This window comes from Varroa destructor, unplaced genomic scaffold, assembly GCF_002443255.2.
Source record: "Varroa destructor unplaced genomic scaffold, Vdes_3.0 BEIS01000003.1, whole genome shotgun sequence".
NCBI classification, from domain to species: Eukaryota; Metazoa; Arthropoda; class Arachnida; order Mesostigmata; family Varroidae; genus Varroa; species Varroa destructor.
Window position 1 is genome coordinate 23,355,577 of NW_019211456.1, and position 144,179 is coordinate 23,499,755.

Sequence of the window (144,179 nt, forward strand, 5' to 3'; positions counted from 1 at the left end):
AATATTTCACAAATTGCATAGTGTTATCATATCGTATAGATACTTCTAGTTGACGAATAACAACAGGTGATAATTTTATCTCCTGCTGGCCATACATCTGGTATTGTAATTGGACAGCAGCGGAAGCGACTCTTGCTTGCGTCAAAAGGGTCGTGGGAACTTCTTTTTAGAAAACACCAAAAATATATCTGGCTAACGGTTTCACAGGTAATTCTATTGAAAGAGAAAATAAAAGCGGGACATGCAGGCAACAATGCACCCACACGTTAAACGCGTTCACGCAGTAATACTTCTCGAGCCAGGCTTGCCAGTATAGCTATCTAGAACACCCGTCCAGGGGTGAAGCAGCGCATCTTAGCTACCACCTTGCTCACCAGCCATTTTGTGCAGTAGGCCTATAGAGATGTACTGATCACTTTGCTCCGACACTGCCGATCTAGTCTAATGATTTAACCGAAGGAATAACTACCCTTCGTATGATTCGTGTTTACCCGTCTTCGATGGACTACTAAGAACCGTGTGAACTTTACCAGCGCAGAACTTCGGCGCAGAAGCAAATTACGGTCGAAGATCCTCTTGAAATTTATCTTTCTAGCCCGCCTTTTTAGAATGTCGGACAACCGCTGGGTACAACAAGCCGAGTTCATTTTACATTCCAGGTTCAGAGTCAAACAAATAGAGAAAATATGCTGAGCTACCACCGACGAAAACTGTTACTTGGAGTTAGAGTTAGATATACATATAGGGATGAAGAAGGACTGGAGGAAAACGGCTAAGTATACAATTCGGAAGACGTTGGGAAAAATGAAGTGGGTAATACTTTTTAAACTTTACTGGCTTATTCGATTCTACTTTTTAGTTAGTTTTTTTTTTCTTTTCTTCAAACCCTAGTGAAGAGCTAATCAAGCTACTGTTGTTCTTCCTAATATCGAATGTAGAATGATGGCTCAAATATGATATAAACATTTTATGTGCTGATCATTAATAATTTATTGCTGAATGATGACAATAAAGGAAGTAAAGAATCGGTTTACGACAAACAATTTTCAACAAGAGCTATTTTAAAGCTACTGAACTAACGCTTTACAATAATGGACTTTAAACGTTGAAGACATTGTGTTCACAATAACTCGATCTTGTGAGTCAATTGTAGTTTTTCCCTAACTCTATAAAGGGTGGTAAAATGTAGGCTGCACCTAAGCATAGAAGGGGTATTTACGAACGGAAATTATCGATTTTCTCAGCGTCAAAAGGAAAAGGACAGGGTGCTTATACGCCACAGGAGATTTCAAATACTCTTTACAATTTTCGTATAAATTTCTTTTTGAACAGTTCCACTTGCCTGCCTGTCCCGTGTGAGGAGATCCTATCGTAGGAATAGATAACCTATCCAACCAAAATCTGCTGAATCTACTTTTTAATTTCGCTACTACCCTATGCGAAAGGCTGGGGGCCTAAAAAACCTTGCGACAAGACGTTCGGCGAACTTTCACCTTCCTGCACAGTTCCTCTAGCAGAGAATGTTTCAAGGAGTAACTTCTATGTCCTGCAAGTGTTCAACAATGAAATGCTTCGAACTGCTGTAGAACATCCCTTATTTAAGTGTCACCCACCGAAGGGGTTAGCGCTCTGGAGATGCGACGAAAGCTGAAAGGCAGCTTTTTTTTAGAAAAGGCACAACCGTGTGCCGTTGTCTAGTATGTAAGTTCAACGGACCAACGATGTTCATGTCCTCCACGCTGCGAATAGTAGAACGGGTCGACACTTCTCGAGTAACCCCATGCAGGTTTCAGCTACGTTAAAAAACCGGCTTCTAACAGGCCAAGATTAAGACAAGAAAAGCACGGGATAACCGGCAAGAACCTACCACTTATCAGGATTTTGTCAGTTTGCTGAATTGAAGATAGAACGACCCGGACACAGGCAGAATTCTATCGTTGATTACCATAATCTTTGACAGCAAACGATGGAACATTTCGAATAACAATTTTGCTCATTTTTGCTGAGCCAGCAGCTCTATGTGCCGCTTGCACCTGAATGGTTCGTCCAAGTATTGCCGCAATGCAATGTCTGTATATCTGCCGAAGCAGAGCATTGAGCAAGAGAGCACAAAGTACACTGATCCATATACAATCATATAACATATATGTAGAAAATAGATGCTTTAGAACCCGTTATATATACACACACATGCATGCATAGGCATAATTTACTGCAGTGAGAACGCTGACGCTGCAATTTAGCCAGCAGGCGTATTGTTTTGTAATGACTTAATAATTAACAAACGAATAAATGCGGCGTAATTTATTAAAAATATTTAACATTTTTATCGAATCTAAATGTTTGTTCCGGCAAGTGTTGATTCCATTAAAAGTTCGATGTCTTATAATCGATTTCTGTAAGTACTATTTTATTCATGGTTTTCGACAAATTTACTCGAAATTTATTTCAGTAACTCAGAAATTTATTTTCGATTTCTATTAATAGCGATTGTTAAAGCGTTCCGAACTTTGGAGAATAGCAATAGAGCCAGCCATTCGATAGCATAGATAGAGAATTTTTGCAAAGTCCGTATGATAAACAGTAAACTGAAAAATGTATCCAAATTAAATTTTCTGCCCTTCACTAAAATGCCGCGTACTATTCGTAAGAAAATTCGTTCACCAAGAAAACTGAGTTTAAAAAATCTGCATAAATATACAATTGCAAATTTAGAATGGCCAAGATGGTAAAAGGTCGATATCTACAATCCAGCTGCTAGAAATGCATGAATATATCTATGTGTTTATCAGTCAATCAATCACAAAAAAACAGGTCATTGTTATTAAACGAACATAGACTCATCTTTAAAGCTCTATAGTTTTATGCCTCGTTGCTCATTGATTTAAGAATATACCACCTATTTGACTATAGTGGTCATAGTTTGTAACAATAACACGCTTGTTTATTCAGTAGCGGTTTCCTTGTTAATGGATTCTCACTTAACTACTAGAAATAACTTAAAAGTTCTCCTGTACAACACTCCTCAATGCTGCACGCCTATTTGAATTTACGAGGTGGACTGACAATGTACTGCTCGTAATTTTCAGTAATGTCTAAATTTTACTTACGGATTACATGAATGACAAAATAAACGTGAGCAGCATATCCTTCGGTAAACGCTCATAAATAAAATTCCTCATGAATCATAATAGTTACTCATATAACAATGAACCCATCTTCGTCCTGCTAATCTAGTGGCAAAGGCAGACAGGACGCGGCTGTCTTATCCATTCGATGAAGAGACAAGCAGATCACAACCTGTCGTAATATCAGCAAACACTCAACAGTATCGAAACTTTCGGGGACGATAATTGCGTCAAGTCAAACGCTTTGAGCCAAAACAAAGCTCCATTTTGTCCGCTACTTTTCCGCGTCACCGTAAAGTGGCTTAAACATACAACGTGACCATATACTGACTGGGTCGGGTCGAATATTCGAACCGCTATGCCATGTACCGTCCAGCAATTAGTGATCGACAAGCCGTCGTAATCATGGTCTACACGATCCCACTGTACGAGAACAAGCGTTTGCTAGTCAAAAGGTAGCTGCATTGTGAATTGTGTAATTCTTCATGACTGCCTAGTTGATGCTGCTGCTTTCGTTATTGTTGCGAAAAAGCCGACCCACTTTTGGACCCAACGCACGTTTCTAATACACTCGCTATCTCGAGGGTCGTCTCCCTCTCAACTTAATAGTGGAATCGTTGTGTTCGATCTCACGGTGTGCACGTGCTCGCATGCCACGCCAGCGACTTATCGCATAACAACCCTCTGTGCTCAGACTGGGGACCATGGGCCGTGGAGAAATGAAGGAATCGCATCACCAGAAGAAAGAAGCCGTAGATGGGAAGTGGACCTAAAAGTAGAAATCGAATAAGTTTGTATTGATTTCGAGTGGGAGCTATCTTAAAATCAAACACAACAAAGAGATACGGCAAAAATCGAAGGTGGATTGGGAATTTGATATAGGTGCCGCCCTTGATAACGCACATGCACTGCGCATTTTTTCCAAACCATAGACTTTATTACAAGATATTATTCGATGTCCCCTTGTGACCTGTCGAGATACAATGAGTGTAGCAAACCTCCATGCCTCAGAGCCATAGTTCTATCCCCCATTACAATCACGGAATCACCCTGAACAATGCGTCCCTTCGATTTCCTCGCACTTGACTATGCATATCGGTCTGTCAGGGGCTCCCATCATTGCTCCGAGGCCGAAAAACTTTCCCGTATCGATAATCCCGTTTTGAAAACGGACTGCTTCCACATCTTGTTTCGAGTACATGTACTGAACGATGAAGTTAAATAAAACAGGAAGTTGACGATGAAGTCCGTTGCATTGCTGGACCTAACGGTTTTTGACGTATTAAGCCCACCCCCATTCCGTAAGACAACTGAAGCAACCGCTGGACAAATTTATGACTCCCGGATCCCCCTCAAGCACCGCTGACGTTGCCGCGACTGTCCGCCATTAGACATTGTGCAAAATAACTATTGCCAAACTTGAAAAAGAGCGCAAATCAGCTTTTTGAAGTAATTGTATTTACTGTTACTACTAGTGTCTATGCTATTTAACTTAATTTCGAAGTTATAATAAAGCATCGAGCAGATCCCCGTTTGTCCGTTGCCGGATAAAGGTATCTATCGTCACAATAATGCATAGCACTCAAGACGTGCTCGTATCGTTCGCAGATTTCCTCGCGGTTTACTTTATTTCTACTTGACGATTTGGAAAGATAGCTTCGCAATCCATAATCGCTCACCAGGATATAATGCTTCCCATTATAGAACAAACTACAGGCGACAATTGTCGACATGGAGAAGCTGACCCATCAGACGAGCAATGACTTATTAAATCATTGCATGTTTCGGTCATCGCTCGATTTTCAGTCAATCAGCCAACGGCTAACCCTGGTTGTATAGATGGATGGCCATGTATAGTATGCATATCATCATGGTGAGCTAGCTGCTGCTAGCGTTATCGGAACACAAACAACCTTGCAACACGCTAAGCTTAATGGATCTAGCTGAACTGGAACCCAGCCAATATGGCAGTTCAATACAGGGATGGTGAACTTTTCGCTACTTAACACGATCGCGTGATAGACCCGAAACAGCAGATCTGTCTGCTGCTTTACTACAAACATTCATACGACCTTTATCGTTACCACTACTGTTTTCACAATCTAATGTATTACTATATTTAACCTACTTGTTTGTGATATACCTATCGTTTCCTTTTCGACATGACTTGTCTTCCATCATCCTGCAGGCAATACCATCGTGATCGTCTTCACGCTAACATACTGCCTAATATGTAATCTCACTAATACTAACTTCGGCCGGCTGACTCGTGTCTTAATAGGTAAATATCTTAGAGTATAGGTCTGATTGGCAAATTGTTCAGGCCAGTTATTACCAGTCGTAACCCGCTGCTTCGAGGGCAAAGACTCAGGGAAACGAGCATTCTGGAAGGTCGCGGTTGGTAAGCATAGAATAGATAGACGAACCATGACAGAACCGCTAATAAAGGTTTTCATGAATCGTTTGCAAATATGTACAGAACATACAACCAAAAAAATGAGTTACATTTACGGAAAGCCCTACACAAACGAAATTTGCTGGGTTATGAGTGAAGTGCCTGATGAGCCACATCCTACCCGGTAAAAGGCATGCAACTAACCTAGGTGTCCAGATGAAATAGCACGCTATTTCGTCAATGCTAAGCTGGACTACTACTAACTCATCAGTGCGGACATGATAGGCATGAAGGGTTCAACACATAACTCCAATTTGGACTTAAGAAATAGTCCATATGTCGTTTCGTTCGGAGCTTGAAATTCAAAGGCAAATTTTTATATCTATCTATGATATTGTCAACAACAGGCCATGCTGCAAACCTTGATTAACCTGAGATACTACTTACTGTACGCCATTAGGTAATGATACGGTTACTTTTTAACTTGTCCAAGCAGCGTTTTTTCCAAAACATTTTTCCAAAGCTAGTTAAATCATCTAAAATTAGCGAATGTGCCCCAAATATGTACATTTGCGTACACATCCTTTACATGTGTAACGGATTATATGGAGCTTGAATGAATAAGACACAGTGCTAGATCTATTAGAGCTAAAAATATTGTAAAATCCTACGTTTCACTTGTGTACATGACAACCCATTGACATAACAGCTGAAAATCACTTGAAATTTGAAGCACGTGCGTGCGCATGTGACACCATTAACCTAACTTTCAAGAACATTTATTGCCCTTGTCTGTACAAGGTGGAAATGACCGGAGTCTTTTAGCTCCGTTGGATAAGCTACGGAGTTGGCCTTCATACGGGTCAACGTAAGCCATTTCCGGCTTTCCAGAGTTTCTCTTTCTACAAATATCTTCCAGACGGAAGGTGTTATTCGTTTTATGACCTCTGAACGGCGCAAACATGGACACCAAGGTGCCATTGCTCCAGAACGCTCTACTGTTTTTTCTCTATGCGCCTAGGAATGTCCGGCCCGCTGTCACTGTATTATAGTTCCTGCTGCAGTCAGACTGCTAGGAATGAAGCAGTGCCATACGTGCGTGTAACTGAAAATTGAAAACAGTCCTGATGGATACGCCAACCATTTTTCATAACAAATAAGCATAAACACTTAAAATTGAAAGACTTCAGTGGTTTAGCGATATCTCGATATCACAAACTGCCATTACATGCTGTATTCCATTCAGACTTTTCCCTATTTGCAGTACTTGAGCGACGTCATAGAAGAGCCATGTTAAACTTCCTGCGATTCAGCTTTGAGGGCTTAAATCCCAACAATATCCTGGAAAGGCAAGTTTTTCGCGACTGACATCTATTTCTGATGGTCCATATAGTATTGCTGCTCTGATCACACACGCTTTAATTGTTATGTCCTACTTGGCTTCGTTAAGTCGTAACTGCTACCAGTCCCGAGTCGTTCTAGCTGTTAAAGCGAGGAAAATTAGATTTAAGCCCCCCGGGCTTTTGATGGTAAAGGCTGATCCGTCAGTGTGGTCGTGACAATACCGCTACGTACGAATTTCGGAATAGAGATCTTCTTTCTTTACTAGAAATTACGCCCAGTTTTTCCTTTCTCAATCCGCTATCGGCTCTCCGCTGCGTCCCGTGTTGTTCTGCTTCCCGCAACTGCACCCAATGCTGCTTGTTGCCCATAAAAGCGGATTTGCATTCAAACTGGCCCACGCCATATAAACGGGTAGACCAGCTGTCGATTCCTTAATTCTCTGTCTACAATTTCCTACGCCTCTACACCCGACCGAACTCTGTTGCATGGCGACCCTCTCCTGACGCGCGAAGTTTCTGCTCACGCCATTCACTTGTGTTTACCGAATCATCCGAGCAACCGACCAAGCGGAGCCTTTTCTTTTGACACCTTGACTGAGTCTTTACCAAATTGTTCTACGTTATAATACATCCTATAACCGGCCTAATTTCACAGGCAGTGTATATACAGCAACATATATGGGCTCCACGTGCAAGACGGCACGTAAGTGAACATCGTTGAACACTAATTAATTTTTGCTTATAACGCTCGATTTGGACGTGACTGCAGTGTTGCAAGCAGTGTCCAATAGTATACGCTAGGGTGAAGGCGTGGTATACATTGTTATCCCGCTCGTAAAGCTTGGAGAAAACTAACAAAGATGGTCAGCTATAGCAGGGGGGGGATGGCTGTTTAAGGGATCTATAAGATGTACTATGCAAATTCGACATTTTAGGGGCAAAAGTCACCGAATCCTCATACGTGTTCCTTGTGCCCGTGGTCGAGCATGTCAGGCACAACTGATTGACGCTAAGTTATTTTCTCGGGAATAAACTGTCGTCTTCACTTAGTTTACTTCTGTGACATCTTCTGTAAGCCTGCGATTTGCCTCTTTGACTGTAATATGCATAAAACTGCTCCATTGCAATTTTTCAAACTGATCACAGCCGTAACGTTATCTAATTGTACAGCCCTATGTGTGACCAATAAAACATTGTCTGTTTATGTACTGATAACTATATGTGCAGGACAAGTTGCATTGTAGTACACGTATGCATGCCATTAATGTCGACCCATCCGTTATTTTCAAAAATGTCATAATTTACGCATTACGTATGGACTGATAAAGGGCAAATCCATAGCCGTTTACGAGAATACGAGAATCAAATTTCTGTCTATAGAAAGAAGTGAAGATCGTAGCTGATTGTGAGCCCTTCAATCTGGATTGAGCTCCACTCTTGAGTGACACAGAAAAACTTCTCGGAGCAAACGCTCCGGGTCCGCTAGACAATGCGTGAGTGCACATCTTCTTGCCAAAAATTCACGGTGCAAGATATTATCATACATTGGCATATAACCTAGAACGCAAAGTGAGTGCGACATTCAGCAGCAACCTAAATTCTGGCGACATCATTTCGACGACAAGAATAGGTGGGGTTGACGTTTCCGGAGCCTCACTTGCTTAACTATATAGCCTTCAAAATTTTTTTGGGCTGGTTCTTACAGCAACCATTGCCTATTACGATTTTACAAGCTCCTCTCATTACCAGTTAATACAACTGGTTTGCTATGTAGCCACAACAAAAACTACAGGAAACGACTGGAGCCGACTGGTCGTGTCACAGAAATATAGGCCTTATCGAGTACTTACAATAATAGGCACAAGCCATGTTTCCCACGAAGCATGAACGTTACTTTCTCGTTTAAAGTAGATATGCCTGATTTGTCTCTCAGCTTGCTCTACCTTATAAGAGGTAAGTTACCTAGATAGTACCTAGCAGATCTCACCTGGTAACGCTTTGCTGCTCCCGTTAGTTTTTTATTCAGTCCTCACCCTTTTCCAGCGGTATTGACTAGATTAAAAAAAAGCTATATTTCATCTATTAGATGTATGTTTATTGGATTTCTCTGCTGACAATTTCACAGCCTAGAAGATTGGTCATTGCGCTATCAACCACTCAAGGCAGATTCGTCGTTTTAATTCTATTCATATTGTACAAAGGTGTATCTGAATATAATTCCAAAAGGCTTAATGAGTTTTCATAAGTATTACTTCAATACGAATCGAGAGCCTAAAGCTATACCATATTAACTTTGCTTCTATAAAAACAGGTTTTCTAGTCCAATCATTTTCATTTCCATGTATAAACTGATATTAAATATCCAAGTGAGCTTCAGTATTGTTACTTCAAACTCAGACATATTCAGCTATCGTCATTTCAGCCCTTCTTTAAATAAACAAACGGTAGACTGCCAGCAGCAGTCGTATACGAAAACTCGTAATCCACATATAGCCAATGTTTCTAATTTTTTCTAGCATTTATATTTATATTAAACTATCTGCGCTAATTCACACGGTTCTATTGATACTCATTCTAATAAAATAGAAGTGGATTCGTTGACTTATGCTGAACACGTTTGATTGGTGACGATATTTTTATATGTAGCAGTGTCATCATCCGAAGGATCAGGCTTGCTGGTACCGGGTTCGAATTTACTTCATCTATAAACAAAATGCTTTTCAGGTTTTTGTGGGCTAATTAAGCCTTGAAGCGTTACTTTAGCCAATCCTCTTCAAATAAACTCTGAGTCGCGTACGGTACGTCTGTGAGCGTTGCGTTGACAAATACCGGCTGCACCCTCGCGCCACCGGAGCTCGCTTCCCTCTGGCAACAATTGTACGAAAACAGTTGAACGAGCCGACAGCGTAAGTGGCCCTACAAGCAGCAGGACCAGCGCGATGATTCACTTCAGACAAAGCACGTGCCCCTCCCCCAGAGCGGAGCCGCGGAGTTCCCTTTCCCGTATCTTTGCAGACTCTTTCCACATTCAGCTGGGCGCTCTGTCCTGGCGGATCTCCCCCAATCACCGGCACATTGCCTTTGGCAGCTGTTGAGTGCACAGGGCGGAAAGCTGATCGTGGAACTGTTGTTTTGCGCCCACCGCCAGAATGTATGCTGGTCACATTGACCACGCGTAGTTTCTTTTTTGTTATTACTATTCATAGCTCGGCACAGGTGCCTCGGTTGAACCTGTGCGAAGGGACGGCCGGCAAAGTTTGCTAGCAGTCCATCGTAGCAATCGGCTAAACGAACGCGCGCGCGCGCGCGCGTGTGCGTGCGCGCTCGCTCATTCACTCGTTCGCTTAACAGTGTCAGTGGTGTGAAATCGACAGAAGCAGAAGAAATACTTTGAGATCTGTGCAGTTAGGCTAATCTCACCGTATCTATTGACATTACTTATTGATGACCCTCAATCGTTGGATGCTCATACAAGTGACGTATATCGTACTGTGATAAACATCGTTAACAGAGCGTTTACGATGGACGGATTTAACATGTTCTAACTGGACAAACGACAACAACAGGAATTGGAACAAGCAACGGTAGACAACTGTTGCGCTGCCTTATTCGTACTTGGACACAAAGTGCGACGCTATTTGGTGAACCTTCGAGAAAGTGGTCGCATCAGAAGCTTAAAAGTTCATACATAGGATATGCTACATTGCATTAGATGATTCCTGCTAAAGTCTAAAACTTCTACACGTGCTAGGACTTTCTCAATGTACTGTGTGCGCGAAGTCTTTTCGTGAGGTGACTGCTATCGTTTCCGTTGTTACTTTATGGTTTAACAGTTCTCTAACAAATAGTTAAGCAGGCGTAGCAAAGTTTCAGTACAACTCGGATCACTTTCGGCATTACAATTACAAGAAAGGACAGTGGAAAAGTGAAGCTTTTAGCGCAGTGAGGACATCTTGAGTTACTGCCGGGATGAGACAGCCGCGGCACGGGCCTGCGGCTGTCAGCCGAAATCGCACGCCGCTCGGAAAGCGTTACACGCTTGAGATTTTTCCTTCCTGTTTTCGCTTCGATCGACGAGCAATAGTGAGATTAACTGTGGTCCTATTATTAATTGTACTCTGTTGCTGGCCCACTGAAGTTGTGAATGGGTCGCGAGTACAAGTTGACCCACAGATTAAAGCATACGAAGGACTAGTAGTTGCCATCTCACCAAAGATCAAACAAAATCATGGAAAATCCATCATATCCAACCTTGAGGTTAGTAATTTACTCGACAGTCGGGCAAATTGCATTGCAGAAATTTTAGTCTCTGCAAAAAAGGGTGTCATATTGATACTTGTGCAAACAAATTTGAGACTTATTTCTTGTAAAAATCTTGCTAAATGTAAAATACCTAAAAAAAAAAGCTGGGAACATATTTTCATGCCCCGGATTGTATGTACGATTCCATCTCAGGAACATTTGATTAGGTAACACAACAAAGCAACGTAAAACCCATCTATTACAAACGTCATTAGAGTCAGCACAGGATCTTTTAATGCGACAGATATGAGTTCGATTTTATAGCTACCGTTTGTCTGCACATGTTTGTGGCAAACAAACTAAATGCAGATATATATTAGGCTACCTAAGCTGTTAAAAGACTGAATGCTAGATAATTTTGTATGAAAAAAAAATGTAACTATTACATGGATCCATATATGTTATTCTCTTCGTTTCACACTCTATTTTATCATGCTCTCTCTGTCAGCCTTTCGTACATGTTCCGCCTTTAATATTCCTTCGCCCTGTCAAAGAAGCCCTGCTCATATGCAAACCTAATATATTGCAATACATAAAATATGCCTTTTTCGCCTTGTGTATCTTACTATGTATAATAACTTTTTTTTTATTATTTCCTGCCGTGTACACTTCGGCTGCTTATCATTTTCTGACGAAAGCAAATTGTCCTTAATCGTAACAAATTTGCCACTTCCGCCACGTGCCTGAAGAGAGAAAAGGAAAATGCATTGTCAAAAGAACAATCGAAATGGAAGCCGATCTCCGATTATAATCACTGTCATAGTCTGCTAGATCAGTGGTCCAATCAGTCAACTTCCGACTGTGTAAGTAAGATGATTCAGCAAAAAGATATAATTGACCACCTGTTGGCCAGTGAAAATCAACGATTGAGTTCTAATGATGCCAGAAAACTATTAAAATTAGTTAGCCAGTTAGGGACTAAAAGATGTCTTGCGTTTGGCTCAATCCTGAATACAATAAAAGGAACCACTGAATCCTGAAGAAATCCTGAATGATTTTTTACCATGTGTAAATATTTTGGTGAGTATTATAGTGCACTAGAAATTCACTCGCGATCTTGCTGCTGAGTACATGCTCTTTTACCTGTGGAAATACATGAATTTTTTTAAAATCGTTGTTGCAAGAAATCAAAGGATTCTACCGGGAACCTAAAAATAAAGCCTCCCATAGGTAAGCAAGCAGCACTTCATTCTGCAGGTTTAGTTCTCACAGTTTTACAACTTCATCATGATGAGGCTGAAACAACAATCGGTGTTTGTACTAAGCTAGAACAAAGTGGAGTCCTCCGAAACTATGGAGATGCTAGGACACGGCATGCAATTCGTTTCCCATGTCGAAGGCATTTTTCGTTTAGGCCATAGGACATATCCTATAGAGCTGATCGCCCGTGTGTCTTCGTTATGTATGGACGGGCTACCGGAGGCAGGCAATAGACCCTCCACGAACAGTCCGCCTTTGCTGCTGCTGTTGAGGCTGCTGTCCCTACAGAAGCTGCGTGTTCCTTTATTCTAAAAACGTTTGGAATGTAGGCCGCGCGTGTTTCGCGTCTGTTTCGCGTCGTCTTGGCCTCCGGTAGCACCTGTGCGAACTACCAAAGGTACTACAACTACAGCTATAGCTAAGAACAGAGCTGTTGGTGATAGAGCCTCAAGCAACGCGTACTCAAGCCTTGCCCTCCTTGCCATCTCTCTTCTCTCCCTATTTCCCTTCATTTTACTGAAAAGCACAACGTAGCGATGAATACTGCCAGCCTTCGCTGATACTAGCGACGCGTTCGTCGAGGGCATCCACGACGGTTCCTTTGTCGTTCCTTCAGCTATGCGACCTTGGCAATGTGAGTTTGACATATAAAGTGCTTACAGCTACACAGTCAGCCAACTACGGCGTCTTCAAGTAGCGATGGAGCTCCCACCTTCGGTTTCCGTGACCCAGGCGTTAGGCGACGTTATAAAGTAGACTAATTTTGAGATTAATGTTTGTCACCTGTTTTACGTTAAGCAACCTAGTAAAAAAAACATCTGTAAGATCATAGGCGATTGGTCAATGAAAGATTACCGTATCTACCCATTTATGCTTTTGCAGTGAAAATGGAGAGTGAATATAGTCAAAGGGAGCGCACACATTTCTCTTATAGACGTGTGTATTTTTTTTTTACATGTCACATAAACATGAGCAATTGTTCTTTGACGAATGTTCGACAATGCATAGTCATACACTTCACGTAACCACAGGTCCTACTCAAAGAGGTCTTTGCATTTAGGCTTACACTAGGTAAGTAAGCGTATACATTGAATTATCGTTCCAACTTCTATGGAGAAAAAATAATTTCACACTGTGATTAAAAGGGGGTTTTGTAATTATTTTAGCGAACTGTCAAATCTGCATTTGATTTGTTTTTACACAAAGGGAAAACTGTTGTTGAGCTGAATAGATGATAGCGTAAATATGTGGTACTCGATAAATTATTGCCTTACTTTGAAGTTGTCGTAGTGCTACTTCGTAGAACCTGCTGCTGTCATGTTTGTCATTGTGGGATTCAAGTGGCAAATGTATTCTGAAATAAGGGCATCGAACAGTTCGTGGCCTCCCGCGGGCAATTCTATAGAGCTGTAACGGACAAATGTTCTTTGTTGTGTTATGCAAGCATATCTCTCATCAAGGGTCTCTCACATGACGATAGCAGCTTCGTTAATTTTGTGTACGTTCTACTTCATACAGATCGTGTGCTCGTCTTATGATGCTTGATACAGCTTGTTGAGGACATCTCATGTCATACTATGCACTGTTCTGTGATAATACAACCTGAACAAGTAAAACAGGATAAGTCGCTAAGTTCAGCTTGCCCTCTACTCACGCCTACTCTACTTCACCTTTCAGATAAATTCATGCATATATTTAGGCGTTGATGATGCGTGCGTTGTGAATCGGAGCTCTCCTTCGAATCCATGAAGCCAAAGCCTATCGTTATTATGTGCGTGATTGTACGAAGCTGTACTTTTACTTTACGAAGACCATCACAAGAATCCTGTAGAATCAGCAGTTAATTTCTGCTGCACGGTTCTAGGAACACCTCTGAGTATGATTTTGTTTATTGATTTTAATGAATACGCACTATATTTACACGGAATCGATGAAATTCTCTGCTAAGCTTCACTAAGTAATACCATACAGCCGTTTGTTTGTACCTGAACACTCAGTTATCAAAAAAAAGTCATAACACTTCAATTTCGAACAAATATCGTTATATAGTTAAACAATTATCCTCTACATACCACCCCATTATTCTCATCCTCACTCATAGACACAATAGTTACATCCAACAAGCCGGTCCTAAAGCTTTAATCTTAGTAGCTTCCTCATTGCTTCCATCTGCTGATATGCCCATACACTTAACGTAAACGTATTACCAATCGCAATTTGAGCTCTGGCCTAACGGACGCGTGAGGAACTGCGAAAGATCTTAAAGACCTCACAATTAGGCATAGATTAATCTCAATGTGTTGAACAGAAGACGATAGTGTTGTCCTCATTATCGCTTTCCATGCCCCAGAGAATTGCGCAATCCATGTTTCGGCCCGCAAAACGGTTCGACTTGCTGCCGCAAAGGAAGTGAAGTCCAGAGCAAAAGCTGAAAGGATGAAGGAAAGAGTAGAAATGCCGGCGTGACTAAGCTGATCTCAAAGCGCGCTGAACCACGATCTGGGTGTTCATACGCAAAGTTTCGTTCCGTAGCCGCTGGTCAGCCAAAGCGAGCTATTTTTGTTGACGGACCTGATGGTGGCTGTTTTGCTATTCCGTCCAACGCCAACCTAGGCCATACGATTTGCCCCTGAGGAGCGGAATTATGGCACATTCAACATTCGCAACACCCGTGGCCATAAATCCACACGAGGATACTTTAACGGCCAGTCTGCGCTTAGCAGTCGGTGTATATATCAACGTTATATCTCCTACTAGACCCAGTTCTACCTGCTCCTAGGAGAATCGCCTCGTTGAACGCCTTCAATAGCACCTAACTGTCGGATATATGTACACAGTGGTAGGCAATAGCGGCCATGTAGGCGATTGCGGTTGAAACACTTCGGTAGGATCGATAACTCGTCATTAATAATGGCGCATGCACCTTTGATTGTTTTTTTTATTTGGTTTCAACCAGGTCTTGCTGACATCGTCACCATGCAGATCTGACATATATCATAATGACGGCAAGCTGAAAGAAACTTAGCGCAGTTAATTAAACTATACGTATAGAGTACAAGTTTAAAGTAAAAAAAAAAAAAGCCATATAATAATAACTAGCAGTGAATAATATAATCGGCCGTTGTCCTGCAGATTTTACGCGACCGAGTTTCATTGCCGGCAACGGGAACTATCTGCTGCATGATAAATCTGTATTATCTCATTCTGCTGAGCCGATTCTGCTCGAGCGTTTCATAATACTTCTGCTAAGTGTACCTTGAACTTTGTCTAACGACAAGAGCGTGTAGTGAACCTGACCCCTTTTTGTAACTTTATCATATCTATACAGCAGTGAACCCAACTATAATACTCTTTGTCAAAGGCGAACGCTTAACTCGAAGCGGTGCCGTTATCGCACGTTATTCCATTGATTTTGCTGTCGTTGAAAGGTGGCGCTTCCTTCTCAAACGAACCTACCGCTTGCACCGCCGTCACTTCGGCGTTACGCGTACGAATGAGCTAACAACGAAATCAACCCAGCTCACGCTCACGAAGAGCCCATAGATGTGCGTGAATGACCACAAATGCTGTTGGTACGGTTCAGGTTTCTTAATGGAATCAATGATTTTATTGATTGCTGAATAAGCGGACGATCGGACGTCTGTAACTTGCGTTCAGCCCTTTTTTCTGTTCTCATTCTTTGCCAACTGGTTTATCATACCACCTTCTTTCTGGGCCTCTTCACGCCTCGACAACTTTCAGATTGTCAGGTTACAGTGAACAAGAATATCCTCTACGATAGCCTTCGGCAATTTTTAAGGGCTTTCCTTCCCCGATTAGATGCATAATCAGATTTTTTGAGGTCATTATATCTGAACAATGTATCAAATCACATTCAAGAAATGACGTCTAGCAAGATGAAATAAGGGTCTTTATTAGTGTAACAAAGATTTCAAATGGAACATATTGATACCAAAAAAGATGAAAGCGTCGTCTCGGTTATGGTAACGCAAAACATGGACTACAACCGTCAAACGACTAGAAAGATGGCATAACCACGTAGCCATGACTCGGTTCTCCGTTGAATCTTATTGGGGGCATGGTGGGTTAGTAACCTTAATCCTTTTATTTACGATAGAATTAGCGAGAAGTTGATTTCAGTGACAGCTTTGGCCATTCCCAATGAGCCCAAGCTATAATAATTGCCAATGAACAACCAACCCAGTCAAGAATATATAGCAGTTTAATTTTCACAGCCAAGAAATAAATCTCTTTTGTCGAACGTTGGTATTTGTCATGAACTTTAAATCATTTGTGCGTTTCCTCCAATCTCACTTAAGCCATCGGAGTCGGCCGGTGTCATTGCGTCATCGACAACCGTTTCTATTACTGACTATTCTTAAACGCTGCCGCTTTGGATTAAAAGCAGTTCGGACGTAAACACTGATACACCGCAGTGAATCAGCACGATCCGCTTCATAGTGTTCCAATAAATAACATTGAGTAAGTACGGCAGTAACAGCGGTGCACCGAAAGCAAACGATGTGGACAGCTGAGATCCTTTCGAAACGGTTGGATGCGCGCCATTGGAATATCGATCCAACGCTCATCATTCCGTTTGCTCTGCTCACTGTAGTCATCACAACCTATGATGATGTGACTATGGCCGCCGCCGTCGTCGTCGTTATTGTTATCATTGTGGCGGACGGGTAGCTACAACAGAGAGTTTGTGTAGAAAATAGTAGCGTTTGGCTTTCGGCGCCGGCTGCCTATTCAGAGTTCTAAATAGCCGGCGAATTTGCCCTACTCCCCCAGCTACAAGTTCCGACCAGTTCGCTCCAACGAAAAGAACAGCCAGTTTTGTAGAGGTAGGAGTGCCCAAGTGTCGGCCCAGTCGGCCAATACATTGGGTGAAAACTCTTGCTTTTTTACTGTCGCCCCATCCCATAGGAACAACAATATCGCTGCTCTTACTGTTTCTACCATTACTGCGATGATATGGATAACCATCATATACAAGACGCCTACAACCCGAGCTACTGTAGATAAACGCACTTGATGTTGATAAAGTACACCCTCTAATGTCGTCAGCGGCGGCACGAGCGACAAAAACATTGGTCGCAACGAAACCGATAGATGGCGGTTGACTTCGTTCCGTCTTCAATTCGTCGTCACCACTTGGGGCAAGGAACTATTTTGGTTACCAATTTGTCGTTCTTTTTGGCAACAGCAGCAGCAGGGGCGTCGACTGATGGCTGACCAGTGGCTCGTGATAGTCAAAAGAAAAAAGGTTGGGAATACTTGTAGTGTTCCATATATGCTCGCTGCTTTGTCGGAAGCTGTTGATGATCGTTGCAGATTATGGGGAGAAAAAAAGGAAAATTTTAAATAAATACTCTCTCCTTTTCTATAAAGAGGGAGATGTGTGAGTTGTTTGTGTACCTTGGGCGGGTCACGGGATCGATATATAGGAATGACGTGCCACACCAGAGAGTGATGTGTGCTAACTGGACAGCGTCAGAGAAAGAAGTGAGCCATGAAGACATTCGTTCGAAGTTAAATCGGGTCGCAGATGGGTGGGTGGATTCTTAAGCAGCATGACTGCATCTCTGAAACTGCCCTGGGAAATACCGAAAACGAAATATAAACAATGCTGTGAAGAATAGACGACAATAAAAAGTACATTCATGTTACAACACAGCATAGTTACAATAAGACAAGGGAGAGCTCTATAATAGACTGTTGATGACTATTTTAATCGTCACAAAGTAGCTGATGTTACATACAGAAGCTGCCTCTTACAATTTATCCTGTAGTGGTATAGTTTGGAAAGAAAGCATGTAGCATTGCTACCTCCATTGATGACGATGGTTTATCACTACGTGAAAATTATTAACGATAGAACAGAAGCGAAAGCTGTATGAATATACCACATGAAAGGTAAAACTAGTCCTTGTTTCATTAGCGCAACTTAATTGGACTTACTTCTAAATTATTTTAGCGTAAAGTCACTTTTCCTATTAGCATGATTACTACTGAAAAAAGTGACCCTACTTAGCCTTCTTTTTGTCATTGATACAGTCTATAGGGATAACAAAGTAAAGCACGAAACTATGAACGGTGCACGCTAAGCGATGATACGGCGGACGGCGTTATAGTCTCATAGGCAAATCTGAAATTCGGTTGTGAAACTAAAGCGTTGAATAGATCAGATTTGTGTAGCTGCGACTAGGGGGTTCTGCCCGCCTAGTCAGTAAGAGTCGGGTCACTCTACCTACCGTTGGACACGGGCCAAGATAAGCAGGAGGACATGCATTAGGCGACGCCCAGCGCACTGGCCTAGAGAGACAGTAAGCAAGGGTAACTGCGTGAGTCGGTCAGGGGATCGGATGGGGGCGGTAGGCAGCAGCGGTGGCCGAACAAACGGACAGACGGGAAACGAGTACCGGATGTACTTTTTCCAGCTAAAAGCAACTGTAAGAACGAGCAAGGTAGTGAGTGAGTGAGAAGAAACAGAATCAGTCAGACGTCAAGCAGCCAATGCGGCAAGCTTCGACCGCCACTGCTGCAAACATTCTTGCTCGGTGTTTTAGTCAACACCAAATTGTCTAGCAGTTATAACCATATATATGTAGAAAATCGGAGGGCATTTCGAAGACATTTCTACAGTGGCTACACTTTACTCTGCTGCTGTCGTTTTTAATGCTACATAGATATTATAACAGGCGGAAGTCGGTCAAAATTGGTGTTATGCCGTGGGACCTTCCGCCGCTTGTAAGGTGTCGAGAACCTGCGGACAGTTAGCACTTTGCCAGACTGAAGTACATACAGATGAGTAGACTAGATCGTGTCCGATATAACTACTACTACTACGGGAGCTATTATTGTTATTAAGAAAAAGGTCAAATGAACGGGTCCATTATAACAACGGGGAAATCAGAAGCGAAAACAATCGCGCACAGAATATGGAATGGGAAAGCGTGTCCTACGCTCATCGAGAACTATGATTATTAGAACCATGAGGTTATTTAGTTACATGGCGTAGCGGCGCCAGGCATAACAATATCATAAACAGGATATATTCGTCTCTTTATGTCTATGCTTACATCATTATAATAGCCATAGTAATAACGATTAATGTTGTGCCTTATTTTTCCATATACGTTCATCTTCTACTTATTTTGTTGGTTTCTAAGAGAATCAAATCACTCAATATGGCAGGAAAATACTGGCTCGCAGAATAGGGTTAACAATACACAAATAAATTTCTTAGGGGAAGCTATGTATTAAGCTACCATATTATTTTCGTCGCTCAATTCAGTCAATCATTGGTAGTCGTCAATTTTGCTGTTGGTGCCGTTTACCTTCGCAAACAATGCAAACACAATGTAGCCAATTTCCGAACGGTGTTCGCTCGACATGGCCGGCGATGAATTAATGTCCTCTGTTGTTGGACCGACAACGAATCTGGGCTCCCGTAACGGCAAGCACAGACGTGGCGGCGGTGGCGGCAAGAGCTGAAAGTCGTCACCCACATCTGTTGACCCATCCGTCCGTCCCTTCACTTCGCCGTTGCCTAGAAAGCGGGCAGCCAGACACAGAAGATCAGTATTGCCGAGCAATGGCGGCATCTAGAATAAGAGTGTCTGCAACTACGGCGGTGCTAGCCTGCTAATGGCGACGATGCTGCTCGCCTGGCTCTGCGGCGCAGTCCAGAGTGCACAATTTGTCCCGCTTTGCTACACGTTAGTGCGTGCGTATCCACTTACTGCTTGGCTGTGACAGCAACATGTTTCTATAGCACTCACATTATGGTGACTGCGGCTGCGTGGTAAGTCTGGCTATACTACCTGTCTGAGCTATACTCCAATATAGCGATCCTCTATATATACATACACATATAAGCTATGGTGTAAGCGAGCAAAGAAGCGATGGCCTAGCGAGCATATCATCGCACCAAGGCCTGTGACAGCAGCGTCAGGAGCATTAACTCAATGAACTTAAGCCACCGACGATGGTTGACCAAAACTGTGAATGGGGGCAGCTCCGTAGTAAGTTATGTTGTTTTCTGATCATGGTAGGCAGGGTAGGCAGTCGGTAAAGATAGGCCACAGCGTCCTCCATTCTGACCTCTGTTCTGGTCAGCAGACCAATGCCCCATATAGGGCGGCTCTGATCTCCCCACTTGTTATCTTTCCCCAGTTGTTGATGATGGCCACTTCGACCGGTGTCTGTAGCAACTGCTGCTTGCTGCTTGTTGTACCGAAGTGTCTTATAACGATAGGGGAAGCATCTGCGGCAGGCTTTTGTTGGTTGCCGTGGCGCCGTCACTATTATGGCCTGTTTGTCCTGAATCCCACCCGTGATCACTTAGGTCGAGTGGTGGAATCCAGACAAAGGGAAATATCATCCACATATGTACATCCATTTTGATGTAGTCTGAGGCTAGTGCTGCGCCGACACACTAGCAGTCTTAGAGTCAGTGGCATCTGCCATTCAGAAACACCACTTTCCACGTTCGTGCTTGTTGGTCTCAGCAGGAATACAACTGGGCAAACGCAGGCACCGTTAATGATGATTGTTCATATTTATGCACCACTTTGTATATTAATAGCATTTGGAGAGAGAGAAAATCTTTCAAAAAATCATAGCTATTTACGATATGTATTGTTGATTTGACTTTTGCCATTTAAGGCGTTACTCAAATGCTCTACCACCCTAATGTTCACGCCGAAATATCTATGCCAAGGCGGTCCAATCTACAGTGATTACAGAAATGCAGCCTAATCTTCGACAAACCACAGTAGAGGGATAAGGAGAAATAATGAAGACTGACCGGATAGAGTGAGAGGGAAGACAGAAGAAAACTTAAAACACAACCTTAAACTAACAAAGAAACGAAAAACATCGAAACAAAACAGGATTCAGCCGAAAAACGAAGATCGATATCGCGAAGCAAATGTGTTTTTTAAAACGAAAATGTAGTGTTAAAGCTTAAAAAAAACCGTCGTCGGTGTCCCTCGCTGCGTCCGCTGCGCGACAATTGTTCGCGTTTGATTATATTTGATTTGTTCGTAGACCCAGAATTGCTGCTGTCGTTTAGTGAGTCGACGAAAGTTCGATTTTTATTTTGTTTGTTAGCGGATGCCATCGTAGTTGAGGGCCTTCGTAAATATTGTGACTCCTTGTGCGTACGGGTCTTGCTTGCAGACGTTCCTTCAAAACTGCTGTGGCGGCGATGATCATAACAGTAACGACAACAGCTATAACTTCTTCCGCTGTTGTTGTCAGGAGCATCGGTGTCACTGAAATTACGTACGACTGCTAGAAACGAACTCCCCTCTGTTTCATGCTCACATGCTTATCGGTGCCGACGGAGGGTCCTCGCAGACACTGTCGTCGCATTGTCTATAACAGTGTGCCGCGTTAGTGGGACGGCGTTCGTCAGTGAAGTGTTGCCCAGATATTTCCCCGTGGCAACAACCATGTCGACAAGCAGTCCTCATATGGAAGCCTGGTTCGGTCAACAAATCTCAGCTGATCACTAAGTTTTAACTCCCAGTCCCTACACAAATACTCCGATCGGTAAACAGCCAACAACAGCGCATCATTGAAACCGATAGCAGTTGTAGCATCGACAACGCTCGTCTGTTGAATGAATCTGATACTAGCGTGTCGTCATTCAGATCGCCGCTATTTCCTCGGTTATTTGTTAGTTATCTGATTGCTTTTGCTTTGTGAACGTTTCAAAATAATTTTTTTACAATTCGCTTTCACTATTGACAGTAGCTTCTTGCGTAGCCACTACGTAGCCCTGCTAACCTTACTTGCACGCGCACGCGCACGCGCGTGCGTGCGTTCGTTCGTTCGTTCGTTCGTCAAAGATATTCAAATTGCGAAATTATCCCGAATTGCGGAAAATTGGCCGATGGCCTGGTAGCACTGGCTCTAGTTATAGCGGCAGCATGGGCTACTTCGTTTGCATTAGCACAGGCAGAATACTGTTTCGTCAACAGCGATCTGATTGTGACTATAATATGAATGGGTAAGCGACGCTAGAAAACGCATAAGAAATGATTGATTGCAAAACTACCCATATTACGGCCTGGACCGGACCCAAAATGGACTGAAGCGGACCCGATTGGGCAGCATCATGAGAAATCTGGGGTTCGCGTTTTAGGGCTAAAAAGAAACTTTTCCCCTCAGCGTTTTGCGTTTCGTTTTTTGACGCTAGATTTTTTTTGTTTGCGCTGACCAGCGGAAACCATCATGGGTCTGCTGTTCGTATAGCCACAAAGCAATAGTCATAGCATTCGATCGTGTCTGTAACCTCGACGGGGACGAGGCACCATGTGTCGTACGTCAGCGATAAAAACGGTGATGTTAATGGTGATTAGATACGTTGATACGCCATACAATGTGTATAATGCAGAACTCTTGGTAACGGGCTAACGCACACAGTAGCCAACGTTGTTGCTTTACAATCAGCTAATTGCGTAGTCATCTACAACCGCTGGAGGATTTCATGTTGACAATGTCAAGAACGTACTACGCGGTATAACTGCGACAAAATGTCTTCACAAAAGAGCTAATTTTCGTGTGACAAAAAATATCATATACTTACATAGTTGGTAACGCTTCGATCATGAAGCAGGCAATCATTTAGCCAATCGAGGTTAATTGTCTGCTGTTTGTTGCTTCACGTGCAAATACGTGCCCATAGCTACAAGCCCAATTCTAAGGCACGGACAAAATTTTACAGTTTGTTTTTGTCTTGTTAACCATTTAGCCCCCGTTGAGCGGCGTTCACTTTGAACCCTTCTTGCCCTTCAGGCAAGTTGTTGAAGAAATCGTCCATTCCATCACGAAACAAGCAAACACAGAAAGCATTAAACATCAGTCAATGCAGCGGACTGACGGCCGCGAGAATAGATTTAATGATAGCTCTTGTGGACGATACTTACGTCGCTGTCGAAGTTCACATAACTACCACGTACCACTACAAATACTGTTCGTTCAGGAGCTGCACTGAGATGATGAGGTAGGGCAGAGAAAACATTGGCAAGGTTAGCGAGACTCGTGCTGCTGCTGCAGCTATTTTTGATCTGTTGCATTCATTTATTGGTACGCCCCTGTGTGTATGTGAATGTGTGTGTTAACGATGCGAACGGAAATGACCCTAGGTGAAGGTGGCGGTGCCAGACTTATCCGCCGTCGTCATCTTTAAGTTTTGGTATTTTTTTTTACATTTTTTTTTCCTTTCATTCATTCATTCATTCATTCTTCCTTGGTTTTTCTTCACTAGCTGAATGCCCTTCGTTCCCCCAAGGACTGACGTCGATGCTACCCAACGGCACGGTGTTATGTCGTGAAAATGTATTTGCCGACCAAAACAGCTAGTGCATGTAGTAACACTAGTAGATGATGATACAGTTATGGCTGAACTTCGGTAAAAGAACGCCCCCTGAACGCTGCAGATCCATACGTCCATAGCTCAACAAGACAGCAGCGGGTTCAGCGGGCTAGCTAGGTGAACTGTGAAAGATAGCCGAAACGACAATCACATACACCGGTATATTAGCTATCGAATTTTTGTTGGTGGAAGTACCACTGCTCGTAACGGCTTTGCCAACTTATTCACGTATTTTCGTCTTCAAGATAGATCCTAGCCAAGTAGCGATGATATTATGCTATATGCTAGCGGTCGTTAACTTTATAAGCATCCAAAGTTAGTCATCCTTTTCATTGCATTGTTGGAGAAAAAAGAAATCAAAATGATTTCCTTAGCGATGCGCAGTCGCCCAGACTTTTCTACTCATTTAGCAAAAGAATAAGTAACCCATAGTAGAAGTCTATGGCGATACTCTTTGCTTTTTATTGTGCTATTACTATCCCTAAAGAATATTTATAAATGAATCACGTACACATGACATGTATGTGTGCTTATAAAGGAAGGCTAAAAATGCAACACTTTTAATCTCCGGCAAAAAAAAAAACTTAGCAAACACACATATGGCTGAGTAATAAGTTACTATCATTCATTATCGAAATAAGTGTTCACGTATACGATTTCTCCAAATGACGTTCTTACCGTCGTGTAAAGCCGATTGCTGACAAGATCACTGTAGATCGCGGAAGTTCTTGTTAAACTTTTCAGAGAGCTGTCGTTCGATAGTTTCAACGCATACGAACCTTATACTTTGGCTACTAAGAGAGCGGATGGCAAGTTAGGCCAGAATAGGAGCCTATAGATAATAGGTTTAGCAGGCTCGACTTTGCGGAGAAAACCAAGCCAGATGAATCGCTAAATCGTTCAACGACAACAGATCGTTTGTGGCTCTTTATATTACTACTACGTACGTTGTGACATATATGTAGTATATAACGATAATCTAGGTATTTATATAACGGCAAGCGTGAGGTAGGAAGCGAATAAGGAGAAACCCATGTATGGACCACCTAGAGGCTAAGCATTCTCCTTTTTACAATCGTCTAGTTCGGCATTTCAGAGTTTATTGTCAGATACAGAAGCGCCGTCCTCAGTGATGTGAAATTTGATTATGATTCAAAAATGGTACAATCTAAAACGCTACTCGGCTCTTTAAATTTGTCTGAATTGGCTGGAAGCGTTTCATCAATTTCCAGTTATCAAACTAATCCATAGCAATAATACGCACGTATTTACGTAGAAACATTTTCGACGCTGACGAACTTACATTAGTGCAAATGCACAATTCTCGGATTACTAAGCTTTTTTTGACAAAAAAAAAAGTATATTTTTTTCTTCTAGACAAATTCTATAGTTTAAACTGCTGTGAACAACAGAGGTACGTTCATATACAGAATACGATGCGGTCATAACATCGTTCAGAAACGCACCGTCGACGCTTACCCACACTCCTATAAAATATGATATTCCTCCTCTGGGTATTCATTGGCCTGTTTATTTCGGGCCGATCAGTGCTTATTGGAATACTGACATTGCCTCCACGTGTCATCTAACGATCTTGAGCAACGGATGCTTTATTCATAGAGCGTGTTCTATTTTCTACATCGTTGTGTCAACATTGAACGCGGATAAAACTAACGCCGCAATAACCGGGACCGCGCATGTATCACATCATCGATGTTTAGGATACTTCCGTCCGTAAACCGCATCTTTACGCGCGCGATTTAAAACGGCTAAACCATCAGCTAAACAAGGTTCACTTGTGCAGATACTTGACTCACGCAGAAAATATTATTGTATATGCCTTTGGTCTTCAAGGGCGCCTACACGTACGTCAGAAACAATGGTAGAAAACAGTTCAGTCGTCAGTGTCCAGCTGCTAACTTCCATTTTAGATGGACCCACGATTTTTTATGTGAACCAGAAATACGTAGATATGTTGTTGCAGCTTGCTATCACGACCTATTGCCGACAAGAAAAATAAAGACATCATGATTTTCTTCCATAGTGAATTTCAACCTTAGATCCTATGGAGGACTAGATCGTTGGTTAACCTTTACTTATATATCGGCCGGCCGCTAGGGCTTTGATCCCCCAATCCGATCCGAGCTACGGTGGCTAGCAGTGGCTGAACAAGCTCTCATCTGGAGTTACACTTATGCCCACTTTCAAGTCTTCCATTCTCCTATTTCAGCTTTCCTCCGCATTTATGGCTATCTTCATATTCTTTCACATTCTTTGACGCCATACGAACTCAACGTATCTCAGGCGAAGGGGAAGAGTCGCATCGACTCGCAAGGCCATGTGCGCCGAGACCGTATTTAGCAACTGTCGGCCAGGGTCTACATTGATCTGTCCTTTTTGGTATAGAGGTGTGTATGCACGAATGATCGGTCGTGTCTGATCGTCTCTTGGAATCGACGCGAAGCGGTCCTGGCAGGCGACAGCATTCAGTAGCTGGACTCGATAGAGCAAGCAGGTTCAATCCCTACCGCCCCGTAGCCCTTTTTAGTGTTCTCTCTGTCGACAAATAGGTATTTCCGAGCGGTTGCTGTGATCTTTACGAACCGCTCTGGGGTGGATCACCCAGCTATGCCTAACACAGAATAACGCTGTTTACCTTCGCCGTATTGCAACTCCCTGCACCGCAGCAATTTGAACAGATCAAAGAATCACTTAGATAATGGGGTTTAGGAATAAACCTTGCTGCCCGTGCGTAGCCAATAGATCTGAAAATTCGGGTTAATTGCTTACCGCACCTTGCACTATGAGGTACAATTTAGAGGAAGAGAGAAGAAATCAACCACACATAAACGATAATGCGTTTCTTAATTGTAATTGTTTTCCCATAGCCCTCTTGTATCGGGATTTTAAATGAAATTTAGGTTTAGTACTACCTTTCAGTATCGTTTCATGCATGCAAGTGAAGTCAAACTAGCGTGAGTACGATGCGCGCAAACCGTTTGTTGTTTGTTCTGAGTATCAACAGGACATAACGGCGTTCTTAAGTACTCATATGTTATGTCAGACAATTTAGCTGACATCAGCCGCGTTCAAATTCCACCCAGAGAGAAATCAACATTCAAAGTACCAAGACAAAGTCATTTGATTGCCATGACTAGTAAAGTGTAGCACATTGGCGATTTTCGCTTGCTTTTCCATCTAGTGGCACCGCTTCCAACCACCGGTTCCCTATGGCTTCTCTAGCATAACACGAGGCCACCCTCGCTACTCATGAACCCCATGCATAAGTTGATATCCGTCCACTATCCAATCGGCCGTGACGCGTAAATGGCAATATCGGTTAAATTAAAGCCAGTATGCATGGCTGCGAAAGGCTCCAGGTCAGCCATCTCAATCCTATTGAATTTGACTAAATTACAATACATACTCTAGTAGATCAACCATGACCCTACCATTGTAAGTGAGACGGGAGATATACGTGTACAGTGACAATCGGTAACCGGCGGTATCAGTGGTAGTCAGCGAAACGTCTGAAAAGCAGAAACAGTGAGGAACGTAGCGGAGTTCTCGGTTTGCATTAAAGCAAGCTTATAATTTCCAACACACTTGATCTAGTGACAATGTAGATCTATTTACCCTAGACAAACTCTGTTTACTTATGGAACTTCTATTTGTGTACTCTGATTTTGACACGGTTGGTAAGTCGTTATACGATCGCTGTTTAATCAAACAGGGATCACTTCTTGATTGGCCAATGGTCCGCATCGTTGTTGCTGTTACCACGCCACCATCGCGTGCGGGTCGCGCGATTTCTAAAAGCGCTCGTCAGGTGAGACTGGCGATTCTGAAATAATCAATGTTTGGCTACACGCTTATCGTGCAATTCAGCTTTCCGTGGTGAATTCGAGCATATGCTCACTACGGCCGCACAGCTCAGCATACAAGGAAACGAAGAGAATCGTCGACATTTCAAAAAATCGTATCGTTCCCGCATTGGGTTAGCTTTATCATATTTACACGGCTTAACGTGAACTAATGTACTCAGCAACTTTAGAGCAGAATCGATTTCTTAATGACGGGTTCTCCGAAGTAAAGTTGATAGCTAATGGACAACACCAGCGCGCTATTCGAAATATCCATGAGACACAGAGGGCTTTCCTTGATGCTCTCACATGCCATTTCAAAGTTGTCTCTGTCGTCAAAAGTGTAGATTCTCAAAAGCGTTTGGACCGCATGCTACCTCGAGTGTTGGCCAAAAGGCTAAAGGTAGGCCACGTATCTAACCCTGAAATTCTAGAACTAGGCTAATGTAGTTCCTTTGTCTGCTCAGTCTTTAAACTGAAAAATTCGCTGCTGTTCTGCGCACTCAGCAGATGTCGCCTGTCAATGAAACGAGGCCATTCTCCTTAGTGTATAGGTGGAGATTCCAAGGAGCTGGTCCCGTGCTGTATGCTGTTGCTGTTTTCATCACAACTGACGCCATTGGCGCGCAAAGCGGTTCTATACAGAAATGCCATGAGCACATGGGCCGTTCTCACCTTACTCCATAATTTATAATACAAGCTGGGCCTGGGGGATGATAAACAAGCTTGGGTATCAAGCATCAGGAGTAAGGGGCAACCATCTGGAGCCGGTCTATGGTTCGCGTTCGCCGTAAACCTTCCGCCGTGAAAATCTGTTTACATCGCTCTACCAATCTATTTTTTTTTTGTCTAGGCCGGTAACCCCCTATATATCATGGTTACTTAAGTATGTGTATACGTGTGTGTTTGTACAGTATATAGCTGATCCGAACGACCCGCCCAGGCTGCGCCGACCTTTCCTTTCGCCGACCTCCAGCTTCACCGGCAGGCTGTGGTGTTCAAAGAACAGTCCGTTCAAAAGTGTTTTCTCTATTTCCCTACGTTGGCTGCTGTGTGTCTCGCGACCACGCGTGGAAGCAAAGAACTGGTCAGGGGAACCGCCAGAGAGCGCTTAGGAACGACCGCGGCCAACGAGAAGGCTGAACAACTAAAACGACCTGTGAGAGCCCCAGAGAGAGTGAGAGGCAGGAGAAAAACAAGAAGCCAGTCACGGGGGCGCCGAACAAAAAGGTAGCAGCTATAGAACAAGAAATCGACCAGCCGAAAAACGAGACGGCGGAGATGAAGAAGGAAGGCCAGGAGATGGATAGATGAAACGGAATAAAACGATCAAATCGAAGAAAAGCAGCGAGACTTTGGAACCATGGTGCTCTTTTTCCATTGTTTGTTCACCGCCCCCTCCTCCCCCTGCATCTTGCCCGCACGTTTCACCTAACCGTCTTCTGCTGCGAAGACCACTGACGAATTTTGTAACCCTATGACGCGGCAGCACCCACACAAAGAAATATTTCTCTGCTCTCTCTGTTTACTACGCGTACAGCCCCACAAAGGAGTACAACGTCTTCTGCAGAATTTCGGCCGATTGGCGGAGTTTCGGTGTTTCGTCACTGAGAAGCTGCTCTAGTCAAGCCGCGTCAGGGCGGGCACATATTCGATAGCAGGGGCTGTCCGGAAGGAATCGCCAAATCTATTGCTCTTGAAACCGGTAAAGACCTCCACCTAACCTAGTGGCAGCGAAACGACACAATCTAGTGCAACGATAAGCTTTGGACGCGAGCCTCCCTCCTAACAAGCCGCATCATGGGCGTCTGTCCGCTGGACGTGTTACGTTGTGTTCACTGGCACAACGGCGTCGTGCCGTCACTAGCGTCTCGTTGAAGATAACACGGTTTGCGATACCACAACTCTGCATCCAGCTGCCACACAGAGCTAACAAGAAAAGTAGAAAAAGTAAGAGACGTCTGGGTGATATCCGCCAAGGAAACGTCGGTGATATATCGTTCTCACTGATAGCACGATGCCCCCGTTCGTTGCATTCTGGAATGACAACGCACGATCTCGATCATCCAATATGTTTATGGTTGAGCTACAGAGACATTACTGGCGACATGAGTATGAACGTTGTTGGAGAGAGGGAAAAAGAGCGGCAAATATATGCGTATGCAGGGCCTGGGCGAGAAGTTCGAAAAGTGGAAGTATAGCCATGGGAACGAAAAAGGCATGTGCCTTGTGTTGGCGGTCCCAATTAGCAGTAGTTTCTGATAATAAACTGTTGGAGGAATTATATAAAACAGGACGTGTTGAATTAGAAAGCAAATATGTGATATTTGTATATGTCGAAGGGCCGACAACGTTTACATTGTGAGGACCTCGCGCAAGCTTAAAGTTGCTATAAAGCGTTGGGTTGATCTGTGCCACAAATTTGTTTGATATAAGTGAAATAAGTTATCCGACATTATCTTTTTGGACGCAGCTTATCGTTTCTTGGTAAGTATCCGTACATTTGTTAACCGTAAACATCCGTGTAATAATACTAAAGCTAGTAGAAATGATACGAAACGAATATATTCTGTCTGCGTGCTCGAACGCTTTTCCTCTTTCAGCCTAGCTAGATTTACCTCTTGAGGATGCATAATATGGCTTGCATTCCCAACGACCACTTTTCGATTGTATTATCTGCAGTATAGTAACATATCTATTATTTGCTATCATATCGTAGATTCGTTGTCGGTCAAGCATTAGTGAAGGCTTTGTATCTCGTTGAACTTTTATAATTCAGCGTTTTCTGTAACGTTTTGTTGCTCTTCTATCCTGCCCCCATCGTGTGAGCCTGGCAGGCCTCCAGGGCTGCTAAGAGTAGAACACGTTGTTCGCTTTGTCGACGGACTTGCACACAACTAAATTTCGATAAGCCTAACTGGTGCACTGGTTTCACCCCATTTTCTAATCTTCTCTTCTTATTTCCACCGGGTCAGTTGGCAGGCCATGAGGTTTTGCGGCACCAGGTCCACTTTTTAATTCCAGCTTAGCAGTAATAGAACCTCTAGACGCAACGCTCATTCACTGAGATCATAAAACTGTGTGTGTAAATGTGTGCTTTCTCCCTCCTTCTTGCAGAAGAACTTCTCAGAGTCTTTCCTTTCTTCATCCTGTTTTTTTATGGTATGATGGGACACTACTATACTGCCAACCGTTTTTTTTTTTTTCTTAAAAACGCTGACGGAAGGGCAATGCTGGCAAAAAACATGAAACTTTCCTATATATATTGCAAAAAGATTGACAATCTCTTGGTTTCGTTACGTGCTTAATTTAGTAATAACGCCCCTCGAAATGTTGCGAGACGTTTGACGAGCAGCCTAGGAGCGAATAGTTTGGAAAGAAGCTGAGTGTAGCTCTATCAGTAATCGAAAACGCAAGTTGTGCTCATTTCAATACTGCTTTCAAGATGTTTACTGTTTCTGTGAAATGTGTATTCAGACGTCTCGAGACGCTAGCACTTGAGATTCTGTTAATATCGATGCAGAGTAACGCAGATATACTAGCGTTTGAAAAATGATATTTGCATTTCTCCTTTTCGTTTGAAGGATTGATATCAATCACTCTGTTGTACTAAGGACAATCTGAGGGAAGCTCCGTTTCGCTGCTCCAATAGGCTTTATTATCAGGTTGCCATTTACTCGTTCTGTCCTTTGTCCCTGAGAATATTCACTTAGCCTAAATTCAGCCGTAACTAGCGCACGAAATGGCGTGATGACACGCGGGCTGGCTGCGTCTTTCAATTTAAGTTTAGACAACATTCTAGCGTTTTTTCTGCAATAACAACATAACCTACCGCTATTTAGGGTGACAGTCACCTTGCCACTTGGATTACTGGCCTCCTCGCGCCTACCGGCCACGTCATAACCTTGGCCCTTTTTATATTTTTTTAATGTATGGTTTTACAATTATTATTGTTATAGAGTTTCATCGTTGTCTGCTGCCGTTACCGCATCTGCGTATGCCTGTTCCATCTCGCTAAACTTCATGGTTTCGTAGAAAAGCCGGCGCTCGCTCCAAACAGTGGTGGTGTTGGTTGATGGTCAATATATATACTGTCCGATCTCTCCTTGTGCTTTTGCTTTGTTTCATTTCATTATTCGCATTGAAATACACAACAGCGACAAGAACTACCCCATAACAAAGGGAGCTGCAGCAAAAACAACGGGAATTACTTCAGCACGGGCTGCAGTCTCTTCCCGCTTATCCATGTAACACACGGATAAGGAACGTGTTCAGCGCATGCCCTAGTCTCACCTGGTACACGTCCCACGCCCCTTCTGTACTTTTTCTGTTAGGCCCTTGCTCTCTGTGACACCCTTCGATGGAAGCACAAAACAAGAGCAAGAAAGACGTTGGACCGCTGTTATTGGAGGTCAGCAGGACGGACTTAGACGCACCAACAGATGTGTGGTATGTCGGTCCCGAGTAAACGAAATGACCTTTCGGCAATATAAAAGAACGGCCGTCGTAATGGATTTCTCGCAATTTGATCCGACTGAACTGGTCCGTCTACTCGATATGGATAAGAGTAATGGCCGTTCCTTTGAACCACCCACTTTTCTGGACTTTCTAATATTCCCCATTTTAGCAACATAGATACAACTCTACATGCAGAGATAAGCGCAGATCGTGCGATTTTTGATTCGACCTTAAGCGTGTGAGACACATTTATGTGCACGGCTATATGCATGTAGCATGAATTCAGTAGCTCGGATGTGAGTCAAAGGAGTATATGTGAATACTGATAGTCTATACAACAGCAAACCCTTTCAGGCCAATGCGATTAACTGTCTCTCTGGCCTTGGCTTCATTTTAGACAGAAGTCACTTTTTCGCCCCGATACCACGCAGCGTCGTCTCGGTCCATCTCTTTCTTCGTGAAAGTCGAGTCAAGTCTGTCTGAACAGAGCCTGTACTCTGTCTTCATGGCATTATGGCGGGTTTGTTTATAATGAGCATCTCTACCCTCCCCCACGCCCCCTCCCAGCCCTTTTACTTCGTTTTGTTGCTACACATGCGTGTTTGTGCGGCTGGCTATTCTGCTGGCAAGGCATTGGATGTAGTGTGTATAACGTCCGATGCGAGAGTGTGCGAGTGAGATCACGACGCTGAGCCGATTAAAACGGAATGTATGTTGCGTGCTAGCTTTATCTTAGCTGTGTAGCTACTGTCTCGTGCAACCATTGTCTTGTGTTGCGGGCTGAATGACCGCTGTTCGTTGTTATCTCGCATAGTGCAAAAGGGCACGCACGCCCAGAGAGGCATGCACGCTCGCTCAGAAGGAGAGACAGTCAGTCAGTCAGACAGACAGGCTTAAAGACAACAGAATCAAAACGACTGCTGACTCACTGGCTGACTAGGCTATTGTTTAAGTCGGTGTGTATAGTCGCGCCCAAAGCAGCGCTTTTGAAAAACTCCCCGTCAGCCGGCGCCGGACCGCGTCATGACAAGCATGCTGTCTTATATTGCCTTTCGTTGTTGGCTAGACAGACGTACTCAAAAGCATACGTCGAGAGAGAGTCAGATTGTGTTAGTAATCAACTTGACCTCTCATACTCGGCCTCTGTGTTTTTTCGCTTTGGCGTCCTTTGGTAAACCTGGTTTACGCACGCCCTCGCGCCCTTTCCTCTGCCCCCTTTCCGCACAACTTCTTCCTTCTCGCTCGCTGGCGGCAAGACAAAATGGTCATTTTCTATTAGACCCGCCTCTACCGCATGTAAATACCGCCATTGGTGCTCTACATTGCTGCTATCACTCTGCAAATCGGCGCCCAGCCCCGGGCCAAGTACGGCTGTTAGCCTATCTACTGCCATCTGCCCCTGATAATAATCACATACGTATTTATGCATATTGTTGTTTACGATACGTTGTTTAGCTAAATGCACCTCACAGCTCGTACCTCAAGCGCACTTGATACAAACACGATGCGTTTCGTTCTCTTAAACGGCGGTTCGCTCACTGACTGCGGCCACTGAGGCTGTGTGCATGAACGGGCGACTACTACGCTCACGTTAGCGCATTCGCTGCAGACGTAGTAGGGGCGTCCGCAGCCGCAGTTTTCGTGATGCTGACAGGAATGGCTGGTAGGAGTTGGAGGCATCTGAAAGGAATGAAGAAACAGAAGGTCGAAGCGGCTGTCAGTCATGAAATCTGCTTCTGACATGGGCACACCCATACGAGATATGGCAGGAAATGAACATGGTGTGTGTGTGTGTGTATATGCGCTATTGAGAAAAAGGTTTAGCTGGAATCGGGTAGCGACATGTTGACTACTGTTTTCGTTGTTGAAGCTGGACCCTGAAGAGAGACAGTGGTGGTGGCATCGATGGCATATTTGCTCAATGATACCATTTTTACATGTGCTATGGTAACAATGATGGAAGAGCAGTGTAGGAGCTAATTTACTAATGTAAACAGGATCTTCGAGGCTCACTTATCTATCTAGCAGTACAACGACGTACGTATGTGTTTGTATTGAAGCGGGTTCGAAGCCTTTTCGATAACGGACTTTATCACAGGTGCTTAAAATATGTACGTCAGACGATGTAACGTCCAAACGGAATCACGCTGAGTCATTGCCGATAAGATATTCTCGTAATGCATGATGAAGATCATGCAATCAAGATACAAAAAGTCACTTGTAGCCCTCCCTAGCCACCCGCTACAGATTATTTAACTAACTGTTCACCTTTGTTTATTCGCACATACTCTGAATTATCCCGGTGTCAGCAAGCGAGCCCTTTGATCTTTTTCATACCTATCTATAACTACGACGTTAGTGAGATTCATCATCGTATTTGATTTCCGGTGCTCCTCTATGACGGCGAACTAGAGCTGACAGGGGTCCACGAGGGTTCACAGGGAACATTGTAGAGGTTTTTGACTATTCACCCTATTCTTCAACATTTCTTGCGTCTTGTATTTTCTTCAGCGTGCACCCCAGTAGAATATAGAACAATTCGAATGGCGCAATTCGTAGTAAACAGAACGTTTCGTTAAAAAACCTTGTTATCTAATATTTCTATCGAACGGGAAAGAACTTACCACCAAGTGTCATTGAATTCCGCATTGTTTTGTGCGCGTCATAGGTTACAATTAGGTTCTGCGGAGAAAAACGTGACGAAATGAAAATTGTGTTTACAATAAAGAAGAATTATTATATATATATATATGGATTTTAATGAAACTAAGTCATATGCACGTCTAGTCTTTTGCATTGTCGGAAGAATACTGCCATTGGAACTTGCGTCCCCATCGTTGCAATGGAAGTTCCGCAATTATGCGATAGCATGCGGTGTAACCGATTGAAAAGACTATGTTTGATCTTCATACAATAGGCGTACATGATGAGAGTCATACAGCATGGAAAAAGGGTCGACCGATCTATCCCAATAGTCACAGCCAATCTAGGTCCTGGCACATGTTTGTATCATTAAGCTGATGAGGGCTAAGTTTATGCTTGTATAGCCGCGCCTCTGGCAGTTACCGGCCAGATTATATGGTCCTGGTTGGCGTTTAAATGTGACTTTGCTGCAAGACGTTTCATTAGCAACGCTTTAAGCCCCTATGTATATTTATATGGAGGTAAATGCCATCCGTGAGTCTAAGCTGTCGCGCTCATTGACAGTGTGTGTATATTTGTGCATTGTGAAACAGTACTCTTCTGCAATCGCTTTGTCCCAACTGCAGTTGTGCTGCCTAAAAAGAGCTTACGTTTATCTACTTTATTTTGGACGAAGATTTAATTGGGAACTATAGTAATTTAGCTAGTTGGCTAAAATTAATTTATTTTTAAAAGCATATACAGACCACAAAAACTTCAAGAGCTGTCTAGCCACAGTGATGTTTGTAATAGTACCGTAAGTTAGTGTCCGGCATAAGTATACGAACATGACTGAAACAAGAAGTAAGTTCAGAACTGCCATCGTTGCCATGTGTCTATGGGAACCATTAGTCAATGCCTCCACATAAGCCCATCTAGAGATCGGCAGTCCGCCACACGGAAACTGCCTAGTTTCTCTCTGTCGCCACTTGTATACGACATGATTCCTTAGTCAATCCATTCAGCATATACGAATTAGCTAGAGCTCGCTTCGCTATCTATAAGAGCTAAGGCGTCCGGCATCACAACGAAAGCCCTATTCGAATTGCATGGAAGCGCACCTTAAGGCATAAAGGATAATGTCGCCAACATATAAATCACGACATATGTACACGATGACAATAGAAATTCACTATACAGAGACGCACTCGTGTACCTTTTCTTATAAATGGCTCTGTCTAATTTTTGGTGATTATAACGGGCACTATGTACTGGTTGCAACAATAAGCAATGTATTTTGTTAGCGTCTAAAAATTCGTACAATAATGGGACCTTTACAAGTCATCGTGTATAATAAGAACAGCCTTATTCTATAACGTTCCCTTGGGCCATTGCGTTGTGAAAATGCGCCTATTTACTTCCATGCTCAGTTTCGTATAGTAAAATATAGTCGGTGAAGAACGGGCCTGTTTTTTTCTGTTGCCATAGGATTCGCTCGCGATTGGCTCGTTGCCGCGATACATTATTTTTGGACAATTTCTTTAGTTTAGGGCTAACCTATGGGAATGCATACAGGCTGTCGAGATGGACCCTGTCAAACTTCCACGAAGCCGCTTCCTTTCAAGCCTGACGATAAGTTGCATCAAGCTGCCTCTATTATTACAAAATGATGTTTATCCTCTAAACATTTACGTTCCTTCAACTGGCCACACCGATGTGTAAATAAAATAAGCGATTCTGTATGATGCACGACCATGAGTTGTGAAACAGTATATTGAAAAGTACATCTTTGTGCGATAGGTTCGAGAAAGTTGATGGCCTTATTAAAACCACTAAAAAATATTTCATATTAACTGGATGAATTGACGTCTTTAAGGTAAGAAATGCAGTGAAGCACGAAGATCTGAAAGGTACATTTTCGTGCAATCTAGCCGAAAAGGACACGCGCCACGGTGAGATATGTTGGTTGATTGTTGTTCTCAATGTTGACCCAGTGCAAGCTGGGTTCTGTTCGCTGACATCTCTGAGATTGGTCTTAGCATGATTCACAGACATTGAAAAAAGGAAATGAAGCGCGGAAGAATTGTTGTAGGAAAAATAATTTTTAGTATAGGGCCGTTAGAGTGTCTGAGCACCACAAAATTCATTGCTATCGCCTATGTGAAATGTTCCCCGCGTGTCCTGTTTTTGTCATGCGCACACTTCACGTTATCTGCTGGGATAAGGTCTTTTCTTTGATTTCAATTTCCTTGAATTTTTTTTGTGATGCCCGGTCAAACGGCACCACTTCATTTCACTCCGGTGTGAGGATCTTTAAATCGAAGACTCTGAAGTACCCTTTTCCCATTTTTTATCTTTTCTCTCTCTCTCTCTCTTCGAGTACCATTACAACTATAAGTACTCTCACAAAAGGTGCTTGGAGAAACTCTTTCCTCTATCGCTGAAATGTAACGCGTGTCGTATGTGTTTATAATGTTCCGAAGTATCTTCAGCTTGAATATCTGATAGAAGTTGGTAGTAGCAATGGTAATGACAATAGGCGATCAGTGACTGACTCATATGCGGCGTCGTTCTAGCACAAACCAACTAATCGACCGACTGACAGACCTGTCAGCTGCCCCATACTACGATGATATACAGGGCAGTCCTCTTCAGTCTTTTTCCTGCGCACGTGGAGAAAACGGACGGAGAAGAACGAAGCGGCGCCGCAATTTGCTTCGGCTACCTGACGGCTATCGCATTATTTACGTCTTTTATCAAAGCAGAGATTAATCGTGTCGAGTGCCGTTGTTGATCTGTCGTCGTTTCGCTGCGACGTTGGTCTGCACAGCTTAAGCTTTCTTAGAGGCCAGAACAATTTGCCGAACAACAACTGCAAGAACGCGTCAAGGGCCATTCAACAGATGTTGCAGCAATGACCCGCCGCGGCCGCCGAAAACGCATGAGAACTTGATGTGCATTTCATCGTACATCCCCTGCAAATAGTAGCTGCGCATGCATCAGACGAGTAAGACTAAAAATGAGGCACGATGCATGCCGCATATGAATGCAGATATTTATTCGATTGTACACTAACAACGAACCGTCTCAAAAATTAAATGAAGAGTGAAGAAACGCACTTGGAACGCAGATGCTTACTGAGGTCTTTGTTTTCTTCTAATTTTTTTTTGATTCGCATCTCCTGTTTCTCCGTGCCTCAACAGTTTGCCAGCGTCATCGGTTTCGATCTCATACTTATCCCCACCCTCCCTGTCGTTGTTGTTGTGCGGCACCTGGCCATAACTGGCGCCAGACACGTCGGTAACCCGTGTGCAAACACCGAAAACTTTGCAGCGCGTAACTTGAGCGTTAGAATCGTAGTGGCAACGAGACGCGAGAAACTGGTCATTGTGGGATAGCAAATTGTGTTTCTGTTTGTACTCTGTACTAGTTGTAGTTGTAGCGCTCGTGTGAAAAGTGCCTCGGCCCTCACTAGCCTATCGACAGCGTCAGAGTTCGTCTTTAGCTGGTCCCCCGTTGAGGTCAAACGCCAATGAAGGCCCGAGCCTGCTGTTTGGTATACAGTAGAATTGAAATGGAACACGTGTCGAGAGAAGCAGGCAAATACAGACACGCGCTTGGTGACTCGTTGCGTTCGTATTCAATTGACCAGTGCTATTGGGACAGAAGCTCTTTTTCCGACTCGACGAATGTTAAACAATGAAGGAAGTGCACAGGGCAGACCGGTGCGAAGAGGGAGCTGTTAGAAACAACCGACGGACGATACTCTCGACAAGTCTTTAACAGCAGCAATTAGAAACGCCCTTGGTATTGACGCCGTGGCCTTTTAGCTCATCGTGATCTACTGGCTGAAATAGCTCTTGAAGTAGGGAAGGAACATTGAAATGACGACTAATCGCGTGTTTACTGCTTAGTTCTGACAAACTCACGGCGGGGAATCTGAGGTAACCAACAGTATCGAGCACGGCCTCCACATTCATCTGCACCGTAGTCTATGAATGCATGTATGTCCACACAGTATGACGGATGCAGCTGGTTAAGCAATAACATGGACCTTTTCTTTGTGGCAACATAAATATTCTTTTTCAATTCCTTTTCAATGTGTTGCTTTCCCATGCAATGCCTATCCTACATTATGCAACAACTAACTATCTACCATTCATCAGAGACATACCTATCGTGGAGATAGAGGCATGTAGTCAAGGCTTTGTCAGTATATGTACTCTACTCTTCTCCGTCTTGCGGGTGAGACCGCTGTTCGGTCGTTGCGTTAGGGATGTAGAAAAGTGGGTCTGTCATAATAAATCGTAACAGGACATAAGCGTAACAGAATTGAGTCAAACAATTAAGCCCACAGCTGAATTTTGGGGGTTTAAATTTGAATATTTAGATTGAAATCGCACAACATGATAACCAATTCGAAGATAATGTTGTACGCCACGAACCATTGACATTGTCACGTCATGCATGATAAATACATGCCTTATATGGCTTTTTATTATTGGTCATCTACTATTGTTTTTTCCAGCTTAAGCTTGAATTCTAAAGTGATTAGCATTAGCGTATAAATAATTGTTGTACGGCTTTTTATCACTATTTTCCACTTAAATACGTGCACGTCTCTAAGGCTCCGTTACACTTGTTCGAGTCTGTGTTCCAGCAAACCATTTACGTGCCTCGATAACAACCACCAGATATTATTTAGCCTCACTTCCAAAAAAAAAAACCCAACACTTTAGCGCCTCTTAATTCAGGTCGCAATCAGGCAAAACGGATAAAGAACAAAAGGGCGTAAGAAACTAAATAAAATCAGAGACAAACAGGAAACAATGCTTTATTATTATGCACGCATAAATAGACAAACGCTTTTTTACCATTTACAACTAACTATAAAAACGCCGTTACACGTAGAGCGTTTGGGTGATAATTTCGTCCACGCGATTTTCACTACTTGTATCGTTCCTTAATTTTTACTTAATAACAAAATAGTGAATTTAAGCTTTCTTCAACTTTTATGCCACCTTCGGTTTGCGTTTGCCCCCTTGCCTAACGGCTATTAAGTGAACCAGCGTGCCGTTCCCTCACCGATATGCAAGCTTCCCCATCGTCAGCGTGATTCTTTCGTGGTCTCCAATACCATTGGTAACTGCTGCAGAAGAACAAGCAACTATTAAACATATTTTTATATTAGCGGCGTCTACGTACAGACCTCGCATTGAATGTACACATTGCTTGGAATCAATGACATTAAAGTAAGCGTCACGGAACAAAGTCCAAATAAGAATGAAAGATAGTAGTATCGAGAGTTGGCGGATCAGTAACATTGCACGCAGACATAGGACTATGATTTGTCATTAATGCTCTCTATACCTCTATACGTATACCCCCACCAACTTTCGAGATCGTCAGTGGGCCAGCGGATTTTTTGACGATGCGATCCGTCCGATGGGTATTCGATGACGATTTTAGTATCGCTGGCTTCTGGCCTTAGTATCGCTGACAACGTAACTGGCTTCTGTAGCCTACTAACGAGAACTACGCACGCACACACAAATTGCTCTTGTTATTCGGAATCGGAATGTGTACACGCGTGTATCTACGTCTCCCTTGAATTACAATGCTGCACATGAGCAGACCACATCAAGGACGCTTGGCCATCCCCCGCTAAGCAATATCCAAGGGGGTAGTGCTCGATAGCCACGGCTAGGAAAAATAAATCCACCTTGATAGACAATCACAAGCTAAATACTCAAGTGTAGAAAGTCGTGGACGCCGTTGTCAGCCACAGACGCGTGAATCATCTCAATGATGATCCTTCGTAAAAGTTAAAACGATTCACATACAAACACAGGTCGTTGTGGAATATTAATTCGGCAACTTTTGAGTCCTACAACATTTTTTAAAATATCACTAGTAACAATAATGAATACTACCGTCGGCGTAGTCATCGATCTCTTTGATTGTGTCCAGCAGCTGTATGTGCTTGACTAGTGCCAATGCTTCCACCTGTTCCTGTGCGGTTACTATCTGCCCCGTCAGGGGAGTCAATCCCCGGCGCTAATGAACAACAAACAGCGTCTAAAATCATAATCATCCACAGACCGACACGTATCGAATAGGATCCCAACAACAGGAATGAACGCTAAAAGCAGTCGTGGAAGCAGCAAGAGTGTCCCCGGACTAGCGATCAACGGTATTAGTAAAATCAATCATAGCAGCGGTTGTAGTATATATTCATCAATATAGTATCTGATGATTGATGTCGATATGCTGTGACTGTAGCTGTTGTTGATGCTTTTGTTGTCAGCATCAAAAAAAAGAACCAATACCCGTGCTACTGGTTCCGACTTTTCAAGTAAAAATCGTACCATCAGACAATTGGCGATACTCAGAGAATAGATACAAGAGATAGATAGGCAAATAGTTGGCGTTCGATTAACAAGCGAAATATTGGTATCCGTATCATTAATGTCCATCGAGATATTTCAATTTATTTTTCTCGTCTGGGTGAACTCCAATAGTGTTTCGCTTCCACGTGTTGTTGTAAAGCCTCCCCGTGGCGAATGTATGCTAAAAAGATATAGGTACAATAAAGAGCTGACATCACACAAGACCAACGAAGGAGCGACAAAAGAGATGCAATGAGGCTCGTATTCTTCGAATCATAGCGGTTCAATCAGCTGGTAACTACGATTATCCAACACAGTATACCTATTCAAAATTCGCCTGCGCTTAATGTTTTGCTTCGAATAGTTACCGAAAGTATCAGAAACTACGCTATTAGAAACCAGTGGCAGTCCATCTATATGTAAGGAACCGCGTTCACAACAGCTATTTATATATATATATATAGATATATTGGACACTGTCCAAATATCCATATAAGAGCTCTGATGAACCAATAGCTAGCTAGCTATAGTACTACTTCTACTATAAATTCTAATACGCATCGGGTAGGGAGGCTCGCTGAAGCGAAGCGTCTAGCCGTCAAATCGCGGGGCACCGTGGGCGTTGATGGCGACAGCTTAGTAGTCCGTCCGTCAGTTTGAACGCGCTTTAAGCTGAACTAAGCGTCTGGTTACGGGGCCTAGTAGAGCGAGCGTCGTTCGTGACCACGATTCGGGCTGTATTAGCACGAGGTAGGTTGGCCCCAGACAGAGACGAAGTACAAGAGTTCCGCTAGCTTTGGTACTGAAACGCCCCGAAGGTTTCGTTCGCTGATCGTGGCAATGGCGACGGGTTGGTGAGCACCAGTATTTTTTTTCTACATTTTGGTATGGCCCAAAGAGAGCATGAGACAGGAAGTTGTCGGTGTCCCTTAACGTTTTGGTAGAAATCTGAAATGCCCTACGTATGAATGGCGTAAGAGGATGATATCGTGTATAGCTATACGTAACTGTATTTATGGATTTATTCATGCGTTTCTGAACTATTCATATGATTATAATAGTTAATATGCACTGCGAGTAACGACAGACAAACAGCAAGGATCCGACGAGGATCAGACACGGAGGTGTGTCATTTACGACACATTGTACGTTTAAAATAAAGAACTAGGCAAACATTTGACATAGATACGGGAAATATGTCGCATGATATATAGGTAAAAAAGTATGCGCATATGCCCCGTGAAGCATTAATGTGAGATGTCGCCAATACGTATAGTTAACGCAGTAAAAACGTTGGACGAAGCCAATAGATTACGGTTGTTCTCTGTAAACTTACTCACTCGGTGTATGTCGGAACTACGATAGCGTTGAACGTGACGGACCTGGCCGCGTTTAGTCAGCCCCTCGGTATATCTGTGGGTGCCCTTCGCTTTAACTGTCTCCGCTAATTTTACATTTTTGCACATTTGTATGTCCGCATTGCTTTAATTTTAACTTTGCTGTGGGTCAATTGTAACGCATGTACATGCAGCTTCAGAGTGAACAACGCAGGCCATGTATCAGTGGCAGTCTCCAAAGGCATAGAACAAAACCGGTAACTACTAAACAGGTCTGAGTCTCACTCGGCCGTGGAACAGATGTCAAAAGCTGTTCATAGACAGGCGCACACATATGCGTGCATCACGTCAGATATAAACGGTACACATGACATAGTAATAATAATGGTTATAGTATTAGTTATAACTTGTGCATTTGTGACAAACGTATTGTTAAAAACGATGGGTCTGTACAGGTGGGCTCCGCTCGATATTATTATTGTCGTTATTAGATTATGGAGTACAAAGAAAAACATCGACTAGATCGCTTCGCTGTGCAGTCGTTATAGACGATGCTAGAGAACCTTTAACTGAGCGGGTCCGGACTATTCTTAACGCCGACGATTACAGGAAACCCAGCATGGAGTAGTAACTTAGGAGAGCTGGCAAAACCGCAACAAAGAAAAACCAACAAGTTAATGTAAAACAGCGCTTTCGTTAACTTGAATATCCACAAACAAACAAACAAACAAATCTCTACGTGATAATAGTATATCATAGCAAATGCAATTATGCAGCACTTAGCTATCTTGCAGCCATATTGATGGACTCCATCGATCTTCAACATCTCTCGCGTTAAAAAGCAATACGGAACTTGCAGTTCGCCGAACACTTTATTCTTTATGGAACTGTACGGTACAATATGATGAAATGAACAGTATTCCTGCGATGACCAGCTAAAAAGCAGAAGCATCCCTGTTTCACCCGTCTGTATTGAGATAAACGTATTCGGCAACGATAAATGCCGTGTTACAATGCTCTAGGCTGTGTCTATTCACTACTAGTTCTAGCCTCTATTCCACGTTTTCACCTAATAGGACAAGTTGAACCATTAGCAGTGAGCGTGCTTAACTGACAGCCCCCGCTGCTCTGAAACTGAACCACTATTTACCTTCGTACAGCAAGTGAACGAGCGTGCCGCAAACAGATGTCCTGTGTCTATTGCCTATAGTGCTATTCGTTGGCCAATGCTGACGACGACGACGACGCGCCAACATCGCCCGCTACCTGCCGATGAATGGTGCGGAACTGTATGGAAACGGGCAATATTTCCAAACAGGGCAGCTCTCTCCGAGCTTTGATATATCATATATAAATCTTGGCTTCCTCGTTCGCGTCCCACAGAAAGGCCGGGGCTGCTAGTGTTAGCATAACATCTCGCAGAAGTTTGACATAGTGAAATTTATGGTTAATTTTGTTGGTCGACAAAACCTTAACTGATAAATCATCTTCTACGAGTGTATTTTTTTTTACACTCGATAGGTTTTATTACAAAGTAATACCAGGTTATTAGTGGTACGAATAAAAAATTTTATTTTTGTCATGCAGCCCTTCTTGTCTAACTAACGTTAACGGTGCATGCATAATGTGCCCTATCTCTATGAATCGTTATAGTTTCATGTCTTATTACGTCGCAAGAGCTAAATTCTATAGCATCACAGAATTTCTATTCATCTTTTGGTCACGAAACGAAGATGTAATGACGATCACGGGATAACTGATACTCTTAAGGTACCGAAGCACCATTGTCTTCATGTGTAGCATGACTACTTGTGCTACTATAAAGCTCTGTTGATTTAGTAGGGAAGTTTACAGGCCGGCGTCCGATTAATTCAATCGCTGTTCGCGTTGTTGAGGTAACCTAGCAGGAAACATGACACAAGATAAACTTACCGCGAGTAGTAACACGAAGGTTAGAGCTCTTTGTCATGACGTTACCTTGTCACAGCTGAGGACCAACGTACAACTCAGCGCATATGAAGAAAAACCAAAAAATCGACAACAATATATATTATCTATAATATAGAGTCACTGGTAATTAGAATAGCGGCCACGAAAGCTTACTAATCAGACGAAGTGCTTGGCCATATGAAATGCTAACTTCCCATATGGTCCTTATACAATCATTCATTAACTCGTTGTTATGGTTAATAATATTTGATATATATATATATATATACGTAATGGTGATGTTGCTAGAAACAAATATTTTTTGCCGCTGCGGCAGTGGCTGTCGGTGTATTTGCCTGTCGCGGTCGAAAGGCTGTGGTGCTTCTATTGTGTTTCGCGCTCTTGCAACAGCTTGAACTTTAAATAAGCAACTGAGTGGAGTCAATCCCGTTATGTTGTTCCGCTGGCATCGTCGCCGATGTTGCCGAGGCTGAAACGGAGTAATCCTGTGCTATGGGTGCTGTGTAGTTCTTTTTGCTCTGATCCTGTAGCCACTGCTGTTGGTGATGGCCTAGTTGATATGAAAAGTAGTAGGAACAGCAGCAACAGTAATAAGTCAGCACAGCCTGCCACTATCGCTGCTGTTGCCGATAATCGGACTGACGTTGGCCGGGCGAACCTTTGCTAGCAGGACCATGTGCCATTCACACACCCGTCGGCTCTTGCCGCTAAAACATCTACTCAGCCAGACCTACAGATAAACAGGCACCATCTATAACTATATATGTATAGGTACCGCCGCTGGTGTTGTTGATACTGGGGCACACAATATGGCCACAACAACCTCAGACGGTTAGTGCGCGTCGACTGCCTCAGCCAAAGCGACGGTACTTCAGAGCGTTTCTGTTTCGTGCCTTGTTTCTACAAGAATCAACAATAGCGATACCTTCGAGAGTGCTAACGTCATCGTCTGTTACGATATCTTTATAGATGCATCTGGGATAAATATTGCTGCAAAGACTTAAGGAAGCGTTAAGTGGCATAAGTTACAGAAGCGGCAGACAAACCCGTTTACAGACAGTAAATACAGGTAAACCACTACTTCATTACATTATAGCCCATCCACATATATAGACACAAAAGCGTAGACGTCAACCCGCTCACATCGCCCTTTCGGTAACTATTGCCGCAACTATGACGACGTCAACAACAATAGCGAGCTTGTTTTCCCCTTCTATTTTCGTTTTTTTTTTTTGCTGCACTTCCACCCGCTAAACGTCTCCAACAACGGCGACGCCATCAGTGCACGTTGTTATTAGCTCGCGTAAACTAGACACACACGAATGGGACTCAAGCATGTAATACTATAATAACATTAATTACAACAACTACTCTTACTGCTGTCGCTGCTATACAGCAAACGCTTCGCGGACGATCCGCGCATACACAATATGACGCTCAGCTACGAACAGACATCATCATCTGAGTGGCAAGAATCCTGCAGAGAAAAAGGATGGGAAGAATGAAAGTACCAGAAGCGCTTTAGCAAAGCGCTCCGGTCAGAGCAGAACACGCTACGTTGTTTCGTGTGCGCGTTTTTTCCTCGTCCTCTGTTTGTTTGCCCATACTTGTTCACTCTTACATTGTTTCGCGATAAACCCCGAAGCTGTCATTTACCTGTTTGCGCATTCACTGACTAACTTAATCGGCTGCTCCGACGAAAAACCTGCGAGATCATAGGACCGACTGACGTCGTTTCTTCCGTGTGTTCTGTTACAGCGCCGTAGCACCTGCAACGTTGTGATTGCAGCCTCATTGCATCGCCTCTACGAACGATGCGGGTACGAGCCATAAGTCATGTAATCATCTACAATAGCGTTTTATTATTCTAGAAAAACAAGAAATTCCTATAGTGACGCTGGTTATGGTTGGTAATGCAACAAACAGAACCGCTTGTCGTTGTCAGCTAGCTTCTAGTGCAGTTACGTTATCAAAAATGCAGTCGGTATCATCATCCATACTGAAGAAGCTTTCACTTGCTATACCTATTGATTGATAGGCTAATAAACATCCAGTGTCACTGGGTCTTCCTCTAGATCCGTTACGGTGGGTTTGGAGCACGGTGGTATATATGTAAAGTCGCCTGGGTCTTAGGGTCGGCCCACCGCATCGCGCCCAGGTTTTCAGTGGGCGCTTGTTTTCTACTCAGAGTCGGAGTTACAGAAAGAGACTGCAAGACATAAGCCGCTGTTATTGCTACCGTCGTCTTTTCTTAGTGGCTGATCTGCTGGCCCTTCTGTTACTTATTAGCCATTTAAAGGCAGAAAAAAGAAGATGCATGGCCACTGGTTACACCTGCAACACAAGCAACAACATCAACGAAAGGACTAGCAAAGGTTCACTACGTGCCGTAAGGCTACGGGGCAGTAGACGTAACAAGTGCAATTAACGATGCTATCGTTCCTGAGGTCGCTAGAAATAGGCGTTGTCTCACCCGTGTACCTTTACTGCTGTTACGTCACACTGACTATCACTCCGTTTAGATCGAAACGTTTGTTGTTGCCTCTGCTGAGAGTTCATCTGTTTTCAGTCATCTGCTGAGAAACTGTACGCGTAAAATCTCGGATGAACGCCATCGAAGGTGAGAACTTCGATGCGCAACCCGGGTGTGGACGCGTCGAAGGGGCATTAACGTCGCCGAGTTTATATAACAGAACGATGAGGAGTCAAGACAAAAGCGAAAAGAAACGAGTCAACCATAATATTGAACACAAGCGGTTACACTGTTTAATAAATGTGGAAGAGTTGTTTTGTTGGGGCTGCTGCTTATGTACTATTTTTGCTAATCATGTTCGAACGGGTCGATTAAGCTGAACTTTTTCGATGCTTACAAATCTGATGGCCATGGAGAGAGGAAAGACGGGTTTTAGAAACACCCGAAAACATTTTTGCATGACTAAGAAAAAATGGCCGAACAAACGCTCTTGCGTAGAGGTCCATCGTGACGTTGGCATGTATGCCCCACTATCAACAGTGTGACAACATTGTGATCGCTTACAATTGTACGCCTAGAGGTAAATTGCCGAATGGCTTATGTTGACTTCAAATAGAAGAAATAACGAATTAATCATGTGAGAGGCACATCTTCGTCGGAGCGCTTTTTACAGGGCAGACTATTTGCTGGAAGTAGAGTCACGAAATCCTACAGGCCCTGTCTATATATTCAACCGGATCAGTTTTGTCAAAGGGTCCGGTATAAAAATGCGCATAGGACAAGACTGATCGTTGCTGAGCTTATAAACGAAGTACTGAGAAGCATACTTCTCTTCAGATTGCAGAAGCCTTTAGTCCTCTACTTTTACATGTAGACACATGACTTTCTTGTCTTTCCCTTTCACGAAATTTCACCATACCGTTACAAACAGGATCGGATTAATCGATAAGGCATACACCTTTACGTTACACTAAAGCTCGACCGAGAAAAGCCTGCTTTCGTCGCCAAAGCTAGCCAGCTAGCTACGATCATCAAGTAATTTTAACGTATTATTTTTTAAACTACTCTCTCTCATTATCGTCACGATAATCATTTCAATTACGTTCAAAGAAACGGCAGCGGTTGGCCATCATACATCTTTTGCCGAGGGGTGAGCAAAGGGGCGGGGGGAACAGGGGGTAAAAGGAGCTGGGAATGTAATCTGATCTTCGCACTGTCTGCTGTTTCTCCTGATTTCTTAAGAGCTGTTGACTACCCTCATGACAACGCATTTCTCTCCTTACCTCGGCTGAGCTTTTTTTATTTGTTAACACGTCGCGACACGACGTTAAGCCGCGCTCGACTGTCGTCACCTGATCTGGTATTGTTCGCGGGATCTGTTGTCGCTTTCTTGGCCGCGGTAGCCGATGTTTAGTCGACTCGCTTTTATCGCGAAGCGTCTGCAGGAGCCGGAGTAGTAGTCGCGGCTACGGTGTTAAATAACTTCACGTTGATGTCGAAGTGACGCCAACCCCGACACACGTAATCGAAGACAGACGAGTCAAAAATCGCTGCTATTCACCCGTCCATGCGCTCGTTTGTCCAGACCGAGTCAAGTCATCAAATCGATGCGTTTTCGCTATTCCTATTTAATCTGAACGCGCTTTCTGTTTCGCTGTCGCCCGCGCCCGCGCCCGCGCCCTTAACGACTCGTCTGCTAATTGTCATAGGCATCTCGTAGATTTGGAAGCTTACCAGCTGTAACAGTAGTAGCGAGCGGTGCTTGAAGGCTTAAAATATGAGCCAGCAGGCCAACGTATTCGAATAGGCGGAGAATGGCAAAATGTTTTTTGCACACTTTGGCCATCTAACGCTGATTTACGCTATCACCACAAACAACGAAGGGAACAACTCTAGGATCTCAGGGATCATCGATGACGACGGCGCTTCAACGTTTACTCTAGAATCATGAGAGCGGTAATGGTTATAATCGTATTGATGTGAGGAGCGTCGTTCTGGTCGATGCTGATCGTGCTCTTGATTATCATAATGGCAACGATATTTGCTTTTTGCGATGCTGCGTCTTAGCGTCAAGCCACCGCATACGGCCACAGACCTGTCTAAACCCTTATATATGGATAAGCGCCAGTGAATGTGGACGGAACGAAGCGACAACTTGGCTTTACTTCGTTAATCGGAGGAACAGCATGTTAGTACATGTACAGATCAAATGAACGGAAGTCTTCAGTTGTTAGGGCAGTATTATGTTCTGTGTAAACATAGATGCTTATGACATCCCAGAACTATGATATTTACAATAGTTCTCTTTGCATTCCCTGATCGCGCTGCCTGAGATCATATATGCACATCTCTCATTCGATTATATCATACAACACACTGGACAGCTCTACCCACACACCCATATGTATATAATGTACTCTCGTTAATATAAGAAGCAGTTATATCGTTGGTTGTTTATATTGTGATTATGGTGCTTTTGTTTGTGGCCCTTACACAATACTAGGCGGAGTAAAGTTGACCTGTCAATGCACAAATATGTACGAAGATACCGGCGAGGCCGTTATGAGCACATTTCTATTTTTTTACGCCGTGTCAGCCAACTTAACGCGCAACGGCATATCGTCTAAGGAGAATGTAGTTCCCTTGTTGCAGAAGTTGCTAAACAGATGTCGCCTGCTAGGACGTTGTCTAACACTTGATAATAAACCATATCAGATATTTTACAATTAGGCAAGCCCTGTTGCCACGGCGATATTAATAGTACAGTACATAACATATCGTACCGTGTATCCAAGGTATATTGTATGTTACATACAGGCGGAAGCGATGCCATTGTACGTCTTTGTCCCTCCTTGTTTTTAGGATTTAATCTAATCACGACCTGCTGATGAGATGACCAATACCATACGTGTCGCACATCCACGTGCCCCGTTACATAATACAAAGCTCATACCTATGACCGGGTGGCCGTACAGACGAATGAAGCCTTGCCATGATAATTAGTACAGGTCACAAGCACATGTTTTACCCGCTTAGTTTTTATCCTTGCTCTTCTCATCCCTACAAATGTGCCATGTCGTGTTTGGCGGGCGGTCTCAATACACAGGCGTGGCTGAAGTGAAATTGTCATTTATTTAATTCTTTGCCCCTGTAGCTGGTGGTAGTAGTAAAGCATTTAGTAATTGTATTCGCCTTGTTGTACCTTATTGATATCTACTGCTGCTGAGGCGGTTGTTGTTGTTGCCGCCAGTTTATGACGACGACGGTGCTGCAGCTTGATCGCGTATCGTAGCCGTCGTGCCCAGGTGCCTTGTCGTTTGTTCGCATTCGATGCTGCTGCTGCTGCTGCTGTTACTGTAGTTTCTTGCCCTCGTCGTCGTGTCCGTCTCGCCCCTCACGCCACCGAGTCGTGACATTAGCGTAGCGTTGCTGTTCGAGCGGATTGTTCTTGAAGGTGATGCCGCCGCTGCAGGTTGCGAATGCTGTTTTGACCGCTGTTGATGTTATTCAAAGTCCTTCGAACCAACATCGCCATGAGCAACTCACTACCCTAACTAACAGCGGTTCCACTCGCCGCTGGTCACTGGCCTCGTCGACGATCGTAGATTAGAGCCGTAGCGTCAGGATCAGACAACCGCAGAGGCAGCAGCATCGCCAAAATCACCATCGGCAGTGATCAAATAGAAAAGAAAAAAGCATCAGCAACACAATCGTCAGCACTGAAGAAACACCATTGCCACCGACATCATTAGCGACATCCTGTTGTTGTTATTGCTCTCTATTCGCACACAGGGGATCGTGGTGTTTACTGTAGTTGTCGCGGTTATTAAGACCGCGAAAAACTAGAACTAGACCCATCCGTGGGTTTCGGCTTCGTACGATACCCCTCGATTCTGTTCTGTTTATGCTGGTGATTGAACTGAGGAGGCAACAAGACATGCATAAAACACTGCGGTTAGATACTTTAGTCTTCTGCGTGGTTCGGGATGAGGCTGTTATGCCGATCTGATTAGACAACCACTGCTACTCCACCTACATACGAAACCCGAATAAGTGAGCAGTTTTCGAGAGTGAACGTAATAGACAGCTCTCGTGTAGAGAATGAGAATCAATTTAGTCATCTTACGTGAGCAAGTAAAAATTTCTCTCGCTAGCTATAGCAATAGCGCATAACATCTTATATCGAAAACGTACGCGCGGACCGAGACGATCGTTGATTTTGGTGTATCTATGAAGTCTAGCTTACATCGTTGATTGCATACTTTCTGTCACTAGAACCGTCGCTAAATATCGATGCTACATTTTTCTACATTATAATTAAGCATCGTAATATAAAATATGAATATATTTAGCAATCGTCTGCATGACTTTGTGTTTATGCGACAGCATCATTCATGGCCACTGTTTCCGATAGCGTTTAGCGTTTTTGACCCGATAGAGAGTCATGCGCGAAGCCTTAGCTCTAGAATCCACGCCGCGGATGACAATTGTTGTTCAAAATCCAATGAAGCCATCCGCTGCTGGCTATGAGCTACACAACGTGTTAATGTGAGCTCCAAGTGCAGACTCCAGATCCCATATGTTTGACTGGCGCTGGCCATGCTTCTAAATAAAAAATGAAAAAAAAACCCTTTCCTCGCTCCGTTTTGGCAAATCCAGCTTCTTTCTTTCTGCTCTTCATCTGAGCTAATTTTTTTCTTTTTCTGTGCTTCTGTTTCGGGACCGAATATGATATACATTTTCGTCGACTGACGACGTGACCATTGCGATCGCCTGGCTATGGCGCCGCATATTTGAGTTGTTCTATGAATCTGCAGTGGCAAAACGTCACGGAACAACCCGGCTTGTTCCATGCGCAAACTAATATGCTTCAATCTGCTACCAGTTCGAACTCCAGTTCAGTTTTCGGACACAGCAGGAGCTGTTATTTGGCAAGCATTTGGTTGCCAAGAGCTCGCCCAGCACATTTCATGTCCTCTTGTTTTACGCCTCACTTCATCAGCACGTTACTTCTTCCCTTCGCAGACGTCTCGTCGTTATACGATACAAAGGATACGTGCGGTTGTCGTCATCAGTGAATCTCAGCCGTTGTAGCAAAATTAGATCCGTACAGACATGCATATTCTTGAAACGGTATGACTCTACGTTCTGTTTCATAAACTCTAGGAACACATAAGAAATTCGCACCCTATAGCTCCGCCTGTATAACCCACATATGCGGATATATCGTTTTTTTTCAGGCAGATGGCGAATTTACGCTGTTCCACACGTAGTGCTGCTGTATGTACGTTCAACTTTTCATATGTCGGGCCGACGACGCGTGAACCTGTTCCATAAACGCACAATGTTTGATCCACAGTGAGCGAACGGCTAGGGATGAGTGGGCGGTAGCATTAATGGCTATGGCAGCGCCTCACCAGATAATGAACACTCAATAAAACTAGTAGAGGTATTGGCCTAAATGCTGTGGGCCGGTATTTAGGCCAGTAAATTCTCACCGGCTGCCTCGCCCCGGCCATATCGACTATACGTCATTGTTCACCGGGGCAATCCCCTTCACTGTCGAGTAGTTTCATCTCCGACTTCTCTTTGTTTTGCTCTTTTGACATTCAACAAATTGTTGTTTTGTTACCACGAAAGATTTGTCCATGGGTCCGTTAGCTTCAGCACATCCCCTTTTACTGCCGCCGCAGCCCAACGCTAGCAGGCTTTGACAGTCCGACAACCCATATTCTAGTAGCAGATCCGATCCGGAACGACTACTATCTTATTGTTTCGAACGACACCGATCCGTTACGCTGCGGTACGCCACGCTCGAAAAATTTATTTGCATTTTATCGAGTTCGTTGCGAAAGCTAGAAAAAAGCACACTGTGGAACTCTACCACTATGACATTGTATTCAATCCACTGTTTTACGTTCTTGCTCTGCCTGACACTAGCCAACTCAGCTCTTATCATTTTCCGTTACTTTCCCTATTTTGTGCCCTCCAGCTTCGGTTCCCGTCTCGCACTTCCTACCCGTTTCTTTATCGCCGTACGCTTTGCCTTATTTATCGGCGAACTAATGATGAGCTCTGACGCCATCATCAGCTTGCGAAAACATAAAGGAGACCATCCAACGGGAAGTAAGCGGAAGAGATGTTACAGCAGAGACCTTGCGACCCGGGGACGGATGGCGAAGGCAGAAAGGATATACACAGTGAAAGGATCCGTTTTCGCGTTGATCACTGTCATCATCAGCAGCAGCAGCAGCGGCAGTGCAGGCCGAATCGAGGACTGAGAACCGAGCGCAACTGAGGCCGTGATTACAGTAGGGCCAACGCTACGCCGGCCCCCATCTAGCTTCTTACGCTCCGTCCACCATCTCAAGCAGCGTCTCTTTTCCGAAATTTAGTATCTCATTTCCGATGAATAATGAGTGTGAAGACTGTGACGCTGGTCAGAATAATATAAATGATGGCAATGATGACCTGGAATAGTAAGCGACAATGATGCCGATTGCAACATTATGTTGAACGACGCTGCTGGTTGCTAATGAGGATGACATCGCTGATAATCAGTACGATTTTGTACTATTTGCAAACAAAATAATGACTAAGTAAAAGCAGAGTAACAAACGTGTCGCGGGCGATGTCTTTTTGTGGGTACAGGAAAATAGGCCTTAGAAAAGAGAGATGCGTGATCCTACAACCTGCATGCGAAGTGTGCTTTAGAACGAGTGCAACAGTACAAAGGACTTTATAAATAATGAGCGCTGGCTTTTGCGCCCATTTTGCAGGCAAAACGGCAGACACACGTACAAAGGCCATGTTATGCCAGTACATTTCATTATTTCTTCGGCATGAACGCATGCACTACTACGACAGGAGACGTTTATTGAACCTAGCCTTTAAAGCGTTTGTTTAGATCTAAAATTTAAAGACAGTCTCTTGGTCAATATTGCGTTCCATTAGATTAAAAAAAGTAAGCGGGTCGTGTTCAGTCAACATGTGACGTCTGTCATCTTTGCAACAATTGCAAATGAGCGAAGTGGTCGTTCCGTTGATTTCACAACTACGAAATTAGCTATGCTTTCTGCAAGGTGTTCGGTCTAAAATCTGCGACGTCTAAAAGGTGTTCGGCCATATTTGATTTGTCTAGCTGAAGTGGCTTTTTATACTCTCCCTCTCGATACTGTTGTCTCTAAGTCGAAGTTGAATTCAGACGAAGGAGATCGAAGTCTGCAAAGTTTTGACTGTTCTAGATTTTACGGCGGCTCCGTACTTTGTCGGAATCGACGGATATCTAGAGACCCAGCGAAAAATCCAAAACGTCTTTTCTTTAGATTGAGCTAAGAGGAAAGCTTTTTCAATACACAATTCTAGATAATGACTAAATAATAAATATTTCAATATAATACGATCGTATCTCGACATCATTTTTACTTATACTTTGTGATCGTTTAGTTGGGTTTTGACACAGTGTGGATGTGTTGTATATAGAGAATTGGTTACTGTATTGTAAATGCTAAGATGCCCTACATCGAGTCCCGGTAGCTTTTCCTTTTGGAACGTGACTATTTCCTGGACGCTCACCAAATCCCGTTACGAAGGACTTATAATCGACTCTACAATCGTGCCATTTCTACATAGTTTCTATATAGAGTATATGTGAAGAAAAATCAATAAACGTAGATACTGATAAAATATTGATTTTAACTTAAATTAGTCCAATTCACTTTGGTACACGTCGTGCAGTGGCTATTTTTCTTTTTAGAGTGATGTCTTCTTTTCGCATAATAGAAGATTAACACGTCTTCCCGATACCAAAGAGAACAATATCAACTATTGAAGATTGCGGACTAGCCACGCTGACTTATTAAGCTCTGTTGTGCCGATATAGTTCATAATATTAGATACGCCATGTTAGGCTAGATAAGCGATTCGCCTGAAGCTCTGGCTCACATGAAGGTCGTGAACGCACCAGCACTATCACCCTCGGCGATATATATATATATATAATATCCTATTCTAACGAGATGATAACGCTTTTGAATTTTTTCTAACTGCACGAAGGGAAACGTGCATAGACCGTCGTATAACATCACGCTCAACAGGAATAACATACCCTTAATAGTTCTTGTTCGTTTGGTATTTAAGCGATTTTCTTTTCAAAAGTCTCTTATTTTGGCATATGTTATGGCTCGTTTTCGCTGTTTCCCTTGTTGATCTTCTGTTCTATTCAGTTTGATAAAACATCATGGCCGGATATCGGGTCCTGAGCTTGCAATCGGAATGTCAGCCGGACTCGCTTGGGGAACAAGTGGTATGACTCAGATATCATTTGGCCTATTACGTCTGCTTTGGCAGCTTGCTCCAACCAGAATGGTAGTATAAGCGAAGTTACAGTTGACTCTCGCAAGCACGTAAGTTACTGAAACTAAGTAGACGACTAGTGCGAGTTAGTGCCGTTGCTTCAACATAAAGCTTCCAGGACTAATGATGTCTCTTGTGAACAGCGCCTTTGTCCTTTCGTCGATACGATACCTTTGTTCTTTAGTGTAAAATTACCGTAGAGTGACCTAAAGTTTAAACATGTGTCAAATCCGGTGAGAAGACGCTGGTCACACGTCAGTCTTTTGTCGTCTACGTTCAAGTAGATACAGAAACTAACCGTCCCGCACGAGCGGTTATGATTGCAACGTAGTTTTCAGCAATGGATTTTCTTTGTATATTGGATATATTGTATTTCATGCGGATAATTATAAGTGGAGTGTTTGGCTCTAAAATCGGAATCCCGTGATGTAACATACGCCGTAACCTATATTTAAGCTCATGAGCTCGGTGCTAATAATTAGGGTAGACCCATGTAAATTTAAAAGTAAACGTAAATATCTTCACTTGTCAGAGAAAGCGACTTACCTTGAAGCTATAATGAACATGATAAACGTACGATGAAAGCACCTTTCGCGGCGCTCGTACGAAGTTGTTTATGTCCATCTATATAATCATGTTTAAGCAGGCATCTTTCTTAGGCTATTTCCAAAGTAAACCCAATTTGAGTTAGACATCATCAGTGGAAGCTCCATCCATCAGTGGAGGAGCCATGTCCTAGTTGTGACCCGCTTCCTGTTTCATTGTTCTCATTATTCGAGTTCTTTCGTTAGTCGTGGGCATCATCACCAAACAAAGACTTTTGCCACGGCCGTCTGTTCTCTCGGCTTGTCGCCCCTGGGGCGACGTTTTTAATCAGGCATGTATACAGGCTCTTCTTACTTCGTTGTGGTGAGGGTCGATGCTGCGATCCTTCTCTAAACTACAGTCCGAACTACAAGATTAATAGGTTACTACCAACTCAATTATTTCCGTTTCTGCAATATACCATACAGGGCCTATGATAAGTTGAATATTCTCTTCTTCAATGCTGATGTTTATCTTCGTCGTATCGGGTCTGGGTAACTCTTCAGCCTGTTTTGCAAGCTACCGTTTTTATTTTACCCTATTTGTTGTTAATGGTGTATACGCCTGTTATCGTCCATACCGTGCCTCAATAGCTTTATCCATCGCGGACTCGCTGCGTCCAATTGCGGTGATGGCGATGGCGGCGGCGGCGGAGGCGGAATTTGAGGGATCTCAAAGAGCGTCCTGTCGTCTGCTACAAATGGAGGACTTCATCTGCTCGGTTAACATACACCTGTACCGGTTAGCTAGTCGTGTCATCTGCCATAACGGTTACTGGAACCGAATTGACTAATTATGGTCGACTGACTCATTGTCGTGTTGGTGCCATTGGCTAAGATTCAATAAAACTACTGAACAAGGGGCTGCGCTGGGGCTGCGAATGGTCGTTTAGTTTGTCCGGCGGTACAAAATCAAGCGAATAAACATTTCTGAGCGGCGCCGATTTGTGTATTAGCTACGCATGGCATAGGAGAAATTGTAGTAACAATAACAGAGCTCATATAAAAGAAAGGCCTAAACAGAGCTTGGCTAAGATTCGAAAACGATAGATATTTTCGTTTGGAATAAACAGTCAAGGTAATTTGTTTTCTTTGTAGTAAAATGACCACTGGACCTGAGCTGCCGCTTTAGGTTGAATCTATCGAATTTTGTCGCTATAATTTTTACTTAGATCTTTTTGCCTATTTTTTGTGCCTTTTCTAGCATTTCCTGCAGCGTTTATGTTGCGAAGAAAGATGCATTTAGGCCTTTTTGTATAGAAGTCATTCATATGTACATCACGTGTGTCGTAGTTAACGAAGTAATCTGGCCGAACATCCGACAGAATCCGAGATAAATGCACACGCATATAAATGCATAGAAACCGAAGCCAGTCAGAAACAACAGCAAAAGCAATAGTAGCTTGAACGAGAAAATACGTACAACGTTAACAGCAGTGCGCATATCCTACGGTTCACCGATAACAGCAGTAGCTGTGGCGGCGGCGGCGGCGGCGGCAGCAGCAGCAGATGACCTTAAAGGCCGGTAAAACAAAATACCATCAGCATAGCCTTGGTAAGAACCCGATCTTCAGGACCGGTCAGTACGGTTTCAACGTCAGTTGTCGTAGTGTTGGCAAGAACAACCGCGACAAGATTTTTCTTCTCAATCATATCGACAGTAACAATGCCGGTGTCAATAAATGCGCATGTTATGCTGTTGTGATCGTCATCCCGAAGCCTTACTTTTTTGTTACTATATAGTTATATAGTACACCCGTTCTTCGGTGCGTTCGCACAATGGACGCCGATTAGGCGAAGGTGTTTCAGTTAGTGATCATAATCATGGCTACATCAATTCTGATGATGACAATAGTGATATAGTCGTCGTCATCGTCGTTGTTGCTTGAGGAAAAAATATTGCCCATATTGAAGCCAACACGCGGAGATTCTTTTCGTTCATGGCTGATGCGGTTCAGTTCCTTAGTGGGAGCTATGGGCCATTTTGTTGTTGTTGGCTAATGCTTACCGGCCACCATGCCACAGCCGATGCTGCCATACGTCGTGCTATGGTCGACCAGTCGGGTAGCCAGCCGATCGCCACGGCCCACTGTCCGCAATCCGTTGTTCGTTCCCGGTACGACAAGCCGTCCAGTAAGCTCGTATCGTTTGGGCTTCGTTCAGATCTCCTCGTAAAAAGAACAGGTCGGACCCATGAACGAACACCGTTCCAAGCGGCCCGCATGTGCACGTTGTGGTTCGGAACAACAGACGTTAGAAAAGGTTCTATATGTGTACGGAGATTAACACATATATACACGGACACACACGAGCATACGCACAAGTACACAGTCAATCAGTCAGACCCGCAGATAGTGAGCTAGTGAACAAACAAGACGAAAGACATCGAGTCGAAAAGATCGAGCGCGGGAGAGCGCGCAGCTCAGACGGATGGACGGGCCGGTCCAGCGGCGATAAAGCACTGGTCGTTCCTGCAGTTTCTATGACCTGCATACGCTTTGGCCAACTTTGACCCCAAGTTAATCATTCCGCTTTGTTTCATTGCTGCTGGTTAACAGCAACAACGGCGCCGTTAATAATAGCATCGATCCTCTCTGAATAGCATGCGCAGCTTCGATTGTCAGCAAGCAGACTCCTACGGCGTAGAAACGTAGCACATGTTGAAACACGCGGAAGGTAAGTAGGAAGCAAAGGGGAACACCGAAACGTGAGGCGAAGCAGTGGCAACTGCAACGGCTGCGGGACTGCGACGAGAACATCCGCAAAAAAAAGTGGCCGGTTTAAGCCACACTGGCCCACCGGTGAACTGATGTAGGAGAGCGATGGGAGATGCATTATGGACGACGAAGGTCCAGCAAGAGACGGAGGTGAAGCATCGAAGGCGACTAGCGCCGGCCTCACCTTTGCACTCAGGATGCGGTCGTGCGCAGGCACTGCTAGAATATTCTACTGTTTGTCAAAATATTTGAATCAATAATATGAGCATCGTAAAGATCATTATCATTATAATTATGTATCTGCATATATTTTGCGCATAGGTGCTGTTCGATAATAAGGGCGTCGTGATCTTTCTTTCCGGCAGTTGCTGCGGCTACTGAGGTGATTTGCTTCTAAATAGAAGCTAACGTACTAGTTGCTCATGTGCAGATTTGGCCTACTTAGGTAGAAGTGTTTTATTTGTTTCGGCACAAACTTTTGCTCTGCCGGGGAACAAGATCGTATTGATGATGGGGAACAAGTTGATCAGATGGACAAGCGTTCTCGATATCTCTTCATATTCCATACGAATTCTCTATATATAATTGTACAACAATGTCATTTCGTTTAAAGCGTCACAAAGAGGCTTATTAATTTCTAGCAGCTCGGCGTGAGTTAGTTTGATACATATGTGTATATATATATATATATATATATATATATATATATATAGAGTACTGAAAGATTTTGCTAACGAGTAAAGCCTTACTCTCGGCCATGTCACTTCCTAATGGTTTATGCTCTTTGATTTGGGAGTCATGCATGCAAGAGACGGCTTGATTTATAATCGAGGCACTCAAATATTGCTATCACACTTTGTTACCTGAATAATGCTTGAAGAAATGTATGTAGCATGCTTGGATGTCATACCAAATATCAACATAAAAATTAAAAACTATATTTTATATACAAAAAAAAACAAGCAACATCTGACAAAGTATGAACCAGGAGAGAAAAGATGTGATCTGCGTCTGTTGAGATGAAAACACTAAGTAGAACTGTGCCCTGCCCAACGACAGCCGGATTTTAGACATTTGCGTCAAAACGATTCTGAGAATATGGCTAATTTTTTTAGAACTTTACGTACTCATACGTACATTCAACTATTAAACTGATCGCGCATCACAAAAGTGAAGAGCTTCATCGAATAAAATAAATTTATTAACGAAGGACAAATATACTCTACGATACTTCATTCGTTTTTTTTTATGCATACATTTTCGACGTATACGGCTGGTACATTCTCCCGTGGCCCGGAGATCGTGATGACTTTGGCAGCTTTTTGTGATTTACTTACTGCACTAAGTCAGTTTTTAATTTCACAGTTCTATTACAATTAAATGTATTTTCTATATCGATAATTGGAAAAATAGGATAATAGTTTCAATTGTCAATCGGAAAGACGCTATTCTTAAAGTAAGCGTCAGTAAAAAGAAGATCAGAAAGACGTTACCCGGACCAATGACCGACTCACCTTACGCTTTGAGAAAATATATTACTTAAGAAATAATTAGGCTATTCCATATGAGGCTTAGTTCCAATGATCTCGGCCATACGAATCGTCAATTATGAGTTCTGATGGCCAAAGCCAAGCGTCTGGCGTGCCTGAGCTTCGAATGTAGCTCAAAAGGTCGCAGTGTCCAAAGGCCCAGAGGAAAGTAATTTTGAAGCTCTTCGTCTAATATCTTCTACATGGCCGATATAAGTTTGTATAGCGTTCTGATACTAATAACGCACCGGAAATAAGCTAGATGATGCAGTTTTTCTTATAACTAGATAACCGGGACGAAATTATTCATTGGGAGATGTCGCTGCAAATATTGAGACGATTGCTCCTATTTGGCGGTTTCTGAAGCAGCTCTCTGCTCAGGGATGGGTTCGAACTGGACAAAATGATTTACAGGTGAATAGGTTCCTGTGGTTATATTCCGTCACTTTTACTAATCGAATCACGAAAAGTAACGAATGCTAACACGAAGTGAACGAAGATACGGCGAAGGAAATATGGACGGCTAACTGATGCAGTAGCGGAAACAAAGGGGCGGACCCAAATTAAATTTTCAAAAGTTGATTTAACCTTACGCAGGTACTGCTGCAGGTGCTGTTGATATCACCTGGCTATATACATAGTAATTACCGGGGAATAAATGGAAAAATGTGCGATATTAGAAAGGTCATCGTGGCTTATGCTTGACTGTGCTGTCAGAGACACGGAAAGATCTCGGCGGACTTTTGCCAACGGTCGGTGACAACGAAAACGCACGATGAGTGACAGACGGAGTAGGGCGTACTCTAGTTCTATGCATGTGCTTTAAAAGGGAAAACAGCAAACGAGGCAGACCGGCAATGGTCTACCCAGCGATCACTACATGCGTATAAAATGGTCATCAACAACTGGCTCGTGCTTGAATAATTTCACATAATATCGAAGCGCAGAACAAAAAGGAAGTTCATACCGGCTGTTGCAGCAACATCGCTTACAACGGTCGTTCGCCAAATGCACCTATGTAATTTTACATTTGCAGCTATGTCCACAGTCTGCGAGCGGCGGAGCGAGACTCCAACACCGATCATTGGGATTATCCAGTCCTACTATAGATAGACAGCAGCAGGAATATCAAGAATTAGTTCGCTCAAACCCTGCCTGGGCCAAAGTCGCAAAACTTAACGATTTGCTGTTTGGCTGGCTTATTGCCGATAGCTTACAGCCGCTCTGGATTTCTGCATATATTTGTATGTGCATGCGCACGTGTTCTGTTATGATATGCTCTGGCGGGGTAGGGGGGTCCTCAGTAGAACGTAGAAACAAAATCCAATAGAAAGCTGTTTTTCGAGCAGTGTAATGTGCAGGACTGCGTAGCACATTACCATTAGCTATTTGTGTCTGTAGTTTTCGGCTGTTTGCCCGTCTCCCTGTTTGTGTATCTGCCTGCCTTGTGGCTCGCTTAAGGGTCGTAACTTGACATCGCAGCCGCTGTCGTTATGACGCTTCTATATGTGACGTTTCGATCGATCCAACGGAAGGATCACGACTGCGTCTTCGGCGTAACGAGGCGACTTCTTAGACAACGATTCTGCCAGCAGCAGTAGCATCAAAATCGTTCACTGATGCCATTGCTAGCTGCGCTCTAGCGTAATCTGCAGTCAGACGGAGAGAGGAGTGGACAGATCAAACTGTTAGCCGTGCATGGTCGTAAATGCGGTGGTATCATCCATTTGTTTACCATTGGCAATGTAAGTCCATTGGAATCAAGCTGACTTGAAATCTCGACTCTTGTTAAAAGAGTTTATGAGCATCGACCTTGTATTTATTCTGCGCGGCCTGGTCGTTCAGACTGACTGACCGACCGACCATCCGTCTGTCTGTCTGATCGCTCATCCAGCGCCTGCAGCCACGGTTAAATGACATCTCAGTCGTCGAGGTTTGCCTATGTCAAGTACCTGTGCTGTGAGCATCAACGAACTCAATCCCGACCCCGTTCGGCCTCAACGATGCATGGCAATAACGACCTGAATAATATCCAATGATGTAGATGTCGTTGAACAAGACGACATTATTGGTAATAATTCATTATTATATTGATTGGTGCGTATGTACTATTTTGTATGACCATTGAAATATGTTGTACTGCGGCGAAATGAGGAGAAAGCGAGCAGCAACATGATTTAATCCAACAAATTAATGGTTACCCTCATTTGTTACCAATAGGCCAGCATAGAGACTGATTAGAACTTGTGTATAGGGTTGTCTAGTATCCTACTTTGGTCTAGCTATGACAAATAAAGGTACCATAGACTGGTATATTGGTAGTGATGGTAGCTAAACGCGACCCGGACGCACCGTACAGGAGGCGCGTCTATTCAACGGACCCCCATTGTGCGTGTGCCGATTGATTATGCTGTTCATCTCGTTGCTCGCTTTGAACAAAGTCAAGTGTTCAATATGAAATCGTTAGACGTCGAACTCGTCAGTACTGATAACAGCCTCTTGTAATGGTGACGAACTCGTGGCCGCTCGTGAAGCACTTGAGTAAGTTTCGTAGTCAGCTTCAGGTTACTATAGATGCACTCAATTAATTCACTTGGAGTCATGTGATGCAGGCGTCCATAGGCCAGCAGCAACCCGCAGTTCTGATCGCGTCAGCTGAAACCGATATTTTTATCGTGAACACATATATACCCCCGTTTACCTGCGTTCCCTCGCAGGTTGGTTTAATATGAGCTAGTTGAGATTGTCATATACGCTTCATCTAGTGTAGATCATTACAGCTGGTCAAGTCGTCAAACTTGTCCCATAAGAAAGTAGCTAATTGATTATACATTGATAAATCTTGTCGAATATGCTCTTATGATTATAGCCAAAAATAGTGACACACTCTCAAGATCACAGAGCTAAACGGGCCGTACTCAATGACTGAACAAAGAGACAGCAGGTGAAATATTCTAGGTTCGAAACCGGGTACTCACGTTTCTTTTTTTGCTGGCAGGAACGAGTCGTCTGAGGAAAATGTGCCGGACGTCAAATTAAAAAGACTTATTTTTTTTAGAGTTTAAACATGTTCGCCATTGTCAGCTGAAAGCGATTCTGACCTAAGCGGGTTCCACTCTGATTGTCGATGGACAGGTCAGCTGTTCTGCCTTCCGCTCACCCTGTCCCCTCATGTGACGACGGTTGGCAAAGCGTGACATACGGCCTCGTGAGATGGTTTATTTAGCATTCTGCGGCCGGATCGACAATACAAATCATGAATGGATTAGTTTGACACTTTGATTTTGGCGTCCTTAGTTAACCGTCATTCGTTGCGGTATTAAAGACTGGTCCTATCAAATCGAATACGGGCTGCGTTGCATTGGCCTGCATCAAAACAATATTAGAGCCGCTAATATTAACGGTGATGTTAACGCGATACAACGTATCTAAGGGACTTAAGCATGGACACTGGACAAATACAAATAATAAGTTTGCTCTAACTGTGATACAGAGTAAATAAAATGATTTAGAGTTTTCAACATCTATTTCACTTGAACTTTCTGTCAGCAACAGGTAATTCTTACTTGTTATGGTGTACTAGTTTTCCTCGTCGACTTTTAAAAACCGTCGTTTCACAATATTGGATCACGAAAAGCCACGATTACGTTTATAGACGCAATGCTTTTATGGAATCATGCATCCATACCGTATGGTACCGTAATATCAAGGTGTCAGTCAGAATTACCTACACGTTTTCCGGCCTCTTAAGTTTTATAATTCCTAGCATAATTGTGCAGCGTCCCGAAATCATCATTTCCTGACATAGATTAGTTGTATATACGTGTCAGCAGCCGCTGCCGCATTCGACATTCCGATTTTTGCCGTTGCTTTTTAGCGCAGATAAAGAAAAAGCTGGATAGAAATAGGGCAAGCTGTTTGGCTCTAGATGACTGGAATCAGTAAGACGGTCGAAAACCATGCTGACTGTAGATATTACCGCTAACTTGGCATTGGCCACTGTCTCAAGCTCCGTTTGCGGCCCTAGGCAGGAACATTCGAGTACATACTCGAAGATAGAAAACCATCTTCATCAACTGAGGCATGAGGTTTTTCGGGATATCGGCTGCGTTCAGCCTCATGAAGTGTCGCTTCTCGTCGCTTTATCATTGCATCTATTTATGCCGGTCAAAATGATGATGCCGCTACTGATGTTGATGATTATGGTAATGACGGTCATGATGGTCGCGGCGTTGTGTGACGACGATCTCAAAACAGCGTAAGAAGTTGATCGCAGAAAGACATAGTCGGACTGGGAGAAAAGCTGGAAAATGTACAACTTAAGAAGAATCAGCTCCTTCGAACCTTAAGAAAACAGTTAGTGGCTTATGCAGTCGTTTGGACCTGGACGAGTCACATTGAGACTGCATGGCAAATAGCATAAAAGGAAGAGTGCAGATGCTACTTTCTAAATATGTATAAGTTAAAAAGTTAGAAGGACAGTAAACAGGCGAATGTATCTTATGCGTACATCCTCTGGAAGATGGATGCTGTGGTGTGAAACGTTGTTGTAAACAAAAGGAGCCGGTATTTGTAATGTCGTTGGAATAATGTTTAAAAACATTTCTACGTCCGTTTTAAAATAGGCCAATTTATCGACACATTCACTATATGATTCCTAGCCGAAAAAAGTCCTAATAAATATCCCGAAAGGAAAACATATTTTCTAAATAAATTGTATATGTCTTATTAAAATTCTACTCATTTGACGATAAATATTCAATTGTTATTGTCAGCTGAAGCAAAGCACGGGTTTCAACATGCCGTGACGTACATTTCTGCTATATGATTGGCACAAGTTGTTTTTGTAATAGATAGTTGCTGTTTTTCATCGTCAACATTGCCAATGGCAGAGTTCACTCGTTCAGCAGTGTTAAACGTCAAATAAATATATTGGTCCAAGTTATACTATATGCACACGGTATATGCCGTAAAGTAAACAGCTTACCTAGGCTATTGCAATACAATAAATTATAAACCTGACGTTACCGTCTCTCTCTCTCTCTCTAGCTCGCTCTCCCTCCCCCTCCCCCTCCCTCCCACTCTTTCCCTTCTCTCTGTATCTGTCTATCTATCTATCTATCTCTCCCGCCTCCATCGCCCTCTCTCCCCCCTCCTCTCTCGTTCTCTCTGTTGACCTTTTGTAAATTACAGGTGAGCAATAATAATAATAAAGAATAAAATACAGGTGTTGTCAACACAGTACTACCGCGCGACATTGCAAAATCCGAATAAAGAGTTCGGTGGCAATACTAATTATAAAAATAATGGTTTCATCATATTATCCTAGCTATGGCCAACTGGCTGTGCGGCATGATAAGCGTTCACGGTTAACGAGCAGCCAGACGAAATCCAGCGTGTCGTTGCTAAGGCTCATGTCGAATGTTCGATCGACCTCAGGTCCGACCGCGCGGCAAAATCAATACACGATTTTTTCGTACACGTATAACAGAAGGATATAATCGTGACCGTCGCCATTAATTGAATTTCTTGAAAAGAAACTACCTGCGACACTAATCCTATTTAACCATATTATTATTATGTTACGGTACAAAAGACTTTCCGTGAAATTTACAGTGGTCCGTCGGCGAACTCAGGAAAAAATTAGCGGCCATGTAAAAATGGAGACGCCCTGCTTGTTTCGTTAGACAGAAACATGCTAAGCTGACTGTTATTATTTGAAAAAAACCTTGGTTAATAAAAATTTTGTATCACGAAAGGGGAAACGCAGAGCAGAACCACTACAAAATAAATGTCGGTCTTAATATTTACGAGAAGTTCTTTTAACATATTGTGAGGCTGTCTGGCGAAATTAACTTGTATAAGCGTGTTCCACTTTCCTAAGCTTCATTTGAAGTAAAGTAAAAGAAAAACTTTAATTTTCAAACTAATATAGTGAAAGTAATGCTATTTGTTAGCGGAACAAAAGAGTAGGATACAACCCCTTGCTCTAGTGTCTATAAGATTCTCCCGAATGCCAGTGTTCTGGAGCCAACAATTGTAAGGTAACTATGAGCTTTCGTACTTTTCCTTCCTTACCTTCGTCTGTTACCTAAATGGTATTTCTAGCAAGGTCACTGACATCATGTAAATGCACGAATAACAGCATAGTTGGCACAGTCGTCAATAATAATTCCCTTTCGATATTAACTGTCTCGTAGCGTTTATTTGCGCGTCATTAAAATGTGCATGCTAACTCTGATTGGAGCAATTGATAGTGACCTTAGAGTAGGCCCATGTTCATAAGAATTCAGGTTAGCATATAGGCTGTTGTTTCATGCTAGAACTATTCGTGTTTATGTTAAATCTGCACTCTGCTGCCGCCGTCTCAACCGGGTAGTTCGTATCATTTATTATATGAAGTGATACTTCTGTCTTTTTGTGTTGTGTTGATGCCAGCGTGTCCGTCTGTTGCTTATAACACGACAATATGTGTCTTCGACGTACACATACACGGTTACATTCTATGAGACAGACACACAAATCAGCCTAAATTTCGCGCAAGGGCATCACACGATGATGTCGTCCGCCACACCCTTGCAAGCGGGTAGAAACAAGTTGCCAGATAGGTCAAGCATTAAGAGAACAATTCATTCATTCATTCACTGACCGTTCAGTGCCGGTACGGCCTGCTCGTCCTACTTTACGCAGTATTCATGCCATGAAGATAACTATTAGATGTGCTTCCACAACCTGACGTAGATTGAAGCGTCCGACCTGGCTTATTGTGTGCCTGTTGATTGTCTCTCACGCTGCGACCGATCGCTGGGAAACACCTTCAAGCCCTGTGTTTGATTCAAAGAAAAGGACACGAAAAGTGGAGGGACTGAGAGAAAGAAGTAGCACGGCGCAATGATTCATTATTAGGATCGTCATTACCTCGTTGTCGAATTAATCGTAATCGTGTACATGTTATTTTTGTCGTTCAATAAGAGCACAATAGTATATTAAAGGTAGCGGTGCTTTAACGATACTGATGAATTAACTATGCAGGCTGCGACAGAGGGTACTGCATTGATTTTCCATCCTAAGTTTTTGTTCGTTCCAGAATGAGAATATCAATGCACGATTGAGTGATCCCACACCAGAGAACACGATGTTTGCAACTAGTTAAGAGCTGTGTATCGTCGAAGAGTGGGTTTAAAGGTGGATGCAGTTTCAGTACGTACGCTTTACAAAACTCTGGATTTTTCTCAGAAGCACATAACGTTTTGGTTCCAAACCTTAAATTACCGCTTGTGATTACTCGTCGTCGATTACTAACGAAAACGGTAACAATTAAAGGAGATCTACTATAAAACAGATGAATATATAGAAACCTGAACGATCGCGTAATAGTACCCTGTCAACACAACGTTATGTTTTGCGGCAGTAACTATTATGAGTAGTTTAATAAGTAGGCACTACGAATTGCTTAGGCATGAAATTAAGCTTTCCGACGCTGACCAACTAACGGCCCGACACATGTCGTCAACGGTATATCCTTCGCACGTAGTAAATGTGGAGTCCCTTTCGAAAAAAAAATCAGATAACTACATCGAAATACTCTACACGGGAACAGAATATTTTCAACGTATTCTAAACAAAGGTTGCTTCCTACACCGAAAGTTGAATCCAGTGCGGTCGATCGATTGGATAAGATGGTCGTTGGCTGACCTGTTAGTATGTGTGTTGAGTACAGCTGAGAACGGCATACAGCATTACCCCCTGCCTACGATAAACTACCCCTTGTACACCGCACACATATATATATATATATATATATATATATGGACAAGTTGCTAGTAGGTGATCTCTACATTGCCTTCTTTATCGTGATCTTAATTTTACGTGTTTGCCTTCAGCTGGTTAGTGGTCTTGTGCGTGGGTGAAGGACTTTAAAGTCGAAAGTGAAACGAGCTTGTTGGCAGAAGACGGCAAAACAGTGGCCAGCGCAGTAGGACGCAATTGGCTACTGGTGAAGGCTGATGTAGCGCTGTGACTGTGCCTCGGTGTAGTTTGAATGTTTCTCGAATGAACGCGTCGTTCCCCGCGTTTGTTAGCCCGTGGGTCGGCCCGTTCTTCAACTATCTCGAGGCTACCTCAATGTCCAGAAGTGGATCGAGCTCGCTTTGCCGACTGACACGGCCGCCATTACGCCTGATATGAGTGTCTCGAATCGAGATTCACTCAATGCTAATGATATACAATTGAAAAAGTGCCCACGCTGGCTACGGGACCTGTGGCACTGGACACATTGTCACTATGGCAATAACAGCAGTATAGTGGCGCCATGGCAAAGAAAGAGACAGAAAATAGGAATGACAGGGGGTGGCAGTTCTCTATTGCGACAACGGCCCGTCACTTAGACGCCCAGGCTGTCGTTCGCTTTTACCCGCTTTTTCCTTTTTTCAATGATTTCTTTTCTACTCCGCTCTCTCACTGTCCTACCTAGGACCTTCACTATTTGAGCATTAACTCAGTCTCTTACGTTCCTGTTTAAGCTCTAAGCATGTATCCTTAGCCCAATGTTGGCTGTTTCTCTTGGCGGACTACTCTAGGTAGAACAAACTTTGAACAGTTTTCTGCAAGCATGTCGACTTTATATATATATATATATATATATATATATATATAGAGAGAGAGAGAGAGAGAGAGAGAGAGAGAGACGCCTGACAGTTGGCGTTAATGTTAGATCCTTTCCTCTTTGCCCAACCATAAGCTGCTTGGCTTTCGTGGTAGGGTAACCGTTTTTCTTTTTCGCTCTGCACTTCTTTTACGTTTATTGCACTATAGATGCGGCGGCACCCGACAAACTTAAGTGGAACTTACTTCTGCGTGGTTTATGGGGCTTACTGAGCAATCAAATGCTCAAGAATACCGGCAGGCTTGACTTCACTCAAAGCTATGGAGACTCACGGAGGTTTATCCTAGGAAAACAACTTAATTAGCAAAAATAGGCCTAAAACGCCCAAATCTATGTCTAAAAGCAAAAATGTAGTCCTGTACTTTGATAAACAACATTGACAATTAATTATCCATGGTATTAACTGAATGTTTATTATCCGCACTTCGGTCTTGGTTGACTGTCTGTTGGTCCCGTGGAAAAGGATATGTTTCGTCTAATCTAAGGCTTGCACATAAAACCATTCTGGTACTATATTAGGGTAAGGCAATTTTCTCAGATTGCTTTTCAACTGCATTCGTCGATAAGTATTTGGCTTGTCTGTCGATTACACGGCTGGCTCCCTCTCATTTACATATGCCATATCATGAGAATGACCCATCTTGTTTGAGATGATGACGGCTCAAATAAAGACCAGCTCCTTTGCTGCTTAATTCGACGTCGTTCTTTCATGAAATTCATAGTTTTTTCGTTTTATCCCTTACGAACGTCTTCCAGCCTTATGGCAAAGGTAATTAGAGACTCGTAACATGGGGTCTTCGTACCTCATAATAATACATATTGCTTCAGTTTGATTTGAACCCGCATTGCTGCCTGCCTTTTTAAAATAGCCAGGCTCCGCTGAACGTTTGGGCAAACAACACAGCCCCTGTCTAAATGTTTAGGTGACTCTAGAAAACGATACGTTTGAGACATCCTGTCTCATTTTCGTTCAGTTTCTTTGCTAAACAGCGTTATCAAATGAGAACGCTCTTAAATCTTCTGTTGCTCTATAATATAACAAGTCGAAGGCTCATATCAAAAAGCGGCTTTCGATAATGCCAGTATTTAAAACTCGACTGGATCATTGTCGCTTGCACTACAGACGTAGTCGTCCGGCTGCAGGTTCAGCGAGGCCTGTAGCTATCGCTCTCTTCAATATGTATTTGGGTTAAAGAGATAGCTTGAACGAGAGTAGAAAAAAATAGTAGGAGAAAATCTCAGGACCATTTTCGCATCGGAATAATACAATTTCCGCGTAGTGCTTTTTGAAAAAGAAGCTTCGAGGAAAGCAAGTAAGAAAGATTAAATAGGCGACAATATCCGTCGCCTACCATGAACAGTTCAGAACTGCGATCGCTGCTTAGGCAGACTGCTCGATCTCTATCGGACACTGGGGGATCAGGTTCCGAAAAATAAAATAGATCTCCGTGAAGAAACGAGGCCAGGGTTCAGTTGAAGATTTTCGTATACGTTCTACGCGTGTTCTCAGTAATGCATTCAAGAAGTGGAACTACAATTTATACACGTTATACATGTGCAGAAACTCTTATTCAATGTTGCCATTTCCCCATTTATGAAATATCTAACTGAATATTTAGCACAGTTACTCCTATTCAAAGCTTCTGCGTAGGTATTGTCCTAAAGCTATATGCAGTGTGAGGTTAACTTTCATTAAACAGATCGTATTATTTGCCTCCATGTGATCTAGAGCAGTTCAAGCTTGGCGTACTTATCAAAAGGCCTGTATGTGGTAATGGTTTGTATGTGCAGCGGTTACATCGAAATTTGTTCAGCGTAGACAATTTCATATACTCATAAATGTTCTTCTTTCTTTCTTCATTCTTTATTGCCTTAAATATTGTAAAAACCTCCTTTTTCCGCCATTTTGCTACGTGTAACCTACCAGGAACTAAGCTGGCTGCTGCTCAGATATATGTTCCTTACGTTATCGAGCCGATAGCTGGCCCAACAGCGTGTGGTTTGACCGGATTAGATCAGATCTGTACCTATGCAGGAATACGTAGGTCGTGCGCGGCACGATCGGGGCGACGGAGGCTGAAACAATGTGCACCTATCCCTTTTTCATCTTCGAAGTCACGTACTAGGCTTACTTCTGGGTAGCGGTGTCGCTTGAATATCCTGCGATCCCGCTTGACGCTCTATACTCGCTTCCACACACTCGCGACACGAATACATGGGGCCGCGGGCGCTTTGTTTTGCTCTGGCTTTCGTCCCTTCAGTTTCGTGCATTGCCGCTCTGCACTTCTACTACAATACGATTCGTGCTGGGAGCGCACGTATAAGCTAGAAATAGCAGAAGGGCATGGATCGTGTCACGTCTCACCTTATTCTCTCGTACGATCCCTTTTTCTGCTCTTACTACAACTGCTGCTAGTTGTAGTACTAGAGGAACGACTTGTTCCCATAAACTCATTTCATCCCCTGTCTTTTTTCCTCTCTATTTTTCTTACGATAGCTAGCTTTCCGGTCTTTTATGTGTACAATTATAAGAAGATTGCGAAAAATTCTAGAGGGAAGATGTCAGGCTACAGCCAAGTAAGAGGCTATTGAGCAAAATTAAACGTTCTGTTTGTTGGATGAAGTGAAACTCGCACCAAGTTGTGCTTGTATATTATACTTGTAGAAGTAGTAGCACAGTTGCGCGCATAGTAAGATGGTAGTAGTGAACGATCTAATAGATGGAACTCTGATTTTCGTGTATGGATACTCAGTTTGCTAACAGTGTGTTCTTTTGTTTATAGATCCTAAGAGGCTTGGGTCTGAGCCCGATTTGGACTTCGGCTTAACCTTTTCTAACTGTCTCGTTCTCCTGCCATGCCGTTTTGTATTTTTCATGAAAAATACATAAATATCTATGTACAAACAGAAAAAAATGTGTATGCTCGTCCATTCCAGCAACCACTTCTTCCTCGTAATTTGGATTCTGCCTACCGTTCTACTACGTACAACCCCCTGAGTTTCATAAAGCGAACAGGAAGTTTAGCCAAGGTTCCACATCCACACTTCAAAAGAGCCTTTTCGTCGATTATTCTTCGTCCAGCGGCTTTGCTTTATCTGCCACTCGGCGGTAGGCAACGAATCGTTTGCGATGCGACCATTTTAACCAATTGATTGACGTCGACCGTCATTGATTTAGTTAAAGAGATATCACTTTAATTCCATGTATATTATCGATACTGTGCTATAGTTTACTATATTGATATTTGGCTTGGCTATTGAGCCATTTTGAGCACGTATCGATATGTCTCGTCTGCATAATATTGTGGTTTTCTCTAAATCTTCTTCGTTTCACAATGAACCCTTGATAGTCGTCCCCTTCCGCTGGTAGACTGATGGCATATCGTTCGCTTCTGCGTTGTTGGTTTTGGCTTTGAAGTAGTCGTTTCTGCGCGTCCATGTGTTGTTTCTCAGAAGAAAGCGGGTGCCCGAAGCGATCTTTATTAAGTAAAGGCGACATGGGAACAAGAAAGGGGAGGATGATGGCATATCAAAGGGTGCTGCGGAGGAACAGAGAGCAGGGTATCGATACCAGGAGAGGATTAGGCGGGCAGAACAGCGTATAGGGCCTTCCGTCCACTTGATTTTTTCAAATGACAACCTTTGCCCTGCTTAGCACCAACGCATTGTATACAATTTTTTGGTCACCGCTTTTTACGATACTTCAAACTGCTAGATATAAGCGGAACCTAACCTGAAACCATGTAAAATTAAAGGATCTTGGAAGAAGGAGGTTTTTTAAGTAGACTACGCTATTCACAATGTACGCTGGCTAGTCAACATTGGTGCTCAGAACCGTCTTCAGTTTATCTTGGTTTAGCGCTGGGGGTGCTCGCTCAGCTAACTGCGCACTCATGATTGGTCGAAGCGCCCGACCTGCCTTTGCATTACCTTGGTATCTAAAGTGTGGGGTCTGGCATAGGGAAAAATTTGGTTTCTTATCTACTTCGCGGGTGCAGTCTCGAGTGCCAATATCCACCCTATATATATACATATGACGTCCGAATAAGGGGATTTTCGCGTGCACATCCAACATATGCGTCAACGGCAAGTGTTGTGCCGTGACGCAGACTCGCCTTGGGTAGTGGATAGCCTCTCTCGGTGGGTACTCTTCACCCTTTTATACATCTTCTTGTTTGAGTCGGTTTATCAGCCAGCCGGCCAGCCACACCAAAGGCAACACCTTAAGTGGTGGCCCGCTTCCTGCTAAAGCTGCCGTTTCTACTCAACCGGATACATTATTTCGATCATTACCATCACTACCATAATCAGAATCATCAGTATATATCGTTATCGATACACCGCTCGTTTCGGGCACCAGCATCAATTTGGGCACTAGAAGTTACGACGCTAGGCGAACCCTCAGGAGCGACTTTTGGTGTTTTTCAAACAGCTAGCCCGCACGGTCCATTACGTGGCCCATCATCTTATTATTTACCTCCGCAATTATGACTCTATTGGTTTCGTCATCCGTTCATAATTGAACGTTTTTCCGCATTAGTTGCTGCTGCTACTGCTGCTGCTGACGTCTTCCCTCGCCAGCGTCTCGCGTTGCTGCTTTGCATCGTACTCTTGGCATTTAATCGCTTTACGTTTGGCGAGATGCAAGTCTTTCTCAAACTTGCATGACCGCAGAGAAAAAAAGGCCATCCAGCTTTCCTGAATGTTCTTTACTAAGCGCTTCGAAACTCGTAGTAGCAGTACCAAGCTGGGATGTGAAGCCGGCTGCAAAAGGCACGATGCGACCGTTCCTGCTTTCACAAGGACGGCCGTTCGTTGCTAGGCTGTGGGGTGACATTTATATGCAGGGTGCGCAGCTCCTATACGTATAGAATTTTGTGCCCATAGCGAGTTCGACATCTTCCTAGCATCATTGGCGAAGGTGGCTTGAACTATAACGGCAACAACCTGTACGCTTTTACCAGCGGCGAAGGTAATAACCATAAACGGGCGCCTTCGGCAAGAATGGAAATCAAAATGTTGGTAACGGGCACCAATGACTGACAAGTTCTTACGAGGTGGTGAGGCTTGACGATAAGTCGAGAAAACACCAACGAACATGAAGAGTTTACATAAGTGGCTCGAAATGACAGGCATACCTAGCTGAAGTGTAACTTATACCATTACACAGCTTTTGTAGAAAAGAAGCGAGCAAGTCGTTTCCTTACGCTGAGTGAGCTCGTAAGTATAGGCGCAACAAACACTATCGCTGATGCTAATTGTTTTGCACTCTGCGATTTAGCTTCGATCCAATGCGCGTATGTACGTTTTCGTATATTAGATATGCCACGTGTGTTTAATTTGCTAGTTTTCAATAGATTGTAATTAATGGATCGTACAATGGCCGTCCAGTATCTAAGCCACATGCAGAGGCAGGCTGGTGTTGTTGGATAAAACAAAGGTCGGAAAAGCTTGGGTGCGTTGTCGGCATTTGTTGTTCGGCAACACTATCCCGCCATCGGCACATTGCGTGAAACGATCTATTTTCTCCAGCTCTGTTAGGACGTTAGCGCTCAGTTAAGCTGGTAAGTTAGGCCGGAGGAGGGGGGTTAGAGGGCCTTCTTCAGCTTTGGGGAGAGTTCATAATCAGCGCATTGGAATGCTTTTGCATTGCACATCTACGCTGTTATCTTTTCGCTTCGATATTTCACTAACGATGGCGTCGAGCGAACTACCCAACGCCAAAGACGAACACGTAAACAGTAGAATCCGGAAGCAATTTTTTCGTGAATATCCACTCACAGTAAACAGCTGCAAAGGAATCCTTACCTGCTAGCTCTCCGAGCGGCCAGATGAAAATCCCAACTAATATCCATTCGCCCATGTCTCCCTTTTGATCATACGGCACACTGTTGAAGTGACGCTACTCGTGCCCATTTGATTACAACCACTACGCAGCGTACCAGTAACCAACCGTGGCTGTGGTACGGATGTTGCTGCAAACAGATTTTCATCATCGCGTTGTGCTTCGAAGAGAACGTCAGCACAGGGTTACAGTCGCAGCTTTGTGACCGGGTCTGACTTTTCCAGTTACCTCGTCCTGGCCATCCAGCTGCTGCTGCATCCGTAGTTGTATGCGGTGTGTGGAACATGGAAAATCAAATCGAACAAATTAAGCAGATTTTTTCACTCTTTATATTCGTTCACGGCGCGGCGGTGATGCATAAATGAAATATTCATGTGGCTAGGATGAACCAGATTCGACGAAAGCTCTCGTGTCCCGCAAGCCGGTACGCATTGGCCTTAATTGGTTAATCAGCTATGGGTAATTCTATAACGGCTTGTCAAGCCAGTTTGCTCCGCTGTCGACAGCTTCTATATCATCATATGTACTTGTATATGACACATATTAGCATTAAAGCTAATGTGGCTTGATAAGAACTCGGTTTTTGCTTCCCTCAGATTTATTCATTTCCTGTGAGCTCTACGACGACTCGACTTTGAACAGCGTCGAACTACGAAGGCTGCAGTTATTTACTCTTCCTCTATATTTCTCGCTTCTGTCTCGTTTCCCTGTCGTGCAATAGACACACTCCTGCGGCGACAGCACGCATCGATCGCCTTTCTAGGAGCGCCGTCAGAGTCGCTCACATACCCCAGTACATGAATATGCGGCCGTTAGGTAACAAACGACAGAGAGCCGATGAGGCATAGACGGCCCTGCTTCATGTGTTTGTTTCTAATCACGTATTCACTAACAAACTACTTTGGCCAAAGGCGAGTGCAGATCGATGTATACTGTCTTGAGTGTTTTTCTATGTATGTTGTGCTCGCTACTAACCGCTAAGAAATATGTGCCAGCGATAACCGACTTCAAACGAAGCTTAGCACATGCTCATTTCGTTGAAATTGCCTGCCCTACTAAGAACAGATTCTGGAAATAGGTAGCTAAAACCTGAATTATTAAAATAAGAGGGGTATGATTAGTCGCAAGAAGACGATCATTTACTGACCGCGTATATGTTTACGTGTATGGCCTATTTTTGAAATTTGCCCGAGAACTAATAAACAGCCACCACTCGGCTAGAAGAGGCCAACAGGCTACTGCTTTCGCCTCTATCAACCTCGTCAAAAAGGTCAGTCCAGTTGACTCGACAACATGTTAAATGGGCGACACACACATATCGCTAGAAACAGAAAGCCTTGGAATTGCCATGACATCCATTGTTTAAGAAAAGCAACGGTCAAGGTTACCTCACAAGGACCAAGAGAAAAGCTAGACATGACTCTCTACCATGCACGCCATTCAGGGTGAGCGCTGTTATCGTATGAATGCTAGTAAAGCTTACCAGAACCCTTACACGCCGATGTCTGATGCTTTCATAAGGGCTTACAAATGTTCTTCTTGCTTGTCTGCTTGCCTGCGTTTCGGAAAAGCTATACGAGAATATTACACCGATGCACAGATGCTGAAATATACACATTTTTTATGTAGATTCATGGCATCGGATATCTGTCAACACGAAACGGGCAAACAGAGCAGAAGCACTGAGCCCATATTTGTGGCTGTTTGAGCTTGTGCAGACTGATCAAGGCGGAGATGCGCTAGGACATTTTTGGAGGAGTTTGTAGATTTTTGCTAAGCCTTTCGAGCCACGAAGTGGTTTGGGCCAACACCTGAGCAGACTGCTCGTCTTCACTTCCATACTAGTGGTTAGAGGCTCGGGCCTGTCATGTACCAGTCATCTAGATCTCTAATGAGCACCCCTACTGCCTCCAACGCCGACGCCACTGGCTGGCTTTCATGAACATCATCACCATAACCATCGCTGCAATAGCAGTTGCCCACGCGTCATTCACGTGTTTATTATCACGAAGCAATATTTACCATATCTACAGCGTGGCAAAGTTCTTTAGGGCTAGCTAGCCCACAAATTGTTTAGCTTACACCAAACGGAGATGATGGTCGCGGGGACAGAGCTATTTTGTAGATCCAGCTGCCGAAGGGAAGGCAAACAGGAAAAGTGGAGTGTTCACTGAACGGCAGCACGGTTAGGGTATAATATCGAAGAGAGTAGGGGGCGCTGTGACGGCGGCTTGTTTGTGCTCAAGAAAAGTCGTATTGGCAGACTGGGGGATGGGACTCGATGACCAAGAGTATAGTATTCGGGGTCGATTTCCATTACTCTTTATAACTAATCTAAGAAAAGAACTAGTCGAAAATTAGTGCCAGTTCAACAGTCTGTGCATGTATTTATTGCATCTATGAGTGACTAGATTTTGTTATGCATCCAATATGTTTCTAGTAATTCAATAACGGGTAGCGGAGGTATGAGTTAATAAAAACAATCACGGTTATTTCTCCTGGTGGTTCAGTGTCATATAGGCAGGCCGTAAAGGGCATGCAGCAGGCAAGGGAAATGTCACGCGCACAGTCATAAGAACAAGTAGCTAATCACTAGATAAAGCCCATTAGATTAAATATATTGGTCTAAAATGAAAATCGTATCATTCATTAACATTGAATCAATTGGATCGCACATTCGGATAATATTTGAGCATCCGAGAATGCATATTCTTACAATCGCGTATCGACCTTTTCTTGAATCTAGTAAGGTTTTCAGAACTGTTTGTAACTAACTTACAGCATACATAGATATTGATGATAACGCCAGTGAACTCGATCAATCGACGTACCCCGTTCTGCTTACACTTGCCAAGTTGGTTGGTTGGTTGGTTGGTCTTTTCGCTTCTTGTTGACCAGTTTCGGAGAAACCTCGGCACTGCTAGATCAAAATATCCATTCGACCGCTTGCCCTTCGCAGAAAACGGAGGTAAGGTACACCTTGGAAGTGAGGGACTCCTGCATTCGTTTGTTCGTTGAGAAGACGAAAAGGAGTTGGTTAGTTAGACGGGAGCATGCCTCGCCTATTCGACAACCAAAAACATGAACCATCTCCCCCAACGCTGCGTCTGCTACTATTCGAAAGGCCGCTATTACCCTACATACTAATACAGCTGTGGTTGGGCTCTTCAACAAGACGCAGTGATCGTCAATCAGACCGCTTACCTCATCCGATAGCGGTACACAGCCTTCGTTCGTTTCGCCGTTGTTTAGGACCGTGTAGGCCTGTTTGAGAACCCGGTTGAGCCGAGGGTCCTCGTTTCTTCGCTCAACGCCTCTTTTTTTTCCCTTTTTTTTTATCTCGCAACCACTCACATTTCTGTGGATCCTTCGTCGTTCTTCCGCGGTTTCCTTGTCCCGTCCTCTGTATGCAACGTTGCTGTCGATCTTATCCTCTCCTCTCGTGCGGAGCAGCAAGCAATGCTTCCTGCAAGCGTGAGCGCCACTGCGGCCATGGCAGCGACAGGCGCGATCGTACTTCAGGCTATTCACTTTGATCGTTTCATCGAATTACTGGATAGCTCAGATTACGAACATTTCCCTTGAATGCATATTGGTGGTTTGCCGGTAGAAGATTTTGTTGCAATAGTGGAGGCTGGAGCGGTAAAGGATAGGTAGCTTTCTCCAATCTGGTGTCAGCCTGTCTAGAACGTAATTCATTTTCTACAGCCAAGCCTGGGCGACAAGTAACAGGCGGTTACTGCGGCTGGCTTGTATAGCGGTCATGGTTAAGTACATTTAGCTCCATGCTCCTTTGTCGGGTTGGCATAAAAGTTAACGTCTATTCACGAGTATGTTGGACAAAAAATATGTCGGCCGCCCGCCCAGTCGCTGTAAATCTCAGCAGCTGAAGCGACACTCGGAAAAGGGAACGCTGGGGGGGGGGGGGGACTATTACAAAAACGTTTGTATAGGGGCGTCATATAGGGGGGTGGCGCCCTCTATCTGCACTCGTCCTTTGCATTTCCATAATCGAGAAACTAAATTCCGCTTCTCCAGTAACCAGTCGAGTTATCTCGTAGGCCAGCGCTTGCAACTGGTAGATAGTAAGAGTTGGTTGCTTTGTTAAGAGATGCGGGAGAACTCTTTACCGAGAAGTCATTCGCCAGTCGTACCCAACAGTTTTGACTGGCACTCGGGAAATATCCACTAGTGAGAGCATGCCTGCATTTCTCACAAGCAGAGCTTTAAAAAGTTTATCTGCCTCCAGCGTCCCGCCTTCTCGACCGGAAAAACCAGCCAGAAGTAATCCAAGGTCCAGGCTCGACTGACTCTCTTGTCCACTCTACTAGCGCCTACTTTTTTTTATCTATATAATATGTGAAATTCATTCATGTGGACATCCGAACAAACTAAAAGAACCCTCCATCGCTGAGTATTACATACAGTCACGTTTATGAAGGCGATACTCTTCGGCCAGGATAAGATCGGAGCGATCAATGCACAAAAGGTAACAGCACACAAAAGTTACCTTAAGAACTGATTTTACACACCTAAAGCGTTCTCCTTAGGGAAACAGCATATGAATTGTGTATCAGACATAGCGCTCGAAATAACTGGTCCGTACTTCCTTACTGAAGGGACTGTATGACAAAAGTTGTTTACATAAAACTTCTACATTGAACATATTTTACTAATGTAAAAAAGTATAAATATACATGTAGTTTAGATCGGTTGTTTGTCCAGTTGTTAACATAAGCATTGTTATCTCATTAAAATCCTCTATACGGTGTACTAGTTGAATTCGGGTTCACGGCTGACTAATTTCATTCAGATATCAAATTCAGACCAGTACACTACCGCCAGAGTCGATTACTCTGATTGAATCAGCAAAATCGGGCGTCTCGAGCCCCCTCTGAGGTATTATTCGGCCTAGTTTGTCCTGCGTTTGCTATATGGACTAAACCGACGAAGGTCATTAGGAGAACATTTTGTATTTACAGGATTTAAGTGGCCTACAATAACTATCTCTCTCAGCTGATAACGTACAGAACCAGGCTTAAAAAAGACCAATGGCTAACATAATTAGTAGCCTAACTTGAGTGACCATTCCTACCCACCCCCTCCAAATCGAACGCTGGTAAGGATCATTGTCAGTGTGTTACACAGTTGGGGCTAGTATTATTACATTGTAACGATAATCAAATTGTAGAAAGCGTATCCTATTGATACATCGATGAGGCGACACGTTCGGATGTACCAATGACACATGCAAAAAATATCAAAATAATATAAGTTACAACATACAAGTAACTGTACATATTTTGTTCCTTAAAGCCTAGTACCGCTTTATTAGGTGGTCGCATTAAAACTTACCAAGACATATAATAAAGGAGATACGAAGAGGTTCAGGAAATATATTCTATGCAACCATGAGAGGTTAAGGGGCTACACAAAAGCAATGTTGTGCGGTGGGCATCAATGAAGGCGTTGGAAAAAGGAAAGCGCGTGCAGAAAAATTGGGCTGAATATATATGTATATATCTGAAGCAATACAAGGCTTTATTAAAGCTAGATATATAAAGCCAGGCAGTAATTTTTCTTTTCTTCTGGGCCTTCGGGTTCCTGTCAGATATATACGTCCCTGACAGCTGACGGTGCTTTATAGAAGTCATGACTAGACTAACTAATAATGGAAACGCCTCTAAATGGCCAATACATAGCATGAGCTCGATTAATGTGCATGAGGTAATGACGGGCTTTTGGTGTATTCGTATGAAACAAGTCCGATAAGCAGGAGTTGATATTAATGGAATTTTAAAAGCTTCTTTGCCACCAAATAGACATAACACACATTAAGAATTAGGGGTTTTAAGCAAGCACCAATTCATTGGGGAATCTGGAGGTAGGCGACAAATTTGTTATTAACTTCATTCTTTACAGCCGGAGCATTTCATCAGTTCAAATTAGAGCTTTGAAAGCAATACATTACAGTGCCATATGCAACGAAGTACTTCGCGATTCGTTTACTGGTCATGGTGCAGCATAAACGTCTAATGAACACGGCTTGATATGGTAAAGCCAATTTTCATTTCATCATACCGATAATGTTGAACTCGATCGAGGAAAGCCACACAGGCAAAGTTAGCTTCGATGTTTCAACAACTTACAGTTGGAACATACCTTGTAAACTCACTAAGCGCACCCCCGATCTCATCAGAATATTTGGTCTAGTAACAGTCTCGATCAGCTCTCCAACAGGTCTTATTATCCTATCTACTCAAGAACGGTTAGGAGGATTTGATTTGAACGCAAAAAATTCGTATGTAGGCGCAAACTCAATCGAGTATACATTTAACAAGGCGTGGCTTATAAAGCTGCCGACGTGGCAAAACAAACGTGAGGTTGCGCGCAGACATCCGACGCGTGAAGATGAATGATGGTCGATCCAGGTAGGGCAGTCCGGGTTACCAGATACCGTTAACGACTACGTGCGGTATTTACCGTGTGAGCAATGTTTTTTTCATGTGGCTGTTCAGAAAGTAAATTTTATATCGTGACGTCATGTTTGACCTAAATGGTCATTTTTGAGTGGAGTGCTCGATTAGGAAAAGTTCAAGGTGTGCTAGACATGTAGTCATCCTGACGCAAGCATTCTTTAGTTCTGTACATTTTAAATTTACATTAGAATATCATGTGAAGCTGAGGAAGGATCGTTCGGTCTTAGCCCAGATTTAAGAAAATACAAATTTTGTTAACGCGCAAAAAACCGCCTGTTTGAAAGAATAGTCAGGTAGCGAGCCACCTGTTGTTCCATACGACGATCAATCAAACAGCAAAAACTTATTCGAGACAATGCGCGATGGCATTTTATAAAATAATAGTGAACCAGACACGCACGAAAACCGATGTATTGGATTTAGGAACGTTTAGGTGTGGATATTATAAAGCGAATAGCCACGGCTGAATGTTTCAGCTCTATAACTAATATAAAAAGTCCTATAAAGCTTCTATGACAGGCGTGCGGTGGTAAACAGCGAGGTGGTTTGGTGTCAACAGGTGTTCAAGTTCAGATACTGGCTGTTTTGCAGACAGAAAAATTTCATCAGCTGTCAACACACACAAATTAAGATAAGCCAAGTAGATTTTTATTGAGGGGTTACATGACAATGATAGGCATGCGGAATAAAGTTGTTTTGAGACGTGGCAAAGAGCCAGACCATCAATTCGTTGTGTTCCTGCAACTAACGTCCTAATAAACATTGCACTTATGGCAACATGTTTAATGTAAGATGCGTTAGATCGAAGTTCGCGTGATATGATTTAAGTTCTTGGGCGCAGAATTGGAAAAACGAGTGAAGCAGGTATGTAGGTGAAGAAGGCAAAAGTACAGGCTGGAAAGGCCGTCATGGTTCAAATTAAGCACGCTTATAGCACACTCGGATATATATCGACTAAGCAGGCACTTATTACGTCGCACAAACTCTGGGTGAAGATGCGTAAGAGTGCCCAATACGTCATAAACAGACGCATGACTAAGTTAATGGTCAACAACAGCACTTGCATATGGTAAACACATGGAGCGCATCAAGAACCACTGACACGTATGCGTGACGTAAAGATGGTCTTTGTAAAAGACGGTTTCCAAAGGCAAAATGCGTATGATAGTTGGTGAATATGATACAAGACTGGGGGATGCATACCAACCAGATGCAACCAGATACAACCATGCATTATATAAATTAAAAATGTTCTGATTTCTCTAAAGCACGTTACCTAATTGACAAACGGCTCGGAGTCAGCGCAAACAGGTATTTGAGTGTAATAGGAATCCCGCAGGAACTCTGTGGAGCTCGTTTTCAATTTTGCATATTTATATGTAGATTAAAGATGTGCCTCCTCCGAGCATTGGCGATTATTTGAAATTATATAATCCTTTTCTTAGCAGTCTTCCGGTATAGTTTAATTCACACATTATTGAAATGCTAAGAATGGCCAGTTCTAAAGAGGATCCTGCTTCTTCGTTGTCGAGACAAATTGACTTTTATGCGAGACGCCATGAAAGTCTTCCATATAGAAGTTCCAAATACTCAAAGATATTACCGTCTTCTGCCAAGGTCCAGAACAGATTTATACATAGGCTAAGTGCGTTTCTAGAAAGTAAGTTGTAGTAACTTCATGACGCTGCTGACATTAAGGTGTTTAAAGAACAATCAATCCGCGATCATTTGGAATTGAATAATAATAGAAATGTAATACTTTAAATAGAGGTCGATGGAGGCTCCCAAAGTTGCTCGTACGAAGCACATTAATTATGTTTATGCCTCAGAATCTAAAGCCATTTCGACCCCGTATAACACCTTGACCTAGCCCGAAGGGTGTTATAAACCGAAGAGCCGCCAGCCAGGCGACCGGATCTGCTCAGCTTGGACGCACCAACCGTTGTACCGATGCGCTTTGCTATCAATGTCGAAAACGAGACCACTTCCAAGGTAACTGCCCACGTGCATGGCCATCAAACACCAGGCGACGCCAGCTCATTTTTCCGGCCATCCAAATTATTGAAGCCGTCTCCTCTTAGGTGTTTGAAATCGACGTCAAATTGGAACGCGTGGGGCTAATCTAGGTTGGACCGGACAGCGGTGGGGAGATGTCAGCGCACCCAACACGGTGCTACGGAATTAAAACTCCAAGTCGAAGGGGACTAGGTAAAGGTACTCGCCGTCGTCGACAACCTGGTTTGCAACGTTGAGTGACCCTCCCTAAGAAACAATTTTGTTTCAGCGAGAAATAAACCGGTTAATGTATCACCGTGTGCGCTAACAAAAGCCAGTCAACACACCCCCAGAATCGTTAAAGAGTATAGCTGCTACCGTCAAATTAGCGAAGTCCACGGTTCAGGTGAATAGGAACTTGCACGCATCCCCTGTTAGCATTTTCGTGATCTCCTTTTCGCATAGTGACAGCTACCTCAAAACGAGCACGTAAAGTCTTGGACACCAAACTCGAACGACGCTATATATATGTTAAAGAAGATAAAAATTCAGGAAAATAGACCATCCTCGTCTCGGAGCCTTCCGACCCACCGGGTCGGAAGGCTCCGAGACGCTTTTTGCCCATGTTTCATATCGGCAATAGTCAGCTTGACCGTATGCATTTTATGTAGTCAAGCGTTCATTCCAAAAGCCGATAGAGCTACCCGCAACATCCCTCATCAGTTATACTGTACCCACCGATGGCCACATTTCCTAGTATACAAGTCCACGGCAAGTCGCATCAGTACAACGGGTTCGCATAGCCGACGAAATTTAGCAGATGTTAGATAATGAACCCACATTCAGTCTATGGACTTCCGCGGTCGTTCGGGTGGAAATGAAAAACGGTCAAATTCGGTTTTGTGTGGATTATCGTAGATTAAATGCGGTCATATAGAAGGACGTCTTCCCATTGCCTTCGACCTGTCAAAAAAAGCACAGATGTTTTCCACATTTGATTTGACGAGCATCTATTGTTAGACCTCTACGACTGACAATGACAAAGAGAAAACCGTATTTTGCACTCTAGACGGTTTATATCAATTCAAACGGGTGCTTGCCGGGTTGGCCAATGATGAACTGGGCATTAGTCAGTTGGTGTACAAGATGGCTTTGTGGCTTATCTCGATGATATGATCGTATTCTCCAGAAGATTCGAAAAGCATCTACATTATCCTCGCACATCTTAAAAGCATCGAAATGCTGTTTCGCTAGGCGTAAGGTCGTATATCTCGGGGATAGGGTTTTCTCGCTAGGAACCTTTCCTAACCTATAGAAGGTTGCGGTGATCGATGCCTTATCGCCACCTACTATTGTTTGTCAGTTTTAGGTTTTCAGGGATAACGCCGGTTCATACGGAATTTTGCCGAACTGCTATACGGCTTGTTAGAAGCGGGCGTCCATTTCCCATGAGTTGCGCCTGACCAGGCAAAATTTCTGACCTAACATGGAATAGATGAATTCTAAGACATTTCTAGGAAAACTAGCCGATCGAAGCACAGATAGGCGCAAGCGGTGCCAGCCTGGGGGGTGACGCTCTTCCAGCTTGACTGGGACAAGAGGATAAATGGTATTTGTCGCAAATGGGATCTCTGGCTGTTATCCAAACAATAAAGAAACATCATCGCTGCCACCAAGTTTGCGACAATCACAATGGAAGTGACAACTGACCGGCCAGCGGATGGATATTATGTACCTATAATGGCTGGAACTGGATATACTTATAGTATAATATAAGTTACTCATTAATTTCGATTGAATATGTGCATGTACGAGTGAACGGGTCTTTCTGCCAAAATCGGATTTTAACTGGCCGTTCTGCCTGCAGTATAATTTTACCAAATGTGTCTGGTATATTTGCTTAGTTAACGAACAGTCAGATAGCTGCGAAACTGCTGTGCACGGTAACCGTTAATACTAACGGGATAGATCTTTGAGAGCTTTTGGATATCGACTGTTAGTAATATGCATCAAAAGCTGGGTTGTTCATCGTTGTTGATTAGATGAATGGGCCTGGGTGTTTATCATGCCCAGGTTAGTGATTCCAAAAACGGTTTGTCGGAGGGCCGTCCTTGAAAAGCTCTTTTTCTACGCAGCTTCAAATTGTGAGCCTGGTGATCGAACCTTTATGAATTATCTAATCAATAAGTGAAAAAGATTAATAATGTAGAAATAGTATAAAATATATAAATTGACAATGTTAAAATGCTTTTTTGTTTTCATTAAAATTACTATAAGTTCGCATATAAATACATACAATCGTATAATGAACAAACTGCAAGCAAGAGTGACGGTTACATCATTTAAATACATACTCATGTGTTCGAGTAGACAAAGAGACCATTTACGTGGGAAAGTATTTGCTAATTCTCAAGACGGTGCTATCCCTCTTACATTGTTTATACTGTTCAATTATCAATGAAGTGCCAAATGGTAACGATCATCCTAATTGTTTTGGATGTATGCCATTTTTCAGGCTGTCCTTCGCAATGCGTCCGGAGAATTACATCGGGCACGAGGCGTATACATACACGAGGTATTTATAATCGTTCCACGCTCGTGGGGTTCCAGGGGTACGTGGGCCCCACAAAAGCCTCCTAAGGTTAAAGCTCCAAGTTGGCAACAATGGAACCGCGCCGATATCCTCATCGAGCGAGGAGAAGAGTCAGTATTTGGCGAAATTCCATTCGTAGTACAATATGGCGGTTGTGGTGTACAAGGTAGGCACCTTGTCGTGCCCGATACGTTCCTGCGAACCTACGCTGCCAATAGCGATCAGTCGCCGAACCGTTTCGACAAATACGGAAAACCACGTAAGTAGTGTAACGCAGCTAGTTTTAGTAACATTTTGATATTATGTTGTAAAACACTGATAGAAGTCCATATGCAGGTATACAGGCCTTTATCAGCGCCGATCAACTTAGCCGTAGCTAGACTGGAGTTCACCTTCGAAACAGGCGTTTATTGACGCCTGGCCGGCCGAATTGCGTAATACAAAACAGACAAAAATCATCCGATTCCACTTCTTTCAGATCACGTGCTTCTGCGCGAGTGGGCCGTGTATCGTTATGGAGTATTTAAAGAGCATGGCTTCCCGCGCGATCCGGTTTATCCCTTATATCTCCCAAAGCCTGGCAGTCAGGACCCCAACGAAATTGAGCTGAATGTATGCGCTAACGGTCCGGTTAAACCGCAGTTCAGGTTCGTATCATTTTTGGTTTACATACAAAGTAATGTCGCTCCCACGAGTTGCAGCTTTCTAACAAAACAGTACAAACTTTTGCTTTGCGCACGGAACTGCAGTTTGGACAACAGTCAAGTTATCGCAAAAGTTAATGGTCAAAAAAAAGCGTTACACTGCGTAAAACGTTTTACGCCGCGATTATTATGTCATTATAACAGTTGCATTAACTAACTACGTATGGGAAAATTCGCGACGCGTTCTTTCTTTATATATATATGTATGTATGTATGTATGTATATATACACGAATGTATGTGAGAAGTTAACTCTCCTGCTTGCCAGCTACAGTAACAATGGCATACGCCTATTGACAGCATTGATACAAGCACTATCAGATGATTTTGGAAGCGTGTGGGCACATCTAGCCAGGCAAGCGGGCTTATAACACTTATATAGGCTAATGACTGCCTTGATGACATGAAGGTTCCTGTCGAAACGTTCGCTGCAAGACTCCTGGGATTAAGCGCAATGGCAGCTTTGCTTCAGGTAGAATTCCGCGGATTTCTTTAATGGAGGTATGAAAATCGCTTATTCTCACGCGGTACCTTCAATTGCTATTTTCGATAATAATTTTAAAAATGTTCAAAAACCTGTTGTGACAGCAGTCGTGTTCATTAACCAAACGCTACAGGCACATACTATGCCTGATGATGGCAAAGATAATTGATGATGCCGACCGCTAATTCTTAGCGTCAGACAAATTGCTTGAGTAGCAATAGTATAGGTTCCGAAGACGACAATCCGCTAACATTCTAAGAGTGTACTATTATCGATATGAGTTTGTGTCTCCGCCGCCAAATTGCGTTTCGTTTTCCTGAGTACTCTCTTCGCCAAAGGTCAGCAGTGTTGCTCAGAGAATTATTCACAAGAAAATATCATCTCTTGGGATATGTTTTAGGGTGGTCGCTTAACGCAGGTACAGTCGCAGATCAGGCCTTCGTGGCTAAAGTCGCTAGCTATTTACCTAGCTAGGCCATCTATTCGTGTGGTGTTCATCGAAATACACGTTTGGACCATGTTCGTGCTGGACTTGGACGAACATCTTGGCAGCTAACGTTGATGATTTTATCGTATACACGGAAATTCGGAATAGTGAATACTCCATCATGTACTAGGAATGCGCCTGTCCGAAATAGTTGTCTGCAAATGTTTCGAAGTTATATTCGATAGACAGTTGAAGTTTCTAAATTGCGCCATAGATTGCACCACCTAAAGCCGTCTTTCGCGTAACTTTGTTTTTGGGGATATTCCCGGTAAAAGTCGATACACCATATTACGATATGTTGTGCGGTTCCTTAATTACGCTTGGATCGACATCGTGTTAGTGTGCATGAATGCCTTTTTATCACAAGTATATTGTTTATTTATTATTGTTTCAGCGTGTACAGCCTTGTCGAAGCCAATAGATATAGAAATGTTGACTTCGAACATCAATTTCTGAGCGGTCTATTCGAAATGGTAAACCTAGTGACTTAAACAGTGTAGTAAAATGATACAGAAAATGAACCTTCAATCTGGCTACCCAAAATGGCGATTATTGGTAACAATCTGTTTGATTTTGGCGTATTAGCCATCGTTTGGACAAACAAGATCACCGCCCTAGTATCCGATTAGCCCCTTTCATGTTAAAGGAGCATGCTGTGTTCGTATTCCTATCGACGCCGATAACAGGCTTTGCTGTTTTATCCTTTTTTTACTTACAAAATATCGTGCCCTCAGCTCCCGCTTATAAATTTAACTAAAATCGTTTCCGAGTTTCATGCCTGGTATAGCTGTTCAGCGCTACATTAATCAAGGCCAGGCAGCGTAGTTTTTAGGATGGTGCGCGTAAAGCTTTTCCGCTGTCGATCCATGTATATCCTTTAGCATTTAATTAACAAATCCATCTATACTTCTAAAAGAAAGACCATATTTTATGTGCTGGTGTTATAGCCTGCGGAATTTTTATTACAATGATAGTGACAATAACAAACAGGTTTCGGAATCTGGCCAGCTGGCACAGGTAAACTGGCATGCGGCCAGACTAAATGGGTATTATAGCCATAGTTGGGGTACTGCAGATGTCCGGACCAGCGGCGTTGCTTAACAGTGACATACGAAAGCATCGATAGCCATCGCGGCTGTGCACGTACACATACACACCCCCTTCGTGCAGAGTGATTATTGCAAGAAACGATACAGACCGGTACCGGTGCCATCTTGATGCGCGACTACCGTAGGCGTTTAGAACCTACGTATTATATCATGTCGTATACTCGTAAGATCATGATTGCCAGTACGACCTGTTCGATAATAGCATAAGTGTCTAGATGTATAAACTATTGACGGGAGCCCTAATACAGTCCGTGTATCTATTTGGAGACACACTGGCTGTGGGACTAAGCAACGCGGACGATATGAGCTCCTAACAAAGGATGATCTTTAGCCCTGTCTATCGTAAATCGGAATCAGCAAGTGCCTTGCAGAGAGACACTACTCTACAATTTGATTTGATATTGCTTTAGGTAGTGACTAAAGGCGCCGTAAACGTTTTAAATGTATTTTTTCTGTATACGCTAAATATAACCGTTGGTTCGGTATGTGCGACACGTGACGGGTTCACTCAGCAGACTTAATCATTATTCAATTTCTAACATAATACGTGCTTCGTCGTGTCGCTTCGTTGATTCAATACGTGTTGAATCTAGCAGTCAGCCAGATTTTTTTTCATACTGCACCAGCTCGACCAAAAACGTATTGCTCTCTGTGACTTCATGGCTGTAGACTGATGTAGCTGTGGAAATCCCCGACATCTTATTGTTTTTTTTTTGATTTTCATTTGCTCTTCATGGCTTGTAAAGGATACGTTTACTTTGGGTTTAACATTATTCGCCCACTGCCCACCACTGGCGCAAGTTCCTCTTTTTTACTTCTACTAGTTTCTAGCCTTGAACGCGGCCAGGTTAGGGTTGACAAGAAAAGGCGTAACAGTAGCTTTCTGGTATATGAGAGGTGATCCGTTTCCCTATGGTAATGAATAGTGATCCTTGTTCGATGAGTCTGGGCTCAATCAGCCGGTTTACCGATCACTTGAGCGGATCACTATTTTTAGTAACAAAGTCACTGCCATCGCTTCCCGTTTCATAGTGTTAAGCAATTATAAACAATCTGTCTCTAACCAAGATGATAGCGAGATGACATATTGCCATCATTACTCTCGTAAGTTATTTGCTGAAACTCTTTCGTGCCTGTGAGAGTCTTGTTGGCGTTGCCGGCGCACGCGGTAAAACTTTCGAGCACTGGAATGGTTCGCAGACGACCACCGCTCGTTATGCCGGCTGGTGATACCAATAACATCACAATGGCGTTAACATCGAACTGCAGTACCCTGGCGAGTTCCACCAGATGTGCTCGTTGTGACGGCTCTGGTGACGGCCGTGGTAACAGCATTGGCCATTAATAACGACGTTTGTGACCATGGATAATTGGACCCGTCAACTTCATCTATGGCGAACGCTAATTTGCGTCGTCTGCTCAACGAAATCGGTAATATATTTAATTGATTCCCGCTGTATTATAGTGACCTCTGCATTTTATATTTGGTCGACGTAGATTGTGTCCGGCGATTTTGTGCATAATCACATAGTGACATGTTCATGCCATCATACAATTCAAGGATAAAGATAAAATTAAAAAAAACATAGATGCGTGCAGTATAGTTAGATATCTGTCGTCACCTAGGACAGCGAATGGTGAGTGCATACATTCGATACGTATATTTGGCGATACCTATGCGCAAATAGATGCACCACACAAGTACTGATATTGTCTGATCAATAGACCTGACCTTGTCTGACATTCTCAGGATCGAACTACCTGTACCTGTCAAAAAGGCGTGGTCTTGGCAAGCGATTTCTCTTGTGAGAACAAGGTGGAGACGATATTAATCATTGTCATTGCACGGTAGGGTTGTCATAGTCAATTGTTATGATGATCTCTCTGTAATTCTGTCTTTGCTGTAAAAGTGGTTACTTCGATGGTGGGGCTGACAGGGGTGCGCTAACTATACTACATTAATTTCCCTAACCGCTTCGACGGCTGCGATTGAGTGGCGTGTCCTGGCAAGCCAATCTTTGCAGACAGCTTACGTACTATGTAACCCCACCCATTCTCCTGGAGACCTTCAAGAACCTGCGATAGAAATTGGTCAGCAACTGTCGGCCGCAGTTGGTAGGGACAGGCGACGATTGATCCGTAACTAATTACCAACACATAGTAGAAATAACGTCTACTGTTGGAGATCAAGCATCACCAGATTTTAGGATCACCTACGTATCGTATTTAGGATGAATAGGTAAATTCATAAATGAGCAGTCTAGAATTATGCCAGAGAACCTAATATATCGGACCTCTTTCTTGTTTTAATCCTGCAGCATTCTGGTAGACGGGTGTTACATACCTATTCTTCGATGTATTGGAAATAATACGCTGGGGTAATATGGTGGTGAGATTCAGAAATAGCTTCTCGAAAATGTAACACAAAGAAGAAGTAGTATACTTTTGACGATCGGCCGAGATACTGTCATGTTTAATATTTAGTTAGTTCTTTAGTCTTCAGGGACATTTGTTCATGCAATAAAAGATTCGTTTGTGTACCGGTAGGTTGTCGAGATCAAAAGCGACATGGCAGCTAATATTATCAGCAATAAAGTTTGCTATTGACACCGAATGTACGATGTGAATTAACTACTTTCGGATCGATCCGACTATTCTCTTTGATGTGGCTGGGTGCGCAGTGCAAACGTGTTTCCTTCTTTTCTCGGTCGCTAATGCTCTGCTACCAGAGTTCAACATGGCAGATGCGGATTTCAGGCACAAGTTTGTAAAGGTCCGGATTTGTACTGAATGCCGTTCGCTATGCAAAGATCTAAGGATACGTAGAACGCACTCAAGCTTACTTCTTGTCGTAATGGTTCTGTCATTGAAAGAATAAGTCGGGGGCACATTGCTGCTCACGCATCTGCCCATCAGATGTGCGCAGGCTGATCTCGTAACCCACCAGCTCGCAAACCCACCGCTAGCTTTCGATATGGGCTCGGCTTGTTCCCCTATCTATACTTCAGCAGAAGGAGACGGATTTCATCTCTAACTTTCTGCATTTGTCTCTGTTTGAAGACATCCCAGCACCTTCCCTGTAGCGGCGTCGCGGAAAGAAGCGAAATTCTCTGTCTGCCACGCTCATGCGTTAAGCGCTGGCCGGAGCTGGAGTACAGTTGTAGAAAACGTGAAACTCTTTTCAAACTGTCTAAAAGAGCCTTTTTTGCTTCGAGTCTATTTGAATTAGGCCAAGCTCTCAAATAGTCGTTGATAGTCTCGTTCGCCTCTTGATCCTGACGATGTAAGCTAGTGCTGAGAGGAAACGCGTTTCGTTGAAAATTCTTACCCGCCAGCGGCACTTTCCCCCATCAGTGAACTAGCACGAAAGCGTTGAAACGAACGGGAGAATGGACGTTGCTCATTTGGGATCTCCGTCGTTTCTGTGGTTTTCAGCGGCGCCGGAGAAATCATCAACTATGACCACCGCTAAAGACGCATTCAGACACAATACGCACGCTGTAGGAACAGCGGAAGCGGCAAACGCTCAGTCTCGTGGTTGTAAGGAACAAAGTCAAACACAAAAATGAAAAAAAAACCTGGGAACATATTCGTTCTCAGCGATGCGTTGCCGTTTTAAGCGAATGAACTTGGCAATACTAGACAGACTATCAGCCAGTTTGTGCTCACAACGTACCGCATACGAGTCCAGGCAGGATGCAGTGCTAACTGCAGTAGGAGTGGGGCCAGTTGCGGAGCCCATTAATAAACATACTTGATAATTTACGATGCTTCATTGTGCACCCAGCAGCAGCATCGAGATGAACTGCGAGAAAAGGCAGAAATCCTTTCAATTGGATTCGTGTTCAAAAAAATGGGCACGGATAGAGGACATGGCCTCACGCATCAATAATTAAGGTGCGCGGTAGTCTAAATTAAGTTTGCCCGAGTTTGTAAGGCCATCATCGAGCGCTTAAGATATCTTGTTGACGATTGTTTTGTTGCCATTACTGTTTCGAGAGCGCGTGCGAATCCCCGATCATTCGTAGTTGCGATCGAGACGCTCCGCTGAGTAATCGTGTAGGCGGCTTTTCGAAAGAGACCAGCTTTTATTTAAGTAGAAGCTGTTTTTACAGGCGTTAAAATTACTTTTGTCATAGATATACAAACGCTAGCTTGAGCCTTATCGATGCCGTCCATAAAGGCCAGACTCAGGTAAATTTCGAGACTTGAATCCAGAAATATACTTGTGCATTCACTATCTAGGAGTTCATTATGAAAAATCTCAAAGTACACTGCAACATATAATAGATAGATAGGACTTTCTATTTTGATTCCTGGTACAATGTTTACGATGCGGTTTAACGACTGGATAACTTTAGCGCGGGCGACGCCAGACTGGATTATCTAGCTGTGTGCTGTTCGTTATTGAAGATATCAACGCTGACTAGAACGGGCCGTCGTAACTGGGTCAACGTTTTGGCTCTAGCTAATGACTTTACTAGTGTTAAAAGGAAAATAACGCTTGACGAAAGACAGTAGCTCACACGTATAAGATCCGTCGATTGCTATACAATTACATGCTGCGGTATCTAGATTCGTTTGTTAAACTAGCTTCCATATAAATTCCTCTTCGGCAGTCTGAGTTGACAAGGGTCTTCTTTCTATCTTCTATGCGAAATTTAGGCGAGTAGAAACTTCATTTATCGCGCTTAGTAAGTCCAACCCTATAATAATCTATTAAGGACTTATTAAGCGAGACGGTTGTATTACGGGCAAGTTGGCCTATGCACTATTAGACCGTTAAGTACCACGTTTTATTTTACAATTTGCTTATCGCTGATAGACGCAAACCGATGACTACTGCAGCCAGGTTGGCTCTTTGTCCAGGCAGTGTTTATTCGGTCCTTTATATTTCAACTAAGTTCCATCACTTTTTAGTTCGCTCTCGGCTTTTCATAGCGCTACTTCTCTCCGATCTGAGTGTGAGCCACTTCCAAAGAAAATACTTTTGTGTGTTTTTAGATCGCGGTAAATTTTGCCCGCACAGTTTGCCTTCGACAGACAGGTCGCTGACGTTTTACTCTGCGCCCAAAACGGAACTAATCCTGCAAATAATATATCGCTCTTTAGCTATAAACTTTGCTTTTCTATAGAGCGCAGTATTGGTTGGTGCAGGCTTCACGTTCGAGTGGCAGAAGCATGAAGGCGGCCACCCGCGTCGTTCGCCCTGTTGTATCATCAGATGCACAGAAGTATATTTCTGTGCAGGTTTTCTTCTGTGAATAGGTATGCTTATGTGATAAAGGTTGCGACTATTAGAAAATACATGGCCACTATTCGACCTTACTTCCATTATTGATATAAATCATATTTTTACCTCTATACAGGTAAAATGTAATGAGCATAATGGCGAAACAAGTGCGTCCGCGATTGGCGCCTAAGTAAACAACTGAAGGTCCGCACCATCTGCTTGTCCGTTCATCTGTCTGACCCAAATCAGCATCTTAGAATGGTCGGACTGATTTTTTCCAAGTTTCTATATCTGAAATGCATATTTCGGCGAGGAAATGGCGAATATTTCAATGTAACATTTGTTTTACCCATGTGAGTTTTACCCAAAAATGGTAGGGAATTATCCTTGAATGTTTACCATATGTCGATTAGAAAAGAGGTGGTTAATATCGTGAATATTTCGAAAACATTTTTTAAAACACTTTCTGTTTTTTTTTTAAGTCGCTTTTCGTGTTTGAATTTTTAAACACGAAAAAAATATTGAAGACATTGTTTATATGCAAAGTATCGCTTTTTAACGATTTTTCTTCACGCCAGTCGATATGTCTCGACAAACAAAGCCGGAATGCTGAAAATATATTTATTTACATTATGAGGTAGTAAGGAACGTAGGTCTTAATCGATTACGGGCTGAAAATGTAAAGATATTTATGTTATTCAGACGTTCTTCGCAGCTAACTGAATTTACTGGGCTTTAAAGATACGTACATTTTAATTGAGAACTTAAATCGGACGTCACTGATGTGGTCGGCATTCGACTTGCCTCACCCAACGACGACGTTGCTCCTAATGATGACGGTAACTTCATTAAAATAGAACGGTCATTAGAGATCTGAAAAGGCAGTCGTTCCGTTGTGACCTCAGGATATATCTGAGTCTGCAACTGTATATTATATATATGTCTATCAAAATTGGAATTGTTGGTCTGAAGTTGGCGTACGGCACACGCACAACAAGCACGGTAGAAGCATTCGACCTTTGCACTCTATAAGAGAATGATTTGTTCCATTGTTGTTTATGCTTAGAATCAGGCCAGATTTATTATATATAGGTACGTGAATACAAGCATCGGGGTCTTCTTCTTTGATATGTTGCCTCGAAAATACTTGCGGGGCTGGGCAGTTGGTTCTTTGCTGTTTGCTGCCATTGGTAGCGAGTAAAGAAAGCCTGATAATCTCGACCGACCGCCCAATGCTTCTGAACATTTTGAGTTATCAGGCAGCGCATAAAAAAGAAGTCTTTTTGTTGGATAAACAGATTGCCAATGCTACCGGTAATGCTGCTTCTGTTTTTATTGTTGTTGCTATTGTTGGTGTTGCCTTTGTCGTCGTTGTATCTATATATGGGCGTGAGAATATTTCGGTTTTAATGGTTTACGTAAGGGAACGCTTTCATTTCTCTAACTCGCACTCATAAATAAACAACGCTTCTTACCGTTATGGTATGTAGTAACGCACAGTCTCTAGCAGTCTGAGGTAGCGTTAAGAATATTATGGGATGCAAGGAGTTAGTTAGCCATTGGGAAACGTGTATATTGTTCGTATTAGATATTCTTGGAGGCTTGACCTTTGCTAGCTAGTTCGTGATTAAGTGAGTGTATGTATACTGGCTTGTCGACCTACCCTATAGGGTTGTATGTAACAGTCAGCTGTCAGTCTGTATAATGCAATAGAGATTAGTGAGGAGTAGCATCATCGTAACTATGATCGACGTGATACAGTCGTTTGTCAATATATTAATTTGTAATTATTTACATAAGGCTCCTACCTGCGCTAATGCTAATGGCTTAAGTAGCATCAGTACGCCTAACTTCTTTAGAACGTTTTCGAAGGAAGCAGTAAAAGTTGAAGTATAGATTTTGAACGACTATATGAGCAGGCAGTATGTTAGGGAGTCGGATGAGATGGGAATCTGAAGAACGAGTGAAAGACTTACAGCAAGGCTGAAAAGACTTAGAAATCAAAGCAAATGGCGCAGGAAGGGAACAAAAGACGTCCTTGTAATGGTCTTTCCAATCTCAAGCCAATACCGCCTGCTCTATCTGAAGGCCGCTTTTCGTCGAACAGCAATCCAAATTTAAACCGCCCTACTTCATGCTTTCTCTGGGCTGATTTGTCGGCTTGAGGTCAAATCGAACCCTTTTCGTATTTTCTCAATGCTTCCTGCTGCGGACAACCCTACGCGATCGGCAGAGTGGCAACAGCCGCAGCAGTAGCGGTCGGTGGCAGTAATCCTAGAGCGTAGTGGCTTTGTTCAAGTCGAGTGTCAGATATCGGGCATTCGCACTTTGCCGGATACTCGGGAGATTCCACACCGGAGAAAGGCGACGCAACGAGGACACAGTTTTGGGCACAGCGCACTCAACTGATGAAGCAGGAACGGGGCTGATGCGACGAGGTAACCAAAAGGGAGTAAGGGTACAAAGACGGTATTTCCCCAAGAAGGCACAAAGTGCTCGTATTCTGTTACGGCAGCCGACGACGACGACGGCTTAAGCTCTTACGGCGATTCTGTCGCTATTTGCTTGACTCAAACGTTCGCGCGAACGTTTGTACGGAAAAGGATGGAAATAGGAGAGACTGGGTCAGCAGTACAAATGCTTTCTTCTGACTGCGCCAAATCCTCCGAAGTTTTCAGTTTGTCTGCTGTGCTCGCTCTTGTCATTTGCGTTCCTTGCACTACGCCCGCTCTCTCTCTCTCTCTGCCGAAGGATTCTTTTTCTAGGTCTCTAAGCATTTTGCTGTCTGCGCTGCTTTCGGGGCTGTTTGGCTTCGACCCGCAAAATGGCAAAAAAACGTAGGCAAAACAAGAATAGGGTACGAAGGGAGAGAGAAGACGTTGTAGGGAATTCAAGGATGGAAAAGGGGGAATCATTCCACTTTGCCGCAGTAGTAACAGAAGAAAGAGCAAAAACACTTGTTGCCGTTGTTGCGGCTGACGGTAATGCAGTCATCACGATATCTACTCCCAACGCAGCTTCTACTAGTATTGCTATGGGAATGCAGCTTCTATCTAGTCATAGCCATTATCGCGACGTTTGGCGCGCAGCGACCGCTGAGCCCTTATTATTAGCTAGTTATTATTACGCTTACGTCGAGTCGCGTCTACAGTTGCGTCTAACTGTACGCGTTGCTCACTATTATTGTTTACATATTCAGACATTGGCACGATCAGATAATTAGACAAGCACGGACACACTGACAGTTCTTCAAGCAGATGTTGTCCTGTTCTGGCCGCCTTGGCTTTCTGTCTTTGCAGTTTCACGGAACTCTGTCTGCTAGAATACTTACGGCTGCTCCGTGCTGATTGCGGTCTGTAAGTGATGGACTCTGTAGGACATGGGGAACCTTCTTCTATGTGTTGCAATAGAGGCGAAATAGGGCGGGGCAGAGATACTGAAGGGCGCCAGCCAGTCGTTAAGGGGTGTCCTGATGGGGGGGGGGACGTTGCCGGAGGACATACTTAGTCATTGTTTAACCATAGTGAGCTATTGTATGTATTGCTATAAACGCTTGAGATAATAATGACTGTTTAGAGAATAACACTTTATATTTGTTACAGGAATGGTAATGGCGTGGCGTGTAATGCGACAATTAACCTGATGAATGGCTTTCCGCTGGATCAAGATTGTATACCGGTCTACTCCGCAGGACATGAAGCTGTCGAAGCTTCCTTGATGAGCGGCCTGCCATCGGCTACTCACTTCTGCGGGGGTCCTAATCGCGCACACGACCGTACCTTACCCACCAAGCATAACGTGATGTGCGATGAGAAGTCAACGACGGAAGTGATCGAACGGCATCCTGATTTCTACGGAAAAGCTCGCGAGTGAGTAGAGTATAAACTCATAATATTATTGTTTTAATGATGGCCCCCTCTAATCTTCTAATTCGGGTCTAAATTACGATAAAGATCCTAGCAGAACTGAATTGAAGAAAAATTTGTACAGTCATTTTTAGTATTTGTAATTATGAAAGGTGACCTTTATCGCATTGGAAGCATTCAACGACATGTCCAAGATTACGCGTTGGATCAAAGGGATTCGCGAATATTAGTTAGTATCAAATAAAGATAATTACGCAGAAAACAGAATAAAGAAGGAGGAACGAAATAGCTCAATAGTCCGAATATGTTGCTGTTTTTGATCTTTGCGATTGCAGTGGATATAACCATCTGGGACGTACAACCTTCATTTTTCTTCAGGAACGAGCCCAAGTGGTGGCATTTGTGATTCAGATTAGTGAAACTACAATGCAGCATGTAAGTACGAGCACAGCTAAAGTTCGAAATGAATGTAGAGATTCGATGAAGATGGCGCTACAAAACCCTACCCTGTTTCTCCTATTATCAAGAACAGTGGTAGATATTTGACGATGTATTTGCAAGTATGCAAATTTAATAGCCGCGACTCCTTATTGTACAAATACGATAACAGCTGCCTAGAAAATCAAGCCTAAACGATGGCTACCTTGTCAATTGCCACCTCACTCGGATTTTTCAGGTTTCACTTCCTCAAGTGTTAGTCTTGATAGGTCTCTTAATTCTCAGCACTGCAGGAATGTGCAGATTGTTTTATTGTACTATGCTAATCCTTACCGTACTTTCTATTTTCCATAATTTCCTTTACAGAATCATCGTAATTATATCTTGCGTGCGCTAAATCAGTTCCTCCGTAGCGAAGCTCCAAGTGAGATGCAGATTGCCTTAGTGACGTACGGCGCGGTAACTAGCGAAATTGCCTTACGGCGTGCTTCCGCCAGCGACGATAGTGTAAGAAATGCTGTGGATGCACTGCTACTTAACGCTGATATAGAAAGCGGTAGTCACGCCAACTCAACGCTAGAAGACGGACTGCGCGCTGCATTGGAAGCACTTAACGACACATCGGAGATTATGGAGCGTCTTCCTTTAGAAGGTTTTACCAAACGTGTTCTCGTTATCGGCGACGGACATTTAAGCCAGAACTTCGATGAGCTCATACATCACAACTACAAGCTACAGAGCATTCGTGTAGACTCGATCATCTTTCCATCGCGAGGCCATGTCACTTTTCCGACATCGACAGCATCTGCGTCTGTCATGTATACCGACGCTGCACACGTCGGAAACGTTATAGGAAACAACCACCTTCCAGTTGGTCGCCCCTCGTTAAAAACGGACAACACTCTGGATACGTTCGTAGCGCAAACAGGCGGGCGTACAGTGGCTATTGACGATACTCCGATCGACAATGCGGTTACAGTAACAGCGCTCCAGCAACTCTATGACGCACTGTACAGTTTCACATTTGATGATACATCATCGCCCCAATCCGACAGTTACAATCAGATTGAGCAAAAAGAGTTCTACGGTAAGGAACAGCACGACATGGTGTTTGAATTCGACATCGACCCTACTCTGAGCTCGGAGCTTCGCATCCGACTGCTTGGCCACGATTATGGCTCAGACAGAACCTGGACCGTATTACCTAAAGACATTTCGCTTTTTGCTCCCGACGGCCATTCGAGTGGCAAAAAAGTCTATAGCCCGAAGGACTATAAATATGTGTCAACAAATTCCCAGTTCTGGTATTACGAATTCAGGATTCCTGAACCTGCTGTCGGCCGTTGGCGACTCGAAGCCAAAGCGCGCAAGGATACCAAACAGCCAATCGTCGTGTCGGCAGCAGCTAAACCGTCAGAAGGTGACGATGAACCCATCACAGTCGACGTTTGGATCTCTCAACCCAGCCACAATGTAAATAAATCACCGAGATTCAATCAACACACGAAAATATTGTACCTTTCCACCTCCAGGGAATGTATCCGCTGCATCCCCTGTTCCGATCAAGTAATAGTATTATCAACGAAATACAGTTTGACGTGCCTTACCAGACAAATCAACAAATCGGCACCTGATAATCCGGTCCAGTCACTAGCCTTAACGAATAAAATTCCCTCATTTATTATTGTTGTTGTATTTAACTCGTCAACAGTTTCATTCCATGTCTAACATTGGTACCCTTTTTTCTGATCGGTGTCTGTTTTCCCTATGCGTGTGTTGCGTTTCCCTTAACCTCAATCTGAAGGTGAGCCTTCAGGAAAGAGGCCTCATCGTCTACGCTAAGGTGAGCAAGGGAAGTCGCCCAGTGGTTGACGCAAAGGTGATCGCCAAAATTACCCCTGTGTCAGACCAAAGCGAGACGCAGCTGTGTATCGACCTAAGAGACAACGGCGCAGGAGATCCTGACGTAACCAAAGATGACGGCGTGTACTCACGATACGTCGAGGGGATCAAAAATCTTGGCAGGCATCGTCTCGTTGTGGAAGCTAAGAGTGAAGGAAACGCAGCGGTTCTTCGAGGAGCCACTGTGCCTGGTGAGATGATCATATTTAGATGTAATTCATATAATATTTAAATAATAACTGCCCTCTGTGCTGATCAAGTTCGGCTTAAATTATTTGTTCACATTATTATTTTAATAATACATTTGCTGTGTGCTTTTATCATACGTATCAGCTAGTGGGCGCTTGAAAAAATAGGCTATAATATTGTCCGAAAGAATATAGGATGCATTATGTCGATGAATGTGTGTATTAGTCTATATTTTTCTCAAGCATTGTAAATGAAGTATGTAACTTCAATAAGCGGTGAATAATACTACCTAAAGTGAAGATTTTTGTCACGCTACGCATGATAATAGCGCGCAGCTTCACACGGCAACAAGTAGTCTACTGAGCATGCTGTGAAGTATTTTTACGCGCTCATTTTTATGAAGCTATTAAGTGGAACTACTAGCAAACATAGGGGATAATATATGTTATTTATCTTGCAGACGACACTGTTCCGCACACGGCATGCTGCGGCAGCCTCGTTGTACGCACTGCTCTGAATACAACTAGGCCATTCGCCCGGCGAGTACACTTTGGTTCAATATTTATAACCCGCGTGCTCCGCGAACAGCGTGACGGTGAGATCCGTACAGCCTGGGCTGTACCGGGGCGAGTTACGGATCTCCATGTCGTGTACTTGCAGTCCAATCCACAAGGGGTTTCCCTCGGTTGGACCGCAACGGGCAACGTGAAAGATCACGGCAGAGCCGCCTCTTACATTCTTAAAAGATTCGACAATCGTGACGAGGCTGTCTCGCAGTTCGATGAGCGGGGCCAGGTTATCAGCCATTGGGAAATGGACGGCAATCCCCCCGTACCGAAGGAAGCCGGCAGTCGAGAACAGGTTTTCGTTAAAGTCGCTAGCGGCTCACCTCTACCTCAATACTTCACTTTAAAGGTCAACAACACGTATGGAGCACTATCGGCCGTATCAAATATTGTCACCGTCTCAGTAATGCCACCGATTACAACAACCATCTCATCTATTTGGGGAATCAGCACTTCTGGTTCCGGTCAAGGAAATTCCGGGGCGCCAGGTGGAACGACTTCGGGCAATTTTGACCTCAACTCAGATCATATACTCCCAGGCCAGCGTGAAGGGCCACGCCTACTGCCAGGTCAGCTCGCGTTAATCATCGCCATACCCCTTGTCATTCTTATGCTTGGAGTTTGCATACTGATCATAATTGTGGCGCGCAGAAGGAAAGATCCCCTGCTTGTCAAAGCGAAGAAAGCGCCAGTGAATGATAAGAACAATGGAGGCAGTCTAGGCACACCAAACAATGGAACTCTACCTAAAGAACCGTTGCATGGTGACAATGTAACTCCTGTCCTTACGCCCTCGCCAGTACTGAAGGAAGGTCTTAGTCCTATGGCAACGATGGCTCCGGGTTTGCCACTTAATCCTAGTATGGGTCTCGACCACATGCCAATGTCAATGGATCACTCGATATCTATGAATGACCAAATGAACATGTCGATGACCATGAATATGAACCTAAACCAAATGGGGCAGCAACAAGCAGGCTTGTCGCCAGTAAACCATTGGCCAGCCGAAGTCCTACTAGAGCACTATAATAAAGTGCAGGAGGCCAAGCAGCGACAGGAACCTCCGCCCGTGCTTACTCTACAAGCTGGACACCACGACGAGTCGATAAATTCTTCCAACCCCAGCATATATAGCACAATGGATCCATTTCGAAATCGGCCTCAGATAAACCCTTCGATGAACAGTCAGCTAAATACTAGTATACAACATTCAGCTAACCTAAACAGTGGTATTTATTCTCCGTATTACGGAAACCCCCCCATTGTTACACCGATGGGGCTACACGTCTCCACTCGTAACATTACGCAAGTCTAGAAGTAAAACCGAGGGTCTATGAGATGTTTCGGGATAAGAAAAGAACGGATTTTATCAAAGACCATACCTGCACACCTCTAGATCAAACATCTATTTAGCTAACGAAACCTGCAGATATTTCTGGAAAGGTCACGAAGCATATATACAGGATACTTATATATGCATTATTTGAGGTATGTTCATAAGTGAAAGTTGAACTCCTAACACAGGGACGGATAGAAAAGAAAGTAACAAATGGACATGACACATAAGCAGCAATCACTACCTAATGATAGTGACAATTATAGTTGTAGCTAATGACTAATCTCTAAACAAAGACAATGGAAACACGTGTCCTGTAAACATTTGGCCACGGTTTGCGGGTTATTGGCGATAATTTTCAGCCTTAGCCGCCGATTCTTTCCGACATTTCGTCTGAGTATGGTACTGCGCCCGCTGACAAGGTCCACACGACATAACTTTAGAGCACAATTTCCTCTTTTTGTCGGATACGGATAGCGTTCACTCATAATCAGTCTCCTTATACGTAGTGAACATTGCCCTCTTTCGAATTCGCTTGTCGCCATAGTGTCAAGCTTCGACTCATACGTAGTTTTAAGTGTACTTCTTTTTTCATAAAACAACGCCATTCAAATGTAAACATTTTGATGACTAGTATGTTAGCAGTAACTCCTTTCCTTTTACAAGCATTTCGTATGCGTGAAGGTTCGTTTGCTTGTTCACTCAACAGTGTACTCTGCAAGCCGATAGCTGTAGGTCGTTGTCGGCGTTTCCTAAACGCAGTTATCTTTGCAAAAAATTAAGCGGCTAGAATTTACAAATTGTTTTTCCTTTTCTTTTTTTTTTTTTTGACAAAATAGGCAACGCTTACCATAGCACACGTTTGAGTTTGTCCTCAGTTGTCGCTTTTGTAAGTCATTTAATAAAGTCGAGTTGCCGATAGACGAGTGTATTACCCATTTACATGATGCTTTTCTAGTCTCGTAATTATTAATAACGAAAAGCGGCGAAAAATTTGCCGCTCGTATTGGTGTGAAAAGTTTCCAAAGCGAGAAAGCGTGAGAGAGTACGAGAGAGCGAAAGAAAGAGAGAGTGCTAACTAAATTTATCTAGCTCATGCAAGTTAATGTGTGTGAATGTACTTGAAAAGGGGCCTCGTGTGTTACAATGAACAGGCAAACGAGGCCTAGCACAAAAGGCCTAGAGTAAAAAAACGTAAACAAAGAAATACACGCTGTTTTACCGGGCTCCCGCAATGAGAAAACGAGCAAGGATGATAAAGAATGGATGTGTATGTCTCAATCGTCTGTTATTTTGCGTAGATGCTATTTAATGTCGGAGTAATGCTGTCCCTTAGCGGCAGAGAAAATGCATACGAGTGGAAGAATGCTTAAAGTTCGAAAAAAAAACAGATGAGGATTAATTTGTACGTTAAACTGTATAGCATAGAAATTGAAACGGTTTGAAGATATATATTCACACGAAACTAGATATATATAGATACTTTCAGTAACCACGAACCACTTTCTGAGAGGCAAAGTTGCGTAGAAATTGGCCTGTCAGAGATGAAAAATTATTCGACAGCTCGATTTCTTTGAGCGACTTTCGAACTTATCAACGGTGCCGTGCATCGTCAAACATGCGAGGACGGTGACGACAAACAGGGATGTACTCTAGACAACTACTTGTTTAACTTTTCTTTGTAAGTTATTGCAGGTACTGACAAAATAAAAAATTCTATTTATAAAAAAAACGCCGAAAACCGAACATGGCGGTGAAGACACAGAGCATGACGGAAATCTTATCTGGTTATCTGCTCCGCATTAAGTGACAGCATTTCAAAAAAAAAGCAACATCTATAATTTTCATTCTATTTTTTGACGCTGTTATTCCGTTGAACGTAACGTGCGCGGCAAGCGACGTACAAGTATTAAGAATTAAGTGTCTTCTGTCTGTCGCAGTCCAACTCGTGTGATAAAGACTTGTCGATTACTATACGCGTATTCGCGGACTGTATTAGATGGTCAAGGTGTCGTGTAGTCTTTGTGTATCTGTATACATGATAGACTTCCGTGTAGCGGAATATGTTGCTACGCAAAGATGATATAAAAGACTATGGGGGGTTATTAGAATATGAGGAGAAGACTAGCTAAAAACCCCTCTTCTAGGCATAGCAATGACGAAGCCAAAAATGTAGGTATATCGATCTGTACGTAGATCGGTGTATATGTTGTGTTGCAACCAAATGGTCTAAAATGAATAATGAAAAGGACACAATACCAGAAAGATTACTCTTCGGCGAGACTGAAACGATCCCTTTTCGCTAGCTTTTATATATATATATATATATATAAATCTAGTAACGGTCTCGGTATATATATACCGAGGCCGTTACCTGATTTTTAGTGCTGAGAAACTGAGAGTAACGTAGTGTTGATGCCATGGACAAAACTCCCTTGTCCTGTTGTTGATATACAAAAACCGATGAAATATTATCGTACGCCTGTCATATTTACCGGCAAGATAAATTTTATGGCAAACAAGAAATTATCAGAAAATCGCAAATTTATTGCGTTACAAATGGAGAGTTGTATTGTACAAGAACTAAGACAGAATCTTAGTTCATCGACATGAAGAGCTGCGAAATCCGGGTAGCGCTGACATACTAGCAGGCACGTACACATTTAATTATTAACTCAGCTCGACGAACTCTAAATTTTGAGTATATTTAATGAAAAAATGTATGTTAAAACAGAAACAAAAAGGTCCCACAAAACACGATCAATGACAACAATGTAAAGTCTGTATAAAGTTATAATTAATTAATATGATCATTATTTTTATTGCTTGTGATAATAACGCTGACGAAAAGATGACAGTACGTAAATACACGAAAGTATGGGTATTATCATCATCATCAACAATGTGTATAGTAATATCCCAAAGTCCTTGGTACCACACCACTGTCCTGCGGAAACTAGGTACGGTTAAGCTAAAACGCTACAATCGACCGTAACGTATATTTCACAAATTGTGACGAGAGCTAGTCCAGAAAAGACACCAGCATCGATAAAACGAGAACACAGAATGGGAGTTTGAGTGAAGTGAATAAGGTAGATTTGAAATTGACCGCCCTTTACTTTGCGATCAGAACTAATAGGCAACGGATTGTAAACGTCGAAACGAAACAAAATATTTCCTTAAAATGTTCTCCATTTTACCATCGTTACCAACTTGAGACCATCAGATCGTCACATTTAGCTTTGCTTAGCTTCATTCCGCCGAAATAGTTTCAATGACACCGTCAACGTTATCACAATGTGGATACATCTAAAAGGAATGATAATACAGGAAACGAATTTCGAAAACGTTCATGACAGGAATGACGTAAACAGCAAAAAAACGAGTCCCTTATTTTAATTACACATCATTCAGAGACTTGAGCGGGACTCAACAGGCTGCAACAGTGATGCCACCGCGGGCTCTCCATTTGTTGCACCAAACAGAAGATACGTTTAGAATTCATAAGAACGAATTATAAACGATATACGAGCGAATCAATCAAGCGCAGATCGGTCGGTTTTTTTCTATATACAGTGAAGCCGGAGTTCCGTTTGCAAACCATTGTTAGTTTATAGTATTACGGCGTTTAACTTAAGGCAAAAAGACAACTAATCGTATAAAGAACGACAACATAGCGTAATTTAAGTTGAAATCAAAACTTGTACTATTATGATTGCAAAGAATTGTCGCACAAAAAAGCCACCGACGACAATGTTGATGATTACACGAGAATCAAGAGCAGTTCCTAATATAAAATAATGACAAGAGCACACATTCAATGGGAAGACTAACAAAGAAGAAAGAAACTGGAAAAGAAAGATGATCAAGACGAGCATGACTGGGCGATAGCATTGATGACACAATGAGAAAACGAGGCAAAGGTGCCTATTTTATATCATCGCACACTGTAATATAAATGTACAGAGAACACAAGATGATCGTTTTAAACGAATAAATTTTATATAATAAATAAAATTACGAAATTTTAATTATGGTCAGTAGTTTTCTAGCTAGACTATACATATAAGAGAGAATAAAAATAAAAATTATACAATGTGTACATGATTCAATGTAAAATCTCACTCGACACCAAGCCGAAATAGGAGAAAAATCTAGAAGATTAGATAAACTTTTACAGTTGTCTCACAAACCTCATTTTTGAAAAAGCAGGTCCAAGCTAATTTATAAGTTTACTCTTTGAAGTAATTTAATGTATGTATCTCAGACTAATAGTCTAAACTTCCACTAGACGGATAAAAAAACTACGTGTTTTATTATTCCACGTCTTCTGGCAGCATGATTAACTGCCCCGTTTACTGGATGCACAAAAAGCGTGTTGACGCATTACGGCGCAAAATGTATCGCCAAACTTCCAATAGAGAAAGTCTTGCAAAAACGTTGCATGATTCAAGCACGTTATTCGGTCATGTCGTAGACCTTCCAATCTCACTGGGCCTAGCGGCTTAGGACTTTATTGCCTTCTATTTTAAGAAGAGCCATAGATTTTAGCGAATGAAGAACACCTGAATCGTGCTACAATTTTGCAGGCTGTCATAAGCTAGCCGTGAGTAGATGGCAAAGTCGCCAGAGAAATATCGAGTGAAAATTAGACAGGCGTTGAAAAGTATCAATACAGAATTATTTAATTACCGTTCATTAGATAGCTTCTATGCGCAGACAGTTGCATTCAGTTAACTAATTACCGATCAGAATTAAAATCGCTAGGGCCTCTAGATTGGCCTTTAGCAGAATGGCTTCGATATGTTGGAGAGTGTCTGAGAGCTCAGGTGTAGTAAATACGTGATATTAGATTTTTTGACACTGAAATAGATTCAGCCTCCCCATATACAAGTGAGGAATCGGCCTGGCTCTCCATTGTCCAATAACCGATATAATCCTTACTCACCAGTTTGTCTAATTACAACATACAACGTACAACTAGAGGACATCGTAACGCGTCGTGCTAACCTAGTAAGCTAGGACCTTATGTAGCGCCATAACACATGAAATTGTGTACTCCTTTGATTACTGTGTAGGATCTATATGGGGATATATTCAGCGAGGCAGATATAATTGTACTAAATATGATTATGGAGGAAGACAAGTGTTCTTGTGCGTCTCTCTCAGAGTTCGTCTCGACCAAATCGATACGACGCTGCAGTCAGCAGATCTTGTCGACACGGATCTTTCCTAATGTAAAATTGGCCACAATATAACCTCGTTACTGCAACTTATTCCCAGAGTAAGCTGATATATATTGGGCATTGTAATAAGCATACTTGAGAGACGAGTTCAGTAAAGTGAAGACAAGCTTTTTGAAGGTGATCAAGACCGGACGCACTTCGTGCAAACTAGATGAACTTATATTTTGTCTTGTATAGGTTGCTAATAATGTTAATAAAAGTAATACTAATAAAACAATTTGAAATATGCATCACCTCTACGATTTGCAGCACCCAGAGCCGTTCTTAAGTTACTTTTATGCTAGCGCATCATAAACATTTCCAAAAAGTTTTATGATATGTTTAAGGACCGTGATGGCCTTATGGCCGAATGCCATGCCGGGTCCCCAAGGATGCCCAGTTCTACATCTAATTAAAACTCTCTACATTAAATTAAATGACAATCTATTTTGATCTGTTAATTAGACGCTTTATTTATTTATTATTATAAATTTAGCTTATTAAACAGTTAATAACGAAACGAAGCCTGCATACACTGTTCAGATGAAACCACCCTCACTGACAATGCGCATCGTTTTTTTATTCAGATAGAGCATTTGATGTTTTCAGTTACACGCACAATTCTAGTACAATTGTCCTAAGAAAGGGTCGCACCAAAACGGTTAGTCTGTGACAGCTAGCTAATTAAGGCTAGGAAAATTGACTTAAGGTAGTAACTCTGGGTCTGAAATATAAGGGTGCCAATTGAAAACGGATCGTACATCGATTCTCTCTTTCTACTGATGCTTTCGACAAAGAATAAGAAAGAAAGGTCCTCAAATTGTATTCATTAGACTACTTTCGTCGAGCGGAAACCCCACTAAACCACTCACTGACTGCCCTATTCAGTATAGGGCATTTCCGCATCACTGTAATTACACGGGGCCCGTTACTATATGCAGCCAGCCCCGGCTCGTTTCGTCGATTCTAGTCTCTCCGAGCCAACCTATGCTATAAACGACAATTCAGGTGTCTCGGCAAAATGTCACTCCTACATTTCTTATTTGACTCGTCATAAAATGCTTGAGGAAAGCTAACCGTCGTGACAGCGGTAGGAGAATGATTCGGCTCCCATCGCATATAGCATTAAGGTAGGCAGAAAATGATTTCAGTAATTTTTGCATATTTACACATGTGACGCAAGCGTTTAGTTTAGAACTAAATCTTAGTTCATTAATTTTTTGCCGTTCCACTTGGTGAAACACTGCTTTTAGTGCTAGTTAGCTGCAGGATTCGACTTAATCCTCGAAACGCTTCTTGAGCTCTCGCAAAAATAGAACCTATTGCGCGAAAATTCAGACTAGTAATCTTAAAAGCTCTCTGCATAACCAATAATCAGGCTTTATACACTATATTGAATACCTTAAAGCACTGGCGAAAGTGTTATAAGCAGGAACCTATTTCTCATCTAACCCAATGGACGGGTCGTTGCCAAGCGCTCGAGGATATGCACATCATTCGCAGGATAAAAAATAGGTTGCGCACAACCGAGGCCAGGATCAAAAAAAGACATTTTAATCGTTTATGACCAAGAAAATGATGGTTAAATCGGAAAATCCTTTCTATAGATAACCAGATAATTTAGAGGGATTTGAGAAGGCTGCTCCTCTATGGCCTTAGCAGCAGGCGAAGGGTGTCTGTGGATTCGATTAGTGGCGCCGAGTGAAGTCAGACAATCAACAACTAAAGTCAACCCTGGGCGGACAAAAGACGATGCGAAGTAGTCTTCTAGGATGATAACATCTCGCATATACTCATGCGATCTGAATAGCTTCGAATGTAAAATTCTCTTGTGGCCAACTCACAATATTAAACTTATTTAGATCTATGAAACTAAGGTACGACATCTGGAGATGATCGTCATATCTTGCACAGGTGAGTTAAAAGAAGGGCCAGAAGCTCGAAAATAGGTGTCTATGAATAGTTTGTTTCTGTATATGCGTCTTTCGCTTGAAATCTGCCTGTTGCTCCGCCTGCTGTTGGAGGATGGCCATGAATAGTAACAGAAACAACTCTAGCGTTCTTCTTTTTTTCTGAAAATTATTTCTGCCCAAAGAAGATTGAAATTTGAGGGTTACTCAATCGCGTAACGCCGTGGAAGCACATATGCGTAAAAAAACATCGATTGATACAATGCAAGGCTCATGTTAACAAATAGGACGAACATCAATGTCATGCGACACCTATAGAATCTTCTACTGGAAAAGATCCTAACCTATTACAGATTTATAGCGTAGCACTTGCATACTTCACTTGCAAACCCGTAAACATTATTATTTATTTCACACTAGGTCCAATCGTCCATTTGTTTCTATTCGCACAGGTTGTTGGGTCAAATCACCAAGCACCGATAGCTTAATCACTTTTGATTAATATGCAACTTTCATTTTTCTCAACCAATAGATGTAGCATTCACATCCTTACGGTTGTGATGACACACTGTAGCGTAAGAAGCATCTTGACTATTTGTGAGGAGCAGGCGCCTCGCGGCATAGCAAGCCGGTTCACAGAGCTCGATCGTCGGGGCTTTTTGTTCATTGCCTTCGTTCTCTGTAGGGCCGTGCATGCAGGCCCTTGGCCTTTGTTCATATTGGGAACATGCTTGTTTTTTTAGCAGCTTTGCGAGGCGTCGTGATGACGTCTGTCGCTGCTAATGCTGCTCCCATTGTTGTCGAACCACCGCCTGTGCTGGATTTGACTGCTGAAATGCAGCCGGGCCTGCCGAACTTCCATGTGCTGATGGATTCGCCTGGGGCAGAGAGAAAGGACTCGGCATAAGTCCAAACCAGTTTCAGTTGAGTCCAGTGTAGCGCTGTCTAACAGGCGGTTCGTCAGACCTTGGCAGCCTTTGCTTGGGTCATACGGGGGTGGCAGCGGCCGCGACGCCACTGCTGTTGTGTCGAAGCAAAGATGGTGAGAAACGAACCGAACAAGACGAAGAGGAGACTGCCATGTAGGCGATGCTGGTTCTGCGACAAAGAAAGAGAGATCACGTAAAGACGCGCATACAACGATAGGGGTTGGCAGTGTTAGCAAAACAGAGCAAGACACAGGCACTGTTGTACTAAAACAACTGCTACTACAACTAGTCATGGGAGGGACGTACCGAGAGCAGAAACGAACGCTATTGCGACGACAAAAAGTCTCAGCGTGACTGCTGTGGCAAGACAGCCACGGAGCCCCGACCCTGAGTGTAAAATAGTGGATACGGGTGCAGAAGGGGTTTGGAGAAGGCGGACGACTGATCGGGCCAAGAAGACAAACTTAGTGTAGCTGCAGACTGCCGCTGCTGCCGCCGGTGACCAGAAGCCGACGGAAAGCTGACAGGGAAAGTCGGCCTGACGGGAAGAAGGGAGGTAAGTAGAGGAAGGAAGCTACCGACACTGGCCGGAATCGACCCTAGAAAGACAGCGAAGAAGCGAAAAGGATCGGGAGCTGTCGACATACGAATGAACCCACGAGCGGATCGAGAGACCGGGGTGGTGCAGCGAGAAGAAGCATCCGGGTCTGCACGACGACAACGATACTGCAGTAGTAATGGAACAGAGTGATGATGATAGCATTGGACAAAAAGGAGACTTCGTATATATATGTATACATATTTTGGTAACAGTATCCTCGTGTGTTTCCTAACATACGGTGCGCTGTGCTCAGCCTTTTGCCGTCGCCCATTTACGGTGAAATCTCAATACGAGGCTGGGTGGTCATGGCTAAAATCATTGGCTTCAGTTTTTCTTTCCATGCACCGATCATATTTGAGTAGTCGGACACCAAGAGGCAAAAGGGCGAGCCATATATATCCATCACACATTAATAAATCGATCAAGTTTATGGCTTTATAACCAACTAAAATGCCATAGCTAGCTGTCCTTGGGTAACTAATTTTAAGCCCTTCAAAGCTTCGTAACTGTTTCGTTCGTAGTAGAATTGAGCTAAATTTGGCAAGATTGTGTCTTATTGGAACTCGATTGTGACTAGCTTCTATATATAGACATTGTTTGAAATGTCTAGAAAGTACATTATTTTCAGCATGTATAATTTTGGTTTGTAAAGAGGTAACCGCGAATAGCAGCGCTATACCTAATAGAATAGGTCTGTGTGCTTGTGCGCCTAAGAGCATACATAATTATGGTAAGAGCAGGTAGCGTAGCGAAAGATAGGATAAAGTAAATAAATTTATCGTAACCGATCATGGAAAAGCTGAATTAGAGGTCAAAATTGTTCCGGTTTTAGTCCATGCTACCTCACGGAGTCATCGATGCTGGAGGCAGATTCAGTGTCGAGCGCCTGCATTAACTGCTAAAACTAATCGTGAAGCTATAAGAAAAGAATCAATTTGCATGTGTGAAGTTAATTTCAACAGTTATATATATTGGTAATATGGAATAATCATCAAAGATGTACTCGTTCCTCATTAGTTGGGCCACCTGAGAAAGGGATCTTTGAGAGTGAGCAATGTAGTCAAACACGTCCGCGTAGCCAAAATGCAATTTCCAGTACGCTAGTTGATGATATACGTATTTTTGCGCAGAGACAGACTAATCGCACGATGAGCTACCACCCGTTTATCTTCAGGCGTTTGAAATTGAAATAAACCGAAATTGAATAGTTCCAAGCAAAAATCATAACTTAACCCTGATAGCACTTCCGCACAGCTCATGCAAATAAATCGGTTTGCCTCTGGGTACAATCTGACCTTTCTCATAGGGCACGATCGCGTCTTATCTAAAACGTTTTCATTCAACGAAAGCGTTCATCCGTCAATCTAGCCGTGAACAACAAATCTCTCATATATCCAATTGGATTTCTTTCGCTCGATCACACGGCAAAACTGAACGTAAAAATACTCCAGAATTAAGCATTTCAAATACATATCGAAATGTATTGAATATTAAAAAGATCCGACAAACAATGTTCGTATGCAAAAAGTTTTCGAATAGTATAGGATATTAAGGAATAACTAGTGAACAGTCAAAACAATTTAATTATCATGTGATTTAAATCAGTTTCAAAAAGAAACTTGTGTCTATTTTGCTTTCGGCTGGGCGATTCTACGAGTTTCGAGATGTTGCAATAGGTAATGTCACCCTTTCCTGATCTAGTCCATTTTCAGTGTAAACAAGTTCGTTGTCAGGTTTTAATGAAACGTTTCTTGATAGTCTGCTAGTTCAACATGGCAGGCCGCGGTAGTTTTGGGAAATCTAGAATACATCACACATCGAGTATTAATTCAACTTGGGATGTTTCCAATTCAGAACTGAGGCATTCCGGGCGAACCATTTGTCCCTCTCAGGATGCAGATGGTTGGTTGTAGTGATTACTGAAATGACATAGTGTCTATTAATCGAGACGGCAGTACTGGAAAAAAACCTCGATTTTTTTTTTTTTTAATCGATTAAATTTTCGCCCTGCTCTTAAAGGTGCATGCCTAAAACTGTGCATGATCAGTCATACTCAGATCGAACTCCGATAAGAACCATGCCAAAAATAGAGATTAAAAACTCATAAGCATAATTACAGCTATGCTTAGAACGTTGGACATTCTGACATACAAGCCATATTAAGTCAACAAAACCGCTTACTAATTGAAATGCCCCGAGCGTTGCGTTCAGTCCTGTCGTTAGAACCCTTAAAGTTGAAACAAATTGTATGTACGCTTCGTTACATGTGTCTATTTAGGTGACTTTTCGCGCCTCTAAGTTTAGTTGTTCTCTGTGCTATCATTGTGGCAAAAACTTTGCTTGGATAAATATTAAATAACTAATAAGTGCGAAAAACACTGGTAAGTGGAAAGTAACAAACGTTTGTCGCAACCTTTTTTTCACGAACTATATTGTTTATCTTTCTCTAGGGAGACTTTTTGCATGCGGATATACCGGTGCCAAGCAGAATGCTAGGCAGAATTTCGTTGTCGCACTTTGTTTTATCGTATAGTTGCCAGTATAACAGGCCGAAATAACAAGATAAATCGTTCAGTAGACTAAACAATTAATCGAAACAAAGTAATTATTTAATCCATGTTAATATAAAAGAAATCATATTCCAAACAGAGGCTGCGTTTCTTAATTGAAGACTTTTACTCGGATTTATTTTAGTTTAGCTGCTAAAGCAAAGCTCACCATCAATGTTTACTTTAACCAAACCATCTTTACGAGCTATAAAATCATTATTTTTTTAAACAAGTGGCATCTAGATGAACAAGGAAGTTTCAATGCATCCCCGTATCCGGTGGCTGACAGCAATAGGATTTCTTAAAAGAGCCAGTACTGTTACGTTTAATGAACATCTCGACTGTTATTGCCACGAATCTGGATCAGTACGTTTCTGATCTGGATCCTCTCACTTGCCCCGAAAATGCATAGGCCACTGCATTATCACAGGGACGATGCTGCTTCTCTAACCCCTACTTAGAAATATCTTCGGAAATTCGGGCTGGTGGTAATAGTATTTTATTTGATTGATGCATGACCTTTGCATGACTGGTCAGCACGCGTCGATTGCATGTCCCACAAAAGAAAATAGCACATAACATGCTCCCTTGTCTGCAGTGTGCAATAAACAACGTTAACCTTATGAGACTACACTATGCAGACCGCAATGGCTGTTTAAAGGAAGAGAGTTTGTAACCAATTCGCAGGACATTGAGAAAAACCTTGCTTCAAATCAGAATTTAAAAAATCTACAACAGGCGACTGACTGGCAGGTGCATTAGCCATGCACATGGTTTTCTAGTATATAAACTGGAAACTGGAAAGCTGTTTCTTTTTTTTTTTTTTACTAATCCTATCAAATTCGTGTTGAATTTTTGCCGTAGTATAAGCCTAGACGATAGTCCTTTTGGGCGGCGCAGGTATAATATAGTATCCTACGACAGCGTAATTCTCAATGAATTTCTACTCAAATGTATGACGTCTGTTTTACTATTAAACGTGGACCATTAAAGTCAATTAGGTATCCTGTCATAGCTAACTTCGCTTCAACTAGCATTGCTATATTGCTGGCAGCAGTTTAAGTTAGTAATTGTTGGTAATCTAACCCATGATTGGCAATTGTCGAGATCGGTATCGGCGTATCCAACCGATTCATCTTGGTAATGATACACCCTGTTATTCCCAAGAATATTAGGCTTCTTACGGCCGTCTCCAAATTCACAAGGTTGACGCTGCTGGGTCTACTGCTAAACTATGAACAAGCGAATTGACTTCTTGCTGCGCAGGTTTTCTTTTAAGCAACTCTGTGCCATTTTGTGTATGCATCACGTCAATAATCTTCTGATTTTTTAAAAGAGTACTGATGCCCTGTAAAGAAAAGGTCCAGTCAGGGCGAGACTAAACCTGTGTTCGAATGGCCGTGTAACGTCAAAGTTTTTATGAAACAAACGCTTCAATAACGTACCAAATTTCTTTGTTTTTCCTTTTTTACCTCTGGAACCCTGTAGCTTGCTTTTCAGTTTGGATAAAACGAAACATATGACGCGGCACCTATTTTTTGAAATCGCGAACTTTCTGTCAAGGGGGCCGACAGTTAGGAAGAGAATCGATCTCAGTACAACAACCACCTCGTGTTCCGAAGTGCATGTAATAACTGTAATATTTTATTTATACAAATGTGACTAAAATAGTCAGTAAATTAAACTCAGCCAAAATAGATCTCATTACATTAACGACTTCAACGCAATGTGTAAAAGCCTTAAGTCGCAGGTCCTACAGTGCTGACATAGCTTCGGCTTCAGCAGCCTTCAATTATTTTCAGAACGTAACTCCGGTGAACGTGCTTAATAATCCTTGTATCGTAACTTAAACTAGACTCAGGCCATAACTTTACGAAATTAGAGCGATTTAACGCTAATCCACTCGTTCCACGAAAATAGTATTGTTATTTTTGCTGGTGTTGCGTACGGACCGGCTTTGCCGTTTCATCATCCCGTATCCTGGCACTTTAGCTCTCATATACTTGCTAACAAAGCGACGCTGAAATTAATGGAGCTTGTAAGCGTCCGGTCATACTTTACTGACAATGGTGTTGTTGCCTGGGTGCTAAAATGATAACCCATGAAACAAACGTTCTGATGGCGCACGAGTTCCTTCTCTCCATTAAACGTTAGGCTCAATAGATCCGCCTGCGGCCATTTTTGCCCTCGTATGATTCGGGTGTACCACGATGGAAAAACCAATGTTTAATGAGGGTCACGCATAAACTGTAAATGGCGTGTCAACAAGGTGTTGGATACGAGCGCTCAAATTTAGCGAAAGGTTCTGCTGGTTGATTGTAAATGAATATGTAAGACGTTTAAGGTTAGTGTGGTAGACGTATATTAGATTTCAGCAAATTAGATTGCCAATATTAAACAAGCGTGGAAAAGGGCCACACTGTGCGTTTTGATCGTATTGTTACAGCAAATAGCATGCAATTTTTATTTTATAGCAGGCATGTAATAGCAATTGCGCAGTTCAACCACTTTAATTAAAAAACCGTCAATTTCAATTGGTTTTATAACAAAATGGTCTTACTTTTATATTTTTAAACGTGGTACATATGACTTTCGTGTATTATCTACGTATAGATAAAGTACGTATACTGGTTTCTGGTGCAAATTTTTTCACCTGAAAGCTATAGTAACTAAACTTTGAATTATCGTTTTTTAAACGTATACGATATTTTCGTTAACTTTATGTGTGCCTCACAGTCTGTACAATAGGGCCCGTATTGTCTCCTTAATCAGTAGAAAGTTATTGACGCTTCTCTACGCAAATGAACGACAGATAATACCGCTTCTACGGGCTATTCGATCATCTTCGTTTTCAAACGTAATGAAAATAATCTCCATATATTCTCTGATTTCGAATTTAATGGTTTTGCACACACAGAGAAATAACATCACACCTATCTTGCCCTTTTTTGATGCGGCACGTCAATCTCGATTCGTAGTATTAGCATGTCAAATCTAGTCCTCAGCTGTTGGATTTCACGTCTGTATCCACAAAGGTACAGCACAAGTAGCAGGGCAGCGGTAAGAAGCGGTGCGTCATCTACTTCGGTCGCTTCGAACCGACAAGCACCTATGGGCCAATAGCATGTCAACTCGTCAGGCCTTACAGAGAAGTTAGGGAAAAAGGAGATGCCGAAATGGACTAAAGCAAGACAAGAATAAGATGCTCCCCAACTGAAAGGCTCTGTGCTTTCCCGCTGTTCCCGACCGGACGACAATGAAATGGAGGGCTTAGCTCCCTTCTGAGCTGCGCTTCTCTTTCTCTTGTTGTGTCGGCTGGCTGACATCCGGAGCGCTAGAAACGGGTTCGTAAAGAGTGTTCGAAGAAATCCATTGACAGCGGAGAGACGGGACGGGATAGTTGAAATGGCTGTTGGCTCACCATCCTAGATGAAGGCCTGTGGTTGCTGGCTGACTGCTGTTTGACGTTAGCTCTTTTGTGACGGCCTGTCTAGCGACCACAAAGGGCGACGAGGTATTACAGAGGATAATCTTGCATATGGCGAAGGAATACTCCACTTACGATACTTCAGAGGGATTTATTGGCGCGAGGGACGGGGTGTCTTCGCACTACCGTTTTCCTATAACATGTGGCCTGGCATTAAGTGATGGACTACCTACAAGTCGTTGACAGAGAAGACGCATGGGCAACGTAGGATACGGAAATGCACGATAGCAGAATAGTTGGGGGTTAAAGAGGTGAAAAAGGATAAAACGACAACGAGATAAGACCGGCCAGTGGGAAAGAAAGTGGCGGTGGTTGCGTGGAGGCGTTAGTATCTATTAACCGGATCGAGAAGGGCCAAGCGCAGCAGGGAAAGTACAAAGAGTAAATGACACAGGAAAAAATTGCTGCTCATAACATAGCATAGGATTTACTGTTCAACAGTTATGATGTGAGCGTTGACGTCTTTCGGAGAAATGGGCTGCTATTTATAATTGGTCTGAAGCCGCCAGACAGGGTGGGATGCTAGAATTCCTCAACAATTGTTGAATGAAGATGATTTACCAAAATTGGTTTAGCAGCCACCCAGACTCGCTTGATGTACTTTGGAATTCATCCACACGAAGGAAAGCTCATATCAAATACGCTTAAATTGGCTTTAGCTTCTGAACTTGTGTGTAACGAACATCAAGCCGAAGAATCTTTTGTTCATTGGGCCCTATATGCTCAGTAGTAGCTATATACATATATATATTTTACTAATACTGTTTCCACGCTGACATAGCGTCATCCAATGGCGCTTTGGGGCCAACAATGAGTGTATGCAAATTTATGTGGTCCCCTTAGAAGCAGGAAATTTGGTAAATGATCACGGTGGGCTTCGACCGAACTTTTCCACGACACGTAAACCATTAGGGGATGTTTGGGAAACGATTTATTATTTCTGAGAGGTGAACGTTCAATGATAGATAATTACTTACGCTTACAGCTTAGTTTATCCTGCAGGCCACTGAGACCCACGGGTCAATTTGGACTTAAGGTCTATTGAAAACTACGTATAGCAGTAATGTTCATGTCGATGCTAAACTGATAACACGTACATATGTAGCTTTGTTGTAAATACTCGGGTAGAATAGTGATGCCTTTAGTGCGAGTCGTAAGGTAATATTTTATATGTCGTACTTAAGAATGATTAGTTAATATGTTCTTCGAGTATTAGAATTTTTCAACGTAATTTACTATGATTTTCATATAAATTTTATTTACGTATGTCAAAAATACTGCGCTAGCCCGAACACGAAGTTGAAAAGTTGATATCTGAAATACAAACGCATCCTAGCTGATTATAATCTTTCGAAGTAAAAATAGGTTTGATACATAAATAAAATGAGTAGTAGTACACAATGCGTAGAATTTGCATTATAAAATTTCTATAAAAAATGCTTACTCGAATGCGTAAAAAAACTTACTCGATTTGAAAAAAACGTACTCATCATGAAAACCACCTGCCGCGTTGCAATTGTGACAAGTGTTTATATGAGAGGAAGCATTAAATCTATCATTTCGGTTATTTCAATGTACAGTTTGTACAGTCTGGCAATCTCGATTCGTGTTATATTAGCTACAGGTGTGTATTTTAATTAACAATGAAAGTATGCGTGACAACAAAGTGCAAACGAGTTATAATGTCTGTCTGTATAATCCAAGCGCGAGGGCAAACAATGTTTGCCTACGTAACAGTTTGACCTGTTAAGTCACCTTATCTTGAGATAAACAATTCACTTTGCTTCTGTCCTACGATGCCTAATCATCTGTGGCCAGCATCTGTCGAAAGCACGCACACGTTGTCTCTGTAAGCAAGTAATATAAGTGTATAATACGCGTATATATAAACACGTCACCTTGACCTTGCTCCACAGCCGAAAGAAGCCTGCGGAAATTTCCGTACAGCCATTCTAGTCAGAATGGCTGTACGGAAATTTTCAACAAGGGTTGGAAATCAGTGTATGCTGTTCGTAAGCACATTGAGGCCGGTGTCTCCTCCGTGTGCGCGCGATTTTTCAACAACGCTATTCGCTAACACCTTGGCGTTCCTTCATACCAATTCCGTTTATCAGTCGTTGATGTGGCCGAATGAGCTTGATCGTTCACAGTTCCTTATTCGGCGGTTCGAGAAGAGGTCCCTGAGGCGTTACAGACGCCCGTCTGGGAACGATGTCACGGTAGAAACAGCGGCTAGGAACGTTCGCGGAACAATGTGTCAGGGGTGCTAGCTAACGGAGGTCCCAAGTTTCGATGAAAGCAGTGGCCCGTCCATAGTCCACCTACAAGTTAAGTGTCAGATGCACGCCTTGGTTTTTTTCAGTCGACTCACGTTGGTGTCCGTGTGTCGAAACCGATTGCGTATAGGTAGCACAATGGAGAGCGAGAAACAACGACACGTCTATTCATTGCGAACTTTCTCTCCGTCATAGAAAGCAAACCTCGGCTCTACAAGTGAATGTGTGTTCGCCTTAGGAATGTGTCTGGGTGTTCAAGTGAGAATATATTATGCATAGCTCCTATGCTATAGAGCGCCAGTAACGGACTGTTCCGACCTATATAATACAATGGAATAATGTGTACTAAGCGTCTCGCCACTTCAAAAGTGTCCACTGCTATTATTATTGCTGTTGTTATAATAATTTAATGTCAAGAGGCTGGCAGAATTTATCATTGAATGAGAAGCAAACAAATAATTTTTGTTAATTCATACATATCTAGAGGATTTATCATTATTTTATAAGATTATAATAGTGAAAATAAAAAAATCCACGCCCACTATCCTAACTTGTTTGCATCAGATGCGTAAAGCTACAGGGCCGTACATGGCTGGCTCTTACTATCAAGCTTGACAAAAGGCCAACCAAGGCCCTAATTCGTTTATCTACGTAGAAGCCCCAGTCGATTTTGCCAGTTTGAATATATCGCCTATATCATCACATCGGACTCCATTTCTATGGCCCTTTTTAGCACATAATACCGAGAGAGCAACTTGAGTGCTGACATCTTTCTTTGAAGTCGACGCACCGGTGGACAGTCAGCGTAATATCGAAATAATGAAGCCGATTGCTTGAAGCACTCTGCTGGGGCCAGTCGTCAGCCGTTCTTTTATAGCGGGTCGCACTTTGGTTGTCCTCTATATATATATATATATATGTATAGTGGTGTCTATTTCATGTATATATAGTAAGTGCGTCTAAGCAAACCAACGGTAAACGGGGGTAGCAGCGACCCAAGGCCAACAAGCAGACCAAGTAATACGGGAGTTGAAATGGCTGCTAACAAGTTCAGCGGTCAGAGTATGAGGCAGAGACGAAAAGGACCTGAGAACGACACGTGTTCCCCTATAGGTATTTTATTACCTAAGCTTGAATTGCCTTGATATGGGCAAAAAGGGAGCGGCAAGGAGCCACTAGACCCATATATACTTGCGTGATGCTGTCCTGCCGCATCTTTTTCACATGGCCCCTTCGTCGATATTATGTCAACCACGGTTTACTGCTCATCGTGTCTTCAACATATATTGGTCCGTATATGCATAATACATACCCATTCGACACACTCGTGCGTTCGCATCGATCGAGATATGTAGTTCATAGTCTGCCTCCGTTCTGTCTAAACTATAGGCGTGTTTTAAAACAGCGCTAAGCTTTGTATCATATTGGTGTTACCTTCTGCATCAATAATTTGGATAACATAGCATATACAACAGACGTGATCTCGTCAGGACTTTCATAATTATTATTCTATAAGAAATAGGCCCGCTTTTCTCTTCGCATCATATGTGTCATTTGTAAATTATGTAAGTCTAAGAAATTTGTTTCGCTTCTTTAAAAGGATAAGGAGATAGTAAGGCTACAGGGTTAGGTAAATTATCATCTGCTAGAACCCGTCGCTAAGAATTCGTCGCTACGCAGTGATTCAAACAGCAAGATCTTTTTCGGTTAAACGCGCTCGTCCTCATGACTGAAGATTTGTTTGAATTTAATTTCTATTGTAAAGCTTAGAGTGCAAGCCTTCCGCGTAGTCTTACGCATGGCCTTAATTTAAGTACCCATTATGAAAGGAAACCCCCAGCCGGCGATTCTATAGCTCGAATAAAGCTGAACAAGAAAGAAACGTCGTAGCCATGGTAAAAGTGTGCGGAAGCAGAGAACCTTTCTATGAACGACAGGTGCAGAACGGTAGGCACACGTACAGCAAAGGCGAATGGACTTAAATGACAATTTTGTGTCATCAGCCAACGCGGCGGAAACACTCCAGGTGGCAGGCTAATGACATTTCCCGTGAAAAGGCATCGAGAGAAGGAAAACGAAAGCGAAATTATGAATAAATATAAGCCAACGAATGAAAATCGCCAGTGAATGGAAATTGGCTAATTTAAACATCGTCTTCTCTATATAGGTGTGTATATACAAAAAAGGATACACAACTCGGAAGCTCGACAAGAAAACCATTGTTTCAAGGCGTTTGCATCATAACACGAAACCGACGACTTCATTTTCTTATACGCCTAAGGCCAACTCGATCTTGTCCTTCGTACTCAAGCCATCTAGCTAAAATCACCTTGTATTCTAGCTAGGCGCGACACTATATACGTATACAAAAAAAAAATGTCGTATTTATAATAGGCTAACTAACGAAAAAGCTTTTTTTTTTTTGTAGAAAACACTGGCTTTTATTGTTGCCTAATGAAGTATCACTTCTTTAGTGTGGTAAGTGCCCTTTTAAGCTTACTAGGAACTGTCGACAACTCAGCGCGAAATTAGCGTTATATGTAATGCATCGAATCATACAATGTCTAGTTAATGTATGTAAGTACGAATTGTTTACTTAGCAGACGAATGCCTCTGCCTATAAAGACAAGTGGGAACGAATTGTCATATAGTCACCTCATTAATAAATGAGTTTAGTGAGCAGAACAGTCTATTTTTAGATACATTAAGTGCTTGCAAGCCTCATTCGAAATTCTGTCTTGGAGTAGTTCTATGTTCGATAAGATGATCTGTGGTCATCACGTGCTAGGACTGTTTAACTTTGTTAATGGTGCATTATTGATGTATGTTAGCAAGCTGAGCGTCAATCCATTTTAGCATGCCATTGAGTTTACTTGAAGCTTTTCTGGCTTGTTTTCCTTCTACTTTTCCGTATCGCGGACGAGCGCCATCGCTGAAGTCAGTGGCGTCTGCCATGGAAGATCCGTTTCGAACACTCGACGTCGGAACAACACGACGAGAGTAGCCATTCACGTTATGATAATTTGACGCATTATACAGTATGAATTATTCATACCACGCGCCATAATATGCAAAGAATAGGCGGCTTTTTGTAACAGAAATCGTCCCCGTCTTTGGTCTGGCGGCGGGAGGGCTGGAAGAGGACGCAAGGAAGATATGCAATGGGATTCGAACTCCGGCAACGTCCAATTGCAAGCACGAAGCGCGACCTCTATCGGTAGCTTGGCTCACCAAAGATTGTTACCAAGCGCGAGCAAACTGACCGATCGTGTCATTCTATTACCAAAATACCTGTGCATTATTTTTTACAAAGCAACGCTATCTGGTATTTGCCGAACTTCTAAAACACGACAGCACATATGCCACAGCGCGCGTCGTGGAACGCTAAACCGGTCCATGAGGTACGGCTAGTTCGGGTATGTGGCACAGATTATTCTGTTTTATCGTTTATCATAGATATCTGCTCTGCTTGTAAACTTATACATTTATTATTCTGATGGTAGATTTAATGTACGTTTCTCTGCATAGATAATAATAATACCAGCGAATGTTTTTCCGCCTATGTTAGCATTTGCATTGATTTATCAGTCGCGTGCAAAATGTATTTTTAAATGATTTTCATAACGTTGGTGCTTCAAATAGCCAAAATTGCCGCAATCTAGTCCTGTTATATTTTTCTTAATCGATACATACTGCAGAGAGGTGTTCAGAATTTCGAATGAATTATAAAACCGAAAAGTGGCAGTCGAATAGCAAAATCCGTAGAAATGGCAGTATTTATAAAGCTTTGTAAATTATCGTGCACATCTATTCCTTCTGCTGGATTACAGCAAAATATGCTTCCTTCGACATGCTTTGGTTAAAGACTGTATTCCGTTGAAGCAGTTCACGAGTAACTCCGCAGCGGATAAAGTCTTCACAGAATTAGTCATTGAAAATATTCCATAATCCATACATCAGTTCAAGATCACCCGAGTATCTTACGTCGTATTTTTCCCCTTTTCGCCATGATATACCATGTTAAGTGTAGGGATACGTATAAAGTTCAAAGTGAACTCATCGGTGGTGTTTAATGGGCACCTTTGAACTAATACTTCATATAGAAAATTAATTTTTTCTAGAAATTTTTTTTATAAAAAATAACTCTTCAGGCAACACGTTTGCTACATGTTGTTTTCAGCTTTCTTATCGATTACTGCAAAAAAAAATTGCGAAAGAAGCCAACCATTGGCTCATAACAGGTTTCTTTCCAATGTCACATAAAAACAAAGATCATCAGTCGGTTTTGACCCTTCTCATTTGATAACGTCAGTCCTAATTTCAGACGTACAGCTCGCCGATAGGCGTTAACAACGCTTACCACAAAGCGCCGCATGGAATCTTTTCTTTTTAGCTCGCATTTTTAGACACTCGAAAACTGGCACCTAAACCCGAGAAATCGAATTCAGGAACACAGATAGCACTTTGGCTGCGCTAATAAAAAACGTTTGACGGGTAAACATTCGATCGCCACATTGTCAGGAGGAAGGTTCAATAGGCATCAATAGTTATAGTAAATCTATTAGGAACGATATAATGATAATACTTAAGAATGTACTAAGCTTGCAGGTGAAGAATTATTTAGAAAAGTAACTTTGACGAAACTATCTAACCAGATGTTTCATTATGATCGTGGTCAAACTTCATAGATACGTATTATTCATGGATAGTGTGATTATAGGTTACAGTCTGCAGTCGCAAGTTCTTTTCCCGCCAGGGATCAAATGTAACATTAGTTATATATTAGACGTTTTTAGTCATTGTCCTGTTGAAATTAGTGTTTATTGAAGACAGGTATAAGAAACATTCGTTTAAATAAGCGTTGTTCAAGATGTTTTACTAGAATGTTGAATGTATTAAGAAGACTCGGAAAGTACACACAATAGCTGCGATAACAAATCTATCGAGTGAGTTTTTTTTTATTTAGATACCTTTCATATAGGTTTAAAAATGTCATATACATCTGTCATGCTGTTTATCTAGGATCTTCAGTGCGCATAACGAAGTGTCAACAATAACGTTTAGAAGATTACTAGATGGTTATCACGAGTTCACGTCCGGAGACCTCTTTCTTAATATCTGGTCGCAACGCTGCATATGTCAGCCTCGAAAGTTTCTAAAATTAATTATTAACAGCCAGTGCAAATGTTTTAACTTAGTCGGCGGGTCGTTTCACCTGTGACGTGAGATGTCGGTCGTTAGCGTGCTTGACGTTTTGTGTTGGACGCAAAAACAGGTAAAGTTGTATACAAACATACACATTTATACCCTAACTCCCGCTAACGAGACAGGCTAATGAGAGAAGCGTGCACGAGTTTCAGCAAAAACCTCGTAAGCTTTCTACTGCATTTTCGATGAAGGTAGTTCATCTCAGTTAAGAAGAAAACGTAAGCTCGATAAATAAGTCTTGAACTGAGTACTTTATATTAGTTGTATATAAAATCAAACAACAAAAGAGAGTTCATCTATTTCATCATAAATTATATAGAATGTATTGAAAAATTTAAGATGCTGAGCTCAGAAAATTTAGCTAAACGATTTTTATCTTTGTGATTCAAAGACCCAATGCCTAGTTTCAGTGTTTGGTAAAAAAAAAATAGCGTTTATCAAATTTGCTTAAAAAAAAAAGGATTTTGTTGAGTTTCTTGCTACTTGAACCAGCTTTTCTTTGCATCGATCTGTCTACTGTGAATATAAGACACTTTTCTCAATGTTACATCTATCTCACGTCTTATAGGAGGCTTAGAATATGTTCTTACAAGAAAAAGTGACAATCGTTCCTCATATCCAATCACAATGAGAGTCAATCATCGTCTCAAGAGAAAGGATTTCACCGAGCAATTCTCTAGAGTAAACTTTATTTGAGCACGAACTTACTTGTAGCTGCCTGTGTTAGTTGTGATAGGACTAGTTGAAAATAGAACAAATTTCGGGGGCTGATCAATTTTTCACCTTGAAAAAACTGAAACCTATTGTAGAGTAAGTTTCTGCATTAAACATGAGTCAGTAATCTGATTACCACTTTTCATCATTATTTAGTCTTATTTTGTTATTTCATCGTTCGCGTTCATTAACGATAGCCTTCACGAGTATTTTTCATAGGCTATTTTTCCTTCGTTGGTTTGACTTGATTTACTCAATTCTTATTTGAGCTGAGTTTTTTTCAAGGGGTGTCGCACCCTGTTTTGTTATTTTCTAACTCCAGAGTCAACTACGCTCAGGCGAATTTAAATCTAACGTGATACATCGATGTACAATTTCCCCTCTCGTATGTTGTTACCCGGCCCACATGAACCCATATGGTCACACTCGTACATATACCTAGAGATATATATTACTTTCATAACTATAATTGCCAGAGAGATATGCACCACGGTAATTATATTCACATAGCAGAAAGAATCAGCATGAATTGCAGCACTTCACACAGATAGTCTCCCTCGCCATTGCCGTTACGGCCATGTGTCCTAGCCCGCTAGGGTTAGAGAAAGGACGATAATGTTCTACCCCTATCAAAGAGGCTGATTGCTCTTCCTATGCCATTTCTATTCCCGGCCCCTTAGCTCCCACAATGCTCGCTCCTTCAAGCTCATTCTCTTGAACTCTGCCTTACCTCACCCGGGGAATTTCTATGTTCCAGGCATCCACTGTATGCTTATCAAATTGCAATTTGCCACCATTTAACTATTTAATATATGGTATTATCCAAGTCGCGGGACGTCACTCCGCCGCGTCACCGCTTGCACGCCGATCGGACCTGTAAGTTACGTGCACTGCCATCATGGCCCGTCGCGTACCCAATTGCGAAAGCAATGCGTTTATGTGGTTGGGCGAGCCCCTTAGTTGCCACAAATTCATCATTATATCTCTAGTGACAACAAAACATTACTCGTTCCGTATTTAAAACCATTTCATACGACAAAGCACGCAGAAATAAGAGGGTCGTAATATGTACTAAAAAGGGAGGCAGAATGTTGGTGGAGAACAGACAACTAGGTATAAGGGTGAACAGTAAGCGGTATAGGTAAGGACACAAATGCATTTCATGTGCCGACATCGTTAAGATTCATATATTAAATTGTTATAAAAGTCCGTTTTTCATTGATTTTTACCGCTCATGTCTAAATAAAGGAATATTGAGGTATATTAGTAGCCAACACTGATAAATCTGGTAATTTTTGGACTTCGCCATTGCGATCAAATTATAACAGCTTGATACAACTGTGTTGCCTCTTTACTTCTGTTCATCATTGTAAGATTTATGGGGCTCCTTTCCAAATCGTATTGGCAGTTCTTCGCTGATAAAAAGGATGTTTCATTTGAATTCAACTTTTAAACACAAGAAATAGAATACCAGAAGCATACGTGACTAAGCCTAATAGGAAAGACATCGTTTAAAAAAAAGAAGGCTTTAACAAAACTGTTTGATGGGGAAGGCACAAATATTTCACTGCAGGCTACCTAACTATTATAACAGGCCATACATGTCATTCATATTAATTTACAACATTCACGTCATAGTAAAGTATTTAAACCGTCATTTCCGTATCTCTAAAACCCGGAAAACGTAATCTCCGTAACATCCCGGATGTCTGCTCTATCCCTGTTGATCTTCCTGTGTTGTACGTTTTGCGATTGCGCGACAAACAAATTCATCCATCAACAATCAATATTATCCGACCTTGCTAGAATATTTTGTTCAGTTATTTCTATGTACTAAGAAAATGAACTAATTGCAGGATGATATGGCAATTAGCTCTACTTGAACCCTCAACACATAAGCCTATATCTTAGTAAGAAGAGACCCACGCGATTCCGGAAAACTGTTCAAATTCGATTTCCAGATTTCGAGGAAAGATTCGGGAGAGCTTCTTTTTTTGCACGTACGTGCTCGCTTTAATTTTTGCACGGCCCTAAAGAAAAAAAAAACTTTTTTTTTTTATTTCAAATTGGCTACTGATGAACCTGCTGTGACCTGATGCCGACCGCCAGCCGATGCCTTACCTCCTGCGGCTTTCTACCCGGAGCAAAAAGTCTTCAGCATCTCTCTCTTCTTCTGAATGGACAGACACTCTTCACAGACATTTCATATTTATTTCACTCCAGACAATGAGAAAAAAACTGCCGTCACTTGGGCGAAATTCAAGCAGAGCCGAGTGTTCTAAGGAACGGTGACCGACTACTTCTGGAATAAGTAGAAATGGAAACATGTAGCAAAACTGTTAAACATATAAATTGTGTAGGTTATAGCTAGAAAGAAGATTATGTCAAGGAAGACGGTGGCGTGAACGGACGTGAACGTACTGCTTGAAAAAACAGCAGACGATCGAGAAAAGGAAACGTGTTAATTGCGCAGATAAGGTCTTCTGGAGAACAAGCGAGTGGTTAAAATGGTTAGGAAAAAGGTTTGTGAACTCGTCGTACGAGCGAGCTATTCTTGAGTTACGTATATGGTGAGGGTGTACCTAGTTTGTGTAAGTAGTTCTTTTTTATTGATATTGTGTTATTTATTTGTACGAAAAATAACACGTGTTACACAATTTAGGTAAAGTATGTTTTCCTGGACGATACTCACGCTATAACGAATGGAAAACTATTCACTTAGTTGTAGCCAATGGTAGCCTTCCAAAAAGCTCAATGTATAGCATTTTCTGTCATGACATATAACTCAAATGCCCATTTTCAGAACTGGGTCTTCATTAACAATTAATTCGAATTAGAAATAGTACTATTTCGATAAGTATAGCGGAACAGATTGTACGGCAATCTCTAGCTTGGTGATGCGTATAGAGATAGCATCTGCGATTATTATCGGAGGCGCAAAACATGCTCGTCCGACATCGCTTCAACGTTCTGAGAACTGTTCCTACTATGGGTTTGCAACAGTGTTTAACTATAACTGTTTTAGTATTAGAAAAAAATGTGGGCCATATGCTCCTATTGACCACTGATACTTAATACTATATATATTCAGCGTAATATAAGCACAAAGAATAGGTGTCAACATGATCGCACACGTCTTTTGGGGCCGTAAACTTTCCGCAAGAACCCTGTAAACAAGCAAATGGTAATACAATAAATCATATAATGTTTGCAGAGTAAAAGATCAATCATAGCTTGCAATCAAGCATACTGTTTATCCACTATATGTGGCACATGGTACCCACGACAGGCTTGTAATAAACACTACTTTCATAGATTCTTCATCTTTCACAAATGGCGTTTCAGGTATTCAGTGGTAACCTTATCTTTTGAGCGCTTTAACCAATGTATAAATCGGACCAGGCGGCTTTGAAGTCTTTAATTTTCTGAAGTCGCTATCAGCGTTTCCGAGGATTATGCACCTAAAACGACCTGCCATATGGAAGAGCGCCCTCCAGTAGTGCAAGGAAAATAACAATCCAACAAGGAATATACGCCACACTGAGCGTAATCCTTTCGAAAATCTTAACTAGAAATATGTCTGATAGGATGTCAGGCGTATCGACGATACAAGTGTGGGTCAATCATTTTAAAGTACAAAAATCCCGCTAAAAGTCGGCTCATTTAAAGACTGATAAGTGAGAAAATGGTCATTACTCGTAGACTTCGCTTTTTAAAGGTTTAATCGAATCAGTCTTTTTATTTGAAAAGTGTTTACAAGAAACAGTCACAGTCAAACAAACAGATTGCATCAGTCTGTTCTAACGGCTGTCGTCGACCGATCTAGGGATCTTTTATATTATCCTCGTTGTTTCACTAAGTTCTGTCGCAATCACTCCCATGCATAGCGTCTGGAGATCAGAAATGCGCTTTTAATGTACGCGTCGGTGTTTTCATCAATGAAGGAATCTTTCAGTAAGCCCGGTCGGTTAGTATAATGCATTGCCACTGCACTTTGCCACTGAAGAGTCTCAATCTCTTACAGTTTGCATTTCCGGCATTTTGCGGCTGTCAGGTGCGCTTATACATGATACGTTGGTCGCACTTAACTTGCGTAGGAAAGAAAAAGCGGCATACACTACCCTCCTATCAGGTGAAGACAGGCTGCGGGGATTATTAATGAGGCCCATATTCTTCTCTTTATTCTGTCTAGAAAAAAGGACCTTTGTAGAATGCGTGAAGTGATGAGAAAGGAGGTCTACATCATAATGTATGTTGTATGTGTACGGGCATGCGAACAGATAAGCACATAAAAATATTGTTGGTTTTCGCATCTGCCCACTACGGTGCGGTGCGACATCATTCTCTGTTCCTTGCCCCAGCGTTCTTAAAAGCACTTAAGAGTGCAGCAAAACTTATTATCTTTGATAATGCCCGTTAACCATTGATTCGAGAAGGTACATAACGACTTAATTATATAGTAAGTCGTTTGATGCATTGATAAATTGAAGATTCAGCTGTGTAGTTTTATGGTTTACTCAATACTCACCGTCTATATTCACCTCCATTCAGTATGCCACCATCACATGGTGTAATGCAGGCAAACAACAACGGGAACAGAGTAACTAATAATAGTAAATTTACAAGATATCTTAGCCTATTGGATCTCGCGGGCCAGCTTTGCCCTAGATTGATTTTAAGCAACCTTCGATAACACTTCAGAATTTTGGAACAGTTATTAAATTCAAGTGGATACGAATAGAGAATTTTTTAAAACCTAATATAACTTTTACATTTCTCATTTACATACAAGAGACACTAAAATGCCAAGGATCACAAAGTCATTTCGAAGCATGTAGAACGTAAGCTGTGCAGTCAAGAAACATTCTTTAAGACGACTACTACATTGATGCTTAGCGACATATTCTCCAATACTGCAAAAATGGATATCGAGCTTAGGACCAACCGCGTCGTATCCAGTAAAGTCTTAGGCACTGGGCGTGGCGTTCATCGATACCCAAGTTCAATGGCAGCTGTACTCAGTGTAGCGACCCGCAGTTCTATTCTTCCATTCGCAGATGTTGCAAATTAAAGAAGAGCTCAGCAAGGAACTAGATTCTACCAGACGGCTAACTCATGAACCGGAGAGATGGTAACGAAGTCCTATTGGAAACTGCCCTTACTCCGCATCTGTAACCAGCTTCCGTAAAAGATTGATTTTATCATTGAAAGGGCGGACAGTCAGTGTTCAATAGTACAACAGCGAGCCTTATAAAAATGCACAGATAACAGACCTTGTGTGTAAGGAAACAAATATAAGCTCAAACATGGTGATAAATTCATGGTAAAATGCCAAGGATGATACTAGATGAACACTATGGAGGTGACGAGCGGGAGCTGAAATCGATGAACCATGTGATCTGATCCTGATCCTGATATTGCACGTATGGTATTATTAGTAACATCTGTCCTCTTCTTTCTTTCACTATAACGAATTGAGCATACGTATCTGATTTATATGCGGAATCCATGCTCTAAAAACGTTTACTAAAACTTTAGCGCAAGCAATCTAGAAGCTAGCTGTCAAATTATAAAAAAATCAGCATTGGGGCGGGTACTCTAAATGTTACCAAGTGAATGGGCTTACGTTCGTCTATGCAAGAACCACGCGCCACGTATTCCATTATAGCTTCAACCGAAATTCTGTAAACTAGAAGTCGTTAAATTCAGTTATTTGTATATTTACCTCCTCGAAAGATTGCGTATTAAATAAAGAGTGCCGAACACCCTGGGATATAATTCATTTTCAAAAAATAAAGACTTCCCTAGCCTGAAGTGACACTAAATAAATCCAACCACAGACTTCTTCACTGTCTGGTAAATTTGCTACCGTCACCCTATAGTGTTATCAGCGAACTATCTTTTCGGTAACGGAAGCATTTTTAATCTTCTGTGTAATATCTACTTTAGTCGTTAACTAATAATATTATATATTAGATAATAAAACTAGATTAATATATAATTAAATTGATTTACATATCGTCCCCAGTTCTTCATCTCAATTCATCTTCTCTGTGCGAGCCGCCACAGATGTACAGGGGTGACACCTCACAGGCTGAGTAGATGTACACATATGTAAATTTATTTAATGAAAGCATATCGAGATAATTTACGCCACAGGGATTCAATTCAATGTGAAACAAACGTGCATTTATCATAGTCAAAATAAGCACTGTATCAGCTATATGCTCTATCTACCAGCGGAATACAAGCGCCAAGGGGATTTCTGCCTTTAACTCGTATTTTGCTTATAGATCGCATCTGTCAACGACTTATAGTTCGAAGTTCCCGTTGAATACACAACATTTAGTAGCGTCGCCAAAAATGAAACCACTGGAAACCGAGCTAGTGACTGGTGAGATGTCCACCTGTTACCGACCTAACCAGACGATCACCGATTGTTACCCTCAACGAGAAGTTTCACGGTTTTGACGTCCGTTGTTGCATCCTACCGACTCTTAAAATGATAGTTACTAGTGTGCCACATACGGAATATCTAATTTCTACATTGTACACGTATTGGCATAGTGTGCCGCATTATTTGCTATGACATCTTCATGCGAAGCCGGCAAATTTGCAGTTGGCGCTTAAACAAGCGTAGTACGCAAGAATCAAATGGCTATAAACTCGCATGTGTACACTGCACATGTATACGGTGGTTATGCAGCTTTTAATGTGCAGCAATAAAGTTGAATTTTCGGTTTAAATTAACCTTACATACACAATAGACAAATGTAGGACGCGACTGCTGAACCTATTAAGGATGTTGATAAACACATAGAAGTTCACAAAATTATTCTCAGATCAGGGAAGGCCAGGGGCGTTTCGAGATTATGGAACGATGTTGTATCTATAAAAGAAACATAACACAAACTGTCAGCCCGATTTAATGCGGAAGGTGACATGTTTTTCCGTTAAAATTGCGAGCTTTAACGCAAGATTCAGTTTTATGAGGTACAAAAGGAAGAACAAAACCGAACAGACAGAGGAAAACGCAGAAAGTCATTGACAAAAAGCTGAAACCGTGGAAAACGTTCCAAGCAAGTGACCATTATACCCTTTCAGTATTTCGTTCAGTGTTCTAATTCGACGTTCGTTTGATAATTCTGAGCGGCGTTGCAGCGTCGCATTAGGAACAGCAGGTAGGTAGAGGTGGAACTTGATGTTCGACGATATTACCGCAGCAGAGCCGGACCTTCAATCGAAAAGCGGCTGCGGACGCGCTGACTCGACCAAAAGTAAGCATTAGCATTTTATTATTTAGGTTATCATTGCCTCCTGGACCTTACGGAGGCGATAACCCCATGTCGCACCCCTGCCGACGATACGCTTTAGAAGGCAGTAGCAGCGGCAACATCTCTTTACGTTGTGAGCACCGCTACGAGGTATTGAACCAGATAAATTGGATTTCGTTTGCACTGAAACCACTGAAAGCTATTTTTCAGCTACGTATAGCTCTCGCAGGATATTAAATGACTTTTGAAAAAAGTGGCGACATTTTATACGGCTTTGCTGTTCAAGCACTATGGTTCGCCTATGCGTCGTAGCGGGTTGCCGCTGTCACAAAGATTCAATGATTGCATAAGGAATGAGAGCTTTAACATAGAATAAACCGTCGCAATTTGGGTTGATACGAAATAGAGCAGACAATTCAACATGTATGTAGCAGAATTTTGCAGTTATATTAATTGTATTACACACAGTTGTTAACACGGAGCTCCCGCAAACTAAATGTGCTAAGGGATCGAAGTCGTCTGTAACAAATCGCACGGTCTGATACAGCTTCAGCATTGTAACTATTTAGGACAACAATATCCGAGATGGTGTTAGTCTGATCTTGTCCCGATCTGCGTTCTCATTGCGCTGCTTGTGTGCTCTATACTATTAGACATCAGAATCAAAGAAAACGCAAGACCGTATCCGAATACTTCACGCGAAAAAAGCCACTTACTTCAATGATGCTGTTTCATTACAGTTGATAACCGTTCTTGTTTAAACTAGTACCGATAAAAGAATGAATAATCAAATAACAAATGATTCGCAATTGCCAAATTGTCTATGTGTCGAATGATAGAGCGGGTGCGACCTTGTACTCGTTATCTCTGGCTTATCTATATTTTTGTACAACGGTGAGAAGTAAGGCCGAACGGCTCAAGTACCAATTGTAAAATTCGAAATATCTCTGTATAGCATTTGTGTAGCCAGCGACTGATCGGAAAGGTCCAGTCAAGTACTTCTTGAACATTTTACAATCGATTTCACGGTAGACATTGCGTTAGCACCACAATTATACAGATATGACCCTGCGATAAAGATGTGATTTTAAGCGTAGCGTCGTTGGATCGGCATCCTTCCTTCGATGCCATCACTTCTTGTAACATGTAATCTATTGCAACAGACATTGCGCGCTCTTAGTAACCGTACTACGTTTCGAGTTCTACTTACAGACCCGACGAATGTAACTTCCTAGGTGTCTATCTTCCTTCTACATAGTTTACGCATAGAATGGTCATGACGCTCAGATGGTTGTAGTAGATGATAATTCGTAGTGTTAACGGACTGGAACTACACTATGCTGTTCTCGATTAGTAGCGCTTCCTTCAGAGCGAATTCTCCGAGGCTATCGTGAACGCAGGTCAATTTGTCATAGGCAATGTTACATCTACGTCAGGCCATTGTAGCACCGTGGGCAGATGGCCAGTGGGTGGCACGGTAAATGTTAGTCACCCCGTAGCTATTTACAATTATCACAGTCGCCCCAGCACCTCGGGTACATGAAAGTGGGCTCCCACAACAAATCCCCCCGCGGCCTGATCATTGTCATCATCTACTCAGTGGCGTCTGATTATACGTCGCGCACGGTAGGCGTGTACGTGCGTGGGGGACGAGCCGCTTGCAAAATGATGAAATGACAAGATGAGATTACTCGTCTCTAATGTCTGTTGTTCGCTGACCTCCATCTAATCACTTTGTAGATCTGTCTCTACTTCAAGTGAGGTAATGGTCGTAATGGATGGGGCCGGTGGCTAAATTAGCAATGTGCAGTGGTACACGTTTTTCAACTTCTAGTGTATTAAACTGTCTTTATAGGTACGTATCGATGATTCCATCACAGCACTCCAAGCAAGAATGATTTCCAAACTTGACTAAGAAATAAAGCCCAGAATGACCAATAGCTTCACTTAAAAAGTTAAGCAGGGGTAACAGATACTGCGATAATTGTAGATGTTTATAGTATTTTAGTAGGAAACGAACATTACGCAAAACCGGAATACTTAACATTGAATAGAGCTTCATACGTATATAAGCAGTTTTGATAAACCTACGCCTGTTAAATCCAGAATAGGTTTTTTGACTGAACATATATCGCGGTAGTTATTCCGGGCGCATCCATACAAAAAAATTCATAATTATACCAATAGCATTCGTATGTTATATAACGCAAATGGAAGACATTTTCCTTTAATGAAATACAGGAAGGCATTAGTTATGTTTCCCTTTCACGGGTAAGCCGCAAAGATCCTCCGTTAGTTCACTGAAATGTCCTCCGGTAGCTTCTCCTTCGTTCCTTTAACAGTCATAACAACGCTGCGCGTCGTCCTCGCTTGAGTAACATATAGCAACTGTCCGCCATATTGGTGTGATTCCAATAAAGTTCCATACTAGTTTCCATATAGTTGTTTTATACCAGTGAGACCATGGTCATCATCACGTTGCTGCGGTGACCTGCTTTGCCTTTTTTCATCGTACCACTGTTCCGCCAGTGCATAGCTTTGAGGGAAATTCATTTATTCTTATTTTTTCTTATTCAGACTTATTTCTTTTCTAACCGCAAATCTTTGTAACACGGCAACAGTTGAGCTGCTTGCCATCACTAGCGTGCTTATAGGCACGGCTACTGGTTTGCATGTCCTACTGATTATGGGTGCTTGGGAGGCAGGAGAAAAATTAGGATACGAGCAATGCGACCTATTCGATCCTCAACCTAGGAGAAACGCTTTAGCCTGTGATGATCGCCAAATTGGACTTACCGCCCCAGTTTTCGCTTACCTCTATGGCTTCTTTGTTGCTCTTACTGTCCGTCGTTTCTTTTTAGGTCAACCTCAGCCTTGTTGCTTCATCTGTGGTAGACGATCGACCCGAACTGGCTTAAGGAGCCTTCTTTCTGCTGTCACTTTTTCTCTTTCCGATGTAGTTCACAAATCGGCCCTTTTTTCCTCAATGAGGATTCTCTAGGCAACTCAGAAAGCAATATAGCCTCCAGGCCTTTACTTGATCACTCGCATTCTTGATATATATGAAAGCCATATACCTATATATGCGACGTTTGCGAATCTAAAAAAAGGGAGCCAACATTTTGAACGGTACCTAAGGTATTGTTATATTTCTTAGAAATCACATTTATATCTCTGTCATCTTTTAATTATCTAGGTTAGCTATGTATCATTGCAATGCCTGCTGGAAATTACTTCGTTGTAATACAATTATTATACATTCAGTAGCTTTGCCCTCGGGATGGTCTTAAACAGTTGTCAGGGGGATAGCGCAAAGATGATATTTCCTGTTTCTATAATATATAGGATAACCGGATCTAAATGATTCCGAAGGTTTTCGAGGACATTCATCAGGTTACGTCTATTTTTATTATTATTGGCCTATCCGTTGTGCTTCAGTTCACTAGTTGATTACCCCTGATTGCTTTCCGAGAAAACGACTTCAGATAAGATTGTGCATAAATATAAACTTTGAATAAGTAGCGATCAGCTCTGCTTCCTTGTGGCAGTTAGAGACAGTTAAGAAACATATACCAGTTTGAATTGTGCTACACTGCGTGATGAGTCCCTGACCATTGTGCTTCAGTATCTAGTTGATCTTAGCTTGACAACATATATAATCGAGGCCTTCAAGAAATTCTATCCACAAGCGAGAATAGGTGACTAGGTTTGACGAAGCTATTTCCAAGGGTGGCGATCGTAGTGGCAGACGGTGTTTCCACACGAACCATGCAGGCCCTCCTATTAGGTCAACAGAGTTCGATGAAAAGCTCCACTGTGGCTAGCTACGTCGAATATTTACGTAGCGAAGCTTTCATCTTTTGAAAAGTGGCCAGCCACGGCAGACGCACAGCCCTTCGATCGCCTTAGTGAGCGCAGACTCTTAGCAGAAGGCACTCGGACAAAACTCTCGGCCAACAACATTGTTTCATCAATGTCTCGAACATTCTCGATTGACCATAAGAGCTGACTGATATGATTAGTGTCTTTGCATAAAAAGCGTGATAGATAGCGTGAAAAAGGGGTACCTGTATGATGTATCGCGATACTCATGAGCACTGGATAATGTAGAGACTTTGTCGTTTGATGTCGTTTGCTACGTTAGAAGAAGCCTGTTACTGAGGGAGTGAATTGTTAAAGGCATTTGCCTTAAGCAATTACTACAGATTTAATATGTACATACTCAGGCCAAGCGATAATGGCATATAAAAAACGTTTCTAATGAGACATCGTCTGGATATTGAAATCAGTTGTTTTATCAAGTGGAGGCGCCAAAGTAAGGAAATATTACAATAAAAATTGTACTAAATTAGCAGAACTAAGAAAGGAAGTGCAAGTTTGTGTCAATAAAAAAGTGATTCTTATAACTAAAAGTAAAGTGAGTTATTCGTGTGTCGATGTATTCATTTACAGTTAAGTAAGTATACCTTGTCCTGCGAAAAGATACCAACTATCTGTAAATATACGTATGTTTGAGTGTGCCTCTATAACATTATTTGATAATGCAGTCTTGTTACATCTACTGAATAAATACATGTTATTTGCGGAGACGGCGTTATAAATTCAAAGGAGTAAGATGATTTTAACAAACTTGTTTGAAATATCGATTCATACGTATAATCCTAAAACGATTGGCGATATACACATATCTGCTCTGATGAAACTGTCGCTCCGAACGCAACATACATTCATTGAAACGTTTACCTGTCCTATTGCACCTTTTTGCTAATTCTACATATTTTATGGTTTTTACTTCTCTCTTACTCCAGGGAGCTTCACCCACTGGGGATTCGTTCGAGGTTGCGGGGCTTCACGTCCGTGCGGCTTGTTGCAAAATGTATGAGATCGCGCACGCGTCAGCCATTAAGTCCACGAGCCCCACCATCAAGCCCAAAAGAAAGATTAAGGTCGGTACGTATAATAATGATATGATGACGGGTGATACGGAGATACGGGTTTACTATAGCGCTTTTTGTGGTGCTGATTTAACCCAGGAATCGTTGGGGCCGAGAAGCACGGAGGCCCAGCCTGTTCTTACAGCTTTTTCGTGCCGTTTTGAGCTGAAGTAGCCAAAACAGCTACCGTTAGCAGCTACTCGACGGTGGCTACGGCCGCTGCTTCTGGTGTTGCATTTTGAAACGAGCCGAACGAAGCTTTGTCTGATCTGCTCATATCTATGCACCCATCCAACTGGCCATAGTGGCGAAGGCTACACTCATCATGAAAGTTTATTCTCTGTGAAAAGGGACTCAGCAGGCCTGTGGAGCGTTATGCTCTACGGCAGGGCTTCGACTCCAGTCTCGGCCAATGTAAAACGCCTAATGAACATCGGCCCTTTGGCACGCGTTTCACTGTGCGATAGAGAAATTCCGCTCGGTAAACAGACGGAGCTGGAAGACTGGTCCAGAGGGCAGCCCCTCCTGTGAATAAATTCACTTCAGCGCGGCCGTCAAAATGGACGTCTGCTGAAAGATAGCAGCTGACGAGTGTTCTACTACCTTCGCCTTCGTGCTCCTTGATCCTTGCAACCAATATTTTTCAAGGGGAAAGTTACGAAAACGAACAGGGTTTGGATGTGGGATTTAAATTTGACACTATTCACGATAGGAGTTGGCCAGTTGAGGCTCTCCTGTGATTGTTTTTGCCGACAAAGGCGCCTTCGCTAACAACATATTCATACTGCTAGTGAAGAAGGAGAATAGGGTTGCGGTACTATCGGTGCTACGCGCAGACGAATTGTAACGTAAGTGTGTATATATTGACAGAGGACTAGTGTTTAAGATTTTATTGTTCGATTATAAAAAATAGTAACCTTTTCATTCCGTCAGAATATCAAGAATCCATCAAAATATCAAGACCCTTAACTGTGACGTCTGTAATGGAGCCTATATGTAGCATCTGAGCAATAAGCGTTGGCATACTCGAAGAAGTTGTAAACCAGCCATAGCGAAGAGCTGATAAAACTAGCTGAACATTTTTGCTAGAGTTGGAAATTTTTTGGCAATAGCAAATGTATCGGCAGGGCACGGGACATAGAAAAAAATAATCGAAATTCCAACACTAAAACTAGATCGACAATGACATTTACTTGCTCTATTTAGCTGCAAATACAGGTACGTTGCGCATCTGAACGACATTGGCGACACTCACAAACGACAGCGGACGTATGCGCGTTAGGCAAATACATAGCTATCGCGTATCTTCCAAAGCTAAGCCGTCATTGGATAAGAGAAGCCTATTACGCCCGGATAATCTGCCGAATATCTTGTGGAAATTCAGCGTAGACTTCATCATCAAATGCTTCGTCAATTCTTACAAGACCGCGTTATTTGTCAGTCAAACAGTCAAAATCGACAATTTTCATGAAACTGGTGACTGTTGAAAAACTAGAAAGTCACTATGGCTTGCGATCTGCTCTACGTCTTTGCTCTATTATTCATTCTAGTGGACGCCATCGGATTGCTATATCACAGTGATGATTCGAGCGCCTTTATATCGTACGTGTCCTATTTTTCTATTTATAGGATACCTACCATTATAGCGGTGGAGTTGCAAGTTAAAATCGGAAGTTATTCGTTTGTGTTCCTACATAATCTGTTTGGGGTAAGATTTGAATAGATTAGTCTTAAAATATCAATAATAAAATGCTTTCTGGTCGAAGTTGTAGCAGACGACGTCAACAATCGTGCTTGCTTGACGTCATCATAGGCACCTGAGCTGATGTACGTTTGACAAGATATGAAGCTATTCTACCCTTCATCGAACAATACCTGCTCGCACACATTACTAATGCTCTAGAATGACGTCGTTACAAAGGGGAACAGAGAAAGTAGTACATCTAGGGACGCCTTGGGGTAAGAATTAAGTGGCAGCGTTGCGGTGCGATCGTGTCCTCTACTCAGAAAACCACCATTTTGAACGTTAGTTTCGAATAAAAAGTATATATATTTTTCGAACTAGACTGTGGCTTTATTTAGACAAAACATTTTCTAGAATTAGACAAAAAATTTCTATGGCTGTCTAAAACGTGTATACATTTCTTGATATATATGTATATCTATGCATGTGTGTTGATTTGAAGGGCTATACGGCAAGGAAAATCTTTTTTATGCAAACATAAAAATACGCAAATGAAAAACGTAGGCCGATTCGAGGTGTGATCCATAAACTAAAAAAGAAATAACATTAATGTGGCGACATATTAATTCTACTTTTCTGCTGCAAAATCGAGTTCCGTCCGAATACGGATAATATCTCATCCTGCTCTGTAAAACATGTATATGATACGTTGCATCGTATTTCATGCATGCTCGTGCTGGACCACCGCGAGACACAGTACTGTGTAGCGGTAGCAAACTACTGAAGGCAACCCCTTTACGTTCCCGGATTACCCGTCCATTCTCAAGGGACCTACATAATGTATATAATAAGAATATCTATATGTCGATGGCTATGAGCCGAACCTGTGGAAGGAGCTGAAGTAGATGAGCTTTCCTACCGGTAGTAGGCTACGGGCAGGCCGGAACCGTGGGACTCGTAGGAGCCTTACGGGTGAAAGTGACGTCACAGAAGGTGGGAGGGCTGTGCGACGGATGCCTGCGGCGCTCATTTCCGTTACTCCAACGACATCGCAAACGTTTGGCCGTTCGGCTACCGTGGCGCCATAGCAGAGTTGACGACTTGACTCTGTTATTCCTAGCCACATGTGCTGTCACAGGAAGAAGAAGCAACAGCTTTCGTTGCCTCTACTACCGACAACAGCCGCTGTGGAGCTACTGTTCACACTGAACAAACATTGGAGGAGAACAGACCAGGCCGCGCCGGAGGGCAAATTACCCTTTTTTAAGAAGGTTAAGGGCTAATGCATTATGCAGCAGACCAGACGTCACAGCCAAGGTATTCCTCTGCTGCTGTAAGGCTCTAATCCATTACATTCTGGACCTCGTATCGCCAGACTGTAGTCCGGAACCAATTCTAATATTACTTCAAACCCAGGAACACCACGCTGACAGATGTCTTTTGCACCACCTTCTCGGCAGATAGATAGGTACTTTTTCACACGCTTGGATTTTTATAGCAAATAGGTTATTTCTGACTATCTTTAGCTACTAGCTGTTTTTAGAAAATAATTTTTGGAATACATATAGAAAGTATACAATATTCAAGAAAAATTTATTTGGCTTGCAAAGCATTGTGTTTACAGACCTCTCAAGTTCACTAATTTATTTAGTATATGATATTTAATAAGGTTACTAAGTTATAGCTTAGCCTACGAGTCGAATCTCTGATTTGAATTTAGAGCGTGCAATATCTTTTAGATCCTTCCGAAAGGAGATCTATTCGTGAATAATAGGATTTTTTCGGGGATACATTACAACCCTAAGGTAATGTTGCCATTGTAGGCTGCTCAAATTAGACTAGGACGGCCGCAAAACTGACAACTCCTGCAAGTGGAATTCCTTATGGTAACGTTACGTGGATGAAGTCGGCTTAATTCTCATTGCGACCAGCAGGCATAACCGGGAACTCGTACACGGACAGATGCAAGTGCGGTTCCCCAAAGCGAAGCTGGGTCGCAAATAATAACAACACAGTTGCGAAAAAGCACAATCAACGTCATTGTCCTTTGCGTCTTGAGGCAGGCTGGCAAAGACCCACGGCGTCGCTTCCTTTCGTACAGATGAGTATCATTTCTAGGAAGTAGGTAAGACATCGTGCGGTTGGCCAAGGAGGGTTCCCCATTCCTCCGACAGGATATTGGCCGAGGTCAATAATATGACTCAGAACGGCCCATTAGGACGACGCAAAGACAAAACGGAGTCAAAAATAGAAATACGAACCAAACAGTTTCCATTGTGCGTAGCCAGAAGCAGAATTACTCCCTTGGGCGAGAGGACAACGAAAACAAAGAACAAGTCGACTATAAACAATTTAGTGAATTTATGCAAAGATCCTTTTCTATTCTTGGTTGCAGGTTGCAGAGAATATTAGAAAGAGCGCTACAACTAAGTAAAGGTTTACGCCAGATAAACAATTCGGTTTTTGAAAAAGGTATACATCTTTTCAAAATGTAATAATACTTATGACAGAATATCATCATCGTCTCTTTAATATGAAATTAAAATGTTCGCCAAACTACCCCTAGTGGTGGTGGTATAACTATCTGATGATGACTGACGAAGTCGAAAGCTTGACAGAAATCAATATTTACTATAGGCGTGTTTCTAGACTTGATTTTAGCACCTACCATATAATGATTTCAACTAAAAGTAATAAAAGTAGAATAATCAATTTAGAATTAAAAAAAAAAAAACAAATCTTGTTTATTTGCTGGTTTTTACAAGTACTGTATGAGGACGAACATCAGTGTCCTTAGAGAACTCTGACAAATTGAACCTGTTAAGATGCCGATACATTAACGTGCTCAATGCCGTTTATCTTTATACGCATCAAACGTTTGGGAGTGATACTTGTGTTAGAAAAATGAAATAATTGCGCAACCATCCGTCGAATAAATGTGTTCGTGATGCCTAATGTTGAATCATCCTAAGAAAATCTTCCCTTTTTTTTTTTTTGTTTTCTACACTCATCAGGCATCGTCTTCAGAATCCGTCATCCATCAATATTACATAATCAAAGAAGCTTCAATTAACTTTCAAGTGTAATCTTACACAAACAATTTAAGAGGCTTTTATTTTGTTGTTCTATTCTTTCATTAGTCGTTACTGTTATCCTAATTTGATATTTCTCAATTTTAGTCCCAACACAAGGTTAAGTCGGGTAAAACCTAAGGAGGCTGTGATGTATCTGTAACCTTTTTGTTCACCGTATTGTGGTAAGTGCTGGTAGGGTTATAATGTAGTGTATTTTTATGGAAAAAAAAAGACAAGTCTCTCGGATAGAAAGCCCTAACGGCTTTCTACGGCTGTATTAATTCAACACACTGAAATATGAAGCAAATAGAGATCTGTTGACAAACCGACACACAGATGGACTCGACCTGTGACCATCTTGACAAATACTTCACAATCTAATTGGACGACGAGCATAGTCGTACTGTCGTCTGTCCCACAAGGGTTCATGCAGCGTACTTGGCACCGTTTCTTAGTTAACGGGAACGATCGCAGAAGAAGATCCGGAGGACATCCGGTCTTGCGGACAGCGATAGCAGACTTTGCTTGTTTTTGCCGTCTCAGTTTCACTAACGCCAGCTTGTTTATTCACGTCTTGGCTCAAAGCGACCCGCCTCCTATACCGTTGCTATGACTATGCTAAGGTGCGGCCATGGAACTGCGTTCTCGTTTTACGCTATCCTAATTTTTTTAGCTTTGTTTCACAGGAGGCAATCAGCGACGGCTATAGCACTAACAGTTCCGTTAGCAGGCAGCGAGGCCGGTTCAAAAAGCGGAGCAAACCAAAAAAACCGTGGTCGTTCGCTCTTGTCTAGCAGACAGACCATTCGCACGCTCGTCCACTATACAGTGCTGCCCGAATGTACTCGGTCGTTATGTCTGCTAGCAAAGTGTCTTTGGGTGCGGTCTCAGATGAAAACCTTTTGCAACTTTGGCAGCTGGTCAACTTGTTGTCGAACTTGTTGTCGAGCGCCTCGTTGCTCCCGACAGGTATCGCGTCTTTTTTCTCTTTAGCGAACGAATTCAATGCGCTGACGCACACGGCTGAGACCCATGGTTCATAAACACCAAGTGTAGCAACGTGGGACTTGCTTCCGCTAAGACTAATACCGTCTAACGTACCCACTCCTCATAAGCTTCATTTTCTGCCAACCTGGGTCTTCGTTGCTGACACGAAGAAATGGTAGGCACCTAACCAAGAGTGCCAATGTCAGTTGATGTATACTATATTGTGCCCATTCTAGTCTTGCACTAGCCTAATCTCAATGCGCCTACTCAATATCTCTTCACTAGCTAATCTCTTAGTTGGCCAGCTCTCTGTTATTCGACTTTTTGCTATGCTACGACGGTCCTTGATTAAAGCACTTACTCGAATACTGCCCGAGACAGCACTCAGCTAGAGCTGAATAGGATGACTTTAGGAGCAGTTTTAGCCACTGCAAAGAAGAATTCCAGATTATTGACATGAATTCCTCTGAATATTTAGGTATCTGAGCGATGAGCAAAGGAAAGGATGGGATAGAATTTTGTCGACCACCGCTAGAAAAGGAGACCGGTAAACAACGGGCGAAATAAAAGACAGAATTGATGCGGGATTCTAATCTGATTCTAAGAGAAGTCGTACTTTCTTTAATGTATTCTAATATTCGTAGACGAATTACCAAAACAAAATTTCTATATCAAGATTAGAAGAAGCCCCTAACTGATGTGAGACGTGGCTCTAGTTCGAAATATCAGACGCAACTAAATTTTGCACTAATTAATATCTAGCTAAAATGGCTTAGTGATAATATTGTAAGGAAAAGCAACGTGAACAACAGAAAAGTAAGTTTCTAGTCAAAATATAAACAAATGTGCAAAACCTTTCTACCAACTACAGCTGCTTTGCCTGGAACACCCGAACAACTTACAACCGTCAGGTAATTCGTCTTAATTTAATTAATTAATTAACTTTCCCCTGATAGATTTCTGTCTTCCAGTGTTGTATCATCTGTGTGCCTGTCACTGTATCGTAGTTCTCTATTTATTTTGCCGACCTCCTCTCTATGCTCGAGCTTTTCTTAAATCAGTTTTGCTCATTTCACTCTGAAGTTACCACTCCAGTACCATCATATACACATATATGAACGTTTACCTAAAGGCGGTTTCTCTGCTATCTGATTGTATATATGTTACGACCTGTCTGCCTCTAGCGCCGTCCGCGTGTGCACCAGCCCTTAGCTCTCTTCCAGCTATATTTTACCTGCTTGAACACCTTCGCCTTTCTAAAATATAGCACTGAAGACTCAGAATGTAGAATACATTAATTTTATATTACTACAAGGTAAGCAGTTTCGCCAACCAGTGACTGACCTTGCCAGGTGTTCATGTGGCTGCCAGCGACCGCCTCTGGTCGTTTCTCATTTCTT

At 42.6% G+C, this 144,179-nt stretch overlaps 1 protein-coding gene and 3 long non-coding RNA genes across 4 annotated transcripts in view; 2 read left to right on the forward strand and 2 right to left on the reverse strand.

Moving 5' to 3' along the window:
• The first annotated feature begins 9,659 nt into the window (after window positions 1–9,659).
• Window positions 9,660–105,944, forward strand: LOC111247594 (calcium-activated chloride channel regulator 1-like). Its single transcript, XM_022798701.2, has 8 exons — window positions 9,660–11,123; window positions 85,537–85,873; window positions 86,093–86,261; window positions 97,233–97,499; window positions 97,832–97,931; window positions 98,301–99,407; window positions 99,739–100,027; window positions 100,486–105,944. The coding sequence occupies exons 1-8, from the start codon at window positions 10,836–10,838 to the stop codon at window positions 101,904–101,906; spliced, it is 3,978 nt and encodes a 1,325-aa protein (XP_022654436.1). The 5' UTR covers window positions 9,660–10,835; the 3' UTR covers window positions 101,907–105,944.
• On the reverse strand, window positions 13,273–19,918 carry LOC147756693 (uncharacterized). Its single transcript, XR_015323322.1, has 4 exons — window positions 19,712–19,918; window positions 18,626–18,821; window positions 17,790–17,967; window positions 13,273–14,796 (listed from the first exon to the last, which is right to left on the reverse strand). It is a non-coding gene; the product is annotated as an uncharacterized LOC147756693 (long non-coding RNA).
• A 29,860-nt stretch (window positions 105,945–135,804) lies between the features above and the next one.
• Window positions 135,805–138,363, forward strand: LOC147756694 (uncharacterized). The gene is made up of 3 exons (XR_015324161.1): window positions 135,805–136,415; window positions 136,909–137,050; window positions 138,241–138,363. It is a non-coding gene; the product is annotated as an uncharacterized LOC147756694 (long non-coding RNA).
• Window positions 138,364–139,086: 723 nt separating this feature from the next.
• Window positions 139,087–144,179, reverse strand: part of LOC147756695 (uncharacterized) — a 16,759-nt gene continuing 11,666 nt past the window's right edge. The window contains exon 3 of the long non-coding RNA XR_015323313.1: window positions 139,087–144,179. This exon is cut by the window's right edge and continues 784 nt beyond it. This is a non-coding gene — a long non-coding RNA (uncharacterized LOC147756695).

Bases quoted from the DNA above. Each gene is read 5' to 3' on its own strand.
- LOC111247594 (XM_022798701.2), top strand. From the start codon at position 10,836: ATGAGACAGCCGCGGCACGGGCCTGCGGCTGTCAGCCGAAATCGCACG. The intron at 86,262-97,232 runs GTTCGTATCATT...TATTTGTTACAG, and splicing joins CCGGTTAAACCGCAGTTCAG to GAATGGTAATGGCGTGGCGT. The intron at 99,408-99,738 runs GTAAATAAATCA...CTCAATCTGAAG, and splicing joins TCTCTCAACCCAGCCACAAT to GTGAGCCTTCAGGAAAGAGG.